This window comes from Pelobates fuscus, chromosome 12 (genome assembly GCF_036172605.1).
Source record: "Pelobates fuscus isolate aPelFus1 chromosome 12, aPelFus1.pri, whole genome shotgun sequence".
NCBI classification, from domain to species: Eukaryota; Metazoa; Chordata; class Amphibia; order Anura; family Pelobatidae; genus Pelobates; species Pelobates fuscus.
Genome location: NC_086328.1, coordinates 71,221,937 through 71,366,115, shown reverse-complemented (window position 1 = coordinate 71,366,115; position 144,179 = coordinate 71,221,937). Strand labels below are relative to the sequence as shown.

The following is a 144,179-nucleotide window of genomic DNA, read 5'->3' as shown; positions in this document are numbered from 1 at the left end:
TAGCAGGTGCCTCATGATCGATTTTTTTATAGGTAGAGAGGGGTTGCTCTGTGTGATGTAATAGGGCTGCTTCCATTGTCAAGTGTGGGGGGTCGTCTAGTATTTCTTGCATTTCATGTTCTATGCTCCTCCAGTATGGCTGAATTTTCGTGCTGTCCCACCAGATGTGCCGTATGGAGCCGGAGCCTTCGTTGCATCTCCAGCAAGTGTTCGGGATAGTCTGGATGTATCGACTGAGTAAGGATGGTGTGCGATACCAGTGTGCTAGCAGCTTATAGTTTACCTCCTGGAAGTCGGAGCTCGAGGAGCTCTTGTGTTGCAGTATCAAGATTTTTTCCCATTGGTCGTCCATGAAGGATTTGGCTGTCCATTCTTCCCATTGGCGTTTGTATAGGTTGTTTTTTGCTCTATGTCCTGTGATTAGGGTTTGGTATATCGCCGAAACTCTCCCGTCTGCCTCCGGTGCTTGTGAGCACAACGTCTCAAACCACGTAAGGTCTCTGTGGATTTTAGCCCTATGTGGCAGGTTATGGTAGTAGTGTTTCAACTGGGTGTAATGGAACTGGTGTAGGAGCGTGGCCAGTCTTCCTTCTGTTATTTCTCGTAACGGTTTCACTCCCGTATTATTAAGCACAACGTGTATGGGTATGTATCCATTCTGGTTGTCTATCGGCCAGGCGGATGGCGCGAGTCCATCGCCCAGGTGTGGGTTATGGGTTATGGGGATTAGCGGGCTCGACTTGGGCGAGATCTGTGGTTCCTTCCTCAGTATGCTCCAATGCTTTAGCATCTGTGTAACTGGGGAGTCCTCTCCCAGGGTTGTTTGTGCTTCCGTTTCTTTGTGCCATAGCAGCGTGTGCTGTCGATTTTCCGTGGCGTCTCTCCATAGTGTCACCCACCTTTTGTGGGGCGAAGCTATATGTAGTTCCCTCAGCCTCTGTAGTACCGTGGCTTGGTGGTATCGTTTGACATCCGGTAGCGCCAGTCCTCCCCAACGTCTCGGGAGGCATAACTTTTCGTAACTAATTCGTGCCCTGTCCCCTCTCCACACGTATTGTATGAGCGCCATCTTGAGTGTCGCGAAGAACGATTGTGGAATCGTTTGTGGTGCTGTATGGAAAAGGTACAGAATCCTGGGGAGGATATTCATCTTTATCACCGCTATCCTCCCCAGCCAAGATATGTGCGCGTAGTTCCATCTCTTGAGGTCTCCGAGGATGGTAGTTAGAATGGGTGAGTAGTTGTGCGCGTAGATGTCCTTTACTTCGTGTGTGATCCTGTCAGGATCGGGACAGGGATCCAACACGCAGAGTACAAACAGTAGCCAGATACGTATACCGGACCTTAGAATGGCCGGACTAACGTAAGTAGTACAGTATAGAATGGTCAAAGACAAGCCGAGGTCGAGGATAACAGAAGACAGGTAAGCGAGAGACAAGCCGAATCAAGGGTAACAGAGATAAGCAGAGTAAGGTAAACAAGCCGGGTCAAAACCAAAAGGGATAATAGAATACACAAGCACTGAGTGACTAGAACAAGCTAGAACCACGACAGGGCAATGAGCTAATGAAAGAAGCTCTGTTAAATACCCTGTTCAGAGCAGTAACCACGCCTCCAAGGCGTCCTGATTGGTCCTGCAGCCATTGACTGACAGGTTGTTCCGGGGGAGTGTCCTGATGACTACTTCCTGCCTAGATGCTGTAAAAGGCAGTCACTCCCTCGCGGCCGGCCTAGCATGACCGGATAGACCGCGGGGAAGGGAGCCATCAGACCGTCTGGATGGAGGAACAGCTAAGTCTCTACCTCTTTCGGAGGTAGAGACCACAGGTACCCTGACAGATCCATAGTCCCAGGTACTTCATTCGTTCATGGCACCAGTGGAACGGGAATCTTTGTATTAATTGCGTGCATTCGGTCTCGGGTACGGTGACGTTAAGGATATCACATTTCGTCAGGTTGAGTTCCAGCCCTGAGAGGCGCCCATAGTTTTCGAATTCGGTCAATAACTGTGGTATGGAATCTGCTGGGTTCTTAAGGAAAAACAGCATATCGTCCGCGTAGGCGGCGACTTTGTGCTCGTGCGTTTTGTAGCTTAGCCCAGTTATCCCCTGGTTTTTCCGAATGCGGTCCAGGAGCAGTTCTAGAGTCAGGGCAAATATGATCGGGGACAGCGGGCTCCCCTGTCTTGTGCCGTTCCGAATGTCGAAGCTATCCGTGAGAGCCCCGTTCACCCTGACTCTGGCATTCGGTTGACTGTAAAGTGCGGTGATCCAAGTAAGAATACCAGGTGCCATACCCGTCGTGCGTAGTGTCTCCGTCATGAAGTTCTAGTCCACTCTGTCAAATGCTTTCTCCGCGTCTGTGGAGAGCAGGAGAAGTTTCGTCTTTGTTTGTTTGGCTAGGTGCTGGACTGCAAATAGCCGGAGGGTGCAATCTCTGGCCTCTCTCCCCAGTATAAAACCGGTCTGGTCTGGATGTATTAGTTTTGTCAGGTGTGTCTGGAGTCTCATCGCTAGCACTTTGGAGAAAAGTTTGACGTCGGTGTTAAGGAGTGATATTGGACGGTAATTGCTGACCTGCTCCGTGTTCTTACCCGGTTTTGGGATGACCGTGATGGTAGCAGCTAAAGTTTCCCTGCTGAAGGTGTGTCCCTCACGTATGCTATTTAATGCCTTGGTGAGGTGGGGTATAAGAATGTGTCCAAATTTCTTGAGGTATTCTATCGGGAAGCCATCCGGTCCTGGTGCCTTCCCGTTTTTTGCTACCTTCAGTGCCTGTTTGATTTCCTCTTCGGTGATCGGCGTATACAGTTCTACCGCTTCCTCTGGTGTGAGGGCATCTGGATGAAAGCCCCTTAGGTAGTCTGTCGTATCTGCCCCCCTCGTGTTTCGGGATCTTCCATCTTCATCACTACATGTATTGTATGTGTGTAGAACCGCTGGAATTCGCGCACAATTTCTTCCGGGAATTGAGTTAATGTGCCCTGTGTGGTGCGCAGGGCGTGGACCTGTGCCCTGTTTTCTGCTCTTCTCAGCATCCTTGCCAGTAGTTTACCTCCCTTGTTGGCATGCATGTAAAAGAATGCTCGTGTTCTGCGGGCGGTTCTGGCATGTTTGCTCTCAAGAAGTTCTGAGAGTTGCCGCCTGTTCGATATTAGGTCTCTGTAGGTCTGGTCTTGTTGATCCCATTTGTGGGCCATTTCCAGGTCTGATATCTTCTGTGTTAGGTCCGCTAACTGTTGTCCGATTTCCTTTTTCCGTCTGGAGGCCATACGAATTAGGTGGCCTCTGATGACGCTTTTGTGTGCCTCCCAAATCGTCATATCTGAAACCTCCTCAGTGTCGTTTTCTGTGAAGTATTGGTTCAAGTTTTCCTCGAGATTGTTCCTGAGTAGCGTGTCCGTCAGGAGTGAGTCATTTAGCCTCCATGCAGATCTGGTTGGTCGAAACATGGGCGACGCCATCGTGACCTGTGCCGCACTGTGGTCTGACCATGGCGTAGTGTGTATGTCTGTGCTCTGCATGTACGTGAGGCTTTCCTGTTGGATGAATACGTAGTCTATTCGGGAATATCTGTTGTGCATCGTGGAGTAGTACGTATAATCCCGGTCATCTGGGTGGCGTGCCCTCCATGTGTCCACTAGTCGTAGGTCCCGGAGGGCTTTGTGTACCGTCCTAATCGCTGAGTGTGGAATGCAACTCTGTCCCGTGGAGGTGTCGATGAGGGGGTCTAGAGGGATGTTGAGGTCACCACCGAATATGAGGATCCCTTCAGTGAACCGTGATAGCTTTGTGAGTGTTCGTCTGAGGAAGCTAGCTTGTCCGGTGTTTGGCGTGTAGATCGTGGCGAACGTGTACGTTTTTTGTGCTATTTCTCCTTTAATGAAAAGGAACATGCCTCCTACGTCAATCCTCGTTTCCGTTAGGGTAAATTGCAGGTGTGTAGCCAATAGTATCGCAGTTCCCGCCTTGCGAGACGTCGGATGATTGCTATAATAGTTTACGGGGTAGCTTTTGTCCTTGATTAGTATGTTTGATTCCACTCTGAGGTGGGTTTCTTGTAGGAGGGCGACTGAGACATGTTGCCTCTTGAGGCTTCGTAGTAAGTGAGATCTCTTTGCCGGGGTGTTGAGGCCCCTGCAATGCTGCGACCTGACCACCAGGGGTGCTGGGGTATACGCCATGTGTGAGCTCTTGGAACCCATGTCGGGAACCACTATTTAGGGTTGATCTGCACTCTGATGGATCAGGTGTCGCTCGCCGTGGCTGGGAGGGCGCGGGCGACCGTTTAGGTGGGTAAGGGGAAAAAAAAGGGGGAGGGGGGAGAGGGTGAGATTAGGTTGTAGGTGTGGTGGGACAGTCGTCAGTAGAGTACTCTAGTATGAGGTACCCAGGTGTGTTGTGTGTTGACCTTTCCTCTAAGTGTGTCAGTGTTTAATCGTTTCCTCTGCTCTCGCCCTTGTGCAATTTACGTGTGGTGTGTTATGGTGTTGGTTATTATGTGGTACCACAGTATGGGGTGACTCCGTGTAACTGGTCGGGCAACCAGTGCCGTACCACCGGTTTACCGTCCCGGCTGGGCGTCGGCAGTGGTTCCCGCAGTAGGTTAGTCTACACGGGTATAGGTTCAGGTCGTGGCCTAGGGCCTGATGGAGTGTGCTGTTACTATAGTTTCCTGATGTGTGGCTTTTAACTGAGTGTACCAGGAGAATTATCGTCCCCACAGTGTTAGTCTCAAATGGAATGCACTTCGCTCTAGTGTATGGTTGGCTAATGTGTATCCCTGTCGGTTGGTAGGTGTGTCCGGTGGTATTCTCGTCCCTCTGTCAACAGCGCGGGGGATCGTCTGTGTCTACTATGTCTGTCGGTCGTCATGGTTAGGATAGTTGCCGGATATTTGACTTAGCTCCAGTGGGTATCACGGTTGGTGTAGGAGTGTCTCAGATCATGATCGGGCTGTTCGTGTGGGGGTCAGGTAATGAGCCCTGGTGGCGTGGGTTGTGGTGTGGGGGGGCCTCACTTCCCCAGGGTGTCTCCTTCCCCACTCTCCACTATGGGTTGGACCTTCCTTCATGTCTCTTCATGTCCTTCAAATGGGGTTGTCAGTCTGCCATGTGAAGATCCCTGAGGTAGCTAGTCATGCAACCTTCCTCGGCTTAGTTATGCAACCTTCGCTCTGTACCCCTCATGCCCAGTTTGCATCGCACCTCGAGCCTTTCTACCCTCCCTTCCTATCTCCCCCGCTATGCCTGATTCTACATCCTATGTCTTTCCCCTTTACTGTCGCATCAGTAGCTCTGGGAGTGTGCGACCTGTTGGGTCCGTGTTCCTAGTGATAGGTGCGTATTTTTTATTATTAGTATTTTTTTTCCCTCCTCCTTCCCCTTCCCCCTCACCCTTTCCTCCCCCCTCCCCCTCCCCTTCCACCTCCCCCTCCCCTTGTTTGAAAGTTGTGAAGTGCGTCTTTAGTTGTATGCCTAAGCTAATCCTCTAGCTCCTCCCCCATCATTCCCTTCCCCTCCCTCCACCCTCATTTCCGTATGGAACGTCTCCCATAGCGGTACATTGAACGCATAAATTGTATGTTCTTCTCTCCCTCCCCTACCCAACCTGTATACCCACATTTGGACCATTTATGCATCAAGTCCATGAAAGTTGGGTCCAGTAACCACCGATATCATTCTCTCAGTTCAGGTGGTGTACCCGTGGTATTGTAAATGATGCCCCCTGCCACCCACCAGTGTCCCCCCACCCCAAGCTGTGACCGCGCCTGAGGTTTACCCCCGGAATAAGGCGGTATCTATGGACCCCTCCAAGTCATTGTCCGTATCGTCCCCTGCATTGCTGCCCTTGAGTGAGGAACCACTATCTGTCAGTTCCCGAGACTATAGATTATGTACTCGGTGTCTCCTTCCGTAGGCTGTCTAGCGAGGTAGTATTCAGTGTGGTGTGTGTTAAAGTCTATAGTCCTGTTGACGTCCAGTAGTCATTTTTACTTATCTGAGAGTCTCATGAAAGTGCTGTCTGTCGGTGATCGTCCACGTGTCTTCTGTCTTCCCCTCAATGCCGTTTTCCGTTTTGTTCCGCTACCGGACGCGTTAGACTCCTGGTTGTGCTGGGTGTTGTGCCGGGTTGTGGATTCTGCGGGCATGCCACCTAAGCGGCAAGTCTTCTCTGCGCCGTCTCGGTGCTCTCTGAGCTGGTTGGTTAGGTCTCTGTTCCAGCGGGCTCAGGATCCAGTCTGTGACCTCCGTGTGCGGTAGGCCCATGCCTTGAAGGAAAGCTGGTACCTCATCCGGCCAACGTAGAGGCAGCCACTCATTATTATGTCTAGCTAGTAGACAGAAGGGGAATCCCCACTTATATGGTATGTTGCGGCTACGTAGCAGTTGTGTCACCGGTCTCAACGCTCTGCGGGCCTCGAGTGTGAGAGGGGAGAGATCTTGGTATAGGGCTACCTCTGCTCCTTGGAACCGCCATGTTGGTTTCAGTCTGGCTTTGTTCTGGATCATCCTCTTAACCCTATATTCATGGAGGCAGCAAATGACGTATCTGGGTGCGTTGTCTGCGGTGCGTGGTCTCAGGGCTCTGTGTGTGCGATCAAAATCTATGCGCTGCGGAGAATCCGGGCCCAGTATGTCCCTGAATAGAGCGGTCAGCGTAGCCGAGACATCCTCTTCTCCTGCAGCTTCTGGTAGGTTGCGGACTCGAATATTCGACCTACGACCCCTATTGTCTAGGTTCTCGGTCTGTCTTCTTAATTGTAATAGCATGTTGCCTTGCCTTGTTACCGCAGCGTCAGTGGCATCCAGTCTGCTTATTGCTGTAAGGTGAGTTGCTTCCAGATTTTGTATACGTCCATCCTGTGCTACTATGTCCCTCTGGATTGTAGCTACCTCCGATCTGATTAGAAAAAAAGAAAGAAAACCAAGGTACAAAATATTGTGAATCACCAAAGTGATAATGTATGAATGAATATAATACAAACTGCAGATGTGTAGAATTATACGGATTCAAAATAGTATCTGCAAAAGATATATAAACACTACATAGGGTAATATTGTAAGAGACCACTGAGAAGTATGGGTGGTAGAGAACTCACAAAATTAAGTAGAAATCAGGCGTATCTCCCTCTAAATTGGGGAACTGGACAGTATAGAAGATCTCCAGCGATGAATCTCAATATGAGATGATGACAAATCTTCTAATGCACTCCAAATACAGAAAAGAAAATAGATAGTGCAGATGGTATAAAAAATTAACAATTTAATTGCATATATTGCACTTACAATGTATCAGAGTAAAATCAGCTTGTCTCCACACTAGGTGGTATTCATAAGCAGCAACTGAACCAATCAGGATGTGGGATCAGGAACAGTAGTAGCAGCACCAAACAATGTACAAATAAAATAAAAGTTCGGTATAAAAAACAAATAAAACAATTCCAACGCGTTTCGTCCTTCTATGGACTTCCTCAGGGATGTATGACTGTGATGGGGGTAGGATTCCTCTTAAATATCCTTCAAATCATCTTCCAAACGATCGCCGGTGTAGGCGTGCGTTCCACTGTGGAACGCAAGTTGCTTCCGCATGACGTCATTTCCGGTATTCCGAGCAGATCGAAAAAAAGTATACTCTAAAAAAACAGCAGCTAAACCTAGCTATAACCATAGTGGAACAAATGGCAACATCATAAAACCTATTTTATACATATATAAATGACTGGGGATGACTCTAAGAGTCCTTCAAATCTTCCAAATTATCGTCAATATGGGTGTGCGTTCCACTGTGGAACGCAAGTGACTTCCACATGATGTCACTTCCGGTATTACGAACAGATAGAAAAAAGACAGTCTACTTTAGGAAACAGCAGTTAAACATAGCTGAGATGGTAGTGAACAAACATCACCACCATAAAACCTCTTACATACATATATAATTAGCTGGACAGTGAGCATTTTAGAAAAGATATATCTCCTTATATATTGAATGTATTATGAATTTTATAATCTCTCAAAATTAATAAAGTGTGAAAGGAATTCATTCCAATGGATATGGTAATATATGGAAATGAATGTTAATTTGAGAATATAAAAATTTAAATGTAAAATTGATATTTAAAGAATTTTAATATTTAAAGAATTTGATGTTTGGAAATATCATAGTCCTTCAAAATATATAATTGATGTAGAATGAATAATCTACTATATAAGCTCCTCCAATGAGTTAAACGATGGACTACCAGAATATAAATTTTGAAAAGTTTGAAGAAATAATTAAAGAGATATATAGTTAACATCGATCATCCTAAGGTGCTCCATGTCTTACAAATTCAAATAATACATTATTATATAATTTCATCATAATAAGAATATGTTTTGGGGAACATTTCTGCAATGAGAGACAACAATTAGTCATCAAATATAGAAATATAATAATAATAATAATAATAATAATTATAGAAACAAAAAGATAGAGAAAGAGAAAAGGGGGGGGGGGAGGAGGGAAGAAGAAAAAGGGGAGGGAAAGGGAGGGGGGAAAAAAGATATGGAAATTGTTTGTCAAATTAATCCCACTAAATCTATCTCTTGATTTAAACCAAATTTTAAAGTTTTTAAATTAAAAATCCACTGAGCCTCCTTAGTGTTTAATAAAGTTTCAATATTCCCTCCTCTCCAGTGTCTCTCCACTTTGTCTATTCCAATGACTATCAGTGTTTCCCATTGGAACTGTGGACAATGAGCACAGTGTCTGGAAACACTGTGTTCTAATTTTTTGTTCCTTATGTTTTTGAAATGCTCTAATAACCTCACATGTAGTTTTCTGATCGTACGACCAATATATTGAGCTCCACATCCACACTGTAGTAAATACCCTACATGGGTAGTGGAGCATTGGATACATTTATTGATCTGATAACTCTGTTGGGTGTATGTACCTAAAAATTTATCTGTGCTTTTTTTCTGAAAGAAACAAGTGGAGCACTTCCCACATTTGAAAAAGCCCTTTAATATTTGGTTAGAAAAGATTTGTGTGGGTAAACAGGAGATATTTTTGTTAGTGGGAAGAATGCTAGGAGCTAGTTTGTTTTTTAGATTATCCGCTTTTTTGTAGATTACAGTAGGATTATGTGGTAGAATCTTATTGAGAAAAGTATCTTTTTTTAAAATATGCCAGTGTCAATTAATGATGTTTTTGATCTCACGAGCTTGAGAGTGGTATCTAGTGATAAAAGCAAAATTAAATTTATTCGAATCTTCACTTTTGTTTTTATTTTTATTAGATGAAAGTAATTGATTACGATCTCTATCTATTAGAGAAGATTCTGCTTCTTCAATAGTTTTTAAATCGTATCCCTTCTCTATGTATCTCTGTTTAATAATTTTAGATTGAATTTTGAAGGTTTCTTTGTCTGAGCAGTTGCGCCTTAGTCGTGTTAATTGTCCTCCGATCTGATTGCCTCATGAAGCGCGGCGGACAGTGCCTGTAGGTCCGCTTTCGTGACCATGGCTCCCGTTACGGCTCTGATGTCGGCCCGAATGTCCGACAGCGAGGGTTCCTGTGTGTCAGGCGGCTGTGATGAGGCCTGGTTGTCGGCCATTTTGTTTACGGCGGCCGTGCGCGGCTGTCTGCTTGGCGTGTGGAGGTATCCGTCGAGCGTACCCGTTTGCGGTGCCCCCTGTGGACCCTTAGTCGGTTGGTGGGAGTCAGACCTCTTGGCACGACCCATCGGGTAGGTGTATGTGCCGATGTAGCGTGGTTTGTCATTAATTAGGGATATGGGAACGTTTTGACAAACATTTTGTTGTTTTCCAGTCTTGGGCAGCGTCACAATCTGTGCGCACAAGGCCTCCCCAGGCATTGCACCAGTTTTCCAATAATGATTAAATAGCTCTGTTAAATGTGGGATTAAATTGCCCGAGAAGGACCTATAGTAAGACATTGTGTAACCATCAGGTCCCAAAGCTTTACCAGTTGGTATTATATTAATGGCTTCCACGCTACCAATGCTGCACCTGCCATCAAATTTTATCTAGATTCTGAACGACCACACTGGCTTGAGATGGAGGCAGACAAGATTTTTCCATATCTTATAAAAAGAGGTGCTGTGGCTGCCCTCATCTCAAAGACCATGTTTTGCAAACATGTTTCCATCCACAAAAGCTACATTTAAAGCTTGGGATACTGTGTACAGGGAAATTAGATCCTCTTCATTATGGTCCAGAGCATCTCCCATATCTGTGCTGAAAATAGATATTCACGATTTTAACAAACTATTGGTTATCTCATTCAATTCTTTCCTTTTCTCAATTGAAAACGAAGTATGATTTTTACAGTTCAGACTGTATAATGCATGAGAGAATGATTGACTCTGTGATTGATAGGTGTGGCCTTTCCGTACAGGGCCTGAGTGTTTATAAACTAGATATGTGTCTTATTGAAAGAGTCTATATCTCGGATCCTGCTTGGAAAAGGACAATTTCTATATGCTGTGGTCTATTGGCTGGAATGCTGACACAAAATTTGAATCAATGACTAAATGGGAAAGTGAATTAGTTAAGGAATATAAGCTGAATGAATGGTTAGAATTTACATCAGCTTAAAGGGGCATTACAAAGTGTATGTCACATATGGAATCCCACTACAAGATTCTATACAGATGGTATTACACTCCCTCCAGGCTTTATAAGCTACAATTGACACCTAAGAAAAGAAAATGTTACTTGCGCTTTCTCCTTAATCCCTATGTATATTTAGACAAATGGAGGTCATTTAGTTGCTCCAATGGCCATTGGAGGGAATGCCCGCCTGCCAACGTCAAGGCAGACCCCCCTAAGCGGGTCCTAACACTGACCCTTCAGCCTGCTTCCTTGAGCTTCTGGCAAAGATATCTCTAATGAGGCAGAAAGGGGTATTTTTTATATACACCCCTATACTATGCTGCCCATCCCATGTGTTCCCTATTAAGGGTTAATAATTATAGGGGTGTATATAAAAAATACCACTTTCTGTCTCATTAGAGATATCTTTGCCAGAAGCTCAAGGAAGCGGGCTGAAGGGTCAGTGTTAGGACCCGCTTAGGGGGGTCTGCCTTGACGTTGGCAGGCGGGCATTCCCTCCAATGGCCATTGGAGCAACCAAATGACCTCCATTTGTCTAAATATACATAGGGATTAAGGAGAAAGCGCAAGTAACATTTTCTTTTCTTTGGTTTTTACTATATATTGGGGCTGATGTGTATTGTAGTCGTTGCTGCTGGCCCAGTAGTAATGGGACTAAGCGCAGGACTTCTCTTTTTGTATTTACAATTGACACCTACCAACAAGTGTTGGAGGGAGTGTGGTCAGGTGGGTTTCGTATTCCATACTGCTGTGGACATGCCCTAAACTGAAGTCTTGCTGGGATAACATTTTTACCTTGATTACACTCATTGACAACTCTATAATCACACTAACACCTCAATTGAAGATTATATTAGCATTAGTGTACTAATAATCTTAATTTTAGTAATGACAGGAGGCGAATATTTGCATATCTTTCTTTACTGAAAACTCCAGCAGCATAGAAACCGTAACAACCAATCAGAGAAATGATATGGTGCCCATAAAAGGCCCTGTCTATGACATAACTTCCTCTTTCTTTGAAGCGAATGACAAATAACAACAAACAAACATAACCAAATTACGTTAACAGTTCAACAACATAGTAGGGAAAATTAGCTCCGGTAGTTCCATGGTGTAACGGTATGGAAGGTGAGTCTTTGTCCCGAAGAGAAGACGTTCACGCTGAAAGAAAAAGAAAAAGGTGAAAGGTCTCTGGTGTGGCAACATGTCCGCATACAATAAACATTAAGAACCTGAAAATACCAGTGGATATTAGAAAGTGAAACCTGTTAATATATATATATATATACACTCGAAAGCAAAGACATGTAATAATTAAAAGCACAACATAGTTCAAGGAACATGACCAGTATACAAACCATACAGGACTTACAAGCTATATGTCTGATAAGTACTATACAATCATAACATGCATGCCTTCCTGAACACAAAATCATCATCTGCATAACACGAGAGAAACCTGGGAGGGATCCCATAGGGTGGGAAATATTCGCCTCCTGTGCTAATATAATCTTCAATTTTACCACATGACAGGAGGCTTCATATTTGCATTTTTAAAGCTTAGACTTGACCAGTGTGAAGGAGGCGTGAGAGGATTGGTAGAAATAAAACGTCCTAAATGTACTCTCCCGTGTCCAGTCTGCGCAACGCATAGGGAGGCGCCTGCCAAGAACGCTTGGGAAGCTGCCGCTCCCCTTACCGAATGCGCTCCAAAGTTGGATTCGATTCCTGCCAACTTTAGCAGCCAGCGAACCCATCTGGCCAGGGTTGTCGTAGACACCGGTGTGTGAGGCCTTACGTAAGAAATCAGTAGTTGACCCGTCGGGGTATGCCGAAGGGTGGCTGTGATTTCCGTATACCTCATTAGTGTCCTGACAATGCATAGCTTGGAATCTGCCTCAAAATATGGATAAGACTCTGAGGACGAATCTGATTTAGTCCGTCTAGAAATGGAAAAGGTGACTCCCTCCGGAGTGAGAGAGAAACCGTCCACGTCAAACGCCCTAACATCTGACACCCGTCTGAATGAGACGAGGCATAACAAAAGGGCCAGTTTGGCTGAAAGCTGCTTCAGTGACAGAAAGGGGTTGTCTGGCCAGCCCCGAAGGAAGTCCAGCACCCCATTCACTTGCCAAAGGCTGGAGTATTTGGGTGCTGGGGGTCTAGTAAGTTTGGCGCCCCGCAGTAGGCGGCATACCAGAGGATCTTGACCCACTGGTCTGCCTTGTACTGGGACGTGCGCCGCTGAAATAGCAGATCTGATCACATTAAGGGATCTATATGATCGACCCGTCGAGAACAGATGGGCGAGATAGTTGAGGAACAGTGGGACAGAGGCAGTAAAGGGATCGGAATCCCTTTCCATACACCAATCACTCCAGGCTGACCAGGCGGATATGTAACATCTCCTGGTGCCAGGAGCCCATGAGTCCCACAGGAGGTCTTTAGTAGATTGCGATAGGCCATGGACCGACCAGGAGCCCCTGAAATTGTCCAGGCCACCAGTTCCAGTTTTCCTTCCAGGACGAGGGGGTGGAGTTCCCCTTGAGGTCCCGACAAGAGAGGTCGGGAGCCGGATGGGATGTTTGTGTGACATCTCCAGGAGGTCCGGAAACCACAGTTAGCCCTGCCAAAGTGGTGTTATGAGCAGGAGCAATATCCTGTGAGTGCGGGTGTATCGCAGTACCCGTGGGATCATTGAGAATGGAGGGAATGCGTAGGCCCCGTGAGAGCACCATTCCTGAAGAAATGCGTCCGCTGCTTCGCCATTCGGGTCCGGAAGCCAACTGTAGTATTTTGGTGGTTGGTCCTGGAGGCGAACAAGTCTATTGTTAGTGGGCCCACCCGCTGTCGTAGTGTCTGGAATATCTCCCTGTTGAGTTTCCAGTCGCTGGTGTCTCTCCAGTGGCGGGAGAACCAGTCCGCTGTCAGGTTGGAGATATCAGGGAGGTATTCCGCCTGCAGCGTGATGTTCCTCCATAGGCAGAAACTGTAGATGTCCTTCGTGGCCTCCGTCAGGTCTTTTGACCTCGCTCCGCCCAGGCGGTTGATGTATTGCACCGCCGAGATGTTGTCCATGCGGAGTATGTCCTTGGCCAGGCTGCGGATGGCGAAGGATCCTGCGATCAACTCCAGGCAGTTGATGTGTAGGTTGGTCTCCTTTTCCTGCCATGGGCCCCCTGTGGAGGCGTCCGAGCAATGAGCGCCCCATCCCCACAGGCTGGCGTCCGATTCCACGATGAAGTCCGGGGAAGGGCCGAAGATCGCCTTGCCGTTCCAGGCTTGTATATGTAGCAACCACCATCGCAGTTCCGACCTCACCTCCGATGTGAGTGGGATCCAGTGGTCGTAAGAATGTCCGGTGCGCAGGTATCCCGCTTTTAGTCGTTGCATGGCCCTGTAGTGTAGAGGGCCCGGGAATATCGCGGATGAGGGCAGGAGTCCTATGATCCGAGCGAGCATCCTGAGCGGCATTGTGTCCATCCTCAGAACTCGCCTGATTTCTTTCCTTATCGAGGCTAAGTAGATCGTAGAACGCATTCCCTCGAATCGATGTCTAAGCCCAGGAATTGGACCGACTGGGATGGAGAGAGAGACGACTTCTGTCTGTTCACCACGAACCTCAGAGATTCTAGCAAGTGAATGACAAATTTCGTCTGCGATCGTAGCCTGGACGCGGATTCGCAAAAGATCAGCAAATCGTCCAAGTATACGAGACACCATATGCCCCTCGTTCGGATGTGAGCCATGACTGGTCTCAGTAGCTTCGTGAAGCACCACGGAGCCGAGCTGAGGCCAAACGGAAGACATGTAAACTGGCACACCCGTCCTCTCCATCGGAAACGGAGGAATTGTTGGTAGCGCACGTCCACTGGGACTGTGAGATACGCGTCTTTGAGGTCCAGGCACGTAAACCAGTCATTCTTGACGAGAAGGTCTTGTAGAAGATGGATTCCTTCCATCCTGAAGTGTCTGTAGATTACGAATGAGTTAAACTGTCGGAGATTGATAACCGGCCTGTACTCGCCCGTCTTCTTCTTGACCAAGAAGATGTTGCTTATAAAGCCTCCCCCGTCCGGCGCGTATTGTATCGCGCCCTTCTCGAGTGCGTGGATCTCTTCGTCTACCAGGTGGCTTTGTTCTGTCGACATGTGGATCGGGGGAGGGGGGGTGGTTTGAATGGGTTGTGCAGAGAAGTCTATTACGAAACCGCGTACTGTCTGGAGGACCCAGGCGTCTTTGGTAATCAGCTCCCAGTTCTGGAAGAAAAATGATAGGTTGCCTGCAATAAACTTTGGTGCATTTGTGTATGTAGGTGGACTCCCCATTGGGGAAGCGGCCGCGTCCACGGCCTCTGAAACCTCTGGTCCTCCCCGCTCCTTGGAACGTTGAGGGTCTTTGCGTTGTAGACGGGAAGAAATTCGAGGTTTGCGGGAATGATCTGGAACCTGAGGCCCAAAATCGGCTGGTGGCACGGTTCCGTTGTCGACCAGCCCTTCCAAAAACACCTCTTGCGGGATGAGTGTGAAACACCTGCTTGAGAGAGGTTTTGGTCTTGTTCAAGGTAGTGAATAGGTTCACATGTCGTTTGAGTTCCGTGATGAAGGCATTGCCAAATAACAGGCCCCTGGCTTTCGGTCCGAATTCTTTAGCCCCGAGGTCCAGGAGCTTGCTATCAATCCGTATCAGCGCCGATCTGCGTCTTTCAACGCAAAGTGCGGCTTAGCGTTGCCCAGCAGGCACACCATGCGTTGAGCTCATTCACGTATGACGTGAGGGTCCAGTTGTGAGTCTTGGTTGAGGGCTAGGTCTGCGAAGTATAGCATCTTGGCGATGGGGCCGAGCAAATCCAGCACTTTGTCCTGTGCTGCTTTCATGCCCTTCTCCACCCCTTTACGCGGGTCCCTGCCCGTGCGTGACATGAAGACCACCATTGTGTTGTCAAATTCGGGCGTTAGTGCCACTTTATCGGGGATTAGCGGTCTGGGGCATTCGGCCCTGAGGCGCGCCCGTACCTCCTTTTCCAGTGGTTTGCGCAACCAGTAGTGAATGAATTTCGCCAGGTGGTCCGGCAGCGTCCATTCTGAGGATCGTGGGTGCCGAATGGTGCATGGGTCGAATAGTAGTGTCCCCTGGTCGTCTAGAAACACACCGTCTTCGGTCGGACCGGTGTGGCGGTCATCGTCGAGTTCCTTGCCTAGGAAGGTCTCTTTGACGTATTTCGAAGAGGTAGGCGGTAGGTCCTGCCACTCCTCGTCATCTGAGGGTGAGCCGTCCCCGTGCCACTCATCCACCACGTCCAGGGCATGTGGGACATAGGCATCATCCTCGTCCGAGGACTGAGGTGGAAAGGGTGCGGGCTGTCGGTCCGCGTTCTTAATTCGTTTGACAGGCACTTTGCCCTTAGTCTTGGTGGAGGGGGGGCTCGAAGCCTTTCTTTGCCTCTTGGCCTTAGACACCTCTGAGCCCGACACTTCCATGCGCTCTGGGGGGCTTGTGTCATCTTGACTGTGGGGTAGGGCTCTCAAGAGGGCCTTCTCCACAGAAGCCGCCACGGCGGCATTGATCATGGCCTGAAAATCTTGGCTGTTTTGGGTATCTTCCATGATCTGAGGTGTATTCCGACCTGTTGGGCGAAAACAAGTTTCAGTGGAAAAGGTCGCGGAGGAGAGTCATATACATATAGAGGTCGACTCTTGGTACAACCGGGGTTTGCCCAGTGTTGGGGAATGTATATAGAAAGCTTTTTATGCACGTTTTAGAGAAAGGTGTAGGCCCTTGTGCATATTATCAGGATTAAACCCGGGTGGCGTGCCGTGGTAACCAGAGGACACCCACATCAACTGAAATGGGCCGTCAGCGCCCTTGCATGCGTATCTGGGGGGTCACCCCAGGTGGTGTGCCATGAAAAAATACCCAGAGGACACCCACATCAATTTGCACCCATGGGTACAGTAATGTAGTATGACCCTGTGTAGGGTAACTAATAAACCAGTTCCCTTTAAGGGTATAGTTATATCATATCCCCTGTGGTGTAAAGTATAATTGCATGTGTGAGTCTGTTCAGCTAAAGGAAACAGTAGCAGTGAACTTGGTATTTAACAGCCTTCATAACACATAGTGGTTTGTGCATGCTTGTCCCCCTGCCTCACTGAGGCAGATATACAGTGTAGGTAATCCTCGCCCTTGTAGGGGTGTTTATAAAGTAGTGAAGCTGATTAGGCACATGAGAGAGGATGGGGAAAATACCCTGAGGGTAATCCCCAAGTCCGTGGCGGCGGTCGGGTGATTCCCGAACTGCCGTGTGAAGGAGAGGCGGCCGCCGCGGATCTTTAGTGGTCATAAAGGAAAATAACAATAACAATATCACATGAAAACATATATAATCAGGTCTTGTGGAGTCTTCCGCTTAGTGGGTTCTTTGCTGGTCCGCTAGTTCCCACATCCGGCAAACAGGCGGGGGTTCAGCATCGCAGCTTAAGTCCAGGGGTTATACTGGGTTTCCCTCCAGTCCCAGGCTGTGGTCTTGGCTTACAATTTTGTGTAGCCTATGCCTATTAGTCCCTGTCCCTCTCTGATTCTGTGGTGAGGTCGCGGCTAGTAGACCATAGACCTGTCTGGGTGCCAAACCAAACCAACGAAAAAGCAAATAACTAAAAGATAGTAAAGAAGTGGTAACTTTACGGCAATCATGTCTGGGAGTCCTTTCAGCCTTGGGCGCCTGTTGCTCTCTCAGGGTCTTAAGTGCCTGTAGATTGCCGGTTTGCCCGTTGTGCCTTGTAGGCCGCGGAGGACGAGATGGTGGGGCCTGCTGGCTAAAAATGGTCTGATGTTCGCTATGTCCCATGTGTGTGGGGTCTGTGGTCCCTGAGCTGGGGTGGCATGCTCCTGTTGCGGTGACAGGTCCAGCGCTGTCAATACTGTGTCCATTTTCGAGGGGTCGGTTACACGTGTTATTGCGCCCCCTTGTGTAATATTCAGGCTTCTTGGGGATGCCCAGCAGTATGGTATTGCGTGCTGGCGGAGTGCGGTGGTCAGGGGTTTGAGGAGGCTTCTCCAGATCAGAGTGGGTCTGGACAGATTTTGGAAGAAGGACAGAGTGGCTCTCTCGAAGGGGTAAGTATCCTTCCCCCTTACCGCTGCCATGAGGGTCAGCTGGACCAATCTCATCTGTAGTTGCAGGATAACATCCCTCGGGGTGTACGCTGGGGTTTTGGTCGCTATCGTGGTGCGGTACATTCCATCTATTCGGATTGTTTTCGCCTGCTGCGGCGTGAGTGAGGAGGTGAGGAGCCTCCCGATGAATTGTGGCAGGTTGTCTTGGGATACTGACTCAGGTACCCCTCAGATCTTTATGTTCCTGCTTCTGTTTCGGTCCTCCACCGCGTCCATGCGGGCGGCAAGTAGGGCGTGGCTGCGTTGTAGCTCTGCATTTTGGGCCTCTAATTGCGTGCATCTAGCGGTGAGGCCTTGTGATGCTTCCTCTGTTTTTTGACCCGGCCTTCCACAGTATGTATCTCTTCTCTCAGTACTGCCACGTCTGCTGCAAACAGCGTGCGGATATTACAGAGGAGGGCTTTGATGTCTCCCTTCGTAGAGGGTAGTTCATTGTCCTCATCTGAGGAGGCATTGTGTAAGCCCCCTGTGCTGGGAAACTCATCCAGCTCGTTCAGTGCCGTTTCTCCTGAGGAGGCTGAGGTCGTGTTGCCATTGTAGTTTGGCGCGGGTTTTCCTGCGGCCTTCACGGGGCGGAGGAGAAGGTCTCCGATGTCGCGGGCCCCCACTGGCTTCACGGCTCTCTGGTGCTTAGATTTCTTTCCTATCTCGTGGTATCACGTTATGAGTCAAAATTGGTGAGTTTTGGGTAATAAATTTGCGTTTTTCAGGCTTGTGTTGGCGGAGCTCAGTTGATGTGCGTCTGCTTCGGTTGGTTGCTCGAAATTCTTTTTTAAAATAAATTTTAGATGGAAGCACGTTCAAGCTCCAGGAATTCGGAATGCCCTTTTCAAACAGTATAGGTAAGCCATATTCTTCAATTCTGCTGTTATATAATGTTTTTAAATCAAAGCGTGCAGAGTACTGCAGTTCCAAAGGTACCAGAACTTCAGGATCGTCCAAAAGGAAGTCGCCCAAAAGGGCGCTATGTGTATCCTGTGCCAACAGAGCCCTGGAGGGAAAATGTATCTGTTCAAGCTGCCTCTCAGTAGCTGCAGGCAAATCTCAGCCCATGCCTGACATTATGCAATACATTAAACAAGCTGTCGCTCATGGCATCAAGAAGGCTGGGAAAGCTCACAAATGACCCAGGTGTTCGGAACCTTCCGATTATTCTCCAGGGGACTCTGGAGAGGAGTTTAAGGAGACCGCTTCCCTAAGAGACCTGGCTTCTCTCTCGGAGGAGGATACGCTACCAGATCCAGACTTCCTGGAACCATCGGAAGTGGATCATTTGATAGCTAGTGTAACGGCACCCCCAGGCATAAAAGGGTTAAACCGCCGTTTAGTAGATCTTCCCATCCAGAGACACAGGCACAGCTACTGCAGAACATCAAACTCCCGAACAGGATACAAAGTAGCACTCCAAACTCCCGAACTGGAACCTCACGAATAGCTGCCGCTGGGGAAAGGAGACACTGCTCTCTATTCCCTGCAAATCACACTGCCGCTGGGGAACTGAGCCAACCGCCCAGCATCCCTGTAGCTCACCCTGCCACTGGGGAGGGAGGATGCTGCTCTCCTCTCTCTGCAAGGTACACTGCCACTGGGGAGGGGAGATGATGCTCTCCACTCCCTGCACTTCACACTGCCGCTGGGGAAAGGAGACACGGCTCTCTATTCCCTGCAATTCAATCTGCCGCTGGGGTCTAGGCTGACCGCCCAGCATCCCTGTAGGGCTGGTGGAGAGACCTCGGTCCCATCTCCACCTGCCGCCTGGGGTTCATCCCAGTAAATCTCTAAAATATCTTCCCAGCTGAAGGGGTCTGGAACTGGATCTGCCGCTCTGCTTTTCTGTCGTGCCTTTTCAATGGAGTGGAACAGATGTTGGTAGTCCTACTCCAGCTCTATCTCTCGGGTCGCTAGGTGGGCCAGGTCTTGCTCCACCTCATGAGGGTCATCCCAGTCGTACATACTCTCCCTCCACTCAAAAATGTCACAGAACCGGGTTTGTGTAGAGCTCCCAAAATCAGGCTCCGAAAAAGACTCCCATAACAAACCAGGGCCATCAAACTCCTCTCCCTCTTGCTTGTCATGCTTGGCTGTCCAGGGTATATACTGCGCTGCATACCACCAGAGTGCCTGGTAGGCATCTTCCAGCCACAGCTCCTGCCATACCTGGTGCTCCAGTTCCTTTATCCACTCCTCCAGGGGCTGCTCTCCCAGGAGGGGCATCCGCAGTGCCACTCGTGTCTGCTGTCGCTGCTCCTCCCTGGGGAGTCCCTCGCCCCGCTGGTGCTGTATATTATCCAGTGCCTGGTACCAGATGCCTTTGCGGACTGCATCTTGATCGTCCATGACACCCTCATCATATAAAACTGCTGGTTCCATCCTGCTGCAGTCAGGGTTGCTGTACTCAGACATGCGTTGCCCTCAATTTGTAAATTCAGGGAATGGTGTTTCCTTGTAGCTGTCCTTCTGGGCTGTGGGAATGATCCCGCCGCTTGCCACCAATTGTAACGGCACCCCCAGGCATAAAAGGGTTAAACAGCCGTTTAGTAGATCTTCCCTTCCAGAGACACAGGCACAGCTACTGCAGAACTCCAAACTCCCGAACTGGAACCTCACGAATAGCTGCTAGCAGCTGAACAGGAAAAGCACCCAAGTGGCTTACACTCCTGGAAATCAGTCTTTAACAGCAAACAGTAATCCCCCCAAGAACGAGACAAGGCTCTGTTTAGAGGGTCAAGCAGGAACAGGCAGAGCTGTGGGTTTATTGTTCTTATATACACATTAGTACCACCCACAGGGTTTTGGAAAACAACCAATAAACACATACAATACACTCAGACACTCCCACACAAAATCCTCCCCTCTGCCTGTGATACAATAACCGTACACAATGGGTAATGTAATTATCACAGGCAGAGAAATACAGTTTTTCCACATTATTTTAAAAGTATGCATCCCGTTCACATAAAACTTACATTTTCATCAGTATACTCCAAATACAAACTCATACAAATTGGTCCAGTGGTTCAAAAGATAGATCGTAGTCCTTTGTGACCAAATGAAGCATGGATTTTCTGCCCAAAATCAGCTCCACAGAGTCTTCTATCCTGGAGGTAATTGTGAAGTAATCAAATTATCTCCAAGGACAGAGGCAAAACTCCATTGAACACATGGCCGCAAAAGACAATAAAATACATAAAAATATATAACTGTGCAGCCATTGCATAAAACAGGTACATTCAACATATCCCCAGATAGCTCAGATCTGAGCGCACATTATTACTGAATGGCGCTCAGATCACACTCATACATTTCAATTACCATGGAGCCAAAGTCTTTCCCATGGTCTTTCATTATACGAATGGGCTCCATGGCATAGCTATCTGGGGTATCTCCGCTCAAACAGGGCAAGCACCGAATGACCTGGTTTTCGTGTCTTTTGTGTCGTTTCAACATGGGGCCATAGTCTAAAGGCAGCAGGTGGGCAACAAGGCTCCTCCAATGCACAGTGGTGAGATTGGTCTCATCACTGCTAGGATTTGGAAGACCCTTACCTTAAAGGAATCTTCTAAGGAGGAAGCTTCCACCTCCAGTCGCCATTTCTCTGATCTCAGGAGAAAAGGGGCTACTTTTCCGGTTCTTATTAATTGGAATGGTCCAGATCGGACAGCAGATACTCTTCTTAAGGAAAATTTACTACACTCTATGCATTTAAAACCAGCATGGGACTTTGCCCCCAAGGTTGATGCAGCACTGGTTAGACTGGCTAAACGTGCCACCTTGCCAGTAGATGATGCGGGATCCTTTAATTATCCGATGGACAGAAAGATGGAGTACAACCTTTCTAAATCATTTTCAATTTAGAGTTCTACCCTTCAGACTCAGCACAGCCTCGAGGACTTTCACAAAAGTGCTAGTGGTTCTCACTGCGGAACTAAGAAAGCAGGATATTTCCACATTCCATTATCTGGACGGCATCCTGATTATGGGAGACGACAAAGAGATAATATCCTTTCAGGCCATCATCAGCCTTCATTTCTTACACACGGCTGGAAGATCAACGTCAAGAAGATCCATCTCTGTCCAAATCAGTCTATGACATACCCGGGAGCTCGCTTCAACACGTCGATCGGTATCGTTCAGCTCTCCCCGGAAAGAATTTTGAAACTCAGGAAACAGATAATGGAAATATTGGCATCCAGAGTTACCTCGGCGAAGAAGGCAATGAGTCTGCTCGGATCCATGTCTTCCACAATATGGCTGACCAGGTGGGCGTAGTGGAGAATGAAATCATTCCAAGCTAATTTCCTGCTACAATTTTCTTCAAAACATCTACTCCAACCCATCAAGATTCCACTATCGGTACACAATTCCCTGATTTGGTGGCTAGACAAGAAGTGCCAAAGCAAGGGCTTCCCTCTGGGGAAAATCTCGTGGGTAGTGGTGACGATAGATGCCAGCCAATAGGGTTGGGGTGCCCATTGTCTTAACAACTTTGCACAAGAGGAATGGGAATTCCCATCAAGCAACATACATTCCAATCTGCTGGAACTCTTGGCGGTTTTCAAGGCTCTGAGACACTTTTGCTCACAACTGCATCAACAATGGGTGAAGATAAGGATGGACAATACAACAGTAGTGTCCTATATCAACCATCAGAGTGGAACCAGGAGCTGCAAAATTATGGAAATTATGAAATGCCTAATGTTATGGGCACAAAAAACATGGCTGGCCTCTCAGCAATTCACCTGCCAGAGAAGCGGAACCAACTTGCAGATTACCTCAGCAGGTCCAGGATAGATCCAGGAGAGTGGTACCTATCAGACAAAGTGTTCCAAACAATAGTGTCAAATTGGGGTCTTCTTCAAGTGGATCTGCTGGCTACTTTGGACAACAGGAAGATGGCGGAATTCTTTATGAAGGACAACGACCCTCTAGTCCTAGGGAGGGATGTTCTATCCAGGCCTTGGAAATTCACCAAGGGATATGCGTTTCCTCCCCTTCCACTGATTTTTCCCATCCTGAGAAGGTATTTCTCATCCTGAAAGCTCCCTTTTGGCCTTGCAGATCCTGGTATTCTCTCCTACAAAGCCTTTGAGTGGAGCCTCCATTTCAGCTTCCGAAAGTTCCAGACCTTCTGTATCAAGGCCCTGTTCTCTATCCCGATCCATCCTTCCTCATCTGATGGCATGGAGATTGAAAGGGAAGGGCTGATGAATAAAGGCTTCTCTCAAGCAGTGGTAGACACTATGCTCAAAGCAAGGAAACGTTCCACTTCTTCCACATACTATAGAGTATGGGACATTTTTTCTACCTGGGCTACTTGTAGAAGCATTAATATCCAGAGTCCTTCTACGAAAGATGTACTGGAATTTCTACAGTCTGGCCTTGTCAAAGGCTTAAGTTATAACACCTTGAATGTTCATGTTTCGGCTCTCTCAGCCTTAACCAACCACAAATGGGCCTTAAACTCAGACGTTATTAGATTCATCAAGGCAGTCCTGAAAATCAAACCTCCAATTAAGGCGTTCACCCCATCTTGGAACTTACCTCTGGTTCTTAGAGCATTGAAGTCTCACCCCTTTGAACCTTTGGACTCGATTCCTCTCCACTTTCTCTCCATCAAGACTGCCTTATTGGTTGCCTTGGCTTCCGGCAGGAGGGTTTCAGAGCTTCATGCCCTGTCAGCCAGTGAACCCTTCAATTTTTCAAAAAGATAGTCACCCTTTGTCTAGTGCCTGAATTCAGACCTAAAGTCACCTCTGTCTTTCATATTAATGAGGAGATTGTTCTTCCAGCATTGGAATCAGGAACTCAGGAACGCAATGGCGGTAAGGATCTTTCCTCATCAGATCTGGTGAGATGTCTTCGAGTATATATTGATAGAACCGCTCCATGGCGTTCTACCCAGAGTCTTTTTGTCCTTCATAATGGATGTAAAAGGGGCATGCAGGCTCCCAAAATGACTATTAGCAGATGTATCATGGCCGCCATCATACAAGCTTATGTATGTTCATGTATGTATGCCCAGGTCCAGTGGGTCTCAAAGCTCATTCTACTAGATCCCTTTCATCCTCTTGGGCTGCCGCTGCTGGAGTCTCTCCTGAACTCATTTGTAAAGCAGCCACTTGGTCTTCGGCTAATACCTTCATCAGAAGTAAGCAGATTGATGTCAGAGCGGGCCAATCAGACCAATTTGTAAAAAGTGTCCTTACAGTGGATAATCCTTGATTCCTGTTGTATATTGTCACTTTGGTTGTAGTGCTCATACACTTTGCATTTTCAAATTCTGGAGTCTGTGTTTTTTCTTTCCCTCCTTTAGTTATTGCTTGGGTATTACCCATTGTTGTGCTGCCATGGATATGGCCTGGAAAGGGGAAAATGTATTCCTACTTACCGTAATTTTCCTTTCCTGGTCATAGGCCATTGCAGCACAGAGATCCCACCCTGGGATATTGCTGTAAACAAGACAGAGGGAGGAGGGGATAGAAGGTGGTACTTATAGGTACTTATACCTTTTATTTAATTATTCCTGTCTAACTAAGGATAGGGAGGAGCTACCCATTGTTGTGATGCCATGGCCTATGACCAGGAAAGGAAAATTACTGTAAGTATCAATACATTTTCCCCTATATATAGTGATTATTTGTACCATAATATCCTATTATTGATTGTTTAATAATTTACTGTTACTGGATAATTATCTATTACATTTACCCTGCTTTGTTTGTCGTATCCAAATTTCACTTGTTCCATATTGATTGTTCATTTTATTATAAAAATGTTAAATCTTTCAATAAAAACTATTTAAAACCAGATCCAGACAAGCATCCAGACCAGTTGGTGCTTCTACCAGTTGTGGCATGAAGGTGTTATTTAACACATTCACAAACATGATCCCCCCTTGCTGAACTTCTAGTCCCTCTATCCCAATTTATGTCCAGGTAATTAAAATCTCCAATAATTAACGTGTTACCTAGATGTGCAGCATTCCCAACTAACAGCTGTTTTTCCTCATTAATGTTAACATTAGGTGGTTTATAACATATCCCAACCAATAATTGATTTTTCTATTTGTTTTGCCCCAACAAGATATCTACCCATAAAGCTGTCATGTTTTCCTTATCACACTCCACATGCTTAAGATTTGACTTACTCATGGTTGACATACAAACATACCCCACCACACTTACTTGTGTTTTCTATCCTTCCTAAATAACAATTACCCCTTTAAGTTAACTGCCCAGTCGTGTATGTCATTCCACTATGTTTCTGTTATGCCTATTATGTCATACTGCTTAGTGTATGCTATTGCCTCTAGTTCCCCCATTTTGTTATTTAGGCTCCTTGCATTAATAAGCATACATTTAATATCATCACGGGTCACTTTGTGAAAATTTTTACTATTGTATACCTTCCCAATGCTAGTCTTGCCCCTCCCCCATCTCCATCCCGCTTATGGTGAGCTAAAGCCCACCTCCTTTCTGTCCGATTTCCATTTTGTAAATTTCTATCTCACTCCCCCACTACCACCAGTTTAAAATCTCCTCCAACCTAGCCATCCTATCCCCAGCAAAGCAGACCCTCTTCCATTTAGGTGAAATTTATCACGGCTATAAAGGTTGTACTCAAGTGCAAAAATCAGCCCAGTGCTCTAAAAACCCCAAACCTTCCTTCCTGCACCAAGACTTCAGCTATGCATTGACTTATCTAATCTCCTGCTCCCTTTCTACTGTAGCGAGCGGCACAGGTAATTTTCTGAAAATGCTTCCTTGGAGGTCCTTTTCTTTAGCTTACTTCCTAGTTCCCTGAACTCATTCTTTAGGAGCCTCCATTATCCTCTGACTTTGTCACTGGTGCCAATATGGACCATGATAGCTGGGTCATTCCCAGTTCCTCCCAATAATCCATCCACTCTGTCCACAGCATGCCGGGCCAGAGTACCCGGGAGACAGCAAACTGTAAGGTTGAGACGATCAGAGATGCAGATTACCATTTCTACTCTCTTAATAATAGTCCCCTACCACCACAACCTGTCTAGCCTTCTTTACACTCTCAACCACACCTGTGCTAGAGGGACTGTTCCCAAAGATGTTAGAAGGAACAGCTTCCTGCATTACAGGTACTCCTGAGCTGATGCTCCCGACATTTTCACTCAAATGGGCAAATCTGTTAGGCTGCACAAGATCAGGACTAGCTAAACCTTTCCTCTTCCCTCCCCCCATACTTCCTCTTCTCACTGTTACCCAGCTACAGTAGAACTTTCGTTCCCATGTCCACATCCCCACACAATCAGAAGTGCTCAATTAGTCCAAAAAGCACCCGAATCGGATGTGGCTAGCCCAAGATAGGTGTAAGTCCAAGTTTCAGCATGTCGTAGTCTCCAAACAGGCGTGGAGTTCCATGATGCTGAGTAGAGTTTTCTGGTCACCTGAAATGACAGCGCTTTCAGTAGGTATATGGAGTTCACCCAAGTCTTTGGTGTCATTCGATGCTTCGCCAGTCCCTTTTAGTATCCTTCCAAAATGCGAAAACAGAAAAAATATAAGACCATGGGTATATTCTCGTACAGTCTACCCCAACAATGGGACAGTGTCAGGTCTAGCCCAAAGTCTTATGTACCGCAAAGAGACTCCAGGGATCTCAAAGGGGCTTAACCCCAGAGAAAACAGAATACAACAAGCAAAGAATAGATGCTGCTAGTCTCAGTGCATACAAAGCTCTGAGAACAGCTGCATCTCCTGGAAATATGTATAGCTATGTAGTTGTTGCTATATACTGGCTAAAAAATTTGTAATAAGGTATAATAGAGACCAAAACATAATAAATAAACAAAAGTATATACAGGTGGTACATATGCTAATATGCCAACAACAGAAATAGACCAGGTAGGGGTATAATACAAAATCGTTATAGGGTTGTATACACCAATCTTAAATTACAGCTTTATTGAAATATACAAAGGCTACATAGGGGTGGATATCCCAATGCAATTCCCTAACTCAGGGCAAGTTCTTACTATTCCTGTGCCATGTCTAAAAAGTTTGGTGCTGTGCTTATAATAAAGAAATAAATCCCCCTCTATCAACAGCAGAGTACAGTGTGGGTTTAAGCACAGTCCCAACCAATCAATAACGAATCAGCATAAAAAAAGTTGAATTGCAGACAGGACAAGAAAGAAAAAAGTATTGTCCATACTAGAATACAGAGAGAGAGGAATTTCAGTATGTATTTAGAAGATCAGTATCTAAAAGACTGACAATGTTAAGTTAAAAAACCTCTCTCCCTGGTAATCTAACTAGACAGGCATAGAAGCAGAAAATAGATAGGTGAGGAATCAAAAAAACCATAAATCAAGTGCAAATCATGGTGCTGAATCCACCAGTGACCAGTGCTCATAAGATATGAGGAAAAACCGCCCGACGCTCGTTTCGGTGCCTTGTAAGATGCACCTTCGTCAGGGGCCAACATAAGAATGCTAAGATCTCTCTTAAATACTTTAAGCGCCAAAAAACATGAATACCTGTGTCCAATGGGGTCTAGGGGGAGTATCCCACATGTGTAAATTATGTCGGTAAGTGAATCCGTGCAGCGTGTGAGGTCCCGGTCCACGTGGTATGCGTGGGGAGGGGCCAAAGCCGCAATTCAAAGTCCGACATGTAATCTCTATTGGGAGGTGGGGGTGGGTCTCCCCGGCTGCTCCGTACCAGTAAACTTAAAGTAGGCGGAGCCCGAGATATTAAGAGTGACAGCTAGAGACAGTAGGCAGGTTCTACATTTAGCCCAACCAATAGGTGTAGTGTGGGCGGGTCCAAAAGCGGACCGGACTGACAATTTGGAATCCCAATCTCATCCTGTAGAGGCAACCAATCAATAAAAGATGTTTATATAGTTGTCCTGTACTTCACCTCTAGAGCTACACATATGCTCCAGGGGAAGAATATCCCACCAGCAGATAGCTAAGTGTAATCATTCACAATCCAGGATCAAATTGCACTATATTGCATGTATATTTTGGGAAGTTATATTAAATAACTTAACTATATATGTCTCCTTTTTGTAGCCCCTCTGCCTCATATTGGTGTCTCCATATAGGGGCAGAATGGACTACAGTGGGCTCTGTCCCAATAATTAGAGATATGCATATGTATAGAATGTCTGGATATATCAGTAAACCTCCAATGTATGTATTCATGTCCAAATAAATGAGAAAATAAAAAAATAATACAAAGTAATCACTAATAAAACAAACAACTACAAATACTATATTACACAATTTACAAGTGTATCAGGCATATATACACATTTACATATATATATATATATATATATATATATATATATATATACACACACATACACATGGTGTCTATGATATATTTAAGAGACTTTTATTATGGCCCAGACTAGTGTCTTTACGGTCTACAAGTAATGCACGTTTATATGCACTTTTTATGCATCTATTTGGGTATCCCTTTTGTTTGAACTGATGCTGTACATTCTTGGCCTTGAGTTTGAAAAATTCTAAAGTAGAGCAATTGCGTCGCTGTTGGTTTACTAAAAAATTGTAGATCTAAGATACCCCTCATCTGTCAACGTAATTGTGATGTCCAAAAAATGAATTGTCTTTCCCCCAATTTCGCTAGTCAATCTCAAATTAATGTCATTAAAGTTAAGGAGCTTAACAAATTCTAGAAAGAGATCAGAGGTGTCTGTCCATATAATCAATACATCATCGATGTATCTTTTCCATAATTTGATGTGTCTTGTGTACTTCTCCATATTGTCATTAAACACCATGGTTCTTTCCCACCAGCCCAGGTGGAGGTTAGCATATGAGGGGGCACAAGCAGTCCCCATAGCTGTCCCTCTCACCTGGTGGTAGTATTTTCCTTGGAAAATAAAATGATTGTGTGTCAGAATAAACTGCATTAAATCCTGAACAAATTCATTATGTCTTGTCGAGACAACCGAGTTCATGTCCAGAAATGCTCTAAGATGTTGCAAACCCACTTTGTGTGGTATAGAGCTGTATAAGCTATCAACATCGAGACTGTATAAAATGGCATCACCATTAATTTTAATTTCTTCTATAATGTTCAGTGTATGCTTAGTATCCTTTAGGTATGAAGGAAGTTCGAACACCAGTTTCCTCAGGATCTGGTCTACATACAGACTAGCATTTTGAGTCAGGTTGCCTCTGCCAGAAACAGTAGGCCTTCCACTTAGTAATGGTTGTTGTTTATGTACTTCCAAAATGCACCATGCTTGCTGGTCCTGGGGCCGAGAGCACATTAGTTGAGGTTTAATCAGATCGCAGCGACTGTTCCCCCTACATAGGGTCACTTGGCAGATATGGATTGACACCTATCCTAAGGATCCCTGATACACACTGACACAGAGCAGAATAGGGATTGTTCCCCCTACATAGGGTCACTTGGCAGATATGGATTGACACCTGTCCTCAGGGACCCTGATACACACTGACACAGAGCAGAATAGGGACTGTTCCCCCTACATAGGGTCACTTTATTGACCTAGGCGACTTCTCTTCTCAGTGACAATACCTCCTGCTGCACTGAAGGTCCTTTCTGACAGGAAACTTGAAGCGGGGCAGGCCAGAAGTTCTATCGCAAATTGGGATAGCTCAGGCCACAGGTCAAGCCTGCACACCCAGTAGTCAAGGGGTTCATCGCTCCTCAGAGTGTCGATATCTGCAGTTAAGGCGAGGTAGTCTGCTACCTGTCGGTTGAGTTGTTCTCTGAAGGTGGATCCCAGAGGGCTGTGGCGATGCGTAGGACTTAAAAAGCTCCACATGTCCTCCATCAACAACACGTCTTTAAAGCGTCCTGTCCTTGCCGGCGTGGTCGTGGGAGGAGGAGGATGACTTTCACCTCTTCCCCTGTTAGATTCCCGTTGTGCTGTGACATCACCCTTATACGCTGTGTAAAGCATACTTTTTAATTTATTTTGCAAATGCTGCATCCTTTCCGACTTGTTGTAATTTGGTAACATTTCAGCCACTTTCTGCTTATACCGGGAGTCTAGTAGCGTGGACACCCAGTACAGGTTGTTCTCCTTCAGCCTTTTTATACGAGGGTCCCTCAACAGGCACGACAGCATGAAAGACCCCATTTGCACAAGGTTGGATGCCGAGCTACTCATTTCCCGTTCCTCCTCCTCGGTGATCTCAATGAAGGTATGTTCTTCCCCCCCAGCCACGTACAACACCACGGGTACCAGATAGGTGACAACGAGCACCCTGGGATGCCTGTTGTGGTTGGTCTTCCTCCTCCTCCTCAAAGCCACATTCCTCCTCTGACTCCTCTTCCTCACAATCCTCTTCCAGCGTTGCCGCAGGTCCAGCAAGCGATGCTGATAAGGCTGTATCTGGTGGGGATGGTGACCACAACTCTTCCTCTTCACGCTCATCTACGGCCTGATCCAGCACTCTTCGCAGGGCACGCTCCAGGAAGAAAACAAATGGTATGATGTCGCTGATGGTGCCTTCGGTGCAACTGACTAGGTTTGTCACCTCCTCAAAAGGACGCATGAGCCTACAGGCATTGCGCATGAGCGTCCAGTAATGTGGCAAAAAAATTCCCAGCTCCCCAGAGGCTGTCCTAGCACCCCGGTCATACAAATATTCATTAACGGCTTTTTGTTGTTGGAGCAGGAGGTCGAACATTAGGAGTGTTGAATTCCAACGTGTCGGGCTGTCACAAATCAAGCGCCTCACTGGCATGTTGTTTCGCCGCTGGATATCTGCAAAGTGCGCCATGGCCATGTAGGAACGCCTGAAATGGCCACACACCTTCCTGGCCTGCTTCAGGAGGTCCTGTAAGCCTGTGTACTTATGCACAAAGTGTTGTACGATCAGATTACACACATGTACCATGCACGGCACATGTGTCAACTTGCCCAACTTCAATGCCGCCAACAAATTTGTTCCGTTGTCACAAACCACTTTGCCGATCTCCAGTTGCTGCGGAGTCAGCCACTTTTCCACCTGTGCGTTCAGGGCGGACATGAGTGCTTGTCCAGTGTGACTCTCTGCTTTCAAGCAAGTCACACCCAAGACGGCGTGACACTGCCGTATCCGGGATGTGGAATAGTACCTGGGGAGCTGGGGGGGTGCCGTTGATGTGGAGCAAGACGCAGCAGCAGAAGAGGACTCAGCCGAGGAGGTTATGGAAGAGGATGGTGTAGGAGGAGTAGAGGAGGTGGCAGCAGGCCTGCCTGCAAGTCGTGGCGGTGCCACCAACTCCTCTGCAGAGCCACGCATTCCATGCTTGGCAGCCATCAGCAGGTTTACCCAATGCACAGTGTAGGTGATATACCTGCCCTGACCATGCTTTGCAGACCAGGTATCAGTGGTCAGATGGACCCTTGCCCCAACACTGTGTGCCAGACATGCCATTACTTCCTTTTGCACAATCGAGTACAGGTTGGGGATTGCCTTTTGTGCAAAGAAATTTCGTCCGGGTACCTTCCACTGCGGTGTCCCAATAGCTACAAATTTTTGGAATGCCTCAGAGTCCACCAGCTTGTATGGTAAAAGCTGGCGGGCTAATAGTTCAGACAAGCCAGCTGTCAGATGCCGGGCAAGGGGGTGACTTTGTGTCATTGGCTTCTTACGCTCAAACATGTCCTTGACAGACACCTGACTGTGAGCAGATGAGCGGGAACTGCTCAAGGCGAGAGACGGAGTGGCGGATGGTTGAGAGGGGGAAGGAGGACAGCAGTGGTTGAAGATGCTGGACCAGGAAGAGGATTTGAGTTTGTGTGCAGCTTGTACTCATGTGTTGATCCCATAGGTGTTTGTGATGTGCGATCATGTGCCTTAGCAAAGCAGTTGTACCTAGGTGGGTGTTGGACTTCCCACGACTCAGTTTCTTTTGGCACAGGTTGCAAATGGCATCACTGTTGTCAGAGGCAGACACACAAAAAAAAATGCCACACTGCTGAGCTCTGCAATGACGGCATTCTGGTGGTGGCAACAGCATGCGTTGATTGGCGTGCTGTCTGGTTGACCCTGGGTGCCGATGCATGCTGTCTGACTGTGCCACTAGCTCCTTGCGACGACCTCCCCCTGCTTCCAACTCGTCTCCTCCTCCTCTCTGTCTGCCCATCTGAACTTTCCCCCTGTTCTTCTCTTCTAGCGGGCACCCACGTGACATCCACGGACGCATCGTCATCATCAACTGCTTTACTTGTATCTGACAACTCAGCAAAGGAAGCAGCAGCGGGTACAACATCATCATCATCACACCGTACGTCCATGTGTGTAATGCTGCCTGACTGAGACATATCCCTGTTATCTACATCCTCTGGCAATAATGGTTGCGCATCACTCATTTCTTCCAACTGATGTGTAAATAACTCCTCTGACAGATCAAGTGAAGAGGCTGTGGTGCTAGTGTTGGTGGTGGCGGCAGGCAGGCGAGTGGTAACTTGAGAGGTTCCCGAAGTTAAGCTGGAGGAGGATGGTGCGTCAAGGTTCCGAGCGGAAGCTGTAGAAGATTGGGTGTCCTGTGTTAGCCAGTCAACTATGTCCTCAGAACTTTTCGAGTTCAGAGTACGTGGCCTCTGAACACTGGGCATTATTCTAGGGCCAAAGGGAATCACAGCACCACGACCACGATGGCCCCTGCGGGGTGGCCTTCCTCTGCCTCTCATTTTTTTTCCGATTAGTGGTACTATGCGTGCAAGCTACTTGACAACAGATATGAGTGGCACTGTGCACTGGCAGAAGTTGGCAGAGTAGACGCTGTAGGCCTGACACACACGTTTGCAGACAACTAACTGCTATTCAATCTATTACAGTCAAAAAATTTTTTTTTTTAAATGTACACTACTGTTACACCAGATATGAGTTGCACTGGTGTGACACTGTGCCCTGAAACGCACATGTGTGAAGAAAACTGACTGCTATTATTTCACAGTAAAATTTCTAGTTTTTTTAAAATGTACACTACTGTTACACCAGATATGAGTTGCACTGGTGTGACACTGTGCCCTGGCAGGCCCTGAAACGCACACGTGTGAAGGAAACTGACTGCTATTATTTCACAGTAAAATTTCTAGTTTTTTTAAAATGTACACTACTGTTACACCAGATATGAGTTGCACTGGTGTGACACTGTGCCCTGGCAGGCCCTGAAACGCACACGTGTGACGGAAACTGACTGCTATTATTTCACAGTAAAATTTCTAGTTTTTTTTTTTTTATGTACACTACTGTTACACCACATATGAGTTGCACTGGTGTGACACTGTGCCCTGGCAGGCCCTGAAATGCACACGTGTGAAGGAAACTGACTGCTATTATATTACAGTCAAAAAAGTTTTTTTTTTTTTTTAAATGCAAGCCATTGTGACACCAGATATGAGTGGTGGCACTGGGCAAGTGGGCACAGTATACGCTGTGAGCCTGACACACACGCTGGCAGGCAGGCAACTGCAATTAGATTACACAAGAAAAAAAAAAGCAGACTGATGTTCTAGCCCTAAAAAGGGCTTTTTGGGGTGCTCTCCTTACAGCAGAGATCAGATGAGTCCTTCAGGACTGTAGTGGACACTGAATACACTAGCCTAGCTATCGATTTCCCTATTAAATCAGCAGCAGCTACACTGTCCCTCCTCTCACTAAGAATGCAGCTTCCGGGGGGGGGGCGGGGTCTGGCCAGCATGGCGGACGGACGTGCATGAAGTGAGCTCCCTGCATACAGCCTGCAAAGTGAGACCCACAGAGGGAATAATACCTTTGGAGGTTGCTCACTGAACACTTACCTGTTCCTGAACACCAGGGAGCTTACCCGATCAAGTTTGTAACAGCCTGACTACGCACTGTCCTGCGGCCTATCTGCTCTGGGGGGTTCTGTGGCAGGGAGAAGCGGCCGATCTCCCGGCCTGGAGCTCTCATCGTGTCTGCACCTCATATCTACAGCCCAGTTTCCCCCCCCCCCCCCCCCTCTGGACCGGTGGGGGTTATCCCGGTCCCCACCAGGGAAAGGCTAAAGTAACCCACAAGGCTAAATGGCCACTACTCACCCTGACAAAACGAGCCATCGTGTCACAGCTAAGATGGCCGCCACTCCGACAGAGCAATCAAGCCCACACTGGGTAGCTAAGTTCCATGCAGCCTTTGATGCTCTCTGTGCAGCCTTCTGGAATCGGATTGAATCACGGCAGAGGGCTTTGCTACTCACCTCACCTAGGATGGAAGAGATCTCCAGAGGTGCCCCAGCATTGTGCTCTCCTTCGGAACAGAGAGCCAGGGGGGATGGCACGCCAACCAGCCGCCCAGAACCTCACAGGTTACTTATACTGAAGCTGGAGGGCTGGGGGGCGACCAGGCATCTTCTTCCACAGTGGACTGGGCTCGGGGAGCAAGGGTGCTGATGCGCCGACCTGCTGACCCTCGTGGTCTGAGCGATCCTCTGGTGCACCCGGCAGGCGGTGGAAGCACTACTAAGCGGCACATGGATGCGAGTAGAGACGACCACTCTCTGAAGCATGTCCGAGGAATTGGCTAAAACATCTCTGCTGCTGAGAATCTAAAATGCCCTTGCTATAACTGGTGGTGTTAATCCCCTTACCCCTCTTCAGTTCAAGCATGTGTATTCAAACTTACGAACACTCTCAACATGTCTGACGATTTCCCTATGCCATGCTTTTCACTTATATCAAGACAAGTTTACCTAGCATGATTGTTTTATATTTTAAAAATGTGCAGTTCCTCTTGACATTTTGTTTCATAACTCTAAGTCTGTATTCCAACGTTTTGCATTGCACCATATGTCATTGTCACTTCAAAAATAAAGAATAATTAAAAAAAAAAAAAAGAATGCAGCTTCCGAATGAATCTAAAATGGATGCTGTCTTACCCAATGTTACTGGTTTTACAGTTCCTGTCATATACTGTACATATATTACCCTATTCTATTATATGTTATTTTGATAGATATTTTTTACTTGTATATGTCTCACTGCACAATAGTCTTCAATGAATGTATATACCTACGAATTGAGACGAAATTTAAATTTAAATACATGTGGACTCGGCACAACACAAAGATATGTCTGAAAGGCTTCTGCGCAAGCCAATTGAGAAGTATTTTCTATGTACTAACATACCCTTCCTTTCTGTATTGCAACTTTTAAGATGATCCTATTGATTGGGCCTCTGCGTAGGCCAAAAGAAATATGATGCAATGTGCCAGTCGACATTTAAATAAAGAGTTGAAAAAAAAAAAAAAAATGGATGCTGTCTGGGAGGGAGGGTCTGCTGCTGATTGGCTGGAATGTGTCTGCTGTAGTGATGTACCGAACTGTTCGCTGGCGAATAGTTCCCGGCGAACATAGCGTGTTCGCGTTCGCCACCGCGGGCGAACACATGCGCGGTTCGATCCGCCCCCTATTCGTCATCATTGAGAAAACTTTGACCCTGTGCCTCACGGTCAGCAGACACATTCCAGCAAATTAGCAGCAGACCTTCCCTTCCAGACCCTCCCACCTCCCTCCCAGCATCCATTTTAGATTCATTCTGAAGCTGCATTCTTAGTGAGAGGAGGGAAAGTGTAGCTGCTCATTAGATAGGGAAATCGATAGCTAGGCTAGTGTATTCAGTGTCCACTACAGTCCTGAAGGACTCATCTGATCTCTGCTGTAAGGACAGCACCCCAAAAAGCCCTTTTTAGGGCTAGAACATCAGTCTGCTTTTTTTTTTTTTTTCTGTATAATGTAATTGCAGTTGCCTGTCTGCCAGCTTCTGTGTCAGGCTCACAGTGGATACTGTGCCCATTTGCCCAGTGCCACCACTCATATCTGGTGTCACAATAGCTTAAGCTTGACATTTAAAAATATTTTTTTTTTCACTGTAATAGATTGAATAGCAGTTAGTTGTCTGACAGCTTCTGTGTCAGGCTCACAGTGAATACTGTGCCCACTTGCCCAGTGCCACGACTCATATCTGGTGTCACAATAGCTTAAGCTTGACATTTAAAAAGAAAAAAAAATGTTTTCACTGTAATAGATTGAATAGCAGTTAGTTGTCTGCAAGCGTCTGGGTGTCAGGCCTTCATCGTGTACTCTGCCAACCTCTGCCAGTGTACTTTGCCACTCATATCTGGTGTCTCTATAGCGTGCTTTTACAAAGAAAAAAAGTTTTTCAGTGTAAGCTAATAGCAGTCAGTGTCCTTAAAGCGGGTGTCAGGCCTTCAGCGTGGGCTCTGCCAACCTCAGCAAGTGTAATTTGCCACTCATATCTGGTGTCTCTATAGCGTGCCTTTACAAAGAAAAAAGTTTTTCACTGTAAGCTAATAGCTGTCAGTGTCCTTAAAGCGGGTGTCAGGCCTTCAGCGTGTGCTCTGCCAACCTCAGCAAGTGTACTTTGCCACTCATATCTGGTGTCTCTATAGCGTGCTTTTACAAAGAAAAAAAGTTTTTCAGTGTTAGCTAATAGCAGTCAGTGTCCTTAAAGCGGGTGTCAGGCCTACAGCGTGTACTCTGCAGACCTCTGCCAGTGCACATTGCCACTCATATATGGTGTCACAATAGCGTGCATTTAAAACCAAAAAACTTTTTTCACTGTTATAGATTGAATAGCAGTTAGTTGTCTTGAAGCGGGTGTGTCAGGCCTACAGCGTGTACTCTGCCAACCTCTGCCAGTGCACATTGCCACTCATATCTGGTGTCACAATAGCGTGCATTTAAAACCTGTAACGGGGGGCGGAGCCTAGCCAGCAAGGGTTGCAGACGCGTGTATACAGAGCTCCCGCTGAAATCAGCAATTTCTGAGGTTTTAACCCCGGTTAATCTGCAATTTCACCCACCACAAGCGATATATAGCCCAGAGGGGACCCAGCAACACGACTAACGTCCTAATCGGGACATTTCACGGCGAGAGACCGGAGAACCAACGCTGCGGCCTGCTGAACCGGAGCTGGGGAGAAGCGGCCGATCTTCCCACTCACCGGCGCCCCACTAACCTGTGCACGCTCCTACCCCCCCCCCCCCCCCGACCGGCGGGGGTTATCCCGGCCTCTCAGCGCACCGGCCACGGCTCCCCTTTATGCCCAAGCGACGGACTCGCACCCAAACGGGAACGAAAGGGCCCAGCAAAGATGGTGGCGCAGGCTAAGGGCGGGAAGAAGCACCCAACTCCCAAGCCACCCAGGCACACAACGGAGTTCTTCCACAGGCTCTGTTCATATCTGTGGGAGAAACTAAAGGCTAGGAGACAGCCCTTCAGACGGGCAGTGAAAGCGATGGCAGCGTGGATCCGTCCGGCGACACGCCGCTGCCTGCAGTGGATCCCCCCACGTGGCCCCAGCATAATCTTCCGACGGGACAACACACGCACCCTTCAAATAAAGCATGGAGCCCGCAAGAGCACCCGACCTGCCTACCGACAAGCGGTCTCACCTACAGCCGTCCCGCAAAGAGCAAACCGACACAGAGAAACAAGCAGCGCTGACAGCAAAAGAATTTACACGGCGGAGCCGCCCAGCGGGTGCAGTCAGGGACGGAGAGCTCTCCTACAAGCCGGAGTCTCATCAATGTACCCACTTTTCCAGCAAACTCGGAGCCTCATCATAACGCTACATATGGATGTCACCGCGGCCCCCGCTGCAGGAATCGGATGAGCAAACATGGTCAAGGACTGACTCTCCTCGGCAACATGGACTCTATCACCACATTATCAGACTGCTACCGCAGGGGAGGGCAAGAGGTTTTTACTGTATTATTTTGCTTCAGTTTTGTTTTAACATATTGAAAACCAATGTATGCCACCCCAGCAGACACAGCATTTCCCATCACCAAGCCTGTTTCTAGTCTCAACGCAATGTCAATGTTAATGCCTAAACGATCTAACTATTGATGCTGCTGCCTGCATGACTTAACTACTGATTTAACTTAACTTTGCAACTCTATACTTTAGCTAAAGTTACCTCGCCTGTTTACCAGCATCATAATTATATAACTAACTTAAAGCGATGACATTCAATACACATACTTACCCTATGCTACTGTTACCAAACCACAGAAAAAAATCACTATTGCTAACCAGCATGTACCCAGCTTGATTTTGCTATTATCACTATATATAAAAATATGTGCGTACCTTCTGAATGCTACATAACAGTTTACACTCTTGTATGTTCACATTGTATAAGTATGCTGTTGTGGCATTGCTGTCATTCGATTGTTACTCATGCACGAAAAAAATAAAGAATTAAAAAAAAAAAACCTGTAACGGAACCGCTGGCACCCCGACCCGGTACCCTCCGCTGACGCATGCTCCTAGTGCTTTCCGAGGTCTCCAAGCACTCTGCCTGACACCATAACCACTGCAGACCCCACGAACCGCCGCAGCTTGGTTGGGGTCTCGCCGACTCCACCCACTCTGGACCCAAGACCAGGGTCCAGCTTCCAGTAGGTGGACCTCTCCGAATTCCAGAGAGCAGGAACAGGAACAAGCTCTTAGCAGAGCTCAACGATTATACCCTGGGGAGTATAGTGATTATAGCAATCCCCAGAGTGTAGTTCTCCAATCCCCCAAACATGAGCCGAAAATTCATGAAGGTACAAGATGATCTGAGGTGCTGGCACACCCAGTCTGGTTTTTATTACAATCTTTGCCAATACAGGACCGCCCACAGGGAGGTATACAACAACCAATAACATCTCAGTTACAACCCACAGATTCCCTCCCCTTATCCTGGGAGGTAACCCAATTACACATACACTTAAAACATACTTTTTACCCAACTTTCATAACTCTAAAACCATACATCCAATCTCCATAAAAAAATACATATTCACAATCAATCCATTTAGGGGAACAACACATTAAAAAATGGCACGACCAGTGGTACAAAAGTTAAGGGAAAGTCCTTTGTGACCAAATGAAGCATGGCTTTTCTGCCCAAAACAAGTTCCACAGAGTCTCTATCCTGGAGATAATTGGGAAGTAATCCAATTATCTCCAAGGACAGAGGCAAAACTCCATTAGCCACATGGCAGACAAAGGACAATAAAATACATAAAAATACATACTGTTACATTTATCACATAGAACCTACACATTTACAATTTACCGAACACATAATAGCATACATAATATTGAAGACAGCCTGAATGCAATCTGCTACACAGTCTTAAAGGGACATTGTTCCTAAAAGTCATAATATGTCCACGGATGGTTTTTAAAGGGCCAGCAGCAGCAGCACCATACAAATCCAATATGCCCAAATGTTGCACCTGAAGGGCCAAATCTCCCAGGGACCATAGTCAACAGGTAAGAGGCTGGCAATCCGGCTCCTCCAACAGCCAGGGGTAAAGGGCAGCTTGTCACCAATAAACCCAGTGACAAAAAGCATTTCGTCACAAAACCCAAAAACCTTTTTCACTGTTATACATTGAATAGCAGTTAGTTGTCTGCAAGCGTCAGAAAGTCACCCCCTTGCCCGGCGTCTGACACCTGGCTTGTCTGAACTATTAGCCTGCCAGCTTTTACCATACAAGCTGGTGGAGTCTGAGGCGTTCAAAAAATTTGTAGCTATTGGGACACTGCAGTGGAAGGTACCCGGCCAAAATTTCTTTTCACAAAAGGCAATCCCCAACCTGGAAGTAAAAGGCAATCCCCAAAAGGAAGTAATGGCATGTCTGGCACACAGTGTTGGGGCAAGGGTCCATCTGACCACTGATACCTGGTCTGCAAAGCATGGTCAGGGCAGGTATATCACCTACACTGCGCATTGGGTAAACCTGCTGACTGCTGCCAAGCATGGAATGCGTGGCTCTGCAGAGGAGTTGGTGACACCGCCACGACTTGCAGGCAGGCCTGCTGCCACCTCCTCTACTCCTCCTACTCCATCCTCTTCCATAACCTCCTCGGCTGAGTTCTCTTCTGCTGCTGCGTCTTGCTCCACATCAACGGCACCCCCCCAGCTCCCCAGGTACTATTCCACATCCCAGATACGTCAGTGTCACGCCATCTTGGAGTTGACTTGCCGGAAAGCAGAGAGTCACACCGGACCAGCACTCCTGTCCGCCCTGAACGCACAGGTGGAAAAGTGGCTGACTCCGCACCAACTGGAAATCGGCAAAGTGGTTTGTGACAACGGAATAAATTTGTTGGTGGCATTGAATTTGGGCAAGTTGACACATGTGCCGTGCATGGCACATGTGTGTAATCTGATCGTACAACGCTTTGTGCATAAGTACCCAGGCTTACAGGACGTCCTGAAGCAGGCCAGGATCGGCTTGGGGATGTCCGTAGGAGTACTCACAGATCACTGTTCAAGGTCTGTTTGTCTGGATAACCCGTCAGCATTGCCATTTAGCTTCCCAGGGCAATAGTGAATTGTAAAGTCAAAAGGCTGTAGCGCCAAACTCCAGCGCAACAGCCTGGCATTGTCTCCTGACACCCTGTTCAGCCACACCAACGGGTTGTGATCTGTAAGGTAAATGGTTGTCCATACAAGTAAGGTTGCAGCTCTTTGAGGGCACACACCACCGCCAGGCACTCCTTTTCAATGGCAGTGTATCTACTTCCCTGGGTAAAAGTTTCCGGCTTAGATAAGCCCCGGGTTGCTCGCCGCCATCTGCTCCGACTGCTCTCAATCCAAACATAGAAGCGTCTGTATGGACGAGAAAGCGTTTAGTTGGATCAGGAGCAGAAAGTACAGGTGATTTAATGAGCTGTTGGAAGGTCTGTTCACATTCTGGGGCCCATACTACTATCTTGGGGAGGTTTTTATGTGTTAGATCCGTGAGAGGTTTAGCTAGGGTGCTGTAATTAGCTACGAATTTCCTGTAGTAACCTGCGGTACCCAGGAATGCGAGGACTTGGGTTTTAGTACGGGGGGTTGGCCACTTGGCGACTGCCTCTATTTTAGCGGGTTCTGGTTTCTGTAGCAGGCTCCCGACTCTGTGCCCTAAGTATTGAACTTCTGCCATTCCTATATGGCACTTACTGGGCTTTAGGGTCAGTCCGGCCTCCCTAATACGGTCTAGTCCGGCTCCTATGTGGGTCAGGTGTTCGGTCCAGCAGCAGCTAAAAATGGGTATATCATCCAAGTAGGCTCAGGCATACTCCTGAAACCCATCCAGTAGCCGATCTACCATCCTCTGAAAGTTAGCCGGGGCATTCTTCATCCCGAATGGCATGACCTTAAACTGATACAGGCCAAACGGGGTGACAAATGCCGACTTCGGGATGGCGTCCTCGGCTAATGGAATTTGCCAGTACCCCTTGCACAGATCTAGTGTGGTGAGGTACTGGCCTCTGGCCATTTTGTCTAGGATCTCGTCTATCCGGGGCATAGGGTAGGCGTCTGAGGTTGTTTTATAGTTTAGCCTCCGGTAGTCCACACAGAAACGGGTCGTGCCATCCCGTTTTGGTACTAGTATTACCGGGCAGGCCCAGGGGCTGTCAGTGTTCTATCACCCTGAACTGCAGTATTTCCTCAATTTCTTTCCGCATATTTTCTTTAACTGCTTCGGGTATGCGATAGGTGGTTTGGCGAAGGGGGGTCTGGTCTAGGGTTTCAACTTTGTGAGTGGTTAACGGAGTGTACCCAGGTAGGTTGGGAAACGTGGCCCCCTTGTCCTGGATTAGTCTTTGGACCTGGGTTCGCTCCTGGGAGTCTAACCGTTCTCCTAACTGTACTTCTCCCAGGTCTCCGCTCTGGCCCTCTTGGACTAGGAGATCTGGGAGTGGCAAATTATCATAATCTTCAGTGGCAGGTGCACAGGTAGCAGTTACCTCTTCCGTGCGCTCGTGGTATGGCTTGAGCATGTTCACATGAAGCATGCGCTTGCCTCCCGTGCCTGTGACCGGACCGATCACAAAGGTGGTACCACAAACCTGCTCTACCACCTTGTATGGGCCCTGCCAGGAAACCTGCAGCTTGTCCTTGTGGACGGGTCGCCAAATTAGCACCTTTTGCCCCACCTTAAAGCTGCGGTCCCTGGCTCCTTTATCGTACCATCTGCGCTTCCTGTGTTGGGCCGCCTGGAGGTTGTCGCGTACGTTCTGGGTCAGCATGTAATCGGTTTCTTGTGTGCAGTTTCTACGTACTCGTAGAAACTGACTTTTTGGAACATTTTTAAGCCAAGGTGGATAATGGCAGCTGTTCATTTCAATATAGCTATTCGCATCAACATCTTTGAAGTGATTCTTGGTGTTGATAGTAGAATTTGAAATAAACTTATATTTATAACTTGGAGGTTTTTATTTCAAATTCTACTATCAACACCAAGAATCACTTCAAAGATGTTGATGCGAATAGCTATATTGAAATGAACAGCTGCCATTATCCACCTTGGCTTAAAAATGTTCCAAAAAGTCAGTTTCTACGAGTACGTAGAAACTGCACACAAGAAACCGATTACATCTCCCAAGTAGAAAAAATTAAAGAACAATTTTTAGATAAAGGCTATGACACCAGCACTTTACAGAACTGCATTGAGGAAGTTAAACAAATCGATAGAAAAGACCTTATACGCTATAAAAAACCATATAAGAAGATTAGCGATAAACATGCACTGAATATGCCTTTTATATGCAATCATAGTGGTAATAATCATAAAATAAACAAAATTGTAACTAAGTATTGGCCTATTTTAAAAGAAGATCCAGTATTATGTCAAATTTTACCTAATCGACCAAAAATGGTGTATCGTGGATGTAGGAATTTAAAACAGTCCCTAGTAAAAAGTAGTTTTAGAGTACAACCCCCAACACACTTTTTAAATAAAAATAAAGGATTCTATGGTTGTGGTTCATGCCTTGCCTGCAGGGAAACGGATAATATAAAAAGACACATAACTTCATTTGTATATAAAGATCAAAAAGAATTCACTATAAAAGATCAGTTAACTTGTTTTTCAAAGAATGTCATTTATATCCTTAAGTGTCCTTGCAATCTTATGTATGTGGGGCGAACAATCAGGTGCCTACATATTAGAATTGCCGAACACATACGTAATATTAAAAAAGGTTTAGAGACACATAGTGTCTCACAACACTATAAAAGATGTCACAACAGCAACCCAAAAGGTTTAATGTTTTGTGCTATTAAATTAGTCTCAAAAAATTGGAGGGGAGGTGATTTCAGCAAAAGAATTGGTGAAGAAGAAATGCGATGCATATACAATTTTAATACACTTATTCCAAACGGTCTAAATCAAGACTTTGAATTATGCCATTTTTTATGACATCATTTGTAATGTGTTAAACATATTGTGCAATTCTCTGTATATAGTGTCCTTTTTTATATGCTTGAGATACATATGAATTTTCTATTATCTAAAAAGTCTCTTAATATATTAATACTGCACATTGGCACTTTATATCTATATAGTACCCTTTTTTTATTTCAATTTTTAATACATATATTTTTCTTGTTACTTATTCACACTGGGATACTGCTCTTATTGATCTCTTTATATGATATGATAGTTTAATATATTTTGATTATGTTTTTTTTTTTGCAGTCAGTCTCTCTAATTCATGTTATTTTGTTTTAAGGGAAGTTCCCCTTTAAATTTTCGTAGGTGGAACGCATATGCGTTCCACGGCCGCCATGTCCGCTTATTTCCTGGAGTATGGGGCGGATGTGGGGAGGGGTGGAACGCATGTGCGTTCCACAAGCATCTAAGAACTTAACCATGTGACCGGACAACACAGGAAGCATGAAAACAGCCCGATCATGTGATCGGACAATACAGGAAGTTAACACCGACCCGGAAGTGATGCGTTCCATTGATGAATCTGTGCGTTCCACGGACGAAAAAGGCGCCAAAATCAAGTATATTTAAGAGAAGAGACTGTACACAGCAAGTATTTACCAACTGAGGAAGCCTATTAGGCGAAACGCGTCTTGGTGACTTTGGTGACTATATGGACTTTGTTTTATGCCGTTCTTTTATTTCTGGAATAAAGTAAAATTTTTTAGAAACACTTATTTGTTCCTGTTTTATCCTTCTCATCTGCTGGAGTGGGATTTGGATCTCCCTTAAGGATCCTATTGTTATCCAGACCAGAGCCAGGTTATCTTATGGCTCTACTTTTGTGAGTGTGCTATTTAAAGACACAGCGATCTATCTCCATTTTATCAGTTTTACACTATTGTATCCCCCTCTGTTTCTGTTTCAGTTTCATTGTTTTGGCTGGAATTTTGAAGAGAGGGAAGTATTTATATTTATATTTATATTTGCTACATTCTGCTCCACCCATTTTTGTTGTATTATGGGGGGTACATTGCTTACCTGAGCCTCAGAGTGGTTAGGCGGAGCTGTGGTGTGGGCCTGCTGCCAGGTCACAACCGGATACGCCTCTTGTACTACGGTTTGAGGAACAAAAGCTGAAGTCAGCTCCCCCAGGTCGTTGCCTAAAATAACGTCAGCGGGTAGGTCCTGCCTGCCCCACCTCCACGTTTCCGTGCCCCGCTCCACAATTCAAATGTACCTTGGCAGTGGGTACTTTATAAATGGCTCCACCTGCCACCCGTACAGCAACACAGTCTCCAGTTAGGAGGACCGACCAAGCATCTTTTTCTATCTCACGGTTCCTAAAATCGCTGCCATATACACGTCCACTGATAGGGGACGCAACAGGGATTAAACTGATAAGAATAGTACTACTTAACACACCTTATAATAATGCAGAGAGAGGAAACGCAGAGAGAGGAGTCTGAAGAAGAGGATTCAGAGGAGGAAGGTGGCTTTGAGGAGGTGGAAGACCAAACACAGCAGGCGTCCCAGGGGGCTTGTTGTCACCTTTCGGGGACCCTTGGTGTTGTATGTGGCTGGGTGGAGGAAGAGACCTTCAATGACATTATCCAACCTATCCAACCTTGTGCAAATGGAGAGTTTGCGGTTGTGGAAATGGACTGTTTGCGGTTGTTTGCGGTGCGTTAAACCGGGTGTTTGGTCTGTCACTGTGAAGCGGGCGTAACCCTTACACTACCTGATCGATACAACATCATACAGTAGGTCCCCCCTCATTATTTTTATGGCCCCCACCCACCGCTCTCGGGTGGGCACGGGGGGAGGACAGTAGGTCCCCCACCTTATCCTTATTTACTGAATATTCCCCTGTATAACAATGTTTGGTATTTAGTGAATATTCCCTATTCTGCTCTGTGTCAGTGTGTATCAGGGTCTCTGAGGACAGGTGTCAATCCAAATCTGCCAAGTGACCCTATGTAGGGGGAACAGTCTCTATTCTGCTCTGTGTCAGTGTGCATCGGGGATCCTTAGGATAGGTGTCAATCCATATCTGCCAAGTGACCCTATGTAGGGGGAACAGTCTCTATTCTGCTCTGTGTCAGTGTGTATCAGGGATCCTGAGGACAGGTGTCAATCCATATCTGCCAAGTGACCCTATGTAGGGGGAACAGTCCCTATTCTGCTCTGTGTGAGGAGGAGGAACGGGAAATGAGTAGCTCGGCATCCAACCTTTTGCAAATGGGGTCTTTCATGCTGTCGTGCCTGTTGAGGGACCCTCGTATAAAAAGGCTGAAGGAGAACAACCTGTACTGGGTGTCCACGCTACTAGACCCCCGGTATAAGCAGACAGTGGCGGAAATGTTACCGAATTACAAGTCGCAAAGGATGCAGCATTTGCAAAATAAATTAAAAAGTATGCTTTACACAGCGTATAAGGGTGATGTCACAGCACAACGGGAATCTAACAGGGGAAGAGGTGAAAGTCATCCTCCTCCCACGACCACGCCATATCTGCCAAGTGACCGTATGTAAGGGGAACAGTCCCTATTCTGCTCTGTGTCAGTGTGTATCAGGGATCCTTAGGATAGGTGTCAATCCATATCTGCCAAGTGACCCTATGTAGGGGGAACAGTCCATATTCTGCTCTGTGTCAGTGTGTATCAGGGGCTTTGAGGACAGGTGTCAATCCATATATCAAGGTGTCGATATGTCATATGTCAGGTGTCAATCCATATCCATTGTGATTTAGGAATGTTAGGTGATTTCTGCCCTTTATGGATTAAAACCAGACTCTACATCAACTGTGTAATTTTCCATGGGAGTTTTGCCATGGATCCCCCTCCGGCATGCCACAGTCCAGGTGTTAGTCCCCTTGAAACAACTTTTCCATCACTTTTGTGGCCATAAAGAGTCCCTGTGGGTTTTAAAATGCGCCTGCCCATTGAAGTCAATGGCGGTTCGCCGGTTTGCGAACCGAAAATTTCGTGTTCGCGACATCACTGCTGACTGTGAGGTACAGGGTCAAAGTTTACTCAATGATGACGAATAGGGGGCGGACCGAACATCGCATAGTTTTGTCCGCGGTGGCGAACGAGAACAAGCTATGTTCGCCAGCAACTATTCGTCAGCAAACTATTCGGGACATCTCTAATATACACACACACACACACACACAAGATATATCTATACATTCATACTTAGTGTATTTTTACATTAATATATATCAATATAAAAATACACTTCCAAAACACCATAAAAACTTTACATGTTTTACTTGGGAGACTTTGCTAAACATAAATATTAGGGATGCACCGAAATGAAAATTCTAGGCCGAAACAGAAACCAAAAATTCAGGATGCCCTTGGCCGAAAACCGAAAATGACTTTTTTCCCCAAATGATTTTAAAATATTTTTTTCTATAATTTTATCGATTCAATAACTGCACATATGGAAATTGAAAGTTTACACTTGTAATTGGGGAACATGGCAAACCCATACCAGGAGGAAGAAGTCCCCAGCTGTCCCCTATGCCCACCTCCCCACAATCAAAACCTATATCTAGGCCAAGTGCCATATTCGGTGGTTAGGACGCTGAAGTCAGGAATCAAAGTACTGAAAAATCTTTTCCCTGATTACAACGGGTTTTCATCAGGGCTGATCTAGCAGCATTACCACTACAGCGTTATGTAGAGGTTATGGTAGAGTGTTGCTTTAAGAGAGACTCTGGGCACCATAACCAATAAAGCATGCCACAGTGGTAATGAAGCCAGCAGTCCCTAGGCATCAACCGCAGATAACCTATCAAACATTTCAGTAATGGACAGTGCCCTTTGAACACATACCTGTAGTGGTTATGGTGCCTACTTTCTCTTTAATAAAATAATTTAGTGCACCAAATATATTAACCATTTTGGCTATCTCTTGGAGATCATTCACTAAATGGCAACCTGAATTAAACTGAAAACCATATTTGCTAAATTTAGGCTAAATAAGCCAAGATGAGACTAGAGTGGAGTTGGAAGTCTATCCTGTTAAATTAAATATTACAATTTGGTTTTAAATACGCTCCAATTCTGTCTTTAATGAATAAGCCCCTTGTAAAATTGCGGAAGAAGCAAAAAAATAGGGACAAGGGGACTAGGAATATGACACAGACAAGGTTTGGGATGGGGTATTGGCATAGAGCAAGGCAGAGAGGACTATGGGAGAGGGATTTTGAGGTAGGGGGGTGTAATTTTGGCAGGTTTCACCCCTTTTCGGCTGAAGTGGGATAGGCCCATTTTTTTCCGAAAATTTCGGCAGCCGAAATTTCAAGGCATCACTAATAAATAATAGTGTTTCAAAACCGTAAAATGTATCACAATGATGATATAATAAGCAAAAGTACAGTTTTATGTGAAAAATGCAAAAAACAAATATGAATGTTGTGTTTGTGACTAAGTGGCTACTAAACAAGACTGGACATAAGAAAAGACACAACATCCAGTGGAAGAAAATAAAATCCTACACTGGAGTTGGTAAGGTTGCAGGGTATGTGGGCATAACCCAACGAGTATGAATATGAAAAAAGAAAAGACTGAAATAGGGGATTACAAAGAGGTCCTCCCCATCATCAGTCTCTATACCCCAAAGGAAAAATTGTTCATAGTCATGGCTAAATTGCCAGTATAGAACATAAATGAAATATTTGTAAAATAATAAATTTTTATTAGTCCCTTCCTATACCCACTGTATATACACTTGTATCACTTATGTTGTTGTTTTTTCTCCCTGGAAGGGACTAATAAAAATTTATTATTTTACAAATATTTCATTTATGTTCTATACTGGCAGTTTAGCCATGACTATGAACAATTTTTCCTTTGGGGTATAGAGACTGATGATGGGGAGGACCTCTCTGTAATCCCCTATTTCAGTCTTTTCTTTTTTCAAGACTGGACATACCCCACTTGCAATACCTTGGGTTGTCTAATTTTGGTATGCCATCATTGGGGTAATTCTCATCCCTGGGCTAGCATGCGGTCGCAAAAGCAACATAACCAATCTCGAAAATGTCAATGTGCAAAAACGGAAATGGCCAAGTCTTATATTTGACCCTGTAACTTTCTAAAATACCATAACACATGTACATGGGGGATACTGTTGTACTTGTGAGATATCACTGAACACAAATTTGAGTGTTTTAGAGCAATAAAATATATAATGCTTATGATATCATCTGTGAAATGGCAGTTTATTTGTGGAAAAAGGCAAAATAATGAAAGTGAGCGCTCATTTTTGCCAGCGTTTGGTCTAAGTGGCTACTAAAAAAGAATGGACATACCTCATTTTAAATACCCTGGGTTGTCTACTTTTTCAGATGGTATGCCATGATGGGGGTAAATTCCATTCCTGGGTTGCCATACAGTCTCAAAGACAAAATCAATCTGGCAAATTTTAGTGTGTAAAAACTGCAATTAGGAAAAGCCTTATATTTAACCCTGCAAAATTCTAGAGTTCCCTAAAACCTGTACATGGGGGGTACTGTTGTACTCGTGTGACATTGCTGAACGTAAAAATGTGTATTTTATTGCAGTAAAAGCTAACAATATGATGACATCCATAGTTAAAATGCCATGCAGAACTTTAAATATATAACAATTCCTTAATTTCTGATTTTGTTTTAGATTTTATTTATATTAAATTATGTTTCATATATGAATATTAAATGTGAAATGAAAGCCCTGTTTTTTCTGAATAAAATGATAAATAATAAATGTGGGTGTCTCAAAGGAAACCTAGTACCGTATATACTCGAGTATAAGACGAGTTTTTCAGAACATTTTTTTGTGCTGAAAAACCCCAACTCATCTTAAACTCGAGTGAGTGTCTGTATTATGGTAACTTACATTGCCATAATACAGGCAAGGACCGCCGGGCTCATTCAAAGCCCGGCGGTCCTGTTGGGGGCTGGCAGAGAGCTGTAACTTACCTTTCCTGCAGCTCCTGTCAGCTCCCTTCTCTCTCCTGCGTTCCGGTCAGCTCCCTCTGCAAGTCTCGCGAGAGCCGCGGGGTCAGAGCTCCGCGCAGCACTCACACCGCGAGACTTGCAGAGGGAGCTGACCGGACCGGAGGTGAGAGAAGGGAGCTGAGAGGAGCTGCAGGAAAGGTAACTAAACGCTCTCTGCCAGCCCCCTCCACTGAACAGCCAATCCCACTGGACCACCAGGGAATGAGAGCCCCCCTCCCTGGCCAGCTAACAAGCAGGGAGGGGGGACGAAAAAAAATAACATAAACATTTAAATAATATTAAAAAAAATAATTAAAATAATAATAATATAAAAAAAATAAAACAATAATAATATTAATATAAAAATAATAATAAAAATGCCCACCCCTCACCAAGGCTCTGTATAACATACACATACTGCTTCATATACACACACAGACTGCATTCATACACACACACACACACTGCATTCATACACACACACACACACACACACACTGCATTATATAACACACTGTAAATAAATATTCAATTAATATAATTTTTTGGGGATCTAATTTTATTTAGAAATTTACCAGTAGCTGCTGCATTTCCCATCCTAGTCTTATACTCGAGTCAATAAGTTTTCCCAGTTTCTTGGGGTAAAATTAGGGGTCTCGACTTATATTCGGGTCGACTTATACTCGAGTATATACGGTATATCCAATCCTCATTCGGTGGTTTCCTTCCGAACGTCCAGAGCATTAGTAATTATAACTCTCCGTTCGGCAGATGAAATAAATGAAATCCATACAAATGCAATAGCTTTACAAGATGATTCCCTTAATAAAGCATACGAATACCCAAACATCAGCCGGAGTCTAGAAGAAGGGTGCAACAGAACTGGCTTTTAACACCTTAAGGACACAACTTCTGGAATAACATGGAATCATGACGGAATATTTCCGTCATGTGTCCTTAAGGGGGTTAATTATCACACACTGGCTTTTATGCAAGTCCCCGTGCAAGGGGACGTCCCACAGGGAGGGACAAGGTACATCCAATCAGCTACAAGGAAAACATAAAACACTCCTAGCACAAACATACAATTCCCTCCCCTAGTCCTGGAGATAATCAAGTCTGATAAAGTAATACCTTAATTATCTCCAGGCAGAAAAATTTAAATTTTACCCAATATTTAGAACACCCCTTTATGCATATGGTATTCCCACAAATAATATGTCCCCTGATAGCCCCAATCTGGGTGACCAACATATTCAAATTTCACCCAGATCGGTTCAGGGGTTCTTAAAAAGTATGGAAGTCTTTTGTGACCGGCTAACCGCGAGGTTGCTGCCCAAAACAGTTCCAAGAGTTTGGGTAGTTTTGCCGATCCATTTTGTAAAGTAGCAAAAAACGAATAATTCCACGAATGGTTTCCCCTGGCTCTTAGCAGCGATTGTTCCCCTCATACGAATGAACAAAAGTACTGAACAGCGCTCTTCTAGCTGTTCGGGAAATAAAGATCCAGCGTTCGTATGTTGGGACCGGTGTTCGGGAAGTCGAGTGTCCGATTTTAGTTCCAGACACTCGATGACCAAGTCCCGCTGCCTTTGTTCGCACAAAAAAAGATGGCCGCCGTTTTCTCAGCCACGTGGTGTTCGGCAATACGAACGACGGCCGCACGGGTAGAGGGTTCAATTGAGGTATGCTTTGAACTTAACGAGCCAGGGGGGTGGTCTCTGTTCGGTAGTTACATCTACCGAATGAAAAGGGGAGAAATACCGAACACAAAGAAGGATTTCTTCACAGTGTCCTTAATATTAAAAAGATGAATTATGGTTGAACAGACTTATAGTGCAAATTCACAGTTTTGTTTTGATTAGAACGTGCACAATTGCCTCCGTCCTTCAGGGATTAAACTACAATAAATGTGTTTAGAATTCAGTCTGTGTAGGTAAAATACATTGGTTTTGTATTTTATTACATTTTAAGGAACACTATAGTCACCGAAACCACTACACCTTAAAGGACCACTATAGTGCCAGGAAAACATACTCGTTTTCCTGGCACTATAGTGCCCAGAGGGTGCCCCCAACCTCAGGGAACCCCTCCCGCCGGGCTCTGGGGAGAGTAAAGGGTTAAAACTTACCTTTATTCCAGCGCCGGGCGGGGAGCTCTCCTCCTCCTCTCCTCCCTTTCGGCTGAATGCGCATGCGCGACAAGAGCTGCGCGCGCATTCAGCCGGTCTCATGGGAAAGCATTTACAATGCTTTTCTATGGACGCTTGCGTGCTCTCACTGTGATTTTCACAGTGAGAATCACGCAAGCACCTCTAGCGGCTGTCAGTGAGACAGCCACTAGAGGATTTGGAGGCTGGTTTAACCCATTTATAAACATAGCAGTTTCTCTGAAACTGCTATGTTTATAAAAAAAAGGGTAAACCCTAGCTGGACCTGGCACCCAGACCACCTCATTAAGCTGAAGTGGTCTGGGTGCCTAGAGTGGTCCTTTAATTTAGTGGTTCTGGTGCTATAACTTGTCCCTGCAGACTTTTCAATGTAAACACTGCCTTTTCATAGACTATACACATTACTTTAACCCCTTAAGGACACGACATGTGTGACATGTCATGATTCTGTTTTATTCCAGAAGTTTGGTCCTTAAAGGACCACTCTAGTGCCAGGAAAACACTTGTTTTCCTGGCACTAGAGTGCCCTGAGGGTGCCCCCACCCTCAGGGACCCACTCCCGCCGGGCTCTGGGGGGAGGAAGGGGTTAAACTTACCTCTTTCTCCAGCGCCGGGCGGGGAGCTTTCCTCCTCCTCTCCTTCTTCCTTGCGACGTCATCGGCTGAATGCACATGCGCGGCAGGAGCCGCGCTCGCATTCAGCCGGTCGCATAGGAAAGCATTTACAATGCTTTCCTATGGACGCTTGCGTGCTCTCACTGTGATTTTCACAGTGAGAAGCACGCAAGCGCCTCTAGTGGCTGTCAATGAGACAGCCACTAGAGATTTTGGAAGCTGGATTAACCCTCAGTATAAACATAGCAGTTTCTCTGAAACTGCTATGTTTATTAAAAAAAAGGGTTAATCCTAGAGGGACCTGGCACCCAGACCACTTCATTAAGCTGAAGTGGTCTGGGTGCCTAGAGTGGTCCTTTAAGGGGTTAAGGTGAATTCAAAAATGTTTAAAAAGGCAACTATCTGACTATCACGCATATAACGGAGATGATGGATAGGAAAAGAAAGGAGCAAGGCTATCTAGGCGCCCGTTAAAGGACCACTCTAGTGCCAGGAAAGCATACTCGTTTTCCTGGCACTAGAGTGCCCTGAGGGTGCCCCCACCCTCAGGGACCCCCTCCCGCCCGGCTCTGGAAAGGGGAAAAGGGTTAAAACTTACCTTTTTCCAGCGCTGGGCGGGGAGCTCTCCTCCTCCGTTCCTCCCCGTCGGCTGAATGCGCACGCGCGGCAAGAGCTGCGCGCGCATTCAGGCGGTCGCATAGGAAAGCATTCATAATGCTTTCCTATGGACGCTTGCGTGCTCTCACTGTGATTTTCACAGTGAGAATCACGCAAGCGCCTCTAGCGGCTGTCAGTGAGACAGCCACTAGAGGAAAAAGGGGAAGGCTTAACTAATTGATAAACATAGCAGTTTCTCTGAAACTGCTATGTTTATAAAAAAATTAGTTAACCCTAGCTGGACCTGGCACCCATACCACTTCATTAAGCTGAAGTGGTCTGGGTGTCTAGAGTGGTCCTTTAAGGGACTCAGGGAGCACTAGGTCCACGGTTTAGGGGGCGCAATACTTGCCTTGCCCCAGGCATAGTGCCACTGGCTAGGACCAAGATTACAGATTATCTTTTAGGAAGCTATATGCTCCATGACAGGTGCACTTTATGAATGTGTCTCAATTGTATAGATAACTAAATAAATACATATATTTTCTCTTGTATCCAAGCCACACACAGTGGAATAGAATTAGAATAATTTTACAAATCTAATAGGAGCTGCTAACATTTCTAATTACTGTATATTTAGCGAGTGGTCTAAGCATTATGGTGAAAAACTAAAAATTATATGTACATAATGAGCAAAACAAAATTCCTATGTTTACGCTCTTTCCTAGAGGTTTGCAGAGGAACTTTACTGCTGCGTCTCTTGTTTCTGGCTGGGAACGGAAAGCGTGCTGCTTCAGAGGACCGGAAGTGGAGACTTGGTGTTGTGCTGTTACCGGTGCCCAGAGCGACTGCGGCGGGAGCTACTGCTGCTATCAGAAAATGGCTTCTTCTTCTTCTAGTATTGATCTGAATGCCACGCAGCACCTGAGAGACATCCTAAAACTGGACCGACAGGATGGTAAGACGTAACAAAATACTAGGAAACACTAACTATACTTTCCTGAGTGTCTGCTTATCACTCGCCTGGCACATCGTTGGTTTCAAATAGTAAATAAAGTGGAAACCCCCACCAGGAACAGCTATTCTGACAACACTGGGGAAGGTAGGAATGGATCTTATTTGGAATGTTTATGTAGAGTCACGGGTATTCACAACAAGGATGTAACGCACAGCAAAGTGTGGGAAGTAGTCAACCAAGAAATAATTACGAGAAGAATTCAATATTATTAAAAAAGTACAATGTAATTATAAAGAGTTAGACTTTGAAATTTTAGACAAAAATATTTGAGCAGGAAAATATGGCTAAGTTGCAAAGAGTTTCTGATTTGGATGTTTTGGCCTAAAATTGTATTCACTTTGGCAATTATGCAAGCATCTTAAAGGGACACTCCAGGTACCCAGAGCACTTCTGCTCATTGGAGTGGTCTGGGTGCCAACTCCCACTACTCTTAACCCTGCAAGTGTAATTATTGCAGTTTTATATAAACTGCAATAATTACCTTGCAGGGTTAACTCCTCTACTAGACAGCCACTAGAGGTCACTAACTCCTTCATAGCACAGATTATCTGTGCTAGAGCGTGGCATTGCCGCGCATGCGCACTAGGTCTCCTCGGCCGGTGGGCGGGATCAGTCTCGCCGACGGAGACAGTAGGAGGAGCGGCGCGAAGGAGGAGACAGCGACGAGGGACTTCGTCGCTGCCTCAGGTAAGTGACTAAAGGGGTTTTAACCCCTTCAGTAACCGGGGATTGGGGGGGTGGGAGGGAGAGGGTACCTCCAGTGCCAGGAAAACGTATTGTTTTCCTGGCACTGGAGTTTTCCTTTAACTGAATAAATTAAGTGTGTAAGTAATAGAAATCAAGGAGTAATCTAAAATTTAGCTTTTACTTTGTCCAATCACAGACTTCTAAATGCAGCTCAGTGAGAAATCTTTGCGAGGCAGGTGCTCTGAGCAATTGCTGCCTCTTGAGTTTAGCTCCCCTGAGCTAACCAAACAAGGAAGTAAAAGGACCAGTTGTCTGCTTGGACAGCCAGGCGGTGTAACAAGGTTAAAGGAACACTACAGTCACCAAAACAACTTTATCTTAACAAAGTAGTTTAAGAGTATAGATCATGCCTCTGAAGTCTCACTGCTCAGTTCTCTGCTATTTAGGATTTAAATTACTTTTGTTTCTGTATATGCAACCCTAGCCACCCTGGTTGTGACTGACACAGCCTGCATGAAACAAAATTGGTTTCACTTTCAATCAGATCTTACATACTTTAAAAGTTTTTATCTCCTGCTCTAAAACATTAAACTGCAATCACACACAGAAGGCTCCTGCAGTGTCTAGCAAACTATTAACAGAGCAGGAGATGAGTAAATCTAAAATAAACAGAATTTGCAATAAAGGAAGTGTAAACATTAGATTACTCTTTACAGGAAGCATTTAGGAAAGCTTTGCAAGTTAGATGCAGGAAGGTGTGCCTAGTCTGCATAAACAATGTGATTTAACCTAAATGGCAGGGGCGTGATCAATACACCAAAACTGCTTAATTAAGCCAGTGTTGTTTTGGTGACTATAGTGTCCCTTTAATTTATAAAAGTGCCAATTTATATTGAAATCTGCACTTTTTGTAAAATAAAATAAGAGGACACACTCTTCACATATAAAGCACTTCAGCAAGTTGAAGTGTTTTCGGAGTCTGGAGTGTCCCTTATTCCCTTCAGCGCTGTAAGTGCAGGCACCTGCATACCGCTCTGTACCTCTTTTCCATTTTTGGCCATGTGCCCAAGCGTGCCCACAACATTTGAGGGGTGACGCCACTCCTAAGACAGAAGCACTGTAGAGTTAAGTATATATTTTGCTTACTTCTGCAGCATTATTCACCCCATTAGTTGTTTCAGTTGCGTTTGCTTTGACGTGTTAACAAGTAATTGGTGAGTAGAACCATTTTCTTCAGGCTTTTTGCATGATATAAATAGGTGATATTGCTATAATCAGAAGATACAGCAGCATAAATCTGGGATCTTAAATATTGTGCCAAACCTGTTGCATTCATCATGAAACTTCAGAATGCAAGTGAAATATCACTGAATTTAAGATCACTGAAGTTGACATGTCGGTGATGTGACTCTCTTTTGTCTTAATCCGTGGCAAATGTGCAGTAGCAGAATACACATTTGGGACAAGATAGGTCCTTATCACAAAAATGCAGTGTGTATGAAAAGCACATAAAATATAACAAGCTGTTTTGGCAGAAATTGGTGGTAATTTTGTTTTAAATAAAAAGGGAAAAACTGCTCTTCCATGTGTGGGTGGTCTACATCCAACAAATAATAAACTTTTGTGTAGCATTTTGAGATTCAGTGATTGCAATAACCATTCGTGCCTACATATGAATCTTGTCAAATGTTTTCATATAACGCATATCAATAATTAGTGCCAAAAAATTAATCTTTTTTTTTTTTTTTTTTTTTTTTTGTACTGGTTGTGTAGAAATTTCTACAAGCATAACTAGGAAATATAAATGTGTATACATAAATCTTATCGTTTGAACTTATTATTGTGTTACTTACATCTTATATTGTGCTACCAGTATAGACGGTGTTAGAAAGCCATGCATAGTATATGTGCGTACACTTAATTATAAGGTGAAAATTTAACATGGAATAAACAAGTAGCAAAAGTGGCAAACGTCCTCAGTCATGCATGCACTAAATCTTGGAAAACATTTGTCACAAAAGGGTTAAAACATAAATTACAATACTGTGTAGGGTAGTTGTAACAAATTACAATCGCACCATTTTTATATGCAATCAAAATAAATGTCAGTAATATAATTACCGTACCTTGTATGTAACCCATTATTAGAATTAAAGGAACATTCCAAACACCATAACCACTATGGTCCATTTTATAATGTTTTGATTTCATACCTGGGGCCCACTAGACAGCGCTCCATGCCTCCCCTTTTGCAGCCAGGAGAGCTAGAAGCTTCTGCTTAGGAGCTCTCATTAACTCTCCTGAGCGGAGATCTGCAGTGTAGGGGGCTAAACTCTGCGCTGCTCCTCTAGTTCTTTGAAGACTGTAATGGAGGCAGGGACTGGTGCCCAATTGACCAAAGGTAAGAAGTCAGGCCGGTGTAAAATGATTTGACAACTTACATTGGGCGTTGCCAGGGCATTCCTGGCATCATAACAATCACAGTATGCTGTAGTGGTTTAGGTGTTTGGATTATTCTCTTTACGAATCCTTAAAAAATAATTGCTTGCTAACATTTGCAATTCTGTTGTGAATCTATGTACACACAGTAGAGTGACTAAGCAATTTTTTTTTTACACCTTGTTACTACTATTACCAGAATTTTCAGTTTCTCCATTTTTTATTTGCAGATTCTGAAAGTGAAAACCAGAGGAAACCCAGTGCCTTCAATGGTGATCTCAATGGGCTTCTTATTCCAGATCCTGTTGCAGCCCATGCCTTGCTTCCTGAATCATGTGTTAAAACTGCTCCCATAGTCAACATATTAGACCGACAAGTAATGTGAGTGGATTTCTTTTTACTGGGAAAATATATGGCTGGAAGGAAAAACAAAATGCAGGGTATTTTAGACATGAAATAGCATTTCTTTCATTTAATGTTTATATATATATATATATATATATAATTTTTTTTTTTTTTTTTTAGTAATGAACCATTTATGTATGTATGTATTTCTTCTTGGCTTCTTAGATTGATAAAGATCTAATCTGTTAAAGGAACCCATGGGTCTAAGAAATCTGAACATGTTATGACAACCTCACTAAAGGAGAATTATGTAATGAATTATCTGAGGTTTTTTATATCTTTGAGTACATTAGAAATAAGAACTTGAGGACAGGTAGATTTAAAAAAACAAAAACAAACCACCTTTTTTTCTGAAAGCTTTTTTTCCCAGAATTAAGTTAATATCATCCATATTCTGTATTTTTCTAGCTGCCTGACTGGAGATGACAGTTCTTCCATCGAGATCACAGGAAAAGATGTTGAAATTGTAGCTAGCAGTGACTCAAATATATGCAGTAAAGCGAGAGGAAGCAACAAGGTAACATCAAGTTTCTTGGTTTCATTTAGCTTCAGATTTTAGCTTATTGTACAACATAGACAGTATTTTATAACAATGGTATGGATACAATTCATCAAGAATACGTATATGGCACCGTAATTATGGACATCATTGCATTATGTGGTGTGTTGCTGAGAAAGCAATACATGTTAGTTAAGATTTTAACAAATTAAAGGAACACTCCAAAAACCATAACCGCTATAGCATGCTATAAGGTGGTTATCATGCCAGGAGTGCTCCCCAATATAAGTAGTCAAGCCATTTTGTTTGACTCTTTACCTGGGTCTCGCCAGACACTGCTCCTTGCCTTTCCTCTAGCTGGAAGCTCTCTACCTGAGGTAAACTCAAATTTGGACCTCTTTTTTAAAAGGCCAACATTATCTCCTAAGATCTGTGCCCTTATGTGACACACAACACATCCAGCATTTTTTGCACTTTGCTTTCTATCTTGCTATTTTTAGAAACGATGATGGCTGTGGAAATCCCCATTCTTAATTTTATTAGTGATGCCATCTGTGACTGCTTTGACTAGTTATTGTGCTGTGAGAGAGCATCACTGATCAGTGCTTCTATCAGCACATGTTGCTATCCCTGCTTCTTTGTCATGTGCAGTGGCTGTAATAGACTGTGTGTGGATATGATTTCATTTCTTAACCTCCTATGTCATAGGTGCCTTATATTGCAATGGGTCATGGCAGCAGCTTGTTAAGAGAGAATCATTAATGCTGCTGTTCTCACGTAGCTCACAATCACCCCTACATCATCATAGATTCTAAGGAAAGTTGTCAAGCCTTCTCTAGATAGCACACACCTTTTATCCTGTGCAGTTTAATAAAATAAATATCAAGCAGATGTATAATACGACATAGAAAAAGCTAAAGCTAATATCCGTGGTTACGTAATGTAATACTGCTTTTATTTTTTCTTGGCTGCTCTGTGTATTCTGCTTTTGTGGTTGTTGACACACTCATCTGAAAAATATATATATATATATGATAATAAAACTCTTAAGAACAGTGGCAAATGTCCAACTTAATTAAAACAAAAACCTAGAATTTAAATTATATGTCTGTTCAACCATAATTTACCTCTCTCATATTGAGTGCACCCACACTTGTTGTATATCTTTTGTTCAGGAGAAACAGAGCCCTTATTTCACATAAAATATTTATATAAAACATAATTTAATATGAATACAATCTAAAAATAAGTGTGAGAAATTAGTAAACTTTATTGCATGGCATTTTTTTAATGTCATAATAGGTGCTGTTAGCTTTTGAATGCACCTATTTGGATTCTATGATGCATCCCTTGTTATGGTGTTTTTGAATATTACAGGGGGAACTTAAATTTAGTTTTTACACATTGAAGTTTGCTTCATTGGTTTGCGGGGCCTATCTTGCTTTTGAGACAGTATGGCAGCCCAGGAAATTACCCCCATCATGGCAAAACATTTGCAAAAGTAGACAACCCAGGGTATTTAAAAAAAATGGTATATGTCAAGTCTTTTTACTAGCAAGTTAGTCATAAACCCTGGCCAAAGTTGCTGTTCATCTTTGGTTTTTGCATTTTTTTTGTAAACATTTTTTTTACACAAAGACATCATCATTATATGTTTACCTGCTCTAAAACATTCATATTTGTGTTCAGTGAAGTCTCATGAGTACAACAGCATCAAGTACAAGGTTTGGGAAAATTACAGGGTCAGATATAGGGGTGGTACTTCGTTGGGATTTTATGAATTATAGTATTTCATTGATCTATCTATATTATTTACATATGAATTAATATCAAAATATACTTAGAATGAAATTATATATATATATTTATTTATATATATCCACTCGCCTTTCTGTAATACAATATGTTACATACCCTGGTGCTAACGCGTTTAGTAGATAAGTCTCAAAGTCAAATAGGTGCACTCACGGGTTTTTTTGTGAAAAAAAAAAAGTATTATTTATTGCATATTAGCAAAAATTGACACTCTGTCTCGATAAAACGTTTCGACCCCAACATAGGTCTTTTTCATATTTTTCGATCTTGAAAAAGACCCAGGTTGGGGTCGAAACGTAGACTAGTGCACTCTGAGGTCTGTTGAAAGTATAAAGTTTATGATAGTATTTCATCGATCTATCTATAATATTATTTACATATGAATTAATTTCAAAATATACTTAGAATGAAATAATATATATGAAGACGAGTGCACTCTGAGGTCTGTTAAAAGTATAAAGTTGATGCTTTTATTCAGCACAGTTTGAACACCAATGTTTCTGTCCCAACTGAGTTTTATCATGGCAAAGTGCGAAGTGCAAAATAACGGTTATATATACAGGGTGAGACGGTGAAAGCCAGATTTGTGATGTCAGCCGTGACGTCTCGCTATTCAAAAAACGTCATCCGGCCAAATTTAACCCTATGAGTGAAAACGCAAATCCGTTAAGACTTGCATAGAAGTATTAATGAAGTGAAAAAGTTGAAATCCTATACATACAAGGTACGGAGAGAAGGAGGGAATAAATGTAGCCAGATAGGACACACAAGTATGAAAATGTGACGAATGCCCACACCGTGAATATACGAAGAAGTGATGATGGTCATAGGACTATAAATGCTCCAATCAAGCTAACAATTTCAAGGACGTTCTCACCAAGCCAAGTTTCACTATATATACAAGTATCTAACGCATATTCTACAATATAAGCAATATAGCAATACGTAAATGAGACATTTGCAATGACGTTATACAAAATAATACAAAAATGATACCGAGTAGTATGGAGCTAGTGAGCAGCCGCTCCTTCTGAGATATTATCTTCTGGGTAGAAAGCAGTCTAGAGGGTTTTTCTAATTTAGGCTATTAGGGGCCAGGCCCCCAGGGTGTAAACCCAAAACGCCTCTCTTCTCAATAATTGTGCATCCCTGTCTCCACCTCTTGTGGATAGGGGAATATGATCAATTCACATGACTTGTAACATAGGTAATGAGTGTTCAGCCTCCAGAAAATGTTGTGCCAATGGGGTATTAGAAGACCCAGTAGTCAAGGCAATATGTATCGGTGTCCCCGCATCCATTCCCTCAAGTCATTTGAGGTTTTTCCAATATAAACTAGCCCACACGGGCATGATATCCGATAAACCACATGTATTGTGGTGCAGGTAATCCTATGTTTAATGTTAAACATTTTCCCAGTATGTGCGTGACAGAACGTTTTCCCCGTAATCGTAGAATTGCAGGCTGTGCAACTCAAGCACCTATAACATCCTCTGGAAGTTGGTACTTTATACTGTTGTATAAGGCTGTGCTAATCTGTGTTTACTAACAAGTTTCGTAAGTTCCTTCCCCCTCCAATAGCTCATAATGGGGTTATTACCAAAAGTAGTTGGAAGTGAGGGATCTTTTTTCAAAATGTCCCAATTGTTATGTACCAGGTCACTTGTTGAGATTGTGTATGGTACACTACAGTCACTTCCAGTCCAAATTAGCAGTATATCATTCATAAACCATAGAAATATCAAAATATGCACACCATATTGTTTCAGGATGTATTTGCAATAATGTCTGTACATGAATGCGTTCGCGTACATGGGGACCATAGGCGCCCCCATCGAAGTGCCAGTTTTATTAGTACACACAGATCAGCACAGCCATATACAACAGTATACTTCCAGAGGATGTTATAGGTGCTTGAGTTGCACAGCCTGCAATTCTATGATTACAGGGAACATGTTCTGTCACCCACATACTGGGAAAATGTTCAAAATTAAACAGGATTACCTGCACCACAACACATGTGGTTTATAGGAGATCATGCCCGTGCGGGCTAATTTATATTGGAAAACCTGAAATGACTTGAGGGAACGGATGCGGGGACATCGATCAGCGATACATATTGCCTTGACTACTGGGTCTTCTAATACCCCATTGGCACAACATTTTCTGGAGGCTGAACACTCATTACCTATGTTGTGAGCCATGGGAATTGATCATGTTCTCTTATCCCCAAGAGGTGGAGACAGGGATGCACAATTATTGAGGAGAGAGGCGTTTTGGGTTTACACCCTGGGCACCTTGGCCCTAATGGACTAAATGAGAAAAAACGTCTATACTGCTTTCTACCCAGAAGATAATATCTCAGTAGGAGCGACTGCTCGCTAGCTCCGTTTTACTCTGTATCATTTTTGTATTTTATAAACTTTGTTGCAATTGTCTCATTTACTTATTGCTATATTGCTAGAATATGCGTAGATACTTGAGTGTGTGTGTGTGTGTGTATATATATATATATATATATATATATGTGTATATATATATATATATATATATATATATATATATATATATATATATATATATAGTGAAACTGGTGAGAATGTCCTTGCAATTGTTAGCTTGATTGGAGCATTTATAGTCATATGACCATCATCACTTTTTCGTGTATTCACGTTGTGGGCATTCGTTACTTTTTCATACTTGTGTGTCCTATCTGGCAAAATTTCTTCCCTCATTCTCTCCGTACCTTGTATGTATAGGATTTCAACACTTTTTCATCAATTCATTAATACTTCTATGCAAGTCTTAACGGATTTGCGTTGTAATTCACATTTCGCTGGATGGCGTTTTTTGAATAGCGAGACGTTACGGCTGACATCACGAATCTCGCTTTCACCTTCTCACCTTCCAATGATATCACAGTATGTGTATATATAACTGTTATTTTGCACTTAGCACTTTGTCTTGATAAAAGTCAGTAGGGACTGAAACGTCGATCAAACTGTGTTGCATAAAAGCATCAACTTTATACTTTCAACAGACCTCAGAGTGCACTCGTGTTCATTTCTGTGTTATGGCTGCAGTTGGCACTGGGGCATACTAAAGACCAGGGAACCTGAGTGCTGGGATTGTGGATTTGTATTTATGTATATGTGTGTGTGTGTGTGTGTGTGTATATATATATATATATATATATATATATATATATATATATATATATATATATATATTCAAGGAATGACCTGGGGATTATAAAATGTTCGTCCAAAATGTAAAAAATTTCTAAGATAACTTTTGTTTCCCCCGCTTAGATTTAGTGAACAACCAGTGTGATGTTTAATATTTGTGGTTCTGATTTTTTTTTTTTTCTCTCTGCAGGTCAAAATACAGCCTGTAGCAAAATATGACTGGGAACAAAAATACTATTATGGAAATTTAATAGCGGTTTCCAACTCCTATCTTGCATATGCTACCAGAGGTATGAGAAATTGCTAACAAAATTGTAACATATATGTGCGGAATTGTGTATTATTTTTTTTCTTCACTTGACCTTAGAATAAAAAAGCTTTTTATTATCAAAGGGCTATCTCTAATGGGAAATTTATATATATAAGCACGTGCTATGTTTAACCCCTTAAGGACCAAACTTCTGGAATAAAAGGCAATCATGACGTGTCACACATGTCGTGTCCTTAAGGGGTTAAAGAAATACTACAGACATCATAGCAACATTTATGTATTTTATAACGTTTGGCCTAAATAATTTGTTGTTTGTACATGCCCAATATTGTACAATTAAAAATAAATATTTGGCAACATTCTAAATCTTAAACCCGCTTCCTCTGTACCACCTTATTTATTTTAAAGTATTCCTTTATTCTGGTTCATACATTCTTGTATCCCTTTTCTGTGTCTCCCTTCTAACCTGTAATATATCCAGTAGCACAGTTGTACATGCTATCAGAAAGAACAGTAAATATTTTTGTGAGTTATAACACAGCTAATGTTATGGTGTGAGGATGTCCTGGACTCTGTCTTACCTGACTGGGTTAAACCGATAATGTACGTGTTAACCCCCATAGTCTTCAGTACTCTGCCCCTTTACTTCTGTTCCAATCCAAGGCTTTATAGGAAACCTATCACTAACATGCATTCACAAAATGGATTAAAAAAAGTTAAGTTTTGCAGCGTAATGCTGAAGGGGTTTTGGTGCTTAGACTTTAATTAAGGTTTTAGTGTCAATGGATATTGTATTTTCTTTTTGTTTCTGTTCGTATAAAGGAGGTCTACACAAGGAATATGTTTCTCTAAAAAAAATCTTTATTTTTAAAGATGTTATATTGAAATGTTCCAACACATGGATTTAAGCCTTGACTATTTGTGGAAATGTATTCCTTTTTTATTACATGTTTTTTCTAGGAATGGTTATAGCTTGTTAATCAGCATAAAACATACTTTGTGTTTTTGCCGATAGTTTGCTCTTTTCTAACTTGGGCGGACTGGGAACAAACTTTAAATGCAGTGAGCCGTTCACTTTATGACTTCTCATGGTTTAATTATGCAGTTTCACTTTCAGAATGTAGCTATTGTCTCTATCTTTTTATCTACACCTGTCACTCTGGGCATGGATCACAGTAAAACCCACACAAGAATGTAGGTGGTGTTTTGTAAACAAAGTATGTGTGTGTGTGTGTGTGTGTATGTACACACACACACAGATATATATTTTATATAGATCTCATAGCTTTTCACTAGATGCACAGATTTTAGTATATGCAGGTATTTCAATTTGTAACCAACATACACAATGGAACGTCTGTTTTCTGCTAAATAGGTGCCAATGGCTTGGCTATGGTTCGAGTGTTAAGTGTCACAACAGCTGAGCGAATTCTGCTGAAGGGTATCAAGGGAACAGTTTCTGACTTGGCGTTTGCTCATCTGAATTCTAACCAACTTGCGTGTCTTGATGAAGCTGGTAACCTCTTTGTATGGCGACTTACAATGGAGAATGGAAAAATTCAGTATCCTTTTGTGTATATTTGGTGCTGTAGATAAACCTTTAGTGGTTATAACTCAGAATTGGTCATTCCTGCCGCCCGATGCATGAATTTCCTAATGCTAGCCAGGCAGCTTTTTTTTTTTTTTTTTTTTTTTTGAAGGTTAAAGGATCTTAACATGTATAGCTTGGAGGAAAGACTAGACGGGGGGGGGGGGGGGCATGATAGAAACATATAAATACATAAAGGGAATCAACACCGTAAAGGAGGAGACTATATTTAAAAGCAGAAAAACTACCACAACAAGAGGACATAGTCTTAAATTAGAGGGGAAAAGGTTTAAAAATATCAGGAATTGCAACTGCATGAAAGAGCCTTCTAGCTGAAGCTCTGGAGGATAACACAGTGAAGGAGTTTAAGCATGCGTGGGATAGGCATAAGGCAACCCTAGCTATATGATAAGGCCAGGGACTAATGAGTATTTAAAAAAATTGGGCAGACAAGATGGGCCGAATGGTCCTATGTTTCTATTTTTTTTTTCAATTTGTAAAGTAGATTTTATTGGTGTTTCACATTGTTTAGTTTTCGGCGCCTGCCCGCCAGGGTACAGAATGAAAAGGGGGGTTAATGCAGGCACATCTCGTTACAACATAGGGAATATACATAGTTTATATACAGTTTATTTACCCAGTTTACCACCTTGTCATAGCCTCCTTTACTCCAAAGCTCTTTTCCCCTTATCTTATGGTATACACTTAGGACACGTCTGTTCCTTTACAATTTGGCTTGGTTATCCCATGGTGCGATTCCGCTCCTTGTTAGCTTTTACGCTGGTCGTTATTTGTTATCCTCTGTGGCTCCTAGCCCCCTTTCTGTTCCACCCTCCGTTTTGCTACTCCCTCTGCTCCCTATGTCTTGATGCGTGTGGTGCTTTCCTATGTATGCCTTCCATTCCTCAATCGCTTTTCCAATATGGTTCCTCGGACCTAGGTATTTGTTTGCCATCAGCTCATATTTCCAGTTAAGGGAGACTTGGTCTATTAGGGCTTCTTTCGTGGGTGCTATCTTTGACTTCCATGCCCTGGCTATGAGTGTTACAGCTGCTATGAGCAAGTGGAATAATAGCCCTTCTTCTGTTTTACTTAAGGTGGTTGGTATCATGAAAAAAAATGCTTTGTTCTATGTCGAGAGGCCAGTTTCTACCTAGTATGTTTCCCGCTATGATTTCCATCTCTCTCCAATATCGCTTAATATTAGTGCATGACCACCATATGTGGCTCATTGAGCCTTCCGTGGCTCCACATCTCCAGCATATGTTGGGCGAGTTTGGATAGATCGCTGCTAACTTCTCTGGAACCATGTACCATCTATATTGCAGTTTTCGTATGGTCTCTAGATGTGTAGTGCATAGTGTATTTCCTTTGTGTATTGTGTATTGTCTATGCAGCAGGAGCTACCCTGACATGCGACTGCCGCGGTTGATCTCCAGGCTTAAAAAGTCCATACAATTAAAAGTTTCTAGATAAGGAACGTTCAGTTTCTGGTGCTTGTTGTGTGATGAGGGAGGTGGTTTGGAAAAAGAAAAGGGTATCCTTGGCAAAGTTCTCAGATACAGTTTGATATGCAACGAGAAGAGAGGGCAAGGGATAGGATATAGTGTAGTATGTAAATGATTGAAGGAAATACATTTACAGTGCGTGAAGCTGATAATTAGCCCACTTTAGTACTCCTGGACTGTATATTCCTTGCTTGTGGATGCTGTATGTGTCTTGATCCAATGAGGTGTAATACAGAGGCATATAAAAGAAACAGAGAATGACACCAATATATTGTGGTATTTTAGATATACTGGATGGAGTGAATATATATGTGTAGCTCCAATTAAGTACACCTGGGTGGTATAATGCCCACATGTGGATAGGATATAGGGGTCTTGATCCATTTGGGTGGGGGGGTAATCCAGAGGTAATAAAAAAAATACAAAATTTAAACAACCAGAGAATGATGCTTATATAGTGTAGTATTTTTGATATACTGGATGAAGTGAATATATATGTGTACACTCAGTTTTCAGAGCCTTCTGGTGGCTCCTAATGAATAGAGTGAAGTTGAATGATCCCCTCTTGTATATATAGTTTCCCCAACCTTTGATAAATATAGTCTGTGCTGTCTAAAATGTTCTTCCTCTTTGATGTGTTTTGTGCTTAACATTAACTTAAGAGATGAGATTCTAGTGCACTTACAGAGACCAGATGATACCCCATTAAATAATTTACGAAGAATAATTTGGTGTCCATACATCCCTGAAGAAAATGAAGATGCTAGCCAGGAGGATGCTAGCCAGACTATTGCTCTGTTGCATGAAGACCGGGTAAGAAATATTGGCGGGAATTAATTATTTTATATGACCTTCAAACTTTGTGTGCTAGTGTTGCCATTAACATAGAGAACTTGGAAGGCTATTCCACAAGAGAGGAATGAGTTGCCAGCAATATTAACGTCTGATAACCTAATATTGAAATTAAAACTGCAAAACATGATTTCACAAAACATCCTTTATGTGAGCAATCAACAATAGAACAGAATAGACTAGATTGTGACCCGGACTCATGTTGCATATTTTGATAAGAGTCCATTGGTATTATTGGCAGTTAAAATAAAAAAATAAATGCAAAAGTACTAAAAAATACTTGAGAATGAAATGAATTCCTAAGTAGCAGCTGGATTTGAAACATGTTTGGAAGTTTGGAAGGGACACTTTGGAAACTAACAATGTTAATGCATTTAACTAGGCATTTGTCCAGGCTTCATCATAACCACTAGAATAAGCTATAGTGGTTATCATGTTTACATAGTCCCTGTTATAGGAATGGATGCAGCCGGTCCCTGGCATGTGATTCAGACCTGTCCTGATTTTTATCCCCATACCTTTGCCACTAGGGACCTTCTGGGACTTCCAGAGATTTATTCAGGTAATATCTTGCACACTGGACTGAAAAACATTGTCCCATCCTCATTCTCCTTCAGGTTAGGCATAGCCCTCTCTGCGAGTACATCTCCTGGCATGATTTTTAAATGTTTTCAACTCATGGGCTACGTTTATTAAGTTCACAGCTAAAAGACTATCCTTCAAAAGCTCACCACTCTGCTTTCAGTGACACAAGCAAAATAATACACAAAGCATGCAAGCACAGGTGTCCAACATTAACATGGTACTTTTCAAGGGGTGGTGAAAGTAGTGAGCACAGGCACGGAAATTAAGAGCTCATACAAACATTTAAATTGCCAAAATGCTATATACCACATTTTAAAAAGTGAGCACTTGGTTCCAAATGTGATCCCTTAAAAGTGCCAATTTATCAGACAGTAAACTATGTGAACCATTTCAAATGTGTACTATGTCAAAGTGCCTAAGTATACTTTTTTGTTTACGTAAGAAGGACACATAAATTTGGGGAGCAGCTTAGAGAATTAGCTTATTTTTAATCGTTTCTTTTGGAAGCGCCTTTTTAGTACACTAAGTTTTTTTAGCTTTTTTTTTTTTTTACTAACATGACAGGGATTCTGCCTGCGACAGTCAGGATATGTTAATTGATAAGTTTAAACATTTGGAAATTTGCACCCAGCACAATGATACAGAAAGAGAACAACTTCAATAACAGTGATCCTGAAATTCTGTTACATTCCGTTTTATTATCCCAGCTGAAATTGAATTAATTATAGTCTGATTTCTGCAGTGTTGTATTTTTAGATACTGAGTGTGACCATAAAATGTGCATCCAAAGATATTTGACACAATCTGTTATGCCAAATGGGTTAGATTAGGCTTCCCCAAACTCAGGCCCTCCAGATGTTCCTGAACTACAACTCCCAGTTGTTCAGCAACATCTGGAGGGGTCAGAGTTTGGGGAAGCCTGGGTTAGATAGTACCACTCGGCTAAGGAGATGGGCTTAAAATAATAAGGTGAAAAAATATGCAAACCGTCATCTGGAACTGGAAGCGGAGATGGTTTAGAGATTTGTTTTCAGGTCGGCTATCTTGGCCTTAATTTGAAATTCACTTTGGATTCCCCTCACTACTAAGTTTAGTAAATAATCCCAATTCTGTCAAAAATGTAAAATCCTGTGTTAAGGTAATTTATATATATATTGTTTCAAATATTGCACTTTCTACACACTGACACTTCAGTGAATCTTAGGGGGAAAAAAAGTCCACCGAATTTATCCGAAAGTTTGGGGATTGCCACAGGCCAATTTCCCTTCAAGCGAAATGTAGTGTACTGTACATGTTCCAACCTGCTCATTCAAAATATATTGGGAGTTGGATTGTAAGTAAAATGTATATGTAGTTACTTGGCTATAATCCATGGGAACATGTGCAATTAGTTTAGCTTTGCTCACTGACGACAAATAAAAAAGGAAAAATTATTATTTATAAGAAGGGCCCCAAATAATGCGACCTTTAGTCTGTTTCAAAAGCAAAAAGTATGGAATTATTTGATCTTCTTCCATGCATGAAGCCAGAAAAAGAAAATTGTTGAACGTAAGAATATATTTATCTTCAAGGGACGCTATTGGCACCCAGACTACTTCATGTCATTAAAGTGCACTGGGTACAGTGTCCCTATCAATCTTAGCCCTTAGAGAAACTAAAATGTTTACATTGCCGGGTTATGATTGCCTCTAGTGGCTGTCTACAAGGCAACCACTAGATGAGCTTGATGCAGTTTCACATCGTTTAACTCCATGAAACAACACTGGACATCTTCACTCTGCATGAGGATATCCAGCACCTTGAAAATCCCAATAGGAAAGCATTGATTCAATACTTTTCTATGGCGAAGACCTGAGGTGAGCGCGACACTCGCCATGCATGCACATTAGGTCCTCCATCAGCAGAAGGAGGAAACTAATCCAACGCAGAGGTACTTAAGTGTAGGAATCTAGTAAGTGAAAGAAAGGGCTTTAAACCCTTTAATGGGGGGTTGGCTCTAGTGTTCTTTTAAAGAGACACTATAAACAGCAAATCACTTTTGGTGTATAACTCATGCCCCTGTAGTCTCACTGCTCAATTCGCTGCCGTTTAGGAGTTAAATCACTTTTATTTCTGATTTATGTAGCCACACCTCCCCTGTCTGTGACTGACACAGCCTACCTGAAAATAATACTTTATTTTTCAATCAGATGTTAACTTGCTTTAAACGTTTTTATCTCCTGATCTGTACGTTAAATGTTAATTACATACAGGAGGCTCCTGCAGTGTCTAGAAGGCTATTAACAGAGCAGGAGATACAAAATTAAAAATTTAAACAGAATTTGCAATAATAGATGATTTTTTACAGAAAGTGTGTAGGAAGGCTGTGTAAGTCACATACAGGGAGGTGTGTCTAGGGCTGTATAAACAAAGTGATTTGACTTGTAAATGTTATGGTTGATTTGGTGCCTATAGTGTCCCTTTGATCGTGGCTAACCATGGCAACAGGCACAATTCAACAGTACCAAAGCTTCACAAGATTAGGAGGTAACTAATTATTATTATTTATGTAGTGCCAACAAATTCCACAGCGCTGTACAATGAGTGGACTAACAAACATGTAATTGTAACCAGACGAGTTGGACACACCGGAAAGGATAAGGATGACCACTTCCCGTGACTGTTTATAAAACATAGACGGGCTTAATAATAACAGTATATTTTCCACACATTGCCAGATGTAGTATATATAATGGAGACAAAAAAACACTATATGTCCAAAAGTATGTGGACATCCCTACTAATTCAGTTCAGATTTTCACCCGCACCACTGCTCACATGTGTATAAAATTCAACACATAGCCATAATATTTCCATAGATAAACATTGGCAGTACAATGGATCCTGCTGAAGAGCTCAAAGAGTTTAACTGTTCGGTGCGCTGAGTGCTGAAGCACAGTGAGTTAAATTTGTCATCTATTGCTGCATTTGGAAGCAACATTAGAACAAGAACTGTGTCAAGTTCTTCACAAAATGGGTTTCCATGGACTAGTATCTTTACACAAGCTACCCTTCAACATGTGTATTGCCAGGCGTCAGCTGGAGGTGTGCAAAGCATAACGCTGCTGGAGCAGTGGAAACATGTTTGCTGAAGTGATTAATCATTCACAATTGCTCTTTTGTCTGAATGGGCATAAATTCCCATAGACAAAATCCAAAATCTCGTTGAAAGCCTTCCTAGAAGAGTGGCGGCTGTTATAGCTCAAAAAGAGGGGCTAGCTCCATATTAATATTAATTATTTTGGAATGAGACGTTCCTCTAGGTGTAATAGTCTGGTGTCCACATACTCTGGCCACATAGTGCATGTTGTAATTTGTCTTTCAATAGGGTTTTCAAAAAATAAATTAGAAATTGCCCTTTTACAAATTATGTTTACTACTTAGAGATTATTGTTACTACAGCTATATTCCAATATATGCCTTTTTTTTTTTTTTTAATTAACTGTTCACTTTGTTTCCTTCTCAGGCTGAAGTATGGGATCTGGAGATCGTAAGAGGAAATCACAGTACATGGCCAACAGAAATTATTGATGTCAAAGAAGGATTTATTGTTGTGAAAGGACATTCTGGGGTACATCTTTTATAAATCTTATTGATACTTTAGCTTTCATCTGTATATCTTCCACGTGTTGATTCCATTTTGGAAAAAAAATTAAAGTTTACTGTAGTGTGACCTGATAAAAATGTTAATTGTTTTTTTCAATTAAAGTGTCACTCCAATCACCTATACTCCAATATGTTTTGGAGCAATATTTCCTGTTTCCTTACTTAAATTACAAACTGCAGTGGTAGGCAAAACTCACTGCAACTTTTAGACCACCTATCCCACGTTTCATGGCAACTTGTGTAATGGAACTTTGAGTATGATAATTGTCCCCTAACTTTTAGAGAAAGGCCCCTAGTTTTTCTATGAGGCCTTTTTAAGAGCCTTCTTCCAGCACCATAACCTCTACCGCTTATTGTAGTGGTTATGGTGCAAGAATGAGTGCAATCCCAACAGTTTTTGTCAATATGTTTTCAAGCAGTTCGACAAAAAATGAATGGAAGCTTCACTGGTACTTTTAATCCTACCACTTCTACTTGTGTGACATGATATTGAGGAAGTTCACTTTCATGAAAAACCTGTTTTAGGCTATCTAGTAAGCTTGTAGAATTGAAACGTTGGCTTCTATAGTTAGCAGAGTAGTTTCATTTTGTTTGTTGTTTTCCATGAGTGCAGTTACAGCATGCATTCCATCCTTTATTGCGGTTATAAACAGACATGGCATATGTTTAGAAAACAAATGTTAAGGGCCAAGATTGGGTCTGTAATCTCAACTCCTTTACTGGTTTCCCACATATTTGCAGTAAAGAAGAGGTATTCAGACCTGAGTTACTTTTATTTTCAATTTTATTTGTCCCATGAATTGTAAATGTACACTCTTAAAAATCATGACCACTACAAAAAAAAAATCAATTCAGTCCATCTGTAGATGCACTGTAAACCCCCCAGATTTCTGTAGAGGAATCAAAAAAGATTCAGAAATACAGCATTTTACATACAGATTACATATTTTATACTTATCCTTTCCTTCTGGTTTAGAGGCCGTGCACAACAGCATGAATATCCTCTGTCTGGACGATAAAAGGCAGGCAGACACTTAGAAATTTAAAAGTAAAGCTCCTCCTCTCTAATTTATAAAACCGTAATCTGCCTGAATGTCCCCAGTTCTCTGCCTGCCTATGGCAGGATAAGATAGGCACTCACATTTCTATGTTTTTAAAGCGGCAAGTTGATTCGGCTGAGACTGAGGATAACTCTGCTCCAGGGTTAAGAGAGGTTTTCGTGTGTGCCTGACTCTTCCCTCTTTATGCTTCAGTGGAACACATGGTTCCCACGTGATCTATTCAGTTTTTAGGTCTCATCATAGACTCTGTCCAGATGATGATATTCTTTTCAGAAGAGAATATGAGGAAAATCTTCATATCCATTATGGAGTTACAAATACAGAAGATCTGTTCCATAAGGGAAGCACTGAGCTTTTAGGCCTCTTTACAACTGCAATTCCAGCAGTAAACTGGTCCAGGGCAAGGATGAAGCCTTTACAGAAAAACATTTTAGCAGCATGGAACAGAAAAACGTCCTTTCTAGACCAATTAATAAGTTTGGTCTTCAGCGTAAAGTAATTTCTACTGGTGGACGACTTCTCGATTATCGATTCTCGATAACCCATCTGGGAAAACAGTTGACAAAGGGGCGATAGATACCTCAAAATTCGCAAAAATCATCAAATTACTGGGATGTCAAAGCAATTTAGTTTACTCTTCTTCATTTCAAGTCACATCTCCAGGGACATGATGTTGAGATAAGGTCAGACAATTAAACAGCAGTTGCATATTTGAACAGACATGAGGGAATTTTTCTCACTCCCTGGCAAAGTTGCGCTCCAAAATACCGGTAATACTCTGGTTAGAACTCTACTTGCTCTCCCGACTGCAGCACACATAAAAGTAGTAACCAGTACTCTAGAAGATTCTCTTAACTATTTAGAAAGTTCTCTCTCTCACATCAGACATTTCAGGAAACTGAAATGAGATTCGGAAATCCCAAATTGATCTGATGGCGTTAAGATCAAACAGAAAAACCAGAAGGTTTGCCTCAATCAACTCACCAGACAATCCAGACTTTCTAAATGCCTTTGCATCTTCCAAAGCCAGTTAAAATCTTGGAACACAACCTACCGTAGTTCCTCTGCAGACTCTCAAGACCTTCAAGCTCACAGCATGGTATCTGCATGGCAGAGCCTAAGTTCCAAAGGTCTAAGCCTAGAAGTAATTGACATTCTTGTTGCTGGCAAAAAAGATAACACAGGTTTAGTGTACTCCGGAATCTGGAAAAACATTTACTCCTGGTGCCAGGAGATTCATGAAGATCTACGTTCAGCTTCAATTTCAAATATTCTGAAATCCCTTCAGTTGGTATTTGCAAAAGGTTTACGTCCATCTCTAAAGGTCCAGATATCTACTATCGATTTCTGCACTATTTGAGACTTAGCGTCTGAATATTTGTTCTCCATGTTCTTAAGAGCAATATGCAGACTTATTCCTACTATCAGAAAACTGGTACTGCTGTGGGATCTTAACTCTGTCCTTTCTTACCCGGCCTTAAGGTGGCATGCGGTCCAGCAGTACCCATGGCTAGCGGGCGATGTCCATTCAGAGGGTGAGGGCTATGATGACCCTGGCCTATTGTGGGAGGCCTTTTTGAGGATAAAGTTGAATTTGGAAGTCCTGAGACATTCCGACTCTATGACATTCAGGAGAATAAGAACACCTACTGGATATCTCAGAAGCAACTGACCTGGAACCTGATTTGACCTACCTCACTGCCATGCAGTGGGAGCTTGAACTGGATTACAGGATTACAGCGATTATTTGACTCTGTACAGCAGTAGGTCCCAGAGACTTTGGGTTTAATAGACTTTACTTCAGAGGATGTTGTCCAGGTAGATGTGGAGAGAACCGGATTGTCAACTGAATCACAGGAATGCTGGTCAGTCGGCCCAGATCCTCAACTCCCTGGAATGGGGATCCTGGTTATCTCACTATCTCCTTAGGAGCAGGTGTAAACCCAACAAGAGGAGGTATAGGTAGCTGGCCTCCCTACCATTCAATGTCCCTCCTCCTCTTTAAGTAAAGGCTCATTCTACAAGAAATATTGCTACCTCATTCAAGGCTTTAGCAGCTAGCTGGTCGTCGCTTCACACTTTCTCCAAGCACTATAAATAACATACAGGTCTCTGAGGAACGTTTTTTAGGGGCAGGGTGCTAGAGGCTGTTGTGAAGTGATTCTTTTTTGCCCTTAGGGGATGGCTTGTCTATCCCAGTTGTTGTGCCCTGCCTCTAATCTGGAGAGAAAAGATCAAAATTTAATTACTGGGAATTTCTTTTTCCTTAAGGTGCAATGCACGTGTATCCCCTTCCTGTTTAATGTGTGTATATGTATATATATGTATGTATGTATGTGTGTGTATATATATATATATGTGTATATGTATGTATGTGTATATATATATATATATATATATATATATATATATATATATATATTTATATATGTTTTTTGCAGTTAATTGGATTTTGTACTTTCTGGGGACAGTTGGTCACATTATGGTTTTAATAAACAAATAAATATGAATACCGCACTCACTCATATTTATTTGTTTGTTGAGATTATGAGGCTTTAACGGGGTTAACCTCGAATACCTGCACCTAGGACGTGATTGAGTGCCAGCACACATTGTAGATTATGGTTTTATACCTGAGAGGGCCTTAATGTTTACATTTCTAGTTGTCTGTCTACCTTTTCCTGTCCAGACAGAGGATGCCCCTGTTGTTGTGCACTGCCTCTAATCCTAAGGTAAAAATACATTTACAGTAAGTAAAATGTTATATTTCACTCAGTGTAGGATGCATGGGCAAAGAGTTACAGTCCAATTTTTTATTTTGTTTGTCAGCGTATTTGTATGCCTTTACTTTTATGTGGAAACAACCTAATATAGCTTGAAAATTATACGGATGCAGAGAGGAGGAGACATTTTTTTATTTATTTTTTTCTGCAAAGTAACAGCCTGTATTCTTTTCCTATTTGCTTTTATTCACAGCACTTGAGTGAAGGTGCTCTTTCCCCCGATGGAACTGTTTTGGCCACTGCTAGCCATGATGGCTATGTGAAATTTTGGCAGATCTACATAGAGGGTCAGGATCAGCCAAGGTATATATGCGTCTGCGGGTAAACCATTAAAGGGACACTATAGTCACCTGAACAACTTTAGCTTAACCCCTTAAGGACCAAACTTCTGGAATAAAAGGGAATCATGACATGTCATGTGTCCTTAAGGGGTTAATGAAGCAGTTTTGGTGTATAGAACATGCCCCTGCAGCCTCACTGCGCAATCCTCTGCCATTTAGGAGTTAAATCCCTTTGTTTATGAACCCTAGTCACACCTCCCTGCATGTGACTTGCACAGCCTTCCATAAACACTTCCTGTAAAGAGAGCCCTATTTAGGCTTTCTTTATTGCAAGTTCTGTTTAATTAAGATTTTCTTATCCCCTGCTATATTAATAGCTTGCTAGACCCTGCAAGAGCCTCCTGTATGTGATTAAAGTTCAATTTAGAGATTGAGATACAATTATTTAAGGTAAATTACATCTGTTTGAAAGTGAAACCAGTTTTTTTTTCATGTAGGCTCTGTCAATCATAGCCAGGGGAGGTGTGGCTAGGGCTGCATAAACAGAAACAAAGTGATTTAACTCCTAAATTACAGTGAATTGAGCAGTGAAATTGCAGGGGTATGATCTATACACTAAAACTGCTTTATTTAGCTAAAGTAATTTAGGTGACTATAGTGTTTCTTTAAACTATCACTAAATATTGACCGCCCACACTATCAGTAAACATTAACCACTACACTGTCACATCTCTAAATACAACACCCCGCACACTATGCTATGCTGCTCCATCACTGAACATTAATCCCTACATTGCATGACACTATAACTAAATATGATCCACTACACTAACAATTAACCCCTGTATTACCTTAACACTTACACTAACCCTTACTTACACACATCATCTAATACAAAATATATATTAGAGTTCATTAAAGGAAAATAATGAAGAGTTTGTCTAACAGTCTGTTATAATGTCTCAAGAAGCCCATTATTTTGGCATTGTTTTATATTTTTACACACACCATTCTAAAATGATTTTACTAATTATTTGGGGGTGATAGGGGGTGCTTGGTTTTGGTGCTTTGAGTGTTCTTTTAACAAGAAGGTGTAGGTTATGATGAAATGCATGTTTGTTTTTTGTGCACTTAAATTATGGATTCACTAGTTTTGACAAAAAATAACTCCCTAATTGCCTAAATTAATCTTTTTAGCAGAAGACCTTGCTTCGTCAGCTAAACGAATTCCCCCCTTTTGCCCAACATGAACTTCCTTGTTAGTACTGGGCAGTGTTTGCAGGCACAGGTAGCATAATTTAGAAGTAACTTAGTTTACAGTGCTTCCCTATTACAGTGCTTTTTAGTTATAGTTTGTTGATAACTCTCCACTGTTTATCTCAACTAAACGGTTACTCTAAGCCTCCTAGCCACTAAAGCCCACTGTAGTGGTTATGATGCCTGGAGGACCCAGGTGCCATTCCCTGGTAATGGGGAAAAACTTTTGCAAAGGTTTGCCCTCTTACCTGGGTCCCCATCAGGTGCTGTGTCTCTTTAAAGCAGGCTTTACAACATCTGGCTTATGCAGAGCTGTAAAAATAGCCAGGAGAGTTGTCACTATGGCTGCATAAACAGCGTGATTTAACTCCTAAATGGCAGAGGATTAAGTAGTAAGACTTCCAGAGATTTGGACTTGTATTATGTGTAATGATTTATTTCTTTAGGTGTCTTCATGAGTGGAAGCCTCACAATGGAAGACCTCTGTCCTGCCTTCTGTTTTGTGACAATCATAAGAAACAAGATCCAGAGTAAGCAGTAACTGTTTTGTTATATTTAAATTTCAATTAGAGAGATTATACCTACCCTGTTGTGACATGCATGTTGTTAGCTGTTTATGTAAATCATTTGTATCATTAAAGGGTTAGCCTTCTTAAAAGTTTCCAATATTGTAATGCATTGTAACAATTGCAAAAAATATATATTTTAAATTAAATGGACACTATAGATGTAGGTAGTAGGATCAGGGAGCAGCGCCTGTGAAGGAATTCCCACGCTCAGAGCAATATGGAGGAGGGAAGGAAAAAGACACGGATATAGTGTATTATATTGAGATCTTAAGTGATGGTAAATGAAGGGAGCCTATACTCCGCTCCATATATGTGTGCCTGGACGGTACAATCCCCGCCTATGGATATGTAGATGGTCCTCGGATGTCCTCAAATTGGGGGTCTCCAGTGGTGGTAGGGTATATCTCCTTTCCAATTGCAATAGTCCGGTATTCGAATAATTGGTGATATATAAAAAGGATAAAAACACAAAATAGTGCTCTCTGGATAATACAAAATAAAATGATAAAAAAAAATGGAGGTATACTCACAAGTGAAGGGCAAATAGGATATTGCTCAATATATGTAGGCGTAGGTGGTATGATCCCCACCAAGGATATCACTCCTCGAGTCCTCCAGTGGGGGTGTTGGAGAGAGTAAAAGGAATGATATTATAAAATAAAATAGAATAAAAAGGATAGGCTTGGAGGCTCCAATAGCATAAATGAGCTATCTTTATTGGAGATAAAAAAATAGTAACATAAAACAGCTTTAAAAAACACTAACGCGTTTCTCCTGCAAGGAGGCTTTATCAAAGTGTAACACTGTTTGCAGGAGAAATGCGATCGTGTTTTTTAAAACTGTTTTATGTTACTATATATTGAGCAATATCTGTAACTGAGTATAGGCTCCAGAAAATTGTAAGTGCAATTCCTTTCCCTTCATTTACCATCCCTTAAGATCTCAATATACTACACTATATTCCTTCCCTCCTCCATATCACTCTGAGCGTGGGAATTCCTTCACAGACACTGCTCCCTGATCCTACTACCTACATCTATCGTACCACCAGAAAAGAATTGACTCTGTTTTTTGGGAAGTTTCAGTACTACAATTGCAAGTACTGATATTCCACCTTCCCCTCCATTTAAATGGACTCTATAGTCACCAGAACAGCTACAGCTTAATGTATTTGTTCTGGTGAGTATAATCATTCCTGAGGACTTTTTGCTGTAAACACCGTCTTTTTTTTTTTTCTGAAAAGGCAGTGTTTACAGTGGCCCCTCCTCAGATGGCCACTGGAGGTGCTTCCTGGGGCAGTGCTGCACAGTGTGCAGCTCTGCCATTCAGCGTTTCCACACTCTGCATGGAGACGCATAATTTTCCTTATAGAGATTTATTGATTCGTTGCTTCTCTGTGAGGATGTGCTGATGTTTGGCCTCGCGACCATCCCGCTTCCTTGCCGATTTCAGCCAATCCAATGCTTTATCTATGGGAAAGAATTGGATTGGTTAAAAATCGTAAATTCTGATGTCACCATGAAGGTGGATTGGGGCGGGACTAGTACCAGAGAACCCGCGCAGCGCTGAAAATTAAGTAGGTTTTAACCCCTTATAAGGGGGTTAAGGGGGCAAGCCACCTAAATGGTGTTTTAACACTATGGTCAGGAATACAGGTTTGTGTTTCTGACCCTATAGTGTTCCTTTAAAAATAAAACTGCTGATTATTGGTTCTGCCTTCAGCTGCAGGTATGTTGTCTGATCTTATTGCATATTTCCCTTCCAGTAGTGGTTTTTGAGTTTATTAGAACAAAAAATAAGTTCCAGTCATTGCATAGGATTAGTGGAACTACTCATTAAACGGACAGTACCCATATAGTGGCTACCATCCGTGATGTGCAGTCCAATCCCAAACTATTTAGGTTTTACGATCAGGAGAAATGTCACATAGTTACCCAATAGATAGTATTCTGTACTGCTTGACTATTAGTACTTTCAAATAATTATAAAACTCTTGTCCTTAATATGTTTTGATTCTGGACAATTTTTCAGGGTTCCTTTCTGGAGGTTTTTAATCACTGGAGCAGATCAGAACAGAGAGCTCAAGATGTGGTGTACAGTCTCATGGACATGCCTCCAAACAATTCGGTGAGAGTCTTATAAAAAAAAAAAATGCTGTAAAATCTTTTCACCACTTTAAATAACCCTAGTATGCCACAACTGATAGTCTTGGAGGACTACACAGCACCTTTGGGTAAGAGTAATGTGGAATTTGTATTTACAAAGATTTAGTTGAGAAGCAACAAAATGTGGGGTCAATATGTATGAATTCATTGTAGAAATACACTAACTCGATCATTTTCACATATCCGTTTCGGAATTTTATCCTTTCCTTGTTTTCCCTAGCGTGAAACCAAAATTGCGTTATATTATTTATTATATTAGAGTTACACAATTATACAAAACTGACAATTTTGTTTTAATTTGCAACTCTTAATCTGCTGTTCACTAAAGGGAAAGTTGATGAAAATCACAATTTTTTTCTGCCTTATGCTGCTCTGGTTAAAATTAACCATGTTGAAAATAAAATTCCTTAAGCTGCTCCTGTTGTTTGAACCAGATTCAGTGTCTGATTTTGGGAGCTTAGATTGGTAGTACCTTTAACTTCATAGTAATACAACATCGGCTGCTCTTTAATATCTGTCTGAATTAATTAATGGTAGTAGCTGTAATTCCTTACAACTTTTGGCAAGCATAAATTTAACACTAAGGAAGCCCTTTAACTGTGAAACATACATTTTCTTTCTCACCCTCACTTCTAATCAATTCTAAAATTTGATAGCAGTAATTCTGCATTTTGTGAATTGTCAATATCCATAATTTGTCGTTCATAAGACAAACTATTGTTCATTGTGTAGCTTTAACTTGTATTGCAACTTGATCAAAACAGCATTTTCCTTCCTTGCTGCAAGGGACCTTTATCAAGACTAACCACAACTGTGTAAACCAAGGATCTCAAAGTCTGCATCCCAAGATGTTGGTGGCCTAGAACTCCAAGAATTCTTTGAATGCAATAGATGGCCAGAGAGTCATGGGAGTTGTAGTTCAGTAACATCTGGAGGGACAGAGCCTAGGATGCCTTGCCTTAAAAGAATAAACAGATAGATAGAAAATGCAAAGTAAAACTCTCCAGATGTGCCCAGGATGTGACCAACACGTAAAGAGTAGTGTAAAAAATAACCTACCGGAGCATTGTGCAATGGAAGGTTCATTCTATAAGTGTTTGTATCAGAAGGTATTTTCATATTGTAAAATTGATTCCCCCATGGAACTGTATTAATGATGGCAGGTACAAATGCCTGTGAGTGTAATTCAAATCTCCAATGATGTTGTGTGTAGAACTTCATAACTTAGTTGACCACTTATTTTCAATGTCTTGTCTGGTTTTCCAGGCTCCCTTATTTGCATTTGAAATGTAATCTCTGTACTTAATTTTTTCACCTTTTTGCCTCACCACAGGTTTTCTCCCGACCCATTCACATCCAGTGTTTTGCCAGGGCTAAAGGCTACCTTGGATCTTTCTTCAGAATTCCTTATACTCACAGATGTTCAGCGAAAAGTATGTTTCTATTGTGTCTTTTCTGTTGCTTTGTTGAAGAGGAACCATCATATCTCTGGAAATTACACCTTTGAAAACACTGAAAGTCTCAGATCTTTTGTCAACCTTTTTTGTTGTATGTTAAAATTTTTGAAACTAATTTCACATTTTTTGTTTCCATAACTACTTCTCCGTTTTATTGTATTTATGCTGACTAACAGGCAGAGCTTATACCAGTGTTTGACAGGGGGCAGAGTTGGAGGTTTTTCAGGATAACAGGAAATGTAATTGTGTAGATTTTGTACTTTTATTTTGCAGACTTTTTGAACACATTTATTGAATATAGGGGATTAGTAAACCTAATATTAAAATCCTGTGAAGTGACATTTCCCCTTTAAGTTAATAGGACATAAAACAGAAGATCACATACACTGTAGGATCCATGCACCTATACCCATCCATTTCTGAAGAGCTTAACGTTGAAAAATAAAATAAAAAGTATTTTGTGTGCAAGTCTGCCATGGATAGCATAGACAATGGGACATTATTATGCCACTTTCATTGGCGTACAGGATTCCCTGACTGTAGAGTTGGTACAGTCCCAGAGGATGACCCCAAGACTAATCTTATGGGGACTCATGCCTGTTAAATGATCTTTAACCCCTTAAGGACACATGACATGTGTGACATGTCATGATTACCTTTTATTCCAGAAGTTTGGTCCTTAAGGGGTTAAACGGAACCTGGCTGTGCAGATTCATATCAAGGCTTATTTTGCTCCTCTTTTCAAGTACAGCATTGTGTAGCTCAGGTTTGATGTTATATATAGGGTGTTGAGGGTAAAGATCGTTCTGTCTTAGTATAAACCGGCCCAAAACTTCAAAGGCTTGGAGTTGTTTCTTTCCTTCAAGTAAGTCATTTAATAGACCCCAAGAGCTAGTCATTCTCTGAAGTTCTGCCTGTGCATAACACTCAGAGTGATAGGCAGATGCGTATAAGGGACTTTAACTTGTGGCTTGGTGAATGGTGTCAGGAGCAAGGATTTGGCTTCATTTCTCATGGCAGCTCTGTTTGGAATGGAAGATACGCTAAGAGTCATGTCTACAAGTGCTTGCAGTTTATGGAATAATATCCATGAATTTGTGGCAATAATGGCAACTGATAATGTACATTTAGTCGCTGTTACTGAGACATGGTATAATGAGAAAAATTACTGGGATATAGCAATACCAGGGTTTTCTTTATATAGAAAAGACAGAGAAGGCATGAAAAGGGGAGGGGTGGCCCTGTATGTGAAGAATAACATAAAATCTAGCCTAATAAATATTAGTGAAGCGAACATAGTCAGTTTGGGTTACGTTAGAATTTGGTAATCACACAGTAACTCGTGTAGGTGTGATTTATAAGCCCCAGGAGAAATAGAAGAGTTAGATAATCTATTAGTTAAGGAAATAGCTAAAATGACAATGAAGGGGGAAGTTATCATCATGGGTGACTTTAATCTTCCGGATTTGAACTGGAAAACCAAAATTGCTGCTATTGCCAGAAGCACACATGTTTTAAACTCCTTACTGGGACTGAAACGTCGATCTGCACATTTTAATGATTTTTCAATAAGGAAGAAATTTTACTTTACAAGACTGTGAGTGCTAACCTATATCACTTTGTACCTATTGTGTGTGTGTGTGTGATATATATATATATATATATATGTGTAGGTTGTGGTGTGCCGAAACCGACATTCAGGTAGGCCTGTAAAAAGTTAATAGTTTAACACTTTAATACGCGTCTACATTATGTAATCAATACTTTACATTTTATCAGCATTTATAACTATACCTGAAAGAGAAAATTCGTTAGTGGGAGATACTCTATAACACGAAGATACTGGCTGACCTATGTTATGCCAAGTGGCGAAACAATTAAGCTAAATTGGTGTATATATTTTTTAAATTTATTTACTTTAAAAAAAAAAAAAAACTTTTTTCACCAGCAGGGAGACTGCCTGTAAGTTCAGACAGTCCCCCTGCTGGAAGCACAATGGACACCTATTGCGGCCATGCGGTCACATGTCCCATGGGGATCCTAATTTGCAGAGTGGGGACTGTATGGGCTGTCAGACAGTCCCCTCATAGAAGAACAACACCGGTCACTGGCGGGGGAACGGCGGCCTTTGTGTAAGTACATATTGAGGGAGGAAAGGGGGTTTAATTTTTTTAAAATTTATTTTCTTCTTCACTGAGTGTCTCGACCCCTCCAGTCACTCAGCACAGGAAGAGCATCGGAAGCCCGATGCTCTGCAGTACACTGCCGGGCGCCACTTGGGGTTCTCAACACAAAGTAAAATCAGTTCATCATTAAACACAAATTCAGTTTTGTTTTTTCTTGCTATAAACAGTTCATGTCTTAGCTGTTACAGCATACTGCCGGTCCCAAGTGTGACCAAAAATATAACTCCCTTTGGTTATGATCTTTGTAGGTGCTGTATGTTATGGAGCTAATGCAGAATCAGGATGATGGAAAGGCTTCCTTCACATCCATTTCAGAGTTCCTGCTCACTCATCCTGTGTTGAGTTTCGGCATTCAAGATGTTAGTCGCTGTCGTCTGCGTCATACAGAGGTTCTCCCTTCAGAAGAAGAAAATGACAGTATCAATGCAGGTTAGAAGAAAAAAAAAGTTTTTACAGAGTAATTCACGAAAGTGACCATTAAGAGTGAATTTCAAATTTAAGACCAAAGTGAAAACATGATCTAAGTAAACTATGCTTCCACTTTGGATTGTGTGGCCTTAAATTTTAAATTCACCAAAGTGGCCATTCTCAAGGTCCAATAGGTCATACCAGTTTGAGTTTTATTTTGTTTATTTGTAGTTTAGCACAAAAATGGCAATGTAGGTTCCACATTGAGTGTTTAATTACATAATGAAAATAGCATTTATTTTAAGAATAAAAAAAATTCACATTTAACACTATATCTACAAAGTACTTTGCAAACAAAGCACATGATTCAGGTTTCCTGATGTCATGAAGATGAATGTGTAAAATGTATTTGACATAATTCTAATAAATATCAATAATTTGATATGCAATAATGTAAATAAAGCAGTGAACAAAAATGTTTAGGTCAACAACAAAGAAAACTAAAAATAAAACTAAATATAATTGTATATATGGGCAGCTGTACACCACAGACGAGCGACTAAGATACAAAGAGTAAAATATAAAAATAAAGTGCAAGCGCTCCCAGTAACACAGTATGTTCATAAGGTAATAGTTCAGGAAAATATTTATTGGTATAGTAATTTTTTTTAAATATAATGATATAAAGTGTAATATAGTATAGTATCTAAAAACACACTGCTGCTCAAAATAAATAAAAACACTTGAACCACAGATACAGATTAAACATCCAAGGTTCTAATGCCGTGAAAGCAACTAGGACCAGAATGTAATAATAAAGGGTATAACCAATCCGAAGTAAAAATAGAAAAATGCCACAAGAAAAACAAGATAAAAAATGTATATACCCAGATATAAATAGTGACATCCAATGCCATAGATAAATATATCTTATAGAGATAGATCAGTAACCCTGATTCTATATATGTTGGAACATATGTTATAATCATATAAATGACAAAAAAATATATAAATAAAAATCAGGGGGTTAATATAGAATTGGTATCAATTAGATGAAAACATTAAACATATTCGTTAAAAAAATAAATGTCATAATATAATTTAAAATATTTTAAAAAGTGGAAGGGATTGTGTAGATAGTATATAAAATTATGATTGAAATTCAGTTGGGGAGATGATGAAAAAGAAGGGGTTGGGATGTAACATATTTATGCCTTAGGAGAGGTACAGTGGAATTGGCAAAACAAAGTGCAATTTTATCATGCTTACTGGTGCTCCCCTACTGGCCTCCTACCCCACTAGGATTTGCAGTCTGAAAAACTGCAATAATTACATTGCAGGACTAAGACTGCCTCTAGCTGCTGTCAATCAGACAGCTATTAGAGGCACTTCCTGCTTGCTAGATGACTTTTGGTCGCCTGATGCTGGGGAAGAAAGGGTTTTCTTTGTATTCCTTACACTATAGAATCCATTTAGTTTTTAGTGTTGTTTGTTTTTTTAATCCCCACCCCTTGTTCACACTATGCTCACTCCCTTCCCTCCTCATGTCAGAGAGTGCACATGCGCTTAGAGCTAGGTGAGATTGTTTCAGTAAAATGCTTTTCTATGAGAAATATCAAGTGTAGCTCAAAAAAACTTCATATATACTTCATTTGGGCCAGGTAGTGAATTGATTAAGTTTTTGAGGTATGCTAAGAACGTTACTAATTTTTGAGGTATGCTAAGAACGTTACTAATTAAGGAAAAGTGATTTCACCACAAATGTTGAATTAAAGTCAGTGCTCCCAGGATGCAACAACCTTTTTAAAAGTTTGGAATTTCATATGTTCTTCTGCTGCCTTTTTTTTCTTTCTTTTTCATGCAATTTTTTAATGTGTCCTTGCAGAGGAGTCAATGGAGCCTGAAACCGATGAGTCAGCAAGCGGTGTGCTTATAAAACTGTTCTGTGTACACACTAAGTAAGTACATATCTATCATTAACATTTGATATTTTTATTTCTCTGACAAACAATATAATAAACAGGGTAATTCACTAGAGTGAGAATTCAAAATTAAGTTAAAATTTAAGTCGAAATGGAAATTGAAAAAAATGTGTCCTATGGTATCGTATCTGGCACCAAGACATTAGCAGCAGATTATCTAAATCCTGCACGTTGCAAGTTGGGGGCTCCATTAATTGGACTTGTTGTACCTGATCATCCCACAAATGCTGAATCAGACTGATATCTGGGGAATTTGAAAGCCAAGGCAACACCTTGAACTCTTTGTCATGTTCCTCAAACCATTCCTGAGCAGTTTATGCAGTGTGACAGGGTTCATTATCTTGCTGAAAGAGGTAACTGTCATAAGAGAACACCTTTGCCATGAAGGGGTGCATGTGGTCTGAAACAATCTCTAGGTAAGTGGTAAGCGTCAAAGTAGCATCCACATGAGTGTGGGGATCCAAGGTTTCCCAGTAGAACATTGCCCAGAGCATAATACTGCCTCTACCAGCCTGCCTTTTTTCCATAGTACATCCTGCTGCCATCTCCTTCCCAGGTAAACAACATACACACATCCAGCCACCCACTTATCCACTTGATCTAAAAGAAAACATGATTCAGCAGACCAGTCAACCTTCTTCCTTTGCTCCATGGGCCAGTTCTGATGCTCACATCCTCTTTTTAAGGCACTTTAAACAATGGACAGGGGTCATCATGGGGACTCATACAGCCCCATACACAGCAAACTGTGATACACTATGTGTCCTGACACCTTTCTGTCATGGTTAGCATTAAAGGGACACTCACTCCTCATGTGTTCCGTAACTTACAGCCAAAAAGGGACTGATTTCTAGTGATTTTGGAAGCCGGGGTGGGGGGCAGAGCCAGCTGTACACCAGAGTGGTCTCACTCCTCATGTGTTCCGTAACTTACAGCCAAAAAGGGACTGATTTCTGGTGATTTTGGAAGCCAGGTGGAGCTAAGACCAACACTACTGGCCGCAAAAGCAAAAAACCTAGGGCAGATAAAGGCCCCTAAGGCCGAGATATCAGATTTAGAGGGCCAAAACCCGGTCACCGTGACCCTACTCAAGAGCATGTTCGCTGAGCAGCGCTCCAACATCTCGGCAGACATGGCCCGCATCAAAGAAGTCATAGAGAATGCAGCAAAACAGGTTTGCCATATTAGAGGCCTCAACCAATGCACATGAAACTAGGCTTAACACAGTGGAAAGAAAGCTGAAAGACCTATAGCAACAACAAATACAAACAGCAAGCAGAGTGGAGGCATTGGAGAAACACAGGCGTAAATACAACCTAAAGATCCAGGGTGTATCCGGGTCAATGAGTATTGACGACTTACCTAACTTTCAGACGGCTCATGTCAGCCTATATGCCACCAAAGCAAGCTAAAATGGTGAAGCTGGAAGGTATGTTGAGGATACCCAAATCAGCGGGTGCACCTCCTGGTGCTACACAAGATCTCATTATTCGCTTTCAGTCGAAAGAAAAGGCCCAGTTCCAGGCAGCAGTGAGAGACAAAAGGCTGATTACTTTTGAGGGCACCACCTTACACATGTTCCCAGACCTAACCAGAAACACGTTGCTCTGGAGACGATCCCTGAGACCTCTACTGTAAACACTGTAAACACTATGTGCGAACCACATTACCCACAGATCGGGCCTAACAAGAGCCATTCTATTTACCTCCCAGGGAATCCATCGAAAGGCTGAAACATACCATACCAGGAGTGCCCTTGGCACAGTCGGGACAGACCTGGCCTGTTTGGATCCAGCGACATTTCGGAACTTTACACCACGGTCCTCAACTACCGCGCCACCTACTTAGGCTATCACTTGAAGACAAGGGAGACGTTTGGAGAAGCTACAGAATCCCCGATGATACAAACCTCCAGACATCCCGAGATTCCTGAGATTCACCCGAACATCATATAAATCCCTCAGCGTTACATGTTTGTTTTTACATTGTTTTTATTATTTTTCTTTACTGCTACTAGACACGGTTTCAACACAACCGTTCCTGATCAATGCTTCACATAGTGATCACACATATACACCTCCAGGGGGTACCGAACTCAAGAATATGGACCAGGGGCTAGCAATTATATAGCCACTGTACTGCACTGCACCTCCTGCCACACTGGAATGCACGACCACAAATCAGGATTACTGCTTGTGGGCACCCTTAAGGAAGCAAAGTTTACCCCCCACTTCCACCCCACCCCCATTATGCATCTACCAGGACACTAAGATAACGTTCCCTTAGAAGGGGTAGAGTACTATGCAGGAGCCCTACCAAGCCTGACATTCTGTTCCGAGTGGACCGACTCTTGGACTCCTGTACTCTACCATACCACTGGCCAGCACGCATTTATACTTCTGCTTAAACACAAAAACCTCATTCCGTAATCCTCTCTATGGCAAGGCTTACACTAACTTAAGTAAAACAGCCTCACGCAGGGTTCATATCTAGTGTTGTTTAACCTCATTTGCTGTTATAAGAATAAAAAAAAAAAAAAAAAAAATCAATTAAACCAAATCTGCCTAACTCTGAATTAACTATAGACAGAATACACAGACTCCTAAAACCGGACAAAATTCCAAAAGATGTCCCTAAAGACGTTATGGCACGGATTCACTTTTACCACATAAAAGAAGGATTTTTAACAGAATTAATAAATTACCTCTGAAATTTCATGACATCAAAGTTTTTCAGGACTTCCCATACTATTAAAAACAACACAAGGAATCTCAGCAATTTACCTCTGAACTGTGCAAACGTAACATCTGCTATCGTTGGGGATTCCCGTTAAAACTTATGTTCCGCATCAATAGGTAAAATTACATTATCACCTCACCAGAGGAAGGATTAGAAATATTACATACACTAACTCCACAAAATCCAGAATCTCCACCAACTAGAGTACGATCAACTCCGCAGCCACCAAGAAAAAAGCGAAGAAAATAATCTACAACACAATGAAAATATGTAATATAAAAGGGATTTTCGTTTGTTAAATATTATATGTAATTTTTTTTTATGGACATATTACTGTTTTATAATAAATGGTATAAAAGGGAAAAATAGAAGTAGTAATACAATTAATTCTATTTGTTTTATGTTGGATACTATATTTAAAAGTATAAATAATTTATTGTATGTATAAGATATATTAATACTCAATATATAACATATATTACATCCATATATTTCATGTTTGTATTGTATGAAGTTAATGATTTTACATTTAAATACATATATATTTTGTTTTGAATGCTGCAAGTGAAAATCTGTGCTCTTTTTTACGAAATTAAAAAAATACTGAACACAAATATAGATAGATAAAAATGGTGAACATTCAGATCTTGGACTGTAATTCGTATGATTTAACACAAATGCTATTAGACAAATACATGAGAATCTGGTTACTGTTAATGGGTATTCAGTTAGTCGAATGCATGAAAGATAATTGAATGATTTATTAAGGGAAAATTTGTTTTGTTTGGAAGAACAGGCATAGATAGCATTTTCTCCCCCAGTGAAGGATATCCCTTTAAGATTTAATCTTAAAGGGACATGCAACACTTTTCTTTGAACCAGAATGCAAACACTTTTAAACAAATATTCAAACCAAAATAAAGCAAGAAAACTTTGAAAAGCATGTTATAAACCTGTATAAACTTTGTCAGATTGCATTATTGGGTGCAACTCTCCACTGGGGGAGTTACTTCAGCCTGCCCCCCTTACACACCCACCTCCTTTTCAGACCAGTCCACTTACAACAGAAAAAGGGTATCATAGTGCAGTAGCAGGAGAGAAAAACCTAACATCAGAGCCTGCTCTGCATAACACTGATCAGACTCTCTCTCCTCCCCCCCTGTCAGGATGTTACAAGCTGCTAATAAATATGTCAGGCATACTCAATTCACTTTTTCTGCATTTTTTGTGATAGGACACTGATATTTAGATCAGTATCTCCCCTGGAGTGGGATGGAAAGCATATGAAAGATGAAACGGGAAACGTGAAAAAATAACCTGCTTTTTTCAGCCTGTAGAGAGAGGCAACTACCTCTTTCAATGCTAAAGATTTTGATTGAGATAGTGATACATTCCCATTAAAGGAGCAGATGACTTTATCTTGAATATCTTGCACAATTCAATTCCTTACCTTTATGTAGAAATAATGTTGGTTGTAACAGGAACATGGTGAGCTGGTTCGAAATATGGGATCTAGAACTGTCCTGCTACGTCGTCCTTCTACATTGGCATCAGAGTCCACCACCGCATTTCTGCTGATATCCTCTTTTCCTGATAGCTTCTTCAAATATATGCAAATTCTTCCTTGGCTAACATTCTCACAACAATAGTAATAGAGAAGAACTTCAATGACAGAGACACTCTCAGAATACCTTCCAGTTACATTAGTAATTCAAAATGAATCTCCAATTTAAGACCAAAATATTTCTAAATAAGTGAATGACAAAGCCATCCATTTGTGAATCTTTACAAAGATTATTAGTTTTTCGTTAGTTTGTAACAAAACAACTTTAGCTTATTGAAGCAGTTATGGTGTATAGACCCTGCAGTCTCACTGCTTAATTCTCTGCCACTGAGGAGTTAAATCATGTTTGTTTCTGTTTATGCATCCCTAGCCACACTGCTAACGTAGGGGAAAAAAGATTTAATTTTCTTTCATTGCTGATAACTTCTAAAGTGAACACACTGCTATGTCCTGCTGTAATAGACATGAGGCTCGTGCAGGCAATTAACTAAATAAGATACAAATTTCTAAATTACACACACTGCTAAAATCTTTAGACTTCTTTTTCAGTTAGTGTGTAGGGGTATTGTCAGTCACATGTTGAAGTGATTTAACTCCTGCAAGGGCATGATCCATACACCAAAACCACTTTATTAAGCTAGAGTTGTTTTGTTACTTAGTGCCCTTCTAAATGTGTATGGAAAATAATCTGATCCCATATGATGCTATTGATTATTACTTTATTGACCAAAGTCTGACAAGTCTTTTTTCATCATTATTTGATCCTGTAAGGTTTAAGACTGATTTATAATAAATAATATATGTACAGTGTACACAATATGGATGCTATGACATTAAATTCATGTAGGCGAATTGAATTTGAATTTGTACACGTTTTTATTTAATTGTCCTGTTTTGTATGGTTTTACAGGGCCTTACAAGATGTGCAGATATGGTTTCAGCCTCGCCAGAGTCTAGAGCTTGGGGCATCTCTCACTCAAGATTCTCATTCTCAAGACTTTGGTAAGTAAATAAATGGTTTGGTGTAGAAAAGTAATATTTAGATTGGTTAAGGGTACTCATTGGTAGTTTGGTGCCTCAGTAATAAATTATAGTTGTTGTTGATGTGGTTGCTACTGTCTGTGGCTGCGCTCCTTGTGACCTATTCCCATGATACATACATAGTTACATAGCTGAAAAGAGACTTGCGTCCATCAAGTTCAGCCTTCCTCACATATGCTTTTGCTGTTGATCCAAAAGAAGGCAAAAAACCCAGTCTGAAGCGCTTCCAATTTTGCAACAAACTAGGAAAAAATTCCTTCATGACCCCAAAATAGCAGTCAGATGTCTCCTTGGATCAATCAGCTATAACCCCACTAATTAGAAATTATATCCCTGTATGTTTTTGCAAGTATTTATCCAATTGCAGTTTAAACATCTGTATAGACTCTGACAAAACCACCTCTTCAGGCAATGAATTCCATATCCTTATTGCTCTTACTGTAAAAAAAAACTTTTCTTTGCCTTAGATGAAATCTCCTTTCTTCAAGCCTAAATGTGTGACCTCGTGTCCTATGTATAGCCCTGTTAATGAATAGATTTCCAGATAATGGTTTGTACTGGCCCTGAATATATTTGTATAATGTTATCATATCCCCTCTTACATTTTTTAACCTTTCTTCATAACTAAAATGCTCCATTCCTTTTATCAATTTTGTAGCTCGTCTCTGCACTTTTTCTAGTGCCATGATATCTTTCTTTAGAACAGGTGCCCAAAATTGCACAGCATATTCAAGGTGTATACATGGGTATGTCAATTCTATTTAGATTGTTTTAAAAATGTCTCATATTAATGCCCTCTGGGAACCCCACTGGCTACAGTAGCAGGAGTAGTGCCCCCAGGAAGAGTGCTTTTTGGCTCAAAATACAAAGTATGAAGGATATTCTGTCCATTAAAGGTTAAAGAGGCAATATATATATATATATATATATATATTTGTGTTTGGGGCATTCTCCTATGATATAGAATAAGATGGTTGTAGAGATGTAGCTTTAGGAATAGTCGGTTGAGGTGTGCCGAAACCGACGTATGCTATAGGCCGGTAAAAAGTGGGCAAAAAGAGACATATTAATGCAAAACATTATACAGGATCATAGTGCATTTGTTAACCATCAGGTAGACATTTTAATGAAAGCTTCCTAATTCCTGAATCGGCTGTGGTATGTTGCATAAGCCTATGATTCCCAGCGGCCCCGTGTCTTAATGTGTGCGGGGATGTCTTGGCTATAGGCCGTGGAGGCTGCTCCTATCCTAAAGGAGTGCCCTGAGTATTCGCTAGGGTTTAGTTCGAGCCCGGTGAATGAGTAGGTGGACATAGTATCGTGCAGCGACCGTAATGGTTCAGTGGTGCGTATGGTGGCGTGCCCAAGAACGTAACCAGTACCTTAACCGAGGTAAAATAAATAAATATATAATATCTTTAGTGTGCATAAATATGTTGCCTGATTCTATAACTAATTTTATTTATTTTTTTGTATACAGCCATGCCTTCTCAAATGGCAAGCAGTAGTCAAGAAAGACAGCCTTCATCCCAGAATGTACTACATGATTCTCAAGTTGACCTTCGAAGAATTACTACAGACTTCCTTTTGTTTCCAGCAGACACTAAGCCCATTCTGATGACTCCTGATGCTTTCATGACTACCAGTACTTCTTTTCATCAGGTAGCTTCTAAACACATTGTGAGCCATTTACAGATTATTAGCTTTTTATTGCAGCCTCCAGAGTTCCTCTCATAATTGTCTCCACTTTCCATCCTAGTCAGGATATCATCATACTAACATTTTGTCCTAATGCCAAGAACAGCAAAGGGATATTTCTCCATTACCTGGATGTCTAAAGATGCATCCAAATAATTTATTAAATAGGCAAACACCCTTCTAGATTGCTTCTCTAGAGCAATGATAACATAAACAAGTGTGGATCTTTAACCAGTGGGGAATTGCGAAGCAATGGTTTGGCATAAGTCTTTTTTTTTTTTATTGTTTATTTTTCGTACTAGTTTCGTTTCATCAAAAACATATATATCACGAGGTTACAGTATTATAATGTTGACAGGTTTCATACAAAACTTTACGTTTTTCAACAAGAGAAACATGTACACGGATATAGTGAGCACTTTTTCTTATTACAGACAGGTTTGGTAGCATACACAGGGTGGCATTTTATCATCAAGTTTTTAAAACTAGTGCATGCTGTACCCCTGGGATATTCAAGGTGTGGGACGTGAACTATGCTCGTTTTGGTGAGCCAGGTTGGAATCAAATATGTGTGTGTATATATTATATATATATCAGAGTCCATACAGATGTTCAAACAGCTACTAGATGCATACTTGCAAAGACAGAATATTCAAGGATATAATCTTTCAATGTAGGGTAATAACTGCTTGATTCAAGGATAAATCTGACTGCCATTCTGGGGTCAATAAGGAATTTTTTGTCCTAGCTTGTTGCAAAATTGTGCTTCAAACTGGGTTTTTTTTTTGTTTTTTTTTCTCTTTTGGATCAACAGCAAAAAACAGGTGTGAGGAAGGCTGAACTTGATGGACGCAAGTCTCTTTTCAGCTATCTAACTATGTAACTATGTAACTATGTAAAATATATATATATATATATATATATATATACCAGAGCCCTATCAGCTTTGGGTTTGCAATGCTCCACTTGAGAGGGAAGATTCCCACACTGATAGAACTCCACGTCGTGTGCTCACTGGAAACTGGTAGAACTGTGCAATATAGGACAGAGAGAGGCAGGACCTCCAATTGAATAGTATCAAATACAATTTATTAAAAAAACAACGGAATTATTTTGTTTTTGCTTCAATAATTGAGTGTGGGTGGAAATCCTATTTTTATTATAGACCAACTTTCACTATATTTGCTACCTATAGATGTCATGAAGAATACATTCTCATGGAAGAATTACAATATTCTGTTTCATGTAATGTATTGTTTTTGTTACAGATTACATCTTCGCCTGGGGGCAGCTGCATTACCACACTCACATCTGTAACACCAATCAGTATGGTTTCCATGAACGAAACAGTCATGTCCAGGTAAATTCTAAACTGACAAAAGTGGGGGGGGGGAAATACTATTAAAGAGAAAAAATGTCCTTCCTAGGATCGTGAGACACTACAAGTCAAATTTATAGGATGTGGTCCCTTCCAGGTGGTGGAAGCAAGAACACCCAAAAAGCAATGCTTCATATTCTTCCTTTTCCAGCCCCTCCTATATGCCTCCTCAGTTGATATTCTTCTGTCATACAAGAAGGAAGGTAGAAATGGTGAAGCTCTCTTTAGACGAAAGATTTTTTTTATCTTGGACCAGTCTGCAGATAAAGGGTGTTGCTTAGGATTAGGGCTAGACTAACTTCCTGCAAAGGACCCAGACGTTGAACTTGAAGTGTGCGTCCGTTGGCAGGAGCCTTGCAAGGTTCCTAAAATACCCTTCTTGCAACATGGTGTCTTTTGCTGCTTTCCTGGGTCACTGATGCCTGCTTCGGAATTCCAGAGCAGAATGGCCCCTCACAGACAGCTGGTCTGGAGCTGGTGCATATCCTCTGTTGAAGGTGACCAGGAGTGCCTTCAGGTAAGTGGCATATATGTATTTGGATTGTGTATTCCTCCATTACTTTCCCTAGCTGTGCTTTAGTGTGGATTTGGGAAAGGACCCCTATAAGGGGATTGATTTCAGTGCAGGGGCCTTACTGTGTGCCTACTTGATAGTTTGACTGAACTGAGGTCTATATGGCCTGCATTCAAATGAATAAATTTGCATGCTAAAGGATTTTCTACCATTGATCATTGATCCAACCAATTATCAGTAAAATATATGGTGACCATGTTTGTCTTTGTGTGCCTCCCCTGGCTCCATTGGTTGTTAAGCATTCCACGTATACAAGAATTCCTTTAGGATGTTTTATAGAAGGGTGTGGCCACGATTACCATGAAGGGTCAGATTTCATCCCTGTGTGGCCAGCAACTTGTCCTTGGAGGGTGGACTGCTCGACATAGCAATTACGCACACTGGACCTGGACGGTCAGTTTCTTCTGGTGATTTATTTTTTTCCCCTGACAGAAGGGCTTATATTATTATTATTTTTTTTTTTATATTCTTTATTTTTGCTGTGCAAAAGAAAAATACAAGAAGGCATGAGGTGCCCCAAAGGCAGTCCTCAGGCGATCATTTCGTTTGACATTTGAGGCAAATGATTGACTTGCACAAATTTTTATAGGATATACATGTGTAGGTAGTTGTGTCTTAAAAGCTTAGTTAGGAGTGAAACGTGCGCCTGTTATGCAAGCATCTATTATTAAAAGCATGTCATGAAGAGCAGTCGAGTAGATGTCGTTTGTTTGAGTCTGGTGCAATCAGTGGAGTCAGTGCTTTGAGTTTATCACCCCAGGCCATCAGAGACAAGAGCCCCCTGTGAGTGCATAGCAATGAGTGGTCAAGGTTAGTGTTGTGTTGTGTGCCTGTGTAGGACCTCGTGTAGGCATTTTGGTGCTAGCGTGTCCCCCCAAGTTGTGTGCATGTGAGAAGACATGTTTGTTGCATGTGAGTATAGCATAGGTTTTCAGAAGCCAGCGATGCTTCGAGTGGTTGGTATGCAGGTGGTTTGTAGTGCTCTGTTGTTCCATCTTGCAGTGGCAGTTGTTTGTGTGAGTGGGGAAAGCCTGCCCATTGTCCGTTTGAGCTGCAGCTTGTTGTGCTTCTGTTATGGGCTTTTCACTATCTTGCTGTTTATTCTGCTGTGTGGCGTGTGGCTGGTCTTGGGTTGCTGCTGGGCAAGAGGTATTGGTTGGCAGGGTGTTTGAGTGGTTGGGGGGGGGGGCGGTTTGTCTAGGGCTCAGGCCCCAAGGCTGTGAAAAACAGGGTTGGTAGCTTGGCGCATGGTGCCGGTATTTGTGGTGTCTCAATTCGCTGTTAATCTCCCCCACTCCCGTCTGCCTCTTGGAGTAGGTGTCTCTCGAGGAAAACTTACTGCTAGGTGCTTGGCATGTCTGTCCGGCGGGGCTCAGCGGTTTTCGTTGGGCTCCGTGAGTTGACGCCTTCACACACGGCCTCCGCCATTTTAGATTCAGGCTTGGGCCTTCTGGGTACAGCATGGTCTCAGAGTACGGCCTTGGGGTGAGGGGGGGGGTGACCGAGGCCGGGTCCGCGCTAGTGCAGCGTGTCTGTCGGGCATCGGAAAGCAGGATAGCGGAGTGGCGGCCGTCCGCTCCACTCACCCTCAAGAAAGTTCCCGCAAGTTGTAGCTGAGATCTCCCCTCCGGGGGACTAAAACTCAGGGAGCAAGCCTCTCCCCGGTTCCGGAAGCCTTCTTCCATCGAGGGTCGCAGTGATGGGTAAGTTAGGTGGTTAAAATCTAGTTTGGCAGGCTTATAGGGTCTTTGTTTGCGGGAGCTGATCTTCCCTGCGACCGCTCGGCTCGGCGGCCCGGCCCCGCCCCCCCGCTTATATTATTTTGTCTCCCTCCTGCCTTCCATTTTGTCATTTCACAAAAATCACCCAGTTCTTAAGTCTGAATAGTCTTTTTTGTCTTTGGCAGTTTCCTCCACAGATATGAGATTAGGGATTCCTCCTTTTGTTCTTGCCCAGAAATCGTAATTTGAGCAGACTAAGTCCCTTAGGAAATTTTCTTTGTTATTTATGTTTTGGCTCCTGCTTGAGTCAAAAACTTGACGTGTAGCTCTGGCCCTGATCCAGAAGGCTTATGCACTGAATGGCATACTTTTCCTCGACTGGATTACTGCACATTTTATTTGTGAACCTTACTTCATGAGGTTTCTGTAGACCAAATCCGCATGGCAACCTTCTCTCTCTGTTTTACATTTTTGATTTGTTTGTGTCTGTTGACACTTATTTTGTCAGGAAGGTGCCCACGGTTGGTTTTCCCATCTGGTCAAACATCATTACCACTAACCTTGTTTTGTGGTTTTCTCATGTGGGGCTCTACTTGGGTATATGAACCCATATGTTAGACCCATGGGCTCTCACAGCAAGGAAATGAAATATGACACCTGCCAGATTAATTTCCTTCTGGATGGTGAGAGGTTTCAAGGCTCCACCCTTCATTGGATGCTGGTGTCTTGATTTGTGCCTCAACTTTCCTGCTCGCTTTACTTTTTTTTTGTCTCCTCTCCTCTGCTTGGATTTACGTGGAACTAATGATGCATAGAGGAGAGGCTTGAGAAAATGGAATGTGAAGTGTTGCATCTTAGGTGTCTAACACCGCATATGTTAGACTTGAGTTTTTACCATCCGGAAGGAATTGTCAGGTAAGACAGACTTTTTATTTTATTTATAGAAAGTCAAAAATTACTTTTCACTTTGTTTAAATAACCATTTGTATTTGCGGTATATAATTTTTCATCCTTTTAATTTCAGAAGGAAAGAGATTTAAGGTTCTTTTAACTTAAAGGGAAACTCCAGTGCCAGAAAAACTATCCGTTTTTCTGGCACTGGAGGGTCCCTCTCCCTCCCACCCCCCAATCCCCGGTTACTGAAGGGGTGTCCCTTTAACAACGTTGTGTTGAGTTGGCTACAAATATAGTACTAAAATTTTATTTTTGATACTTTCATTTTACTATTGTGGCCTTGGTTTTGTTTGTTGGTTGTAATTTCACCACACCTTAGTATTATGATCTAAAATAACAAGTAAACAATTTGGGGTCGATAAAATTGCAATTTTATTTTCCACTGGATCCAGTAAATTATATATGTATTCACCATGTTAGCACTGTGTATACTAATACTTGTAGGTTTGTCAACAGTTTACAAATGGTAGTTGTACAGTGAAGAACTAAAATAATATCCCCACTATAATAATTTTCCTTTTGGCATTGCATCTGTTTGCTTGGCAGCCAGTGGCTGCCCACGTGTCTGGCTAAGTCTCCGTAAATAATCATTCACTCAAACCTGCCTTGAGTCTAAATGAGTTGCACAGAGAGAGAAAATTACAAGAAAACAGCAAGAGAGAAGGTATTAGTGAAAAATGACAATATCAGCAACAATCCAAGTAGATAAAATCATTAGAGTATTTTCACCATGGTCTTTACAAAACTGGTCTTTGTGGCGGGAAATAGAAGTGATTGAATGCAAAATTTATATTTATAAAGATAAATATAAAATAAAAAAGTGACCTAGGCTTAGTAGTCAAACATCTCTTTGAATCATCCAACAGCTCCAACCCTCAGCACAAGGTATAGGCTTAGGTTAGGTTAGAGTTAGCTTTATCTTGGGGTAAGGAAAGGATTAATGTTGGGTTTCCATTCTCATTTTAAACATTTTATTAACAAAGGATGTTAAATGAAAGCCCTTTCTGTTTTTTTTTTGTGTTTTTTTAAATAATATAAAATATGTATGAGGACACTTAAAGAGTTACAGTGGAACAAACGTATAGCGTAAATTCTAGGTTTTGTTTTACTTCAGAACTTGGACAGTGTTACCTCCATCCTTAAGGGATTAATGATTGTAGCAATTTCATTTTCGGATTTTATCTAGGCCATCGGAGGAATTAAGTCCAAAGCTGCTGGAAAACATGGCTTTGAGCAACGCTTCTTCCAGTGGAGGGATTCAAGCCAGTTCACAAAATTCTTCTGTGCTCATCACAGGACTCTCTGAGAAAGTTTCTCCCAAAGTCCAGGTGAAACTTGTCATAGTATTGAATTGAAAGCCTACATGACCACCAGAGTTTAGGAATGTAAACTAAAAAACAGAATGACTCTTCATTGTGCTTTACATGTATATAGTCATTCCTGCTGTTAATCTCTTCTAGTATACTGACAAAATAGAACGAATATAGGACACATGACACAGCCTTACTGATTCTTAGCAACCTCTTCTGATAAAAGTGGCTGTTTTATGCAGCGAAAAAGGATGTACTATTTATGATCAGCTAGCATAGGTATCCTTAAAAACATTCAGTTTAATTTTTTACACATCATGTAAATAATTAGAGAAGATTGTTCATTTCTTAAATCTGATAACCAGATGAAAGGTTCACTCTAGGCACGATTACTGGATGGCATGCAGGGACTCCTGACACCTCAACCACTATAGCTTGTTTTAAGGCCACTTAATATTATATAACCCTCCCTAGAATAGCACACCAGATGGAGGAAGGAGTCCTACCTGATAATTTAATGGATCAGACAAAGCAACACCACTTAGTATTAAATAGCATTTGGGGCATTACTTTGCCACAAAGCCAAAATAAAAAAAAAACATAAACACATTAATCAACCTATTAATTTTTGCTGTTTGTGTTTGATCTGTTTTCTTCCCAGGTGACTCAATCCAGTCTTCCTTTGGAGTTGCAAGGTTTAGAGCCTTTGGGAATACCCCAAGCTTCTCCAACCCGTGAGCGCTCACCTGATGTGATTTCTAGTGCTTCCACTGCAATTTCCCAAGGTATTCCTGAAATTGCATCAGAAACTCTACAGAGAAGTTACCCGTCACAGCTGCCTTCAGGTCTTTCCCCTGAGGCACCTGATGCTCCTGACCACACTGACAGCATGAGCTCTGCTGCTTCTGCTCTGCATTTGCTATCGCCTCGGAATTGTCCCACATCAGAACATGTACTTAGACCACTGGAGGTCCGATCTTTTGGAGTCGAAAATGAGAGAATTGGTGCTCCATCTTTACCTGACAACACAACGGCTCATAATAACACTAATGATGATAGTCTGGTGCCTCAGCCATGGCCTGCAGCTCCTGATATAACCAGAGAGACAAGGAATAATCTAGTAGAGAGGTAAGAACATCTCCCACACCATCCAGTATTAGATTTGAAAAAGCCGTGTGTGTGTGTGTTGCTCAGATTTTATGTAAGTAACTTTCGCATTTACATTTTGATGTGCATTATTTCCCTGTAATGCACATCAATAGTGAATAAGGAGTATAATTGTATATGCACAGTATAATATCTAAAGTATCCATTAATTTGAATGGGAAACACAGGACAAAACCAAACCTCCCCCCCCAACCCCCCCAAAAAAAACTTTAATAAAATGATTTATTTTAATATCTTTATTATTAGTGTACGAGATGATCAAGAAAGAGCAAACGCTTCATTCCATAGACACAGCTATCACTTTATTCAGCAACATGACAGCCAAGATGCCAGTGCTGAACAGAGGTAAGTTGTTTTTTTATTATGACTCTTAAGGATATGTTTCAATACGGTTTTAATGTTTTATAAGTTGTGGAACTTTCCTGTAATATAATTGGGTACTGTGACAAAATTAAACAAACATCATATTTGCTGAATGAGCTTTAAAGTAAACCCGTCGTAAGGGATACACTTTAACATAACCCACCAATGCATTGAATATATCATTTATCACGGAGATAAATTATGTATTCAATGTAAAATATTTATGTATAAACTAACTTCAACTCCGCCATTTCTTAAGCCTCGTAGATGTTACGTTTCTGTAACATTCAACTCTGGTCCGAATGCTCTCTGCCTACAGTGTGCTTTCATTTGCCCTGCTTGGGGACAGTTAATCAGTCACTCTGATTCTATATTCCCTCGGCTTGGAGAGCAAGAGTCACTGCCTGTCCCTCTTCACGTCACTCAATTATTCTGCTCTCCACGTTGCTCAATTCTTCATCACAGGTGTATATAGCGAAGAGTTGATTGATGCAGAAAAACAGGAAATACAGAATAGTAAAGTGTTCATTGGCATTCAAGACAGAGAAATGATAATAGAATCACCAAACAGTGCCACCTTAACCAATATTTAGGGATGGCTACCGAAAGCCTTAAACACAGTTTAGCTCACTGCCAACATCTCAGCCTTTGCCCGGTGCTCTCTCCATCTCATGTCATTTCTGGGCCCAGGGGACACTGCCCCAATGTGGTCCCCACCATGGGAGCTCAATGCTCTGTGTCCAAAGAGTAAGCAAAGCATCGTAGGCAAAAAAAAGGCCAATTGTAGGCAAAAGGTGAGATTAAGGAATAGAAGAAATAAAAGTGCATAAAATAGAATCGCATGAGGTAGGGAAAGAAGGGAATGGGATCTTGGCACCCACCAATTACTCCAATGATACCCGTCCGGAGGCTCTACATCGACCAAACCCAGTTCAGGCTCAACCTTTGCCCTGTGCCTCCATGGCCCCATCCAGAATATAGGCCGAGGAGTCAGTTGAGAATAGAAACTCCAAACGATAGTACCTTTTTCCTGCAGGCCTGCTGCTTAGTAGGGCTATCCGTGCCCATATCATGCATCTGCCTCTCCTCCCTTACCTTAGACACCCACAAATAAAGGGGAGTGGGGTTTTTTGCAGAGTTCAAGAGGCAAAGAAGGACCAGTCTGTATTATGTAAAAGCAAACAACTTAGGGAGGTCATCTACTCTGTGCTTCACCTCATAAATTGCTTGCCAGAAGGTTTGGATGAATGGACATTGCCACCAAATGTGGAGCAAACTGCCCTGCATCCCCCCCACACTGCTAGCCTTTCGCCGCAAGACATGTAGAGTAGAATACCAATGTGTCACAAGCTTGTAGGAGAGTTCCCTGGCCTTCATAGAGCACTTGTAGGTCAGTTCTGTATTACGGTCCACTCCCCTTCCATAAATGTCTTCCCCAAGTTCTTCTCCCATTTCCCCATAGAGTTGGTGGGGCAGGGTGTTGTACCTCTCCTGGATTTTAGAGGGTTATGTAATGCTGACACCACTGTGGGTGTTTTGCTTCAGCAAGGTTGCACATAGTTCATAAGATCCTTTTGCAGGCAAAAGATATAGTGAGCTACTTAAAATGTAGAAATCCAATAAGATTGCACAATATAGTTTAAACATAGCTAACCCTCACCGTTTCTTTCAGTGACCATGATGATGAGGTGGCCAGTTTGGCATCTACTTCATTTGGCGTTGGAGGGAAAGGACCGAGCCAGAGACTTCCTGTCAAGGACTGGAAAGCGAAGTTGTCTCCTCGCTCATCACCAAAGCTTCGTAGAAAATCAAAGAAAGATGATGGGTGTGTTAATAACTACTCTTTGACATAAATAGTTTTGTTTTTTAGTAAACCCTAGAAACCGAGCTATATTGAATTAGGCATCAATGCAGGAGGAATTTGCATATTTAGAATAGCTCTCCAAAAAAGAGTTTCTCAAAGGGAGGGTTTATTGTACTGATGAAAGATGGTTATAGGTGCAACACTTCAGTAAAATGTTTACCCCTTAAGGACACATGACATGTGTGAGTTGTCATGATTCCCTTTTATTACAGAAGTTTGGTCCTTAAGGGGTTAAGCAGTTTGAGAAGACAAAAAAAGACGGAGGAAACTCCATTACCCTAAGCCTACTCACTCAGTGGTTGACATGATTATATAGTGTTTCTCCTTCTTATTATTCAGTCAGATAATTGGGCTGCATTAGCATGTGTGGCGTGCTAATTGCTTGCAGTGATTGACATGTGATTAAAAGAATATTTATAATAAAAATACGCATATCCGTATGAACAATTAAGAAACAAATTCCAGCACATACAAACAAGACACATGTATCAAAGAAAATGTTAAAACCAATGGGGCTTAGCAGGAACAGGAAGATCTGTCATTTAATAAAAAAGAGGAAAAAATAAGTTTAAAACATTTTTGTCAAATGGATCGATAATATCGTATGTAAAGTATAAAGATGCTAACAAAGTTTACACAAAGGTGGATTGGTTAACTTTAAAAATGCCAACAAAAAAAGGGCAAACCTCAAACAGGATTATTTTATGTTTTGAGTATGCTAATTATAAAATGAATTTAAAAGGACATTATATTCACTAGAACAACTACAGCTTACTGTATTTGTTCTGATGAGTATAATCATCCCCTTAAGGCTTTTTGCTGTAAACATTGTCTTGTCAAAGAAAATGCAGTGTTTACATTACAGCCTGGGGATACCTCTACAGGCCACTCTTTAGATGGCTGCTAGAGATGCTTGCTGTGGTAGTGCCATCCAGTGTCTCCACCCTCTGCAAGGAGATACTGAACTTTACTCATAGAGATGCATTGATTCTGATGATGTCAGCCAAGCAGGCAGAGCCAGCAGCAGACTGCAATAAAAGCAAGATTTTGCTATATTTAGGGAGGTAATGGGGGGGCGCTAACACTATAGGGTCATAAATACATGTTTGTGTTCCTGACCCTATAGTGTTCCTTTAAGAATTACATAGTTACATAGCTGAAAAGAGACTTGCGTCCATCAAGTTCAGCCTTCCTCACACCTGTTTTTTGCTGTTGATCCAAAAGGCAAAAAAAAACAAAAAAAAAAACCCCAGTTTGAAGCACAAAGAATGGAAGGATTTACCCACTGAAATCAGAGATTGGTTTCTTAGTTAGGAAAAGGCAGAAATTGCAAATACTTGTATTTTCTCTTCAGTAAATAGCAGGTATATAGTTTGAGGCAGCTTAGCTTTATTGGTTATGGTGCTTGTTTAAGACCACCATTGAATGTAAATGCATATATGATGATTCAACTTTCAATCTTGATCTATTTTATTATTGTACTTTCAGGGATTTGCCACAGTCGCCAAGATTATCTGAAAATCAGGTGAGTAAAACTTGGACATTAAATACTTTATCATATATAATAAATACAGTGCACTCAAGTTCACGCTTCTTTAAATCTTCCACATGTATTTAAAAGTGGAAATATAAAACAAACATAAATTGAGTAGAAAATCTCTGTATTCAGTCAGTCACGTCAAATAAAGGAGATAAGTGGATATAAGCAGAAAACAAAACTCTTTGGGTGCAGAGTATTATAAGATACTTATGGAAATTTGCATAATAACAGAGACTTTATATCCAGGCAGTCTGCCAGCCATTTCTTTGGTGTAGTAAGAAAGAATATCCAGTGGAACTCAGTTGGACTCTTATACCTTAGCTTCAATATCGTGTGTCCACGCAAGATTCAGATTTTTTTTTTTTTTTTTTTTTTTTTTTATTGAATCCTAATTTTTTTTTTTTAAATCCATTTTATAACAGACATAGATACAAACAAATAAGTAATATATCTACCTAGCTCTTGCTTAATATAATCCGTTACCCATACATAGGCATCAAGATCTTTGAAAAACATTGTACTTAGTGTTATCAGGAACTGTACTGGGTCTACTTAATAATTCAAAACATACAAGTTAAAAGTAGCTGCAGAGAGTGAAAGATTTGTTATTCTTTATTATTGCTTACCTTGTTTAAACATAGACATAGAAACATAGAATGTGACGGCAGATAAGAACCATTCGGCCCATCTAGTCTGCCCAATTTTCTAAATACTTTCATTAGTCCTTGACCCTATCTTATAGTTAGGATAGATAGCCTTATGCCTATCCCACGCATGCTTAAACTCCTTTACTGTGTTAACCTCTACCACTTCAGCTGGGAGGCTAATTCATGCATCCACTACCCTCTCAGTAAAGTAATACTTCCTGATATTATTTTTAAACCTTTGCCCCTCTAATTTAAGACTGTCCTCTTGTTGTGGGAGTTTTTCTTCTTTTAAATATGGTCTCCTCCTTTATTGTGTTGATTCCCTTTATGTATTTAAATGTTTCTATCATATCCCCCCTGTCTTGTCTTTCCCCCAAGCTATACATGTTAAGATCCTTTAACCTTTCCTGGTAAGTTTTATCCTGCAATTCATGAACCAGTTTAGTAGCCCTTCTCTGAACTCTCTCTAAGGTATCAATATCCTTCTGAAGATACGGTCTCCAGTACTGCGTACAATACTCCAAGTGAGGTCTCACCAGTGTTCTGTACAATGGCATGAGCACTTCCCTCTTTCTACTGCTAATATCTATACAACCAAGCATTCTGCTAGCATTTCCTGCTGCTCTATTACATTGTCTGCCTATCTTTTAAGTTATCAGAAATAATCACCCCGAAATCCCTTTTCTCAGATGTTGAGGTTAGGACAAATATTCTATACTCTGCCCTTGGGTTTTTACGTTCAAGATGCATTATCTTGCACTTATCCACATTAAATGTCAGTTGCCACAACTCTGACCATTTTTCTAGTTTACCTAAATCATTTGCCATTTGGCTTATCCCTCCTGGAACATCAACCTTGTTACATATCTTAGTATCATCAGCAAAAAGACATACCATACCATCAAGTCCTTCTGCAATATCACTAATAAAAATATTAAAGAGAATGGGTCCAAGTACAGATCCCTGAGTTACCCCACTGGTGACAAGCCCAAGCTTTGAAAATACTCCATTGACTACAACCCTCTGTTCCTGTCACTCAGCCACTGCCTTACCCATTCAACAATATTGGAATCCAAACTTAAAGATTGCAGTTTATTGATAAGCCTTCTATGTGCAACAGTGTCAGAAGCCTTACTGAAATCTAGGTAAGCAATGTCTACTGCACCACCCTGATCTATAATTTTAGTTACCCAATCAAAAAAAATCAATAAGATTAGTTTGGCATGATCTCCCTGAAGTAAACCCATGTTGTCTCTGATCTTGAAATCCATGTGTTTTTAGATGTTCAACAATCCTATCCTTTAACATGGTTTCCATTACTTTCCCCACTACTGAAGTAAGGCTTACTGGCCCATAGTTGCCAGACTTCTCCCTACTATCTTTCTTGTGGATGGGCACAACATTCGCTAACTTCCAATCTTCTGGGACTGCTCCTGTTAACAATGATTGGTTAAATAAATCTGTTAATGATTTTGCTATTACACCATCTGGTCCCATTGACTTATTTGTCTTTACTTTTGACAGTTGAAATGAAACCTCTTCCTCTGTAAACTCATTTGTCCCTTTCCTTCATTTTCATCTGTAAATACTGAACAAAAATATTCATAGAGGCAGTCAGCTAGACCTTTATCTTCTACATACCTTCCTTCTTTTGTTTTTAATCTAACTAATCCTTGTTTTACTTTCCTTTTCTCATTTATGTATCTAAAAAATGTTTTGTTTCCCCCCCACCCTTTTTTTTTTTTTTTACTGACTGCGCTATTTTCTCTTCTGTGTGAGATTTGGAAGCTCTTATAACTTGCTTAGCCTCTTTCTGCCTAATCTTATAGATCATTCTGTTTTCCTCACTCTGTTTTTTTTTTTTTATAATTACTAAATGCTAACTTTTTGTTTTTTTACTATTTTGGCCACATCTGCAGAGTACCATAGGGGTTTCTTGAATTTTTTGTTTTGTATTTTTACTCTTGGAAGGTTTCCTCAGGAGAATGTGTTCTCTTAGAAATGTCTGTTGTAGAGTTCATTTAGTAAGTTCCTTCCACCTGGAAATAAAATAAATACACATTTTATGTGTCACATTTGTTTTTTATTCTAAATGTAAATGTACTTTTCTGAAATCGTTAACTTGTGATTTCTTTTTCTGACTTTTAGGCAAGTTCAGAGCAACAGGGGGAATTGATAGCACTTCTGCGCAACCAGCAAAGAGAAATATCAGATTTACGTCAGAATCAGCTGGAACTTATACAGAGGCTAACAGATCACATGGATTCAGTACAGAGCTCCATCATGGGCCATGTTGAACGTGTAATTGACAGTCAGCAGGAACAAGAGCGTATCTTTTAAGCATTGCATTAATTCAATAAATATATCATCTTAAATATGTAACATTACACATGGCCAGAAAAAGACTTGCACTTCAGAAGGCTTTAGGCTGAGTAATGGTTTAGAGGCTGCTTTCCCCCAACTCAATATTGTACTTTTAAATTGCTATAAGTTTAGATTAAACAAATATTCTCTTTAACTATAAGCCCATAATAGCCAACAAATCGCACTCTCTTCTACTCGCCCAGCCATACACAACTGCTGAATACCATGCCTTGATTATTTGAGTATATGGTTAGTCTAAACTGGCATCCCTAAAGTTCACTAAAAACAGAGATATGAGAACTATGCAAAAAGCTTAGAGAAACTCAGTAGCTTGCTCTTTAGTTAGTCCCCGATATGGTCTTAAAAATGTTTTGATTTTGCAAAGAAAACCTATATTTGAATATCAGACCGATCCCACCCATAAGGGCAGTCCAGAATCGAAATGCTGTCAAATTCTCTCTACATGAGAGATACAGAAACCCTGCACGATTGTTTTAGCTATGTAAAGCTGATACCCTTCTTTTCAGCAATGTGTAGCTAGGCATAGTGAGCATGGGGTCCACGTTTGGATTTCCCTTTTAGCTTAGGGAGAGCCCAAGCAAATACATTGGAACAACAACAGACAATATGAGAATTCTGATAATGCCTCTGGCGTGTGCAGACCACAGTAATTGCTCCCTCCAGTTCCAGTTGTGCTCTGACTAACTAATGAGTCAGAGCACAAGAGCCAGGATGGCAAAAGAGTAGTTTACTGTGGTCTGCACCTGCCAGAGATGCTGACCATCTGCTCCCACATTTATCAACCACTTGATAAATTAAATCTGAATTGAAAAACTCAGAAAAGGTTTTGGTTGTAGTAGAGTTTGATTTTCGTTTTTCCAGATCAGCTATTTTTTTTTTTGTCTCAGTTTTAACATTTGGATGGAGTTTGCATTTAGTGAATAACCATGTCTACGTTTAGGGCTCTAGGCAGATTATGAAGTCTGAAATTATTTTGTGTGTCAGGACAAGCAGATTGTCATAATAGAGAATTTGAAGATACATTTTCTTAAATATGTATTCTACATAACCAAAAAAGAAAAACCTTGACATTTATTGTTCTCAAGAAAGGAGACTTGATCAAATTTTAAGTGATGGGCAGCAAAGGAATGGACAGCTGCAAGAATATCTCTCTCAACAGCTTGCTCAATCGCTTTCTGGAGCTCTTTGCAATCGACTAGATAAAACTCTACGGGAAGAAATAAAAAAGACCGTTCCGCAAAGTAAGTGAATATTTTTATTTTTATGTCAGGATTCTATGTGGCACTTGTTCCACTTGGCTGAGTTCCACTTGGTTCTGCAATGTAAATCATTGCAGTTTTTGAGAAGCTGCAATGATTCATTTGCAGGACTAACACTGCCTCTAGTGGCTGACAATCAGACAGTCACATGACACTTCCTGGATGCTAGCAGACTGTCTCCTAAATTATTCTTACTGGTATTTATATAGCGCTAGCATATTTTGTAGCGCTTTACAATATTATCAAAGGGGGAGATTTAACAATAAAGGAGACAATTACAAAAACTTACAGGAACAATCTGTTGAAGAGGGCCCTGCTTAAACGAGCTTATAGTCTATAGGAGGTAGGGCGTAAAACACAACAGGACAGGAGGTAGCAATCAAGGTGGAGTGAAGCAGAGCTGGAGGAGAGAATAGACTGCTGCCCTTTAGGAGAGAGCAAGGGACAGGTATGTGAGGTAGAGGTTACTCTGGGAGGCCATAAGCTTTCCTAAAGAGATGGGTTTTGAGGCACTTTTTAAATTTATTGAAGACTTGGGGAGAACTTGATGGTCGTAGGCAGACTATTCCAAAGGAAAGGAGTCACCCGCGAGAAGTCCTGCAAGCGTGAGTTGGCCGTACGGGTGCGAGCAGCGGACAGGAGAAGGTCATGGGCAGGGCGAAGAGACCAAAAGGGGCATACCTGCGGATTAGTGAAGAGATATAGCAGGGGCTATAATTGGTCCGTGTTTTGTAGGTGTGGATTAGTACCTTGAATGGATACAGGAAGCCAATATAAGGACTGACAGAGGGGAGAGGTGTGAGAGGAGCGACAGTATAGGAAAATCAGTCTAGCTGCAGCATTCATTACAGACTGTAGCGGGGCAATACGACTTGTGAGAAGACCTATTAGGAGAGAATTACAATAATCCATGTGAGAGATTACTAGAGCATGGACAAGCTCATTAGTAGCAACTTGCATAAGAAAGGGATTTGGTAACAGACTGGATATGAGTCTCAAATTGGAGGCAAGAATCAAGTAGAATCAAGTATACCGCCAAGACCGTGTGCTTGGAAGGATAGACTGATGTGGGTACCACTAACTTGAAGGGTATTAGTAGGAGGAAAGACAAGGAGTTAAGTTTTAGAGAGATTGAGTTTGAAAAAGCGGGAGGACATCCAGTCAGAGATGGAAGAAAGGCAAGCAGTGACATGTTGCAGGACGGCAGGGGAGAGGTCCGGGGAGGAGAGGTATATCTGAGTGTCATCAGCGTACAGGTGGTATTGTAATCCAAATGAGGTAGTAAGTTTGCCGAGATAGGCAGTGTAAAGAGAAAATAGGAGACCAAGTACAGAGCCTTGGGGGACTCCAACAGAGACAGGACAAAGGGAGGAGGTATGATTAGACACAGAATGAGCGTTGGGAGAGAGAGGAGGAAAACCAAGAGAGGACAGTGTCACAGAGACCGAGTGATTGAAGAGTTTGGAGAAGGAGAACATGGTCAACAGTGTCAAAGGCAGCAGAGAAGTCAAGAAGAATTAGTATGGAGTAGTGGCCTTTGGATTTAGGTGTGATTAGGTCTTTAGTGACTTTAATAAGAGCAGTCTCAGTAGAGTGAGACTGAAGAGGGTCAAGAAGAGAGTTGGAATTGAGGAAAGAAGTCAGACGGGTAAAGACAAGTCTTTCCAGAAGCTTTGAGGAAAAAGAGAGCAGGGATATGGGACGATAGTTAAAAGGGGAGGACGGATCAAGATATTGTTTTTTTTTTTTAAGATGGGTGCTACAGTAGCATGTTTAAGGGCATCAGGGACAACACCAGAAGACAGAGAGCAGTTGAAGATGTGTGTTAAGGAAGGCACAAGACAAGGGGAGAGAGATCTGATGAGGTGAAATGGGACAGGATCAAGCAGGCAAGTGGTTGGGTGAGAGGAATGGAGAAGCGCAGCCACCTCTTGTTCAGTAGTCTGGAAGAAAGTCTGAAGGGTAGGATAGGCATGATCCAGGTGTTGTTAAGAAAGAGAGGGTCAAGGTGGTGAGAATTCTTTCCTTAGCTGTTCAATCTTGTCGATAAAGTAGCATGCAAAGCTATCGGCTGTAAGGTTAGTTTGTGGGGTGGCCTACAGCTAATGAGGGAGGAAAAGTATGACTGTTTGGCAATGGCTGTGCTGTATGAACGCAACATGAATTTGTAGTGGAGGAAGTTTGACTGGGTGCGTGACTTCCTGCAGCAGCGTTCAGCAAAACAGGAGCATCTCTGTTTAAAGCAACAGTGAGGTGAGAGCACAAATGGTAGGTCATAAATGGTGAACATAAATTAACATGACTCAGCACAATTACTCTAACAAAAATAGGGGTAGGTCATAAATGGTGGACATAAATTAACAAGACTTGGCGCAATACTAACAAAATAAACCATTATCAAACAAGGGTTGAGCAATGAAGTTAAAAAGTTAACAATTAAGCAGTAATATTGTAGGGGAGTGAAGTAAACTAAGAAATAGAAGAATAAAATAAGTGGTGCAGGTATTCTTAGGTAGACCATCCAAAATAGCTACCTCTGCATAAGACTGTGTTGCTTGTCTTGGTAGCTGTGAGTCCTGGGAGCTAGTTAATATTCTGTTTGGGACCCAGGCTCTGCATAAGGCTGTAGCTGTGAGTCCTGGGAGCTAGTTATATTCTGTTTTGGACTCAGGTTCTGCATAAGGCTGTAGCTTGTCTTGGTAGCTGTGGTGCTGTAAATGACGCTGGACGTCCTCATGGTCTGCATGAAGACATCCAGCGTCCGTGAAATCCCTACAGAAGAGCATTGAGGCAATGCTTTCTTATGGGGAAGGCCTAATGCGCTTCCAAAGCATCCACATTAACTTCCCCTTCGGATGACATCAGAGGAGGCACATCTCCGACTGAACGCCAAGGGAGATCGACGCTGGAATCAGGTGAGTGAATAACTCTTTACATGCTGGAGGGGTGACCGGGAGGGGGAAACCAAAGGGCACTACAATGCTGTATTCCTAAAACTATAGATAGATTCCCTTTAACATTTTGAATGGTGGGCCATAATTCAGAGTTGAGTTGGAGGAGGCAATCATTTTTTAAATGATCTCCGTTTGAAGCCTCGCTATTACTTGAGGCTCTAGCACTTGTATATCTGCACGGATATTCTTGTTGAGCTCAAGTGTACGCGGTTTGTTCATGTACACCCACTTCTTCAGATATCCACACAGGAAACAATGGGGAGCTGAAAAGTCGGGTGTGTGTGGCGGACAATTCATTTAGGAATTTCTTGAACTTATCCACTTGCCAAATAGTTGTCTCAGGAGGTCCATTGTGACCCTGGCTGTATGGGCAGTAGCCCCATTCTGTTGAAACTACATTTCTTACATTGAAGTGGCAGCGGTAAGCTTTTTGCTGCAAAATAATGTACTTTCTATTTATAAAAATAGAATTCCACTGTTTTTACTCATTGTTAGTTTGTGAAATTACCTATAATGCATATCCATAGACTCCATTAAATTATGTACCTGCAACAACAAAAATTGAACTTTTAACAAATAAGTTATTTTCCTCTCAAAACCTACTCTGAATTTTGGCCCACCCTGTTTTTTTAAAGGGATACTCAAATCACCAAAACTACTACATGCAAATGTACTGGTTGTGGTGCACAGATTCTGCCCTTGCAGTCTGACAAATATAAACATTGCTGTGGGTGAGCATATAAACTGAAAGAATATTAACATTAACTATAATTTTTATATAATTTTTTTTTTTTGTGAGCATGTGTGTGCCCATCCATGTGTTAATTTTGCCTCTGATCGCTTATTAGCTTAAATGCCAATTCTGGTGGATATTCACCGTAGCTCACTAACCATAGCCCCCACCCTCAGGGTCCCCCTCCTGCCGGGCTCTGGGGAGAGGAAAGGGTTAAAACTTACCTTTATTCCAGCGCCGGGCAGGGAGCTCTTCTCCTCCGATCCTCCTCCTCTCCTCCCAAGAGCAAGAGCTGCGCGCGCATTCAGCCGGTCTCATAGGAAAGCATTATCAATGATTTCCTATGGACGCTTGCGTGCTCTCACTGTGATTTTCACAGTGAGAATCACGCAAGCGCCTCTAGCGGCTGTCAATGAGACAGCCACTAGAGGCTTTGAGGGCTGGATTAACCCATTTATAAACATAGCAGTTTATCTGAAACTGCTATGTTTATAAAAAAAAATGGGTTAACCCTAGCTGGACCTGGCACCCAGACCACTTCATTAAGCTGAAGTGGTCTGGGTGCCTAGAGTGGTCCTTTAATTGTAATCATTTGTAAGACAATATGTTCTGTGCTACATTTAAGTTACATCTCGTTCCTCTGATTGATAAAGGTATCTCCAAAGTTTTGGAACCAGTCACTGGGCAGCTGAGTAGTACAATAGCAGCAAAACTTACTGCTGTGGAGGGGATCCTAAAGGAAAATATTACAAAGATGGTAAAGTCAAAGGTAAATTGTGAATGTTCAACAAATGTGATTTAATCTGTACTACAACTATAATTGGCATTTGTATTATATTTGACAGATAACCGGTTACAATTTTTGACTCCTACCAAAAGTTAGATGCAAACTCTGTTAAAAAGATTATGACTTTTTTTCACCCCCAGCACATAGTTGACTTGTAAGTGAAGCAACAGAGCAATAAACTGTACCACTTAATGGTTTAGTTGTGATATATGTGGTCATCCTGGGCTTCCACATTTCAAAAAGTGTATCTAGGACATAATGGCAAAAGCAATCTGAGCTAGTCCATTCTATCTGTGTTGCCAACAGATTGGACTAATTTTTAAATGAGGTTCACCAGTAGTGGAGACACTGGCTGTGTGCACTGCTTGTATAGAGTTTCAATGTTTTCTTTATGCATTAAAACATAAAAATAAGCCATATATTACAGGTAAGGGATTTAACAAGAGGATTGAAAAATGTCAGGGCATTCTCTACCCCTGTTACAGAAAGATATGTTAGATTTTCATATCCTATCAAACATCAAGAGAAAAGTGATTTAAAATGTCTCTCAAAGCACCACAACCACTACAGCATGGTCTTGCATTTAATAATTATAAATAAGGAGAATATTTTTCAAATCCGTTTATGTGGTGGGTGTTCTCATCATCTGTGGTTGGGAGAGAGTTGCAGGTTAATACATCAAATATTTCGGGAAGCTACTGCACAAGCACACAGCAACTATGTACATTTATGTACAACACACATAGAAACCTAGAAACATAGACTGTGACGGCAGATAAGAACCATTCGGCCCATCTAGTCTGCCCAAACAGTAATACAAATGTAGTCTCGTATATTAAAATGCACACACAAAAATATGCATTCATAGACTTTTGAAAATGTACCAAAGGCAGGGACGTATCTTACACGAGGCAAGCAAGGGATCTGCCTGGGCATTTGGGGGCGGCTTTTTTGCCGCCCCCAAACGCCCAGGCTGATCCCTTGCTTGACTCGTGTCCTGGGGGGCTCAAAAGCTGGCCAGCTGGCCACCTTTGTGCCCACCCGAGGCTGTCGGCGGGCAACGAGGAAGCATGCTCACCTGAGCTCTTCCTGCTCAGCTCCCTCATGCGCCGCTTAATGAAGCAGGTAGCCGGAATATGACGTCAGACCGGCTCCCAGCATCACTAAGCGGCGCGCAAAGGAACTGAGCAGGAAGAGTAGAGCTCCCTCGCCGCCTACTCAGCCTGTCTGTCCCCTGCCTGCCCGCCCAGCAGCCCTACTGGACAGGTAAGTAATCCACTCCAGCTCTCCCAGGGAGGCTGGGTGGATTAAAAATAATAAAATAATAATAAATTGTGAGTGTTGGTGGTAATGTCTGTGGGTGAATGTATGTGTGTCTCTGTGGGTGAATGTATGTGTGTCTCTGTGGGTGAATGTATGTGTGTCTCTGTGGGTGAATGTATGTGTGTCTCTGTGGGTGAATGTATGTGTGTCTCTGTGGGTGAATGTATGTGTGTCTCTGTGGGTGAATGTATGTGTGTCTCTGTGGGTGAATGTATGTGTGTCTCTGTGGGTGAATGTATGTGTGTCTCTGTGGGTGAATGTATGTGTGTCTCTGTGGGTGAGTGTGTGTGTGTGTCTGTGGGTGAATGTATGTGTGTGTCTGTGGGTGAATGTATGTGTGTGTGTGTGTGTGTGTCTGTAGGTGAATGTGTGTCTGTAGGTGAATGTGTGTCTGTAGGTGAATGTGTGTGTCTGTGGGTGAATGTGTGTGTGTCTGTGGGTGAGTGTGAGTGTGTGTGTCTATCAGTATGTTAAATCAGTGAATGTGTGTATGTCATTGTTTCAGTGTATATGAGAGTGTGTGTCTGTCAATGAGTGTGTATGCATCTATCAGTGAGTGTGTGCATCTGTCAGTCAAAGTGCGGCCTTGACTGGAAGGGGTGTGGAAAATTTAAATTAATTGGGAATTTAGAACTCAAATGATTCATTTCGGCCAAGTGGGGGCATTTTATACATGAGTTTGAATGCAAAACTAATTAGTTTTTGTCAGACTTGTTTAGACTTTATCACTTATGTATAATTTTTCTCTAATCGTGGCACAGCAGATTTGTCACAGATATGCCTTAGTGATTCTAATACCTAAAGAATACGTCGACCTTGTAATCAGCCCTTTCTCGTAACTCCTTGGTATCCTGGCGCCTGTAATTACTTAGGATAACAGCTGTTCGGGCTGGGCTGCAGTTTAGGAGTCATGTCATGCTCATGTAATAAGGTATCCCCGTGGTTACTCTACATCCTCAGAGTTAGTTCATTCTTCCATACTCTCCAATCTTGGCCAGAGCTTTTCTCTTGTCTACTGCCAGCTAGATATTGTGACTGCACTGGTAGCTGGGGTGCATATAGACCATGGCCAACTTTACACACATAAATGTGACCCTGCAATGGTATACATTAAATGTAATGGAGAATATCCCTAAACCACTTATACAACCGAAGACCATATAGTTATTGAGAGCTAGTGTGTATATACTAACACAGATGTCACACACAAGGACCAGGCATCTCAAAGCCTGTGCTTCGATAGGATTTCAAATATTTAAATTGCACATGGTTTCCAGCAGGATAAATGGCGATTCCAACAAATAAGGACTCAAAGATGGCCGCTTTCGCAAACCAGTAGATACACTAAAAGGGATATTTGTATGTATGCCATACAAATTAATACCCGCAAAGGCTAAAATATATGCATTCTATTTGTTCCATTAGTGGGGGGAAAAAAGTTTTTTCTTTATTTGCATTTTCTGTATGCATTGCTAATGCTATGCAGATATACATGCCCATACTATGTTTTGTTCTGTCTTGCTTTTAGAATATCACAGATGCTGTTGGTCGATCTGCTGCTGAGGCTCTTCAAGTTCAAATCCAATCCACATATAGAGAAGCTTTCCAAGGCATTGTGCTTCCTGCGTTTGAGAAGGGGTGTCAGTCAATGTTTCAGCAAATTAACAACAGTTTCAAGCAAGGTACACAAGAGTGTAAGTAGATGCAAATCATTGTACTACCCTTTGTTGATTTTGAGGATTCTAGAGATAATGGTAGAGAGGCGTGCAGCAGTGTATATTTTTTGTCGAAACATAAGAAAATCTAACAAACAGTATGAAAGATTAATTATTTTTTAAAAAATAATTACCTTCACCAGGTAAAAGTCAATCTTTTCCATATTGTGGCCTGGTTGAAAGCAATACTTTTAATTATATAGTACACATTAAAGTTACCTATTTAGTAGATATACTTCCAAATAAAAATTGCAGCCTTTGCCAACCCTTTCCTTTATCCCCAGGCTCTCAATCTGTGCCAGGTAATTGACCAATCAGACATTTCTCATTGAAAAGCCTTTGTATTAGCACGGCAGTCACATTCATGCCTTTCCAATGCTTCTCGTAGAGTTGTAGTAACCCACTACCGTTTTTAACCAATTTTTCTGAAGTGATTATGGTCCAATCCACAAAGAGTGGGTAAATCTGCCACTGACTATTTTTGAGAAACCCTGGGATCCATGCCTGATAATGTGATCACTATGATTTCTTGCCTCCACACTTTTGAAGGTAGAAGTGGGTAGTGAGTATATTGCCCCTTTTCAAATATCTCTCTGATTTAGAAAGGGAAGCCTTTCATTTGGGAAAACTCTGAAGGCTCAGCCGGGCAAGCATCCTTATTCTTTCCCAGTCCTAATAACTGAGGGGAAAAAGCTTTCTATTAGACACTTCTGCTTTATTGATTGCTGTTAAGGGTAGCCAAGTATTTACAAAATAAATTTGATACAAAAAAGTCTCTAAGCTAGAGCTAAAGTGTTCTGAATAATTAGGGAGTTTTTGTCATACAAAAATTTTTGGTCAGTGATATGACTTGTAATGTAAGCTTTTTTGAGCAGGACTCTCCAGGACCTTCTGCTCCTGTAAATCCAACTTATCTTGTTGCAAATACATGTGTTTTTTTTAGTCTAAATATTGTACAGGGCTGTGGACTTTGTTGGCACTTAAATAATAATAACCAGAATGTAATGGCTATCTATTTTTTTTTTCTTCAATGTTTGTACTGATTGGATAATTCTGGGATCAGTTTACCCTCAGTATTTTGTCTAAGTCTCTCTTTCATGAATTTTTGTTGGTGACGTATTGTGGCATTGTCACTTTCTCACTTCATTTATCCAATTATTTATTTTTTCTTCCTCTATCTTTTTTGTTTTTTATTTTATTTTTTAATATGCTGTGGCTACTTTTTCTCATGTAGATAGATGTTTTGTTTACGGTAATTTGCAAATCTCATTTACCCACAACCCTTTAGTCAAAAGTATGTTCATCTCAATCTGAAGGATTTCAGCAGTCAGGAATCCAAACGTGGACACTGTCTGAATACATTTCCAGATAGAGGAAACAAACTGAAATATACAATGTACTGTATGTAACAAAGTACAAAAATAATAGTCCAAACGGTATGTAAATTACAATTAAAAATTGATGACTGGTAATTTATAGCCTTTAATATATATCTTGCAGAGCCAAAAGTTGAATGCTGCTCTCTTAGCTGTGTTCTCCATATTTCAGAGAAAAAAGTTTAGTAAAAACGCAAAGGCAGGCCCTCATAGTGTAATATTGTTCATTTCATATACATTTTAAAAGCCAAACAAATTCCCCAAGTAGGGTACTCACAAGCATTGTGCCTTGCAATCGGGCACTTGCTTCGAGCATATAACATCTATACATCTAAAGATTCTGTTAACAGAATATAACCGGTATCTCTGGTCTCTGTACTCGTGTTCTTGTTTTTCCCCTCTGTGCTGTTTCCGGCTGCATGCCAACTACCGGTAATTCGGCTATATTTTGTATGGAGACCTGTGTAGTACAAAACTGACATAACCGTGATCTTCAGCTCCTACGCATTTCGTGAGTTACTCACTTTATCAGGGTATATAAACGATCACCAATACTTCAATTTATATAGACCCAGTTCCTTATTCCTACATAAGTGAATATGCCGCTTTCAATTATGATTGCTGTTTCATTAATGCTTCTTGGTTATAGAGGGGTACCCCAATCTGTATATTCTGTTTAAAATGATTTTCTGCTTATTAAATCTATAAACTCATCTCCTACATACTGACAATGGCCTCTGGAAACTACACCAAATAATTATAATATACATTCACAGAAATATGCATATATGCCAGTGGTGGGATATTACAACATCTAATTCCTTGTTATAACGTGTATAAAATTAAAGGGACTCTAAGCACGAGTACAACTTTATTGCATTTGATAGATTTTGGCCTAATTAATATGCTGTATTTTTGCATGCTCTAATCTTTATAGTTTTTGCACAAAATAAAATAAATGTTTTGCAGTAAGTTGCACCGTAAGCCTGCCTCCTTAGACATGCCCCTCATACAAGAAATACTTCTTATCAAAGGTATGCACACATCAGCCCCAACAGCACTGAGTGAGGTGGCTTTTAATTCATAACCTGGCTGCAGACAGCCGACAAGCTACAAAGAGGTAGTGATATCCTTACTATATGCCTCCCTGGGTGTCCTCTCAGCAGAGCTGTGCAGAAGGGGCTCTGATATGTATGAGCTTTTCCAATAATGGGAAAATTAAGTAATTTTGTGTTTAGTTAGAAAACCAACTCTAATATATATGTTTTATTCTTTGCATTAAAATGTAATTTGCACATGTGAACCTGTAAAATTGTATATGAGTATTTTGTATTGCACCATATTTGCACTTTATATTTTGAGCACATCACTTTGTTGGGGTTTTAACAATGTCATTTAGTTACCTTTACACTAGAGCTCTGCACATGCACAGTAGCCACCTTTGTGCCAATTTTAGCCAAATGTCCATAACAGAAATGGCTGTTGGATACTAAGCCCTTAAATGCATAATGGGAATGAGCAGTTAAGGGCTAACGTAATGTTGGTTGCAATAACAGCCTCATGAAGAAAGGTAGATTTTATGCTAAAATAGTAAATAAAATTTTAAAAAAACTGCAATAATGTCTTCACTCAGCTATCAAAACTAAATGTAAGCCTACTGATAAAATAAGGGTCTGAGTTAGAGAAATCACCTTCCGATTGAACGTTGCTTACAAAAAATAAGCCTTATGATAGTTTATAATGTAAAATAGCAAGAATAGTGGTAAAGCATATATTGACATAAGAAAAACATGTTTATTAATCTCGCTGTGATAATAAATGAATCAGACACATTAAGTTAAAGAAAGTAATATTTGTACTTCCAACAGAGCAGCAAAGAAAGTGGACAAGGTTTCCAGTGATTACTTATATGGACTCTTGGGTGGAAATTGACAGAGCTTGTGAAAACAAACTTCACTTTTTATTTTTTTATTTTTTTAAACCTATTCTGTGGCAGAAACTTTATTTCCTACTCATGACAGGCTTTTTCATATGTATTGTATTTATTATCACCTACTCTCTGATACTATTGCGTATAAACGTGAACCTGTTTATAGCTTTTGTACCGTTGTGCGTTGACTAACACAATTGAAATGTGTGCTAATTTTGTGTTTTTATACATATATGTAATACTAATGTCTGCATTACCATATTACAGATATAAATCAGATAGAAACACATCTGAAGAACAAAAAGGCTCAAGAGCATGAAACACACGATCCACTTGTGCTACAGCTTCAGCAGCTGATAGATTGTCTCCAAACCACCACAGATCAGTTGTCAACCAACTTAGTTGGCAGCGTGCGAACAGAGGTCCAGCATCAGCTCCATGTAGCAGTGGGCAAGTAAGTCAAGATAGAGATATAATGAGCTTGAATGATAGATATTTAAAGGGACACTATAGTCATCAAAACAACTTTAACTTAATGAAGAAGTTTTGGTGTATGGTTCATGACTCTGAAGTCTCGCTGCTCAATTCTCTGCCATTTAGGAGTTAAATCAGTTTTGTTTCTGTCCATGCAGCCCTAGCCACACCTTCCTTGGATGTGGCTCACTCAGCCTTCATGGAAAAAATCGTTTAATTTTCAATCAGTTGTTTACTTTATATGTTTGTATCTTCAGCTCTGTTAATTTAACCCACACACAGGAGACACCTGTAGGTTCTAGAAGGCTATTAACAGTGCAGGAAATTAGAAAAATCTAAATCAAACATACTGTGCAATAAAGGCAGTTTAAAGGGGCACTAAAACTTCCCCCTTTGTTATACGCCCCCCAGCCGCCCCGTCAGCCTTCGGGGGGGTCCTAATGTGCAGCAATGGCCGTGCTCGCATTAGGATTTCCCCATAGGAAATTATTATTTAATGCTTCCTATGGAGATTCCAGTGATGCTGGAAGTCCTCATGCCTAGCATGACATCCAGTGACATTTAGGCAACCAAAAGTTGACTACGAGCCCGGAAGTCCCTCTAGTTGCTGTCTGGTAGACACTAGAGGAGGAGTTAACCCTAGCAGGTAATTATAGCAGTTTGTAAAAACTTCAATTAATTACATGCTCAGGGTTATGGGTGATGGGAGTTTGCACCCAGACCACTTTAATGAGCTGAAGTGGTCTGGGTGCATACAATGTCCCTTTAAACATTATATCTCACTTTACAGAAAGTGTTTAGGAAGGCTGTGCAAGTCACAACTAGAGCTTTGTACATAAATTGATTAATCTCCTAAATGGCAGGAAATAGAGCAGTGAGACTTCAGATGCACGAACTATACATCTAAATTGTACTATATCAGAAACTGCGACTGCAGAGGCATGATTTATACACCAAAAGTGCTTAATTAAAAGCTAAAGTTTTTTTGGTGACCATAGTTTCACTTTAAGTCAGTATTTGCTAAAAGATTGTTTTTTGTTTGGTTTTTTCTCCCTAACAAAAACTATTTATCTATTGCTTAGCTTGAATGCCATATATATATATATATATTCTAGTTTATATCCCTTTTTTTATTTTATTTTTTATTTAAAGTGACACTATAGTCACCCAGACCACTTCAGCTCAATGAAGTGGTCTGGGTGCCAGGTCCCTCAGGTTTTAACCCTTCACATGTAAACAGCCGTTTCAGAGGGGTTTCAGTGCCACAGGAGGGGGACCCTGAGGGTGATGGTCCCCCAAGGATGACAAACACAGGTTTTTTTTTCCTGACACTATAGTGATCCTTTAAAGTATTTTTCTTCGCCTTTGACATGTCATTTTTATTTCATCACACATTACACTTGCTGCAACTTTCTGGATGTTTCTTTTTGGGGTTTTCATGAGCTGTAAGCCATAATCATCGCACTTATGACAAATCACGGTTTGAACTATCTTGCTTTGCATGTAATGCGTCTATCTCCTATATTAGTTTCCCCTTTTACGTTGCATTACTGAAATACATGAACTTTTGCATGATATTCTAATTTTCCGAGTATCGCCTGTACTTGAGTCTCCCTAGGCACCCTCAGTACTTAGTTTTCTCGATGGAGACAAATTAGAATATCTCGTTCCACTTGCAATTTAAAATGTATCAGTTTTGTCTAACTATTTACAATATTCATTGGCTCAGAATGTCAGCCCATCAATACATATCCCTAGCTCACACCTAGTGTGGTGAGAAACCTTGGAGACTTAATTCCTGATGTCTTAAGGTTTTTCTGTTAAAAACAATCTGTACAATTCTTTATGATATTAGAAATGAAAGGGGGAACCCTGGGTCTATCACTATATTCGTGGGTCTGCCTACACTACTAAACATCAGCAAAATGTTAGTTTTACTGACTTTGCAGAGCTATCACTTAGAGCAACTGTTTCAATTTAGTGAATCGCTTTTAATCCAGAAGAACAAAAATTTACAGATCAATAAAAATTGGTTGCGTGGTGCTTTAAATGTGAATTTTAACGTAAAGGAACACTCCGAGCATCATAACAGCTTCATTAGAATTAAAGGGACACTGTAAGCACCCAGACCACTTCAGCTAATTGAAGTGGTCTGGGTGCTGTGACCCTTTTGCACCTAGTGCTGCAATGTAAACCATTGCAGTTCCAGAGAACTTCAATATTTACATTGCAGCTCTAAGTGTACCCTCTGTGGTTTCCCCATATGATTTTAACCCCTTCAGCCCAGTGAGGGGAGGGGGGGGGCGGCGGCTATTAACCCTATAGTGCCATGAAAACATTTTTTTTCCTGGCACTATAGGATCCCTTTAAGTTATTTCTCCTGCTGAGAACATAAATCATGTTTTCAGTGGGTGTTGCGCTTGCTGTAAGATACACCTCATACCCCTGTTAGGGAAGCACAGTCATGCTTCTATTGTCAGGTTATAAAGCCCAACACTTTAAATTTTAATTGGTTATATGGCATGTAAATAAAACTTCTCTTCTCTCTCTCTGTTCTCATTCATTATTCTATCTCTTTTTTTTTCTGTGGTACTGCTGCTGCTGCTCCTCTCACACAGAGACTGTCCTTAATCCCTCCTTTACCCCCTTACAAGCATTGCTTTCCCTTAGGCTGTAGGCATGCTGGAAAGAGAAGCCCATAGGAGGCTGTCATTGATAATAGACATGCAAAGCACAGCCTTCTTATCTCGGTGCCTGTTGGTACCTGCTGATTTGCCTGACAGGAGGAGAAAAGGCTATTTTTAAATCTCTGATTTTAGAGAAATCTAGCAATATTGCTAGCTTGATGTATAGATTAAATTTGATTCTCTGTCATTTAAGATTAAGTTGTATTTGTTGTGACAGTGCATCTCAATAACTTTGTGTGCTTTTTATGTAGATACATAAATTAGGGTTAGTGTGATGATAACTAATAGAAAAAAGAGGCATTTTCTATCGTGAGCAATGAATTTAAAAAAAAAAAAAAGTGAAGATGTTAAGCCTGGAAGTGGAACTATGTAGAAGAGTAGAGACTGCTATACTTGTATAGCAATTTCCAATCTGACCCACCCATGTTCACTTTGTAACAATATTTCCTGTAATACACTTTACTTATCACCCTTTATCAATATGTCATACCTATGTCACAGAATGTAAATTACACTTTTGTTTACCTGTAGCATGCAGGACTCCATTTTGACTCAAGTGCAAAGAATCATCAAGGAGGAAGTGAGTCATGCTATGAAGGAGCAGCAGGCAGCTGTCACTACCAGCATCATGCAAGCCATGCGATCTGCTGCAGGGACACCCATTCCATCTTCTCATCTTGACTTTCAGTCCCAACAGGCACACATTCTACAGTTAATGCAGCAGGGTCACATCAACCAGGCTTTTCAACAGGTATATTGTTTCAGTGGGGCTGGGAATAAAAAGCTGAAAATGTGGAAAGGGAGAGAATAAGAAACTTAAAAATATGGGAGTAGATGAGTGTTTTACATTAAGCATTCTATACCGTTTATTAAAAAAAATTGTGATGACAATTGTCCTTTAAAGTATATTAAGAAAAATAAATCTGGTATAGGACAGTATTATACAGCCATATACGTGTACCTTGGGCCAGACATTGTTTTATAACCGTCATTTAGCCTCTCTGGTCTCCCCTGCTTCTATGTAGGGAGTGACGCAGTGAAGGCCGTAAACACTGTCTGACCTCAGGTGCATGTGTATGACTGGATTATTCTGTCATATACTAATGATAAGGATATGTTTCTCCTTTTTTTTTTTTTTTTTTAAATTCTTAATTAAAAAAAAAAGAAAGAATGACCTTCAAAAATTAATGACCGTATTATTAGGTTTCAAGCGGTACTTGGATGAAGAAGTAGAAGAGATTGTGCACTTGGCCTTTTTCCCAGTTCTTTCAGTATCAAATATTTCTTCAACAAATATGTGTGTTAAAATACTGGCCAGTCTGTGCTCTATCTTCTCATATCAATCACCCTGAACGTTTCTGCGCTTGTATAAACATGGGAGTATAAAATAATGTTTAGCTTTCATATTTGATTTCCAGAAAATTCTATATATAGTTTAACATTTTGTCTGCAATGTGTATGAATTTATATGTATAAATACACACACACACACACACACACACACACACACACACACACACACACACCATAAAAATAGTACTTTGCAATAGTGTGTGTAAATTAAATTCAGCTTTCTAATTCTCTAATGCCCATGATGTCACCTGGGAAATCAGACACCTTAGCTTTCTAGATCCATTAGTGAATTTTCACAATTTAAAAATAAATAAAATCAGAGCCTCTTGAGTAGCTATATGGAAATCATGATCTTTGAAAAATAATATTTATTGCATAAGCATGCTATTTACTTTTTTGTTTGAATGAAAGAAAATATGAGCTGGAGTTTATGGGGGACATCTACAGTTCAATGTTTTCTGCTATGAACTTGATTATAGAGATTAACTTAACGCTGATATGATAGAAATGATTTAATTCATTACTATGTGGGAAAAATACTTCTATTCAGTTACACAAGATATGCTTACCTCACATTTTAACATCTAGTATTACAAGTCATCTCTTTTTCACATCTCTCATTCTCTTCTAATGTCTATACTTTTATCCAAAACATTGAAGACACCTCACACATCCTGGTCTTCCAATAGCTTTATTGATCTGTAAGTGTAAGAAAACAAATCATGAACGCAAACCCGTTGAGTATATGAATGGAAACGGTTTTCTTCTATTATCATACTTTTTTCTTTTTTTTAAGTATAAGTGAATGAATATATATTTGCTGTTCTTGTGTATGTTTGTTTTTATTAATTAATTTAGGGGAACATTACAATTGTAAATTATCTTGCTGTATAGTATATATTTTACTGCTTGAAAAGGATGATACTTTGGTCAAAAGTCCTCAGATGTTGAGAACAAGACATCACTGCCATTCCTGCTTGTGTGAAAGACCTGGAAAAGAGAGGGGGTGGTATCTCTAATGCTCTGCGACCAGATAGGTTGATATATTACTACAACCTGTTCATTGTCCAGAAGAAGAAGAGGGTATTTTTTGGCTCTGGAACTCAGGATGCTTAATGGGTTTCCTAAAGTCTCTGTGACGGTATACCCTCGAGAAGATGGTTTACTACCGCCTAGGTTGTCCCTTCCCAGTGTTTGTAGCTTCAGAGTGATTATACCCTCCTTCGTAAAGCACCGCTGTCTCACCCAAGCACTAGTCGAGACTTAGTGAAGTGTGAAGAACAACTGATTTATTATATTTATACACAGACCCCTGGCATGGAGTTTCCTTTCAAAGTAACACAAGCCTGCCCCGGTTCCTCTGTGTCTGGGAGATAATTGAGTCAGCTCTCGGATTAACTAATTATCTCCTGGACACAGAAAGTGCAAAATATAATATACCCCAAAACACATGTTATATAGGCTAGCACACACACATGCCATATATCCCCAGGAAAGGTCTCTCTGGAGTGCCCGCTTTCTCCAAAAATAGTTTTTCATGAGTGCATGAAGCTTCCCCAATTCCTTGGTGTCATTTGAAGCCTCTCGACCTCCTTTGTTAACCCTCAAAAGAGCGCCCTGTTTGGGTGTCAAGGGACCGAGAGCGCTCTGGTTAAACTTTTAGCGGACCGAAGTGACTCGGTTATCCGCTTTAGAGTTCCAGGGTGATTTAGCGTCGCTCCCAGTCAGCTGCACCATGTCTCCGCTGCCCGTCTGACGGAAGATAGGCGGTTCTGAATAGCCAGGAAGGGGCGCTGGGCTGGGAAATATGGGTTGGAGGGTAAGTCCATAGTGATCTTTTTAATGGAGGTGGAGGGCAAAGGAGCCATGTACCTGGCTTAGGTGACCAGAGGATCCATCAGAGTCACTATCTACCAAATGGAGTTCCTGCTTAATAAATGGCCCCAGACTGACTGCTCTGTTTACAGAGCTCAAAGTGAGTGCTGCAATCAGGCATTTCAATGGGAATTTAAGTCCCAATTGTTACAATGTGGTGTGAGCAGGTTATAATTCCTGCTCACGTCAGTTAGTCCCAAGTTTTAATGGATATCTAAGTCTCCACCCCATCAGCTGCGGCCATTTGTAGTAGCCAGCTGACATTCCATTGAGCTGCATGGAGTGGTAAAAGTCAGCAAGGCATGTAGCTCCTTAAATAGGCATTTAAATTCCTATAACTAGATAGCAGTGTGAGCATGGTTAAATCCTGAAATGTAATTTTAATTCCATTATTTAAGAGAAAATTTGAAAATATATGTAGATTTAGTCATCATGTTTTAAATTATATTTTAATATGAATAAATATGGGACTTAATAAGCATTTTGAAAGGTTAAATTTGCACTTTTTTATCATGATGTTGCAAAGAAAGCAGTATATTTCTTTTTAAAATTTTGCTGTGAGAGAAGTCACATACTGCAGGAGCTCCTGTTGTTTTCTTGCAACTTAGTCCTTTTTAGACAACTTTTACCAAGCTAAATTGGTAAAGTCCAACGCTGCCGACTTGATACTAACTTGGGGCTCCTAATTTGTGCTTTTGGAAGCCGATACCGCTTTATTTGCTTGTCAACTCACTAAAGGAATCGTGAGGCCTATGCTGCGGCCTGGTGCTATGGGGGAGAGGGAGGCAGCTGATCCCTTAATCCAAGATCCACTAAAGGAAACCACAGTGAACTGCCCTGTTCTCTCCCCACACCGAAAGGGATGTCTCGGCACCTTATACTAAATTCTACCAATTGGGACTGACCTGTGCACGCCCTGATGTAACTTAGGAATCCAGCTTTACCATCCAAAATGGCTACGGAGCATGACTCCACGAGGCATGTGAGGCCTTTATTGGGCTTTCTTGCAGCCTGCGACAGCATATGCAATGCCTTCTTTGACCGACTGAAGCGTCGCGAGGACGCCAGCATGGAGCAGGCACATGCTAACAATGGAACTGGCACGACTCCAGTTCACCATCTGCATGTGCAACCAAAAAGGCCCAAGAAGGGATGCCTTGGGTTGCAGCGGAACTTTCCTTACCTATTCCCTCAAGAGACTGAGTGCCAAAAGTGGAAAACCTCAGCCTGCTCGGTGCTTATATGTCGGAAAGAGGAGATGGTCTGGACCTCCAGGACGCACACTGTATCGGAGCTGCCAGCCTCTTTGTTCCAACTCACCAGTCACAAAGAACACTGTCCTGCAGCACACCTGCTTTTTGGCGATAATTCATGAATAGGGCTCCTCACCTAGATGCCTGGAGGGCGCTACCCTCTGTATTGCTTGACACGTCACCGGTACCTGCCTCATAGCAAGGCATCGGCTAAGTAATTTACCACCTATAGGGTTCCACACCCACGCAGTTTTCCCTTGCGACTATCACCCCAAAGCAAAGTGCCCATAGCCCATGACGTTATTTATCTCTATCTACCCCTATTGTGACCCGTAGGGGTGTTTAAATACTACTTAATTACTACTTCTACTTATTAACATAATTCATGGTATTTCTGTTTATAGGCAAAGTCTGTAGTTTATCCAGTTGACTTACTTTTGTTGCATAGCTAATTGTATATCTGTCTACCTTATCTTGTTTTATATATATATATATATATATATATATATATATATATATATATATATATATATATATGTATATATGTATATATATAATATGCACATCTTCGTTTTTTTTACTAAAAAAAAAAGTGCAACTCACTCCTGACATTTCATATTTCTGCAACATTCATGTATTGTCAGATGCCATCCTGTGAAATGTTTATACAAGCTTACCTGTCAAAGTATGCACTGTAAAAATAAAGAATGAAAAAATATTTTTTTTGCTGAGCTTTTCACTATTATGATTTACCTAATGTTTGAATTCTGGTGCACTCGAATTGTCTTGTAATAATACTTTATTTGTCCACTATATATGTTTATCGTTTTACTGTCAGCATATGAGTAAAAATAGACCCTTGCAATTAAGAATGTGTTTTTCTTGTTGAGTGACTTAAACTTATGTTAAATAAAATTAGTGTGTGTACCACTTACTAAATTATACAATATTTTTGTTTCTTTATGCAGGCATTGACTGCTTCAGACCTTAATCTCATCCTCTATGTGTGTGATACAGTTGATCCTCAGCAAGTTTTTGGACAAGAACCTTGCCCACTTACTCAGCCAGTCCTGCTTTCTCTTATCCAACAGCTTTCCTTTGACCTTGGCACACGTACAGATCTTAAATTAAAGTAAGTGGTCTTCCCTAATTTTAAAGTCTTTAGTTATTTATTTTTATTCTTACACTGTAACATGCAAATGTGTTTTGACTTGCAAAACCTACTAAATGTAGTATAAAGTTCTGATAACAGTTTGGCAATATTTGAAAATGTAGACTATACAAAATCTAAAGAGGGAGGAAAATGCTCATATATATCTGTAAATAGGGTTTTCTCGATTGTTCAGAAAGAAAGAAATGCTGTTGCATCCAAAAATTACAGTTTGTGGTGGTATACCCTCCAGAAGATGGGTTACTACCGCCTAGGTTTTCCCTTCCAAGTTGTGTTTAGCTCCAGAGTGATTATACCCTCCTGCTCAGGTTACCACAGCCTCACCCAAACACTAGTCAAGACTGAGTGAAGGGTGAAGAAGAACTGGTTTATTAAAGCAAGGCACACTGAATTTATACACAGACCCTCAGTATGGGGTCTCCATTCAAAGTAGCATAAGCCCACCCAGGCGTTGCTGTATCTGAGAAACAATTGTGTCAGCTCTCTGTTAAATTATTTATCTCCTGGATATAGAAAGCTGAACATACAAAACCCTGAAAAAAATACACAACACAATGAAGCACCCCCACATGTCAGACATCCCCGGAAATGTCCCTCTGGGGCGCAGAATCTGTCCAAAAAGAGCCCGGATCGGACCAGGCTAGCTCTAATTAGGTGGAAGTTTACATTTCGGTGGGGCGAGTCTAGCCTCTGATCCGGTGTAGATTTCCAGAGTGCTGGCTAGAGTTTCCCGGTCAGCTTAAAATGCGGTGCTTTCCGCGAATACAAGGAGCTCCCCCAAGTTCTACGTGTCATTCGATACCACTCCACCTCCTCCGTTAACCCTCCAAAAAGCACTCTGGGGATCGAGAGCTCTCTGTTCAAAGTTTTAGCGGCTCCGCAATCCGATGCAAAGTTCCAGGAGAATTCATGGTAGCTCTTGGTCAAGCGCACCGTACCTCAACGCTCCCTTGGCGGACAACTAGTGATTCTAAGTGGGCGAAAGAAGGATGCTGGGAGGCACGGGCTGGAGGATTATGAAATGGTGATTCTAGTCTTTTGAGAAGAGGTGGAACGTTGGGGAGTCCTGTAGCTTAGTGAGGTGACCAGGTGGCCTGTCACACAGTTATGTCATCTAAGGCAGGTACAAAGAGAACGTTTCATGGACCAGCATTTCAGCCATATCAACACTAAAACAGTGCTAGGCAACATTCACATAAGGTGTTATGGACTACATATCCCATAATGCTCTTACAACCATAATATTGGCAAAGCATCAGGGGAGATGTAGTCCACTACATCTGGTGTGCCAAAGATAGCCTACTCCTGCTCTAAAGGGTGGTGTCATGACCAGAAGCGCTAGGAACGAAGATGTCTAGCCCGAAATAGATGAAGGTAAAAGTTCCAGCGGGCCGCGACAATCCTCCGATCTGGTTTGAAGTTCCAGAGTGCTGCATAGGAATCCCGGTCACCTTTAATGATGGCGCTCCCGGTCGATAAGTAGAGCTCCCTCAAGTCCTTGGTATAGTTGGATGCCTTACCGCCTCCTCAAGAAACCCTACAAAAAGCGCCCTGATTAGTAGTCCTGGGACCGAAAGCGCCCTAGTCAAAGTTTCACCGGACCATAGTATGGCGGTATACCTACGAGTACTAGAGTTGTCACCACCAAAGATTCCCTTTCCTGTGTAGTAATAGCTCTAGAGTGATTAAGGCCTTTGTTGTAGTGTTTATAGCTGGCTCACCCAAACACTAGTCGAGACTTACTGAAGAGTGAAGAACTGTTTTATTGGGAAAATTTTACCTTTTATACTAGGGGTCTGTGCATGAGGTGATAATTTAATTAGTGGCCAGACACCTTGGCATTGGGGTAAAAAATACAGTAAAACTATCGTTCCAGTGCCCACATCCCCACACAACTGGTGTCCCCAAGAAGCTTAGCTCTGAGCTCCCACTTAGCCCAAAAAGCGCCCCGGATCGAATGTGGCTATCCAGAGTTAATTGAAAGTCCGAGTTTTTAGCGGGTCTCGGCTAGTCTCTGATCCGATGTGTATTTCCATGACACTGGGTAGAGTTTCCTGGTCACCTAAGATGACACCACTTTCTGGGGGTACATGGGGAGTAGGGATTGGCCACTCCTAATCTGCTATGATAATGTGTAGTTTATACTTCTGCAATATCAATATTGTCTAACCTGGACAGCATTTATTCTCTGAGCATACTAAACTAAATCTCTCTCCCTCCTGCCTCATCCACCTAGAAAAAGACGATCACTCTGCTTCATGTTTTGTTTTCTCTCCTCTTTGGCTTCTGGTCTAATCCAGTGCTTCTCATAGAGAAGCAATGTGGACAAAAAGCGCATTTGCAGCCATCACTGTACTCCTCCAGTCAAATAAAGCATTAGTGGACATTCAACTTCCTCATGCAATGAATAAGGGTGTTGAATGTTATAGAACAGAGTCTGACCCAGTTGTGGGTGTGGAAGCACCATCTTGTTGCTATCCAGATAATAGCCACTACATGTGTATTTAACATTCAGATGTAAACATTTTGTATCTATAACATTTGCAGTGCGTTCCTTTGCAGTACCAAAACTACTGGGCCACTGCACCCAGACCACTTCATTAAGATGAAGTGATCTAGGTGAGTATAGCGGTCCTTTAGTCTTTTTGTACTTTAAATGCATTTCTCATCAAATGATTCTATTGTTTTAGGTCATTCAGACATAGTAATTATTAAAGCAATTATGGCAATTATACATATTAATTACCTTTATATACATATTTTTTTTCTCTCAGCTATCTAGAAGAAGCAGTGTTGCATCTTAACCACAATGACCCTGTAACCAGAGATCACATGGGAACAGTCATGAACCAAGTACGCCAGAAGCTGTTCCAGTTTTTGCAAGCTGAACCTCACAACACTTTACATAGGAATGCCCGACGACTCATGATAATGTTACAAGGACTGGTTACACCCAGTGTGAGCTAAATGTTCAAGCAAATGAAGATGTACAAAAAAGCATTTCATTCTGATTTTTAATTAAGCACATTGCTTTCTTTTTTGATCGGGTTGCAAAGATAGAATTATTAACACCCTTGCTTTGGTGCCTGTAATGTTTTTCAATCGAATGTCGTATATTGGAGCTAAAATCATTTTCTATTATCTAAAGTTGAAAAATATCATGTATCTGACTCTGCCATTATTTTCAACATGTGCGCAGACTTTTTGTTAATCATTTACACAAGATTGTGTTTACTTCAGTCCTTTATTTTCTGTCTGTTTTGCCTGTATTTAACTCTGGCATTCTTCTCAATATATGCATACACATTTTGTTAACCATTTACACGAGATTGTGTTTATTTTTGTCCTTTTGTCTGCTTCACCATATCCCAAAAAAACAGGAGAATCCTATTACGTTTAGAGTTCAAACAACACTCACACTATTTTATTGATTTAGAAGGATCCTTTTTTTTCCTGAAAGAACACACTGATTTGAGAACATGTTCTTACTGTATTGATACCTGTAAATATTTATATGGCTGACCTTGAGTACTGTAAGGTATCTCTAAAATTAACGTGTCATTTTGATTTTATGTTTGCAAAATCATTTTCCTTAAATTCCCCTTTGAAAGCACATATTTTTATTTTTTTGTGTGCAGATCGGTACATAGTATTGTCAGACGCCACAACAGCGTAAATATAGATTCATACAGGCTGAACATTGCCATGAGTGTTTGCACATTTTTGAATATAAACAAGCTTAATAGAAACAGGCTTAGCATAACTGATGGGTTACTGCTATGTAGTATAATGCGCCTGTGGAGTGAGGTTATGTTACAAGAGATTAATGCAGTATAGGACAAGCTAGATACAGGTTAACGTTTAGTTCAGTAGCTAGCAATCTCGCAGTATAGGCAATATGAAGGTGCATTGCTTGTGTTGGTCTGCTGGACATGGTGCATGGTTATAAAAACATGCATTATTGGCTGAGAGTTGTGCCTATACAACTGATTAGGTTGGGTAGATTCCCACTGGGACTGCAATCAGCGCTTTCCATATGTGTGGAGCTCTTGAGAGGCGGAGAAATAGGTTAAATAATAAATATATGACTAGTAGAAACAAAAGACTAGGAAACTTCAGATAACGCATGCAATATAAGACATTTTAAGCAATAAAGTGTAAAATGGCGGTTTCACAGGCCTCGTGGAAAGTCCACCTAAGTCTAGCGATCCGTGCTTCATCCGACTCCCTTATTCGGGTGGGCTAATGGATTGGCAGAGGTTCTACTGGGGGGTGGGGTTGCGGAGGGTGAGGATGTCCCTCTGGAGTTGGGCCCATGTGGTTGTCCATACCTCTATTTCGCGGGCCTGGGGGTATACCAGAACCAAGTCCTTCTCACAGGGGATGTAGTAGTGGGTCTCCCCTCCGGCAATTGCTTGTGCAGCGACGTGTGGCCCTAGTTGGCTTTTGGATCGGGTGAGTACAGGGGCTACTAGCTTGCCTGCTTTGTCTGAATCACTCAATTCAGTGTATTGTGCCACAGTCTCTTGTTGGGAGGTTGTAGCTGCCGCTCATGCTTCCAATCTCGCCCAGAAGCTGGTAAATATCGCCTCTAATCTCTCCAAGGAGCGTTCGATGGAGAAGCTGAGGCCACTGCTGGTCAATGGTAGAGTTTGCGCTGCTGGATGCTGGATGCTGTGTGTCTGCTTTTTTGGGGGGGGTTCTATTTCATGCAAGTAAGTGTCTCTCGCTGACCACAGAGTTTGGCCTGACCAGTCCAGTGGGGACCGGGATGACCTATGCTGGTCCAGATGGGGGAGGTTTGTGCTTGTCTGGGTCCAGGAGAGCAGGGAAGTTAGTCGCCCTTCCTTCTGCCCAGTGGCTTGTAGGCTGCTAATCGCCTCCACGATCTCCCTCCTTCTTAGGTGTATAAGTTTTATATCGCTGTGATCCACAGTTTGTCCCCACTCAGGGTGAATGGTGTGGGTGCCCAAGTTCGGGCTAGAGACAAGGATTTTGCCCTTAGTTTTGTCAGCTTGTGCGGGAGCTCGCTTGGCAAGCGACCTCTCTGCTCGATGGTCAGGCTCCGCCCCCCGAAAGCACATATTTCTAACATACTCTTTTTTTTAATTATTATATCTTGTACAATTTAACAAATTTATATTTTTTTTTAATTATGTTGCTTCCATGTGAAAAAAATAAATAAAAGTAAATCTGGACTATGCAGGAGCAAAGTAAACTAATAATAACAAATAATGTATATGTATATATGTGAAGGACATTTACATGGGCCTTTGCATCTAGTCCTCAGTTTTTAGAGTTCTGTATGTTTCTTCTTAGAGAAATGCCTTGTAGTTCCTAATTCCCAACATTTTAGTTAATATCATTGATAAGCTCATTATTTGTCGACCAAATAATCAAAATTATTGTTTACTGTCCACGTTAAAATACAAAACTAAGAATGAAAAGTAAACAGGAACATGTAATTATGCATCTACAATGGTCTTAACGCGCGTGCTGTATTCGACTATATTGGAATACCTTCGAACAGAACTCACAATTACCATTCACCAATGGTGAGTGAATATTTAGCTTGGCATGTTGAAATGCATCCCTGTTGAGTGTACCATGAGCTCTCCGTGCTAGTAATGGTGGCTGAATAGTACTATAGAACTTGAAATTTCAAACCCTGCCTTAAGACATATATATATATATATATATTTGTAAAAATATATAAAACCGTATGGATAAGCGCTCAATATCAGTCAGAGGCTAGCAGCAAGTCACCAACAAGGGGTTCCCTCACCCTTGTGAAATAATTGAAAAAAACTAAATATAGAAGGTGATCAGCGCTTAAAGTAAATATACATACGGTATTGATGCTTTTTTTAGTATATAAATCCTGTTACTTGATTTAATTATATAGCTGTTGTTGTCAGCATTTTTATAATAATAATAAAGCAGTATATATATTTTTACAACACTTACCTGTGGAGTATATCGTTCATACAGTCTTCATCATCTTTCCGGTTAATACATATATCCTTAGGTAGGGATTGTTCCACCTCACGCTCTTCACACCAGAGCAGGCCATTTCTCTGGGTAACGTAAGTAGGATATTTTCCTCCAGTATATACTTTACCTGTACATACTATACCGTTTGTATCTCTCCTGTGTTTTTTTTTTTTGCATGATGCATACAAAACTCTGAACCCAAGCCCTTCACTTATATCCATAGACGGGGATTATTCCGTCCAGGCCCTCTAAATAGAGCTGAGACAGCTCTAAAAAGTGTGAGTGTGCATTTTGCTCTTTTATACCCCCTTCATAATTACTAATTGTGCTGCACTATTATTTGTCGCTTATATCCATAGATTTATATACTAAAAACAGCATCAATACTGTATATTTACTTTAAGTGCTGATCTATTTTGTTTTTCCATATATATTCAAAGGTTTTTGGAATGTCATCTCTGTATAGTTTTGTATGTGTAAATTATTCTGTATTAATGATCACTTGAGTCATGTAAGAGACAACATACAGAAAGTAAAAGTTCACCTTTTACAACCATTTTGTAATACAGTACTTGAAATATATGGTTTTATTGTATTCTGGTATTATGAACTTTAACCCCTTAAGGACCAAACTTCTGGAATAAAAGGGAATCATGACATGTCACACATGTCATGTGTCCTTAAGGGGTTAAGGACACATGACGTGTGTGACATGTCATGATTCCCTTTTATTCCAGAAGTTTGGTCCTTAAGGGGTTAAAGATCCATATTTTACAAAATGGTGTCTTAACTACTGGCACCAGACACACAAAACCTTCATGTAATACTCCTAAATACTGTGTTGAAATTGCAATACAGTCACAAGATGTAATTGTCTTATGGTAAATGCCAAACTTGACAGAAGGCGTATTCTATTGCATTTAAGTTTTGTCAGTTAATACAACCATCACTAAAAATAGCTTTTGGAATTAAGAATTAGCTTGCTCATTGCAAGACAAAATCCATAGAGGGTCACATGCAAGCGAGTACATCACAGATATCTAAGGAGGATGATCCCATGAGACCCTTTATATATTTTGTCTTGCAATGAGCAATATAAAGTACTTGGAGCTATAGATTGAAGGATGAAGCACAGGAGCTGAAGATTAAAGATGCCGGCGTCTGCTGGGACAGCATGGGATAAGTACTATTGGTAGTATAACTCACCTCTGCTGCATTTACAGACCACTGCACCCTAAAGGGTTACACCAAGCATCATGACCACTTCAGTGATTTGATGTGGTTGTGGTGCTTGGAGTCTGTATGTGCTGTGTTTCGGTGAGACTGCACATAAACAGAAAAGTTTGCTGCCAGGGGTGGCAGCATTATTAGCCAACCCAGAATTCCTGTTCCGGGTTGCATAGTATTATTCCTGTACATATTGGACGTCTACCTTCAGAAAGCATAGCATGCATGGCACTGCCTCGCATCCATGAAGTTCAACTCCTTGCCTGAGCCGTCAGTGGAGGAGGATTGGTCTGCAGGGAGAACTTGGCCTGGGACCACATGTGAGTTCATCCCCCACCCCCTTCCATTTTTTATTTTATTTTATACAGAGTACCATGCCAGCAAGGGTTATTCCAACCAAAATCAATATTTTATTAAACAAACGTTTTTTGGTTGGAGTAACCCTTCCTCCTGAATAGTGTTCTCACATCTTCTGTGAAGTTGGTTTGCATGTCCTGGAGTTATTACACCCAGGCATTAAAGACAGGTTCACTTTAACAGATAATAGCCCTTAAAGCAAATAAAGAAATAAATAATGTATCATAGAAGTTAATTAAATAATTGATTTAGGACCTGTTATTTTGTTTCCTCATCTCAGTGTTTTAGTATCTCAGAATACGATCAGAGATGTGTTGGTGTTACATGAATATAAATATATTTTCAAGACAATTTTTAGTTGGCAATTAAGCTAGCCCAATGTTTAGATGTTTGGTCTCTCCCAAACACCAACAACAAAGTGAATGCACAGAAACAGAAAATATTTTGGTAGGGAAGAGACATAATATTATTTATATAGTGCCAGCAAATTCTGTAGTGCTGTAAATATATATAACAAGTTTAAATATAACAAAATACACCTTTTGACTGACCGTGGGCGCTCCTGCGCACAGAGACCCGGGCGCCAGACCACCCCAGCACCTCAGTTAGAACGTTAACTTAGAATGAGGTGTGAAAACCACAGACCGCAAGCGAACAAGCGGCGCGTGCTTCCCTTGGGTGGCCGCCGGTTCGTATTACCGAACGCCCACCAGGGGGAGCATTCGTCTCCCAAACAGTGCCGACCACCCTGATACTCCAATTAGAACATTCACACCTCGCTAACGAGGTGTGAAAACCATAGACTGCAGGGGAACGAGCGGCGCGTGCTGCCCCCGGAGGCAGGGGATTTGGATTTTTCCTTTTTTTGCTGGATGCGAACCACCCTGTCTTTAGGGCATCCCAGCCTGCCCCTGGACATGGCAATGTTGAGGAGTACATTTCACAATTCAGAAGGTTGGCATCAGATACCTCTTGGAATGAAGTAGCTCTAAAGTATCAGTACAGGGTTGGTTTGTCTGACTACTTACGAGATGAACGCGCTAGAATTGTAATACCTGATACCCTCAAAGAATTATTGGATTTGACCATCCAACTGGACCGTAGGTTGCTACTTGGTAGTTGGTACTTTTAGAGGTCCTTTAACTACAGAAGAAAGACTTAAAATAAGAAAATGTTATCTTTGTATGTACTGTGCTTCAAAGGAACATCTCCTGGAAACTTGTCCTCTTCTAAAGGATTCAAAGAGGGACAAGAAAAAACTTGAAGACAACATATTGAATAAATCTCCTAAAACAATTCCTCATTGTGTTGTCTCTATCATTTTACAGTGGGATCTAGAAAGTATTCAAACTGAAGCTATTATTGATTGTGGTGCTGCTGGAACATTTATTGACTCAACTCAAAAAATAAAATTCCTTACATTCAAAAAACTTCCTTTATCTCCATTAGAGTGGTTGATGGTTCAACCATTTCATCAGGTCCTATTAAAGATGAAACAATTCCTCTAAAAATGCCTACTGAAATTAATCACCGTGAATATTTAAAATTTGACATTGTGAAATCACCTTTATTCCCTGTCATACTTGGCATGAACTGGTTACAACTTCATGACCTTCTTATTAAATGGTCTATCTTTGTACAATTCAAATCCAAATTTTGTAATGAAAATTGTTAGTCTACTCTGTGGGTGGTTTGTACAAATTTTGTAATGAAAATTGTTCGTCTCTACTCTGTGGCTGGTAGTTTAAAGAATGTATCTCTCTTTGCAGACAGCATCTGCTGCACTTGCCTGCGTTCTACCCCAGTTAGTCGGTCCTCTAATTGGACCTCATCTGCCTGAACTCCATCCTCTAGGAGGTCAGGAAGGGGAAGATTATCAAAATCTTCCGAGGCTGGAGCACATATAGCGGCTACATCCTCTGTCCGCTTGTGGTAGGGCTTCAGCATGTTCACATGTAACATTTCTGTTCCACTACCCGATATTGGCCCTGCCAAGCAGCCTGTCATGCCAGACAGGTTTCAAAACCAGACCCTTCTGACCAACTTGAAAGCTACGGCTCCTGGCTCCCCAATCATACCACATGCAATGGCGTTCTTGCGCTGCCCGGAAGTTCTCGCGCACTAGATGAGTGAGTTCATCCAGTCGGTCCCGAAGCGCCAGCACATATGGAACGATGGGAGTTTCTTCCTGATCCACCTCCCCAGTGTTCTCTCACTAGGTCTAGGTGCCCTCTAATCCTCCGCCTGAATAATAATTTGAACGGAGAAAAACCTGTAGATTCCTATGGCACCTCCCGATATGCGAACAGGAGATGCGTCAGGAATCGCAGGAAACTTGCAAGTCGCTGCAATGGTATGGAGCATCTGCTTTAACGTACCATTGAATAGCTCGCACAGGCCCTTAGTCTGTGGGTGGTATGGAGAACTCAAGATGCGTTTAATGCCGCATAACCTGCACAGTTGGTGGGTCATCTCGGCAGTAAACTGGGTGCTCTGATCCAAGACAACTTCCCATGGAAAACCCATATGGGAAAGGACTTGCATTAGGGCCTCAGCTACAGTCTCCGCCTGAATGCCTCCGCATACCTAGAAGCGTAGTCTACAATGGTCAGATTATATTTCTTCCCAGAGGGACTAGGCTTAGCCAGGGGCCCAATGATGTCAACAGCTAACCTGCCAAAGGGGCACTCAATAATGGGAAGGGGATGGAGCTTTGCCATGCACCTATCACCTTGTTTCCCCACTTTCTTTATTTTTTTTTTTATTCTTTATTTATGACAAGGTCAAACACCATATTCGAACGGAAACAATGATAAATGCAATTCCGAGTGGACAGAATCATGCGCCAAGATATACATGAAACACATTGAATAGAGTGATATATATAAGTCTTTGGCGCCCTCGTAGATAATGTTCGCACGTTTGCCATGAAAGTCCATACGAATTTATGGTGTACATTTCCCCACTTTCTGACAGATATCACAAGACGGTAATGCCGTAGGTCTTTAGAGATACCTGCCAGAAACAACTTTGGGTGAGTCGATGCTTGGTACAACTCACTCCCAAATGCCCTGCTAGGGGGATATCATGAGCTGTCTTCAACAACTCTTACCTATACTTCTTGGGTACTACCAGCTGTTTAGTGGTAGTTGGAGTGGTCCCTGGCCCTACCTGCTCAGCTATCTGCTATAACAATACCCTCTCCCAGATAAACTGTTCTCCCTCCAACCCTGCCTGGCTAGTGGCTACTTTGTCTCTATATTTCTGCAGGGAGGGGCCTGAGGCCCTCTCTCTTTCAAACTCTATAGGGGTATCCCAGGAAATGGACAATGGAGCATGGGAAAGGTAGCGTGTGTGTACTTGAACCTCAGAGTGTGAGCGATCCTGGGCGGTGCGGGCCTGTTACCTGGTCATCACGGGGTATGATTCCTCAGTACTTTCTGTGCTCACATGAGCTGGCCCAAGTCATTACTCAGTAACACTTCTGCTGGTAAGTGGTTCATGAGCCCCACCACCACTATTCTGTTTCCAGTTCCCCAGTCTAGGTAAACCTTTGCAGTGGGTAGGCGATGTATTGCTCCCCCTGTTGCTTGGACTGCCACCGTCCCCCCGGTCTTCTGCACTTCGGTGATCAGCTGGTGCTGGACCAGGGTCAGTGTGGCCCCTGTGTCCAGCAGGCCTTGTACTGTTCATCCATTCAACTTGACCGGCTGCTGGTGATTCCGGTTTTATGCTGGGGCTAGTACCGGATAGGCCTCATGCAGAAACCCTCAGGCCTCCTTGGTGGGGTTGCAAGTATAGATGAACCGGTCTGGCAACAGTTGACAGCTGCTCTGGGTGCTGGCTCTGGTCGTACCCATTGTGACCGGTCTCTCTGTTGGGGTCGGTCTCTTCTTATGTGCCCATATTTAAAGCACTGGTGGCACTGTGTAGTTGCCCGGTTGGGTGCCCTGATGGTTTGAGTCGGTTGGCTTTGGGATGGGGTTACTGGAGTAAAGGATGAAAAGGCGGGGGGGGGGTCTGTACCTTGGACATTGGGGTCATCGAGCATCCAAATATTCGTCGGACCACTACGCTGCTTCTGTTAGGGTTTTGGGTTGTCTGTCCCTCATCCATTCCTGAACATCTGAGGAGAGGCCATTATAAAATTGTTCCCACAGGCAGGGGAGGGCTGGCAGCCTTAGGCCTGGGGGGCAAAACATGTCAAGTGGCCCATTGCGCCACCAAATCAGTTCACCATCCATGCCCACCTTTTCCTGGTTTTATAACGGATATTGATGTTATGCTAACAGTAGCTCTTTGCCATACCCGCTCCTTCACGGCTCTGACTTTCAATGTTGTCAGAGCACAGGCTGAGAATCTCTGAGCCTGTGCTCTGACTCACTAACTGAGCGCCGGAACCACGAGGGAGAGGATATGATCTGACTGCACCTACTGCTGGTGCGCACCAGTGGACCACCAGCGAATTGTTTAAATTAAATATGCTGGTGTACCCAACTTGTGAGCTGTGTTGGCTGCCGGGTGCCTCTGTTGTCATGGCACCCTGCGTGACCGCACAGCTTGCCCACCCCAACGGCTGGCCCTGCTGACACACACTGACGTTACTACTTAGACATCCCTCAATGTTAATACAGACGTCAGAGTAAACACCAATAAACTGTGGAAACAGAGCTGATCCCCCCAAATTTATAAAGGTTTGCTTAGAGGATTTATTGTAAGATTAAATCATGCCTCCTCCTCTCTCTCCCCCATGCGCTGCTCTGTAGGCTGGGAGAAAGTGAAGAGTAATCACAGTCTCCCAGCACAATGCCACCTGTGGCTGCATGGGGAACAGCTGTTTAATGTAATGCTTGCAGGACAGCCAGCTGCCGCAGAACCGCTTTGTTTCCATCTCTGCAAAGGGCTCCAGGCACTGCTTGTTGTGAGTGTGAGCCACTGTAAATTAGGGGCGGAGGGCAGAGGGCATTTGCACTGCGGTCAAGACTGGTCTGGGCAGGAGGAGAGTGCAGTGCAATCAGTGCACTCCCCTCCTGTGGGTCACCAGTAGACTGGTGCACCTGCCCAGGATCAGAGCCGGTGCAAGGATTTCTGCCGCCCTAGACAAAATATAAATTTGCCGCCCCCCCATGTGACATCACAATGCCCCACCCATATGATCTGCCATATGAACTAACGCCAGTGCTGCAGTGTGTGTTTACATTAAAAAGCCTGCAGGGACCAGCTATAGACACCAGAACCACTTCATTAAGCTATAGTGTCCCTTTAATGTGAGGTAAATTATAGATTAGTGTCACTAATAATATACTAGATTGCCTACTTACAATTAGATGAGGATGATGATGGGCTGCAATTTGGCTCCACTGGTCTGGTGTAGAACAGGATCTCTGGAGGCTGTTTGCAACTGTGGTCACAAAATTCAATGTTCTGGGAGAATTGGAAGCAGCTCCATTTTTGGGGGGCCTCTTACACAGCTCAAGGTCTGGGCCCCAGGGCCTGACGGTGGGTATGCCCATAAGGCCCACTCATAAGTCCACTTATATGTTCCACCCACCCATGAGTTCGCTCACAGGGAGTGGAGTGTGTAGGGGATGTGTTATGTGTTATTGTAGAGGATCTAATATGTGTGCTTATGGTATGTAGTGTATAGGGATACCAGTTTGTGCAGGTGATGCAGTGTGTATTTGTGTATAAGGGATGTATTATGTGTTTCTGGTTGTATGTAAGGGATGCATTGTGTGAATCTGTGTTTGTATGCATAAGGGATGCAAGGTGTGTGTCTGTATGTGTGTGCATTGAGTGTAAGAGATGCATTGTGTTTCTGTGTGTATGTAAGAAAAACAGTGTGTGTGTTTGCATGTGTGTGTAAGGGTTTGCATTGTATGTTTCTGTGTATGTGTGCAAATGATGCATTGTGTGTGTGTAATGGATGCATTGTGTGTTTCTCTGTGTGTAAGGGAAGCATGTTGTGTTTCTGTTTATGTATGGGGATGCAGTGTGTGTGTGTGTGTTGTGAAAGAGCTCCCTGTCTTGCCCCCTGTCCTATAGAGCTGTCCCTTCTGCCCCTTAGTGGTCTCTCCTCTACCCCACCCTCCCCTAGCGGTCTCTTCTCACACTCACCCACCCTCCCTGTGCTCTTCTCATCCCCCCTCCAACATCCCTGTGTTCTTCTCACTCCTTCCTCTGTGTGTTCTCCTCACCCCCCGTGTTCTTCTTACCCCCCCTCCTCCCTGTGTTCTTCTCACTTCCCCCCCTTGTTCTTCTTACTCCCCGCCTTGTTCTTCTTACCCCCTTCTTCTTATTACTCCCCCTTCTTCTTACCCCCTTCTTCTTACTCCATTCTTCTTCTTACCCCCTTCTTCTTCTTACTCCCCCTTCTTCTTATTACTCCCCCCTTCTTCTTACCCCCCCTTCTTCTTCTTACTCCCTCCTACTTCTTCTTACTCCCCCTTCTTCTTCTTACTCCCCCTTCTTACCTTCCCCTCTTCTTCTTACTCCCCCTTCTTCTTACCCCCCCTTCTTCTAATTACTCCCCACTCTTGTTCTTCTTACTCCCCACTCTTTTTCTTACTCCCCCCTTCTTCTTCTTACCCCCTCCTTCTTCTTACCCCCCTCTTTTTCTTATCTCCCCTCCTTCTTACTCCCCCCTCTTCTTCTTACCCCTTCTTCGTCTTACTCTCCACTCTTCTTATTCTTACTCCCCCCTCTTTTTCTTACTCCCTCTTCTTCTTCTTACTTCCCCCTCTTTTTCTTACTCCCCCCTTCTTCTTCTTACCCCCCTCTTTTTCTTATCTCCCCTCCTTCTTACTCCCCCATCCCCCTCTTCTTCCCCCCTCTTTTTCTTTTCTCCCCTCCTTCTTACACCCCCCTCCCCTCACTCCCCCTCCCCTCTTCTTACTCCCCCCCTCTTATTATCCCCCTGCCCTCTTCTTACTCCCTCCCTCCCCTCTTCTTACTCCCCCTTCTTCTTACTCTCCCCCTCGCCTCTTCTTACTCCGCCCCTCTTACTCCCCCCTCTTCTTACTCCCCTCTCCCCTCTTACTCCCCCCTCCCCTCTTCTTACTCCCCCTCCCCTCTTACTCCCCCCTCCCCTCTTCTTACTCCCCCTCCCCACTTACTCCCCCCTCCCCTCTTACTCCCCCCTCCCCTCTTCTTACTCTCCCCCCTCTTCTTACTCCCCGCTCCCCTCTTCTTATTCCCCCTCCCTTCTTCCTACTCCCCCCTCCCCCTCTTCTTACTCTCCCCCCTCTTCTTACTCCCCCTCCTTCTTACTCCCCCCTCCCCTCTTCTTATTCCCCCTCCCTTCTTCCTACTCCCCCCTCCCCTCTTCTTACTCTCCCCTGCTCCCCTCTTCTTACTCTCCCCCCTCCCTTCTTCTTACTCCCCCCCTCCCCTCTTCAGTTCTTACTCTCCCCCCCTCCCCTCTTCAGTTCTTACTCTCCCCCCTCTCCCCTCTACTTACTCTCCCCCCTCCCCTGTTCTTACCCTTCCCCTCTTCTTTTCTTACTCTCCCCCCTCCCCCTCTTCTTTTATTACTCCCCCCCTCTTCTTTTCTTACCCCCCCTCTTCAGTTCTTACTCCCCCCTCCCCTCTTCAGTTCTTACTCCCCCCCTCCCCTCTTCAGTTCTTACTTCCCCCCTCCCCTCTTCAGTTCTTACTCCCCCCCCTCCCCTCTTCAGTTCTTACTCCCCCCTCCCCTCTTCAGTTCTTACTCCCCCCCTCCCCTCTTCAGTTCTTACTCCCCCCCTCCCCTCTTCTTCTTAACCCCTCCCCTGTAGCGTGGCCGAGCTGCTCTCTGGTCCGCGGTGCCGGCCGGAGTGATAGGAAGGTGCACGCTCAGTGTGCACTTCCTTTCAGTCCGGCCGGTTACAGGAAACAGAAACTCAGCGCGGAACCGGAGTTTCTGTTTCCTGTAACCGGCCGGACTGAAAGGAAGGTGCACACTGAGCGTGCACCTTCCCATCACTCCGGCCGGGACCGCGGACCGGAGAGCAGCTCGGTCACGCTACAGGGGAGGGGAGAAGATGTGCTGCAGCCGCCTGAGGCTCTTTACAGAGCGCTCAGGCGGCTGCAGCATTTAAAGGGCCGGCCCGCCGCGGCCGGTCTTAATGGGATTTAGGGCGGCCTGGGGGGCAATTGCCTCCCTGCCCCCTGGCCCAGCCCGCCCCTGCCCACAGGAATAGTTGTAATATGTCCTCGGGTGTCTTGGCCTGTTGTGCCTGCATCCAATTCTTGGCTGCTCTAGTTAGACGGCAAGCCCATTCAGCATGTGAACCCTTCTATCCATTTTTGGATTCAGGGAATTTCCTGCGATATGGCTAAGGGATAACTGCATATCTGGCCAACAGGACTCGCTTATCTAGATCATAGTTCTTTAGTTCAGTGTCTAGCACGGCTCTGTAGGTGTCCGCAGCTTTTCTCGTTAATTTCCCTTCTAGGAGGGAGACCCAAACAGATGGAGAAATATCATGTAATATACATAGCCGCTCAAAGTCCTGCAAACACTCATCAATGATTCGGTGAAAGTCTTAAAGGTGTTGTAAGGAACTTTGGGTTTTTGTTCAGGAACTGCCAAACCTGCTGGAGACACTTCCACTGCCCACCATTCGGTCAATTGCAGCTGGGACGCCCAGTCTTCCTTCACCAACAGATAAGCCTGTACCTTGGAAATGGTTTGGGCCATGATTTCCTATGATGGGTTCCCTCGGTAATAGGCCAGGTGAATCCGCATCTTCTCTGGAAATCCGTCTCGCTGACCACCGGCACAGCAAGATCCCTGTTGATTCTATCACTCTCCATGAGTGCTGCAATGATGTCAGCCTTGAAACGGTTACTGGCAACTTGTCCTCGAGCTTCCAGCAACTCCTTGAGTGTTTTTCTCTTTAAAGCTGTGCAATTCATAAATCCGTTCGACTGTTTGTTCGGTTAACAAACGCTGGTTTTGTTCGGCTAGGAATTACCATCCCACCACTGCCACCAGATGTAGCGGACCACAAGTTACCTGACCGGTTACCTGTGCTAATTCCTTCAATTAGCAACTCTGGAACCATTAAAATAAGCAGACATCCATTCCCCCAGTAACCATACGAAACATAGTCCTAGGAGTCAACTGATTTTATTCAGGCCACACATGGCTTTTATGCCCATACCCCTACATGAGGTTTTCAACAAACAAATACAGGGTTTTCAATCCCAGGATCCTCTGTGCCTGAGAGATAATTGCACGAAAAAAAGCTATAATACAATTATCTCTCAGGTACAGAAAATTCATTCAAAATATACAGTACCCCAAAAGTGTCCCCACCATACTCAGGAACCACACAAAAAGAACATCCCTGGATAGCCCCGATCTGAGTGTATAACATACCCAAAGATCACTCAGATAAGTTCGATGAAACGGGAATGCCATCGAGGTAAAGTTTTGATCGTCAAGACACGAGGTGCAAGCCCAAAACAGTTCCAGGGAAATAGGTGTCCTGGCCGGTCTCTGTTCGGGGGGTTCCTGTGCGAACACCATGTAAGGGAATCTGTTCATTTCAGGATACGAATATCTCCCAAACATCGTTCGTATAGGTGATCGGGAAATAGAACGGGGAGTGGTCTAATCTTTACCGGGTAGCAATTTAAGTATTTGGTCTATAGAGGGCAGTCTTGTCTCCCAAACGTGGGCAGCGGTACTTGGTCAGCGAATGCCTGGAACTCTCTTCGGCGAGG

General features: G+C 42.2%; 1 protein-coding gene across 1 annotated transcript; it reads left to right on the top strand.

Moving 5' to 3' along the window:
* The first annotated feature begins 53,214 nt into the window (after nucleotides 1-53,214).
* EDC4 (enhancer of mRNA decapping 4) lies at nucleotides 53,215-130,212 on the top strand. Its single transcript, XM_063438696.1, has 29 exons — nucleotides 53,215-53,364; nucleotides 56,781-56,931; nucleotides 57,364-57,472; nucleotides 62,648-62,747; nucleotides 64,104-64,290; nucleotides 66,487-66,637; nucleotides 70,767-70,871; nucleotides 74,944-75,053; nucleotides 76,735-76,818; nucleotides 78,889-78,984; nucleotides 80,356-80,455; nucleotides 82,914-83,094; nucleotides 84,959-85,031; nucleotides 90,269-90,360; nucleotides 91,880-92,061; nucleotides 93,366-93,457; nucleotides 97,911-98,052; nucleotides 98,696-99,162; nucleotides 99,448-99,546; nucleotides 101,237-101,389; nucleotides 102,917-102,953; nucleotides 105,764-105,944; nucleotides 107,086-107,241; nucleotides 111,600-111,715; nucleotides 114,585-114,750; nucleotides 118,345-118,531; nucleotides 121,770-121,989; nucleotides 126,688-126,851; nucleotides 129,665-130,212. The coding sequence occupies exons 1-29, from the start codon at nucleotides 53,286-53,288 to the stop codon at nucleotides 129,855-129,857; spliced, it is 4,173 nt and encodes a 1,390-aa protein (XP_063294766.1). The 5' UTR covers nucleotides 53,215-53,285; the 3' UTR covers nucleotides 129,858-130,212.
* Nucleotides 130,213-144,179: the final 13,967 nt, after the last annotated feature.

Bases quoted from the DNA above. Each gene is read 5' to 3' on its own strand.
- EDC4 (XM_063438696.1), top strand. From the start codon at position 53,286: ATGGCTTCTTCTTCTTCTAGTATTGATCTGAATGCCACGCAGCACCTG. The intron at 80,456-82,913 runs GTATGTTTCTAT...TGATCTTTGTAG, and splicing joins TCACAGATGTTCAGCGAAAA to GTGCTGTATGTTATGGAGCT. The intron at 102,954-105,763 runs GTGAGTAAAACT...TCTGACTTTTAG, and splicing joins CAAGATTATCTGAAAATCAG to GCAAGTTCAGAGCAACAGGG.